This window comes from Cupressus sempervirens, chromosome 4 (assembly GCF_028749045.1).
Source record: "Cupressus sempervirens isolate cs-2001-9-10 chromosome 4, ASM2874904v1, whole genome shotgun sequence".
Taxonomy (NCBI): Eukaryota; Viridiplantae; Streptophyta; class Pinopsida; order Cupressales; family Cupressaceae; genus Cupressus; species Cupressus sempervirens.
This window is the reverse complement of record NC_143121.1, coordinates 72375069-72519247: the sequence shown is the minus strand read 5'-3', so window position 1 is coordinate 72519247 and position 144179 is coordinate 72375069. Positions and strand designations below refer to the sequence as shown.

Below are 144179 nucleotides of genomic sequence, written 5' to 3'. Positions count from 1 at the left end.
AATAAAGCTTAATCTTAATTTACCAATTAATCCTTCATATGTATTTTAACCTAATTTTCCAATTAATCATTCATATGTATTTTAACTTGTGGCTGATCTTTGATCTGCAACTTTGGTTTGCTAGTTGAGATTCCTTTGGAGTGTAATGATCACCTTGTTGTGATAGATAAATCTTTTCTTTTCCTTATACTGCTTGTAGCCTTCTTACTACACACTTCTCCTCTTAGTGTTTCTCATTTTTTTTTCTCTTTGGATGTGATATAATACATTACATATACACCAATCCAAATTATAATTCATCAAAGTTGGCTACAATACAAGTTTCACCAAAATACACAATGTCAGCCCAACTGCTAGAACTTGGGTTCTGAAGACAAGTTTCTAATATTCAACAACCATTGTCAACACTCGGCATCATCATGCTCTCAGTAGAAGTAGAAGCTTAGTTCATACTAATCACTTCCAAGTAGTCTGAACTTGGTCAACACTAGTGACTCGGTGAACATTGTGAAACTCAACATATAAATAGAATCACTTGGTTGACACTACATAGCTCGGTCAACACTATTACTTGAGCTCGGTATAAACTAAATTACTTGGTTGACACATCCTAGCTTAGTCATCACTATATTTACATCATTGATGGTGTGAACTTGATAAACACTAGAGAACTTGGCTTGCACTATGCAACTCAGTAAACACTATGAAGCTTAGTTTACACTGATAATCATCAACTTGGTAGATACTGCTTGGTACAAACTGAATACTATTTCTAGAACTCGATAGCAACTATAGAACTTAGTAGAACTTGAATTACTTGATCAACATTCTAAACTACAAGATAATCTTAGTTGTTTCTAACCATTTAATTAAGTGTGTGTCACTAATAAAGAAATTTTACTATAATGTAAACAATCTCCCCCTTTGGCATTAGTGAGAAAAACACTTATCAAACAAAAACTGAATTCTCAAATTTTTAAGTTCAAAAAAATCTTTAGTCTCCATCCTGTGTTTTTAGCTCAGTAACATACTCTATTTTTGAGATTTTTCAAAATTGCTTTTGTAAAAGATGTCTTCTAATTATCTGTACATATATATGTAGAATATTATGATGCTTCCCATATATATATATATAGTTTACTTTACTATATATCTCATGTCTTTATAGTAAATCTTCTCTTTTCATCTTCTCCCCCTTTATTGCATTTTATCATTTTCTCCCCTTTTTTGACATTAATACCAAAGGTGTATGCTATATGGTAATGCCAAAATCTAAAAAGAAGTCAAAATGTACCTTTAAAATCAATGACATTGTCTTGTCCCAATTTTCTTGTAACACCTTGCTTGCATGTAATGCAATCTATACTTTTGTTGATAACTCCATCATGTGATCAACTATGGAGAAGTTATTGTCATGGATGAGAGTTTTGGCATGTGCAATGTATTTCTACAATGCATCCATGTTTAGAAGAATCATGCCTTGAATGTCTACAAGTGTGGCCCTAATCTTGGCTTCTTCCCTTAATAATTATGCCTACATATTAGTCAAAAATCTGATATTTGAATAATGAGTATAACTATAGCTTGGGTCAAGTGATGACTAGTGTACACTTTCCTTTAAATCTTCATCTACCTTAGATAGTTTATCTTTGATTTCCTTAGTGAAGATAGATGTATCACATAACTTTCTGAACAATGAAGTAACATTGTTGGTAGAGGTTTCTAATGAGCTGAGAATAGTAGACAAGTCTACTTGATATATTGCAATTTTTTATGCAACAAGCTCCAATACTTTGTTTTCAAATTTCTTCTCTGCACTTTGCAACAATTTTACTTTACCATTTAGATCTTCATTAAATTTTTGAACAACTTCTGCTAACTAAACCAAAATACTTTGAGTACTATCAACCCCAGTACTAAGTACATTTGCAAGTATGTTCTTTGCATCTTCTAGCACTTGATTTTTTCTATTTTTCTCCTCTCTAGGCCTCTGTTCCTTAGCTTTCTTCTACAATAGTTCACCTACTATGTGAATTTGTTTAGGATTCAAAGTAGAGATATCCCAATTCAAAATAACTCATCAAGATCAATGTCTTCTTCTTTACCTTTGTCTTTATTTGAAACTTTGGTACTCGGTTGAGGCTTGCTCTCAACTATCTTTGTACTAATTATTTGTACATTAGGAATTGTAACAACTATAGAAATAGAAGGACTAGAAACAAAATTAAATATTTCATTGATAGTAGAAATACCTAGTCATTGTGTAGCCAAATTTGATGGAGGAGGAAGCACTAGCTTCTCGACAAATGAAGTGTTGATCACTTAATTCAATGTAGTACTTAGCTGAACAGGTGCAAAGATTGGTTGGGTCATTGGAATTGTAGTGGTTTCCACAACCAACTCAGAAGAAGCTTTCTATGAGCTTGATGGCTTTAAACTTTGCTCAGAGAGTGAGGAAATGAGGCCATAACTATTGTTGCAATCTTCTCTAGGTTAGTTTCCTCAATACTCTAAACCTCATTGAGATTCTTCTTGGTACCTTCATGTTCCTACTCCTCATCATCCAAATTAACATCATCTATTTCTATATCTTCCTCATCATTAATGTCATTTTTATCCTTTTCATCTTCATCATCATCTATATCACTAACATGAACAAAAAAATTACTCTTTTGATGAAGACTATAAATATTCTTCCATGTAGTTGTAGTTGTCTCAACTACATGTTCAATGTCATTAACCAATATCATGCAAGTGTTGAATTTCAAAGTAAGTTTTTCTTCATTCCTCTTCATGGACTCTTTTACTTATTTATCATTAAGACCCAACATTAGGTACCTCAGGGTCTATTCAAATATATCCTTTGCAATCTTATTAGCATGTCCCCATCTTGGTTTGATTCTTTCCATTAGTTCATTGGAAAATTGTTGCACAAGTTGATTAGGTGAATATTTCTATTTACCTAACTTGGACATAATCATATATCTAACTTGTTTCCTCTCTTTTGCATTCCTTATCTCATATCTAAGAGATTTAAAATTTTCCATGCTAGCTCCTACATCAATCTCTTTTAATTTCTCCTAAAATGTAGGTGGAGGCCTTTTGAAAATATCATCCTCTACTTCTTCTTCACCTAATTTCAACTACTTTCTTGATCTAGATGCTTTTCTAGTGAATACTATAGTAGATGACTTGGTAGGTCTGATTATGATAACCTTACCTTTCTTCTTGATTGCTTCTTCTACTTCTAATTTATTTTCTTCTACCTCATCTTTTGCATCATCTTCTTCCACATCATCTCTTTTTTCTTCTGTCAGTAGGAGAGTAGAACTTTCTTACCTCAATTTTGCTATCCTTTTGTTTCCTTTTCTGACTACTTGAGGAAGCTTTATTTCAATTTCTATTATGGCTTTGGCTTCATCATAAGTACCAAAATATGTAGCCTTGGGATCCACAAGTTCATTCAATAGTGCCTCAATGATGTCTTTGGTGCCATTAATGTTAACCTCATAGCTTAGAGGCTTAACCCACACCACTCTAGGTTTGACTACTTGAATGAATACCTTATCACAGTCTACCATGAAACAACATCATCCTTGTAATTTTCTACAAGTTTCTTAGGAATTCTTAATCTATTATTCATCTTTTCCTTTAATGAATCAAAATAATTGTCCATGATATTGACAAAATTCTCACCCATTAATATGATATAATATTGGTACATCTTTTCTCCCTATGATTGAGCCTTTTGAAGGGAAAAAATTTTGCACAAAGAAGAATAAATAAGTTAAAAGTGAACCAAACTTACATAGGTTATTCTTCGAAGTCCTAATGCTCTCCATGTTTTTGTTGAATTGATTTAGCATAAGCTTGGCAAGGTCAAAGGACATGTTGTTCTTCACCACCTTGAGAGCCAGATCAACTGCCTCACATGACACATTTTTTAGATGAATGGAGTTGCAGATCTTATGTCCTATCACATAGATTCCAAATTTTAGCTCCATGTCAGTTATACATTTGATCTTCATGCCTCTTCCATCCTATTCAGCAAGAGTTTTTCTCTCCAGTTCTACTTGACTTAGGGTTTTGGTAATCTTTTCCTTATTCAACATTGGGAGCCCTATTATTCAATGAATCATTTTCTTCATTATTGGAATATGCTACTCCAACCATAGTTGTCTATTGTGTACATGGCTAAGTATAAACCTTATCCATTTTATCTAGAAGTCTCGGGGCATATGTGGAATGTGAATTAAACCCTTGGTCCCCAAGTGTTGATGTTTGAGTTTCAACACACCATTCACACATAACTTTTCCAAAACCTCATTCATTTCTAGGGTTCCGATGTCTTGAATTGAACAATGGAAATATGAGCTAATATCATTAATTAGTAGTACCTTTGGTGGAATGTATGACTGAGCTCCAATTGGATCAAGCGTTTCCACATTTTTGGACTTAATTTGTAGTCAAGTGCCTTCCAATCGACTACTTGAACCAACATCTTAGATCCCTTCTTGTTTTTGTTGTTGGAGGATGCAATTCTTAGTAGGGTTTACAAAAACACAAAAAATATTCAGCAACAAATCACACAGATTGCTTGGAAGTATAGAAATTTCTCTCAACAAATAGATCTTTTAATATTCATGGTGATAAATGAATTCAATTCATTCCCTTTTAAAAAATTTCACTTTTCAATAACCATTAATGCTTGGTACTATCACTTACTCAATAAAAGACTATCTACCACTTAGTTGGGTCTTAGTGCTCAGTAGAGTCAATTGTGACTCGATGTCTACACAATGATTAGTTACTCCTAGCCTTGCTTAACAGGTTCCTACAACCTGACTTAGCTTGGTAAGGTCTATAATTTCCTTAGACACTCAATGATCCCTTTGCATCTTGAATGTTGATACTAATCTTTCCTTCTAGCTGACTGGAATTGATGTAAGATGTCTACTTCAAATTCTTAGTTCCAGATGTCCCTATGGGATATCAAGTAGAAATGATTGAGTCACCCAATTCTTTACTAGCATGTGCTTCATGGCTCAAAATTGTATTCTCAAAAGATTTCAAAATCCATTGTTGTTTCATCTACTTTGTGATGTTGTTAGCCTTTGATTTCTTTTCATCTTCTATCCTTCCAATGTTCATATAATTCTTGTAAAGGTGTCCAAGGTTTGTACAAATAAAATATCTTCTAGTGGTGTTTCTTGTTCCCATATGATGTTTTACAGAGTTTGCTCAAATGTGTCCAAATTATCCACAGTAGTGGCATCTACACCATGTGTTATAGTCTCAACCAAATATAGCTTTCACAATATATTCTGTTGGGTTCAATATCTTGGTTTTTCATTCAAAATATTTATGCCCATGCTTCTTACATTTGTGACATTTTCCTTGAAATTTTGGTTTCTTTTTGCATTCATTAGCTCTATGACCATTCTTATTGCAATTGTAACATTTTCCATTTAATTTAGCTTTACCATTACTCCAACATTTATTTGATGTATGACCCAACTTACCACAGTGATTACAAGTAGGTCTTTGATTCTTTGAGCTCCTTTCTTGAATGATTCACCTTCTTCTGTGTATCCTATTCCTTATTTTCCTTTCTATCTGTATTGACTTTGCTCATTCAATTGATTCATATCTACTTGAGATTCCATCATCCTCTCATTGGTTTGCTTTTCAACATTTAGATCATTTTGTAATCTTTCATTCTCTGATCTTAGATTCATGATTTCTTCATTTGCATTAGTAAGTTGTTCAATGAAGTATGTTTGTTGAAGGGATAAATGTGTTGAATTTCATTGTTCTTTTCTTCTATCTCTTCTTTGGCCTTGTATTTTTCTTCCATGACTTCACACAATCTTACTAACTAAATTTCTTATTTTCTTTTCAGCTTTCTAACTTCTTCTTGAAGGTTACCATTCTTTTATAATAGTTTTATGATTGCCACATTAGCTTCATCTGAATTACTTTCTAAATGGATATATTCAATTCTTTCTTTAGTGTAGAGTTTGTCATTCATTTTTACTACAAGATCTTTTCTTCTTTTCAAGGATTGAGAAAGTTTCTCCTTTGCTTTCTTAAATTTCCAAATAGCTGATTCCAAATCCAGCTTTTCATTATCAATAGCCTTGTCAAGTCTAAATACCTCTTTTATCTCTAATCTTTGCTCAAGCTATTAAAATTCTTCTTTGAGAACTACAATGCCCTGATACCAATTGTTGGAAATATAAGATAGGCTAGGTTACCAAGAGGTGATGGGTAAATCAGGAACCAATAAAAAATAATCTTAATTCACCAATTAATCCTTTGTATGTATTTCGACCTAATTGCATGCATGAAAATTTGAAAGAATTAAAACATTCATAAAACTTTGACACAAGATATGGTGACCCAAAAACCTTCCAAATAGAAAGTAAAACTAGGGTGAGGATGATACCCACAAACTTTATTACTGTAGTATAAAGTTGTCTGATTAAGGCTTACAATAATCACTTATAATGATCTGCCCTATTAGGAACAATGAGGACTGCTAGGTCCACCTTGTAAAGGATTTACAAAACATACAATAAAGTATGCACTCGGTAAAGAGATTTACAAAAGACTGTTAAGTCTACCTTGTGAAATGATTTAACTATTCCACCTGTCAAGATAAACTAGTGGTTAATCTCTAATCTACAACTCTAATTTGCTACTTGAGATTCCTTTAGAGTGTAATGATCACCTTGTTGTAATAGATAAATCTTTGGTGCTCCTTATAATGTTTGTAGCCTTCTTACTTTGCATTTCTTCTCTTAATGTATCTCATAAATATATTTTTTCTCTTTGGATGAGATACAATACATTACATATATACCAATCCAAATTACAATTCATCAAAGTTAGCTACAATACAAGTTTCACCAAAATACACAAAGTCGACCCAACTATTGGAACTCAAGTTCTAAAGATAAACTCGGTGAGGTTCTAATACTTGACAACCATTGTCAACACTCAACATTATCATGCTCTCAGTAGACATAGAAGCTTAGTTCATACCAATCACTTCTAAGTAGTCTGAACTCAGTCAACACTGGTGACTCAGTGAACACTGTAAAACTCAAGATATAAACTAAATCACTTGGTTGACACTACATAGCTTGATCAACACTATCAATGTGAGCTGGGTATAAATTGAATCACTTGGTTAGCACATCCTAGATTGGTCAATGCTAGATTCACATCACTGATGACACAAACTCAGTAAACACTGGAGAACTCAGTTTGCACTCTACAACTTGGTAAACACTATGAAGCTTGGTTTACACATATAATTATCAACTCAGTAGATAATGCTCAGTGTAAACTAAATATTATCTATGGAACTCGGTAGAAACTATAGAACTTAGTAGAACCTAAATTACTTGGTTAACATTGTAAACTGTAAGATAAGCTTAGTAGTTACTAACCATTTGATTAAGTGTGTGTCACTAATAAAAAAACTTGACTATAATGTCAACACCAACTACCACTCTAATAGTTTGTAGGAGCAATAGATAGAAAATTAAATGTGGATAGGTGAGTTTGAAATTTGAAATGAGAGGGACATTAAAAACAATACAAAAGGAATGAATCTCTTTCATTCAACCAGTTAGATAGAGAGATATAGAGGAGGAGAAGTAGAGCAAAGAGAAAAGATTGGAAGAAGTTCAATAGATCAGAGCATAGGAGCGATATTTAGAATAGAGTTTAGAGGATAGAAGGAAGGTTAAGTTTTAGTATTTACAGCAGCACATGTTCAATCCCTATCATTTTGTAAGTTCATTTTGGTTTTTCCTAACTAACAATGATTGCTCCATGTAGTATTGTATGCAGCCTTTAGTGTTGTAAGTTTAACTATTAGTTTTATCAGTTGAAGTATTTTTTAACTTCTAGTTGAAGCTAAATACTCCTAGATTTTGTAATAGTTTAGCCTAGTTGAATAGAAAGCAAGCAAGTAGGCATAGCAATCAATATAGTTGTGTTGGCTCATTGTTATCTTCTTTCTATATGTTATTACATGGTGCTTAGTATTTGAGAAGTCCATACTTCTAAATTTTTTTGTTGTCTTCTCTATATTTTAATGGTGGAAATGTTTAGAGAGAAAACGTGTTGTTAACTTGCTCAATTCATGTGCTAACCAAGTTCATCCTAAGTTCACTTATGCTTATTTGTGTTCTCTTAAGGAACCAGGTTCTCCTCTTGTTGACTAAGCTCACTTGAAATCTTTACTTTTGAGATCACTCACCATCCTATTGTGTTAAGCTTCCCTTACTATTGAGCTCACTCAGCTCCTTCATGTGTCAAGTTCACTTGACACACACTTCCTCACTAGACACCTTCATGTGCAGAGAAAAACTATCACTCGACATCCTTTGTTTGTTAATCAAATTTTAGTTGTGAAGTTGAATTATTTACATGTTATTAGAGCTTTGAGGCCCCACATTCAAAGTGATTTAGGGCATTTTTCTAGGTATTTAACATGGTAGGAGATGTAGGAAATATATGGTAGTTGCCAACATCCTTTAATGGACAAAATTATGAAACTTGGGCAAAGAAGATGAAAACCATAATGGTAGCTAATTATTTGTTGGAGTTTTTGATCAATGGGTTCAATGATGTTACCATCCTAGAACTGTACATTTCCCTCAAAAACCTATAAAAAACACTTAGTTGAAGGAGTCAAGGAGGAAGGATGCAAAAGCATTAAGTCTTATTGATGCAACAATGATAGAGACTATTTTCCCCAAGATTGTAGCAGCAAATTATTTAAAGGAAGTATGGGATATCCTTGAGATAAACTTCAAGGGAATTGATAAGGTTAGATTAGTAAAGCTATAGATGATCATAAGGGAGTTTGAGAACCTTCAAATGAAGGACAATGAACTTATTGCAGAATTTAGCTCATGAATCTCCACTTTAATAAACCAAGTCAAGTCAAATGGAGAAGAGTATGAAGAGAAAAGGATTGTGGAGAAGATATTGAGGAGTCTACCTCAGAGATATGACAATATAGTAGTGACCATTGAGGAAGAAAAGGATCTCACCACATTAACCATGGATGAATTGGGAACTCTTCAAACCCATGAGCACCAGATCAATAAATCAGCAACAACTTCCCAAGAGAAGTTTTTCAAGGATCAAGAGAATTCAAGAGGTAGGGGGAGAGGAAGAAATGGCTCTTATAGAGGCTCAAGAAGTAGAGGTTGTGTAAGGAATGGTCAAAGGAATGCTGGTGGAGAAAGCTTAGGACAAGCTAGCAACCAAGAGGGAGTAAGCACCTCTCAAAAAATCTCTAGATGAGGTAAGAAGAATTAAAAATCCAATAAGAGAAATGTAGAATGCTACAACTTTCATAATTTTGAGAATTATGCAAGTGAATGTTGGAAGAAGCAAGGTGGTCAGTCAAGAAAAAATGTAAATTTGGCTGATGTGAACATGGAAAATGTAAACAATTCCATAGCCTTTATCAAGTGTAGCATTGGCACAACAAAGGAAACCCTAAGGTATGGTACTTAAATAGCATTTTTAGCAACCACATGAGTGGTAATGAGAGTTTATTCTCTTTCATTGATAAGACTTTCAAGTCTAAAATTAAGATGGGAAATAATGGAACCATTCCCATTATGGGCAAAGGATCTATCATGGTTCACACCAAGAAAGGTGAGAAAAAGGAGCTATAGAATGTATATTTTTCCCTGATTATGAAGTACAATTTGATGAGTGTTGAATAACTCATTCAAAATAGTTATAAGGTGCTGATGGAAAATGAAAAGTGTATCATTCATGAAAAGGATGGGAGTAATAGATTACTTGCAGTAGTCCAAATGAAAAAGAACCAGATGTTCCCCTTTAGGATAGAGACATATTTCTCTTCTCAAGTCAGTGATGCACCTCCCAAGTATGCATGTATAGTAGTACATCAGAAATTAGCTCTTAGGAGCATGATTGAATACCCCTCCAAGCTGTGGCATCTCAAGTATGGACATCTTGGCTTTGCTGGTTTAAATTTATTGTCCAAGAAAAGAATGGTAGATGGTTTTCCAAGCATAGTATATTCATGTGACAAGTGTGACGCTTTCATTTTGGGTAAGCAACATAGGCTTCCCTTTAATTTTGGTAATTCTAGAAGGGCAAGGGCACTATTAGAGCTGGTGTATTCTAATTTAGTTGGCCCTATGAAAACCACTTCTACTAGGGGAGTACATATCTTATGACATTCATAGATGATTACAGTCATAGGACATGGGTATTTTTTTGAAAAAACAAATCTGATGCATTTGACAAATTTATTGAATTTAAAGCCCTGGCTAAAAAGGAATGTGGGCACTATGTAAAGGTCCTTAGGTTTGGATAGAGGAGGGTATACCTCCAATGTGTTTGTAATTTTTTGCAGAAAGAATGGCATCAAGAAGGAGCTTATAGCCAATTATAATCCACAGCAAAATGGAGTGGCTAAGAGGAGGAATAGGACCCTTTTTGAAACGGAAAGAAGCATGATGAAAGCTAAGGGACTCCCAACTAAATATTGGGGAGAAGATATAGCAATAGCAGCATATTTGATTAACAGGTTTCCTACAAAGTCATTTCGTGACAATATTCCTCTTGAAGCATGGTCAAGGAATAGATGGACAGTTGAGCACTTGAGAGTGTTTAGATGTGTAGCATATGCACATGTGTCAAAGGAACAAAGGAAGAAGTTAGATGAAAAAGGTGTGAAGTGTATCTTCATGGGTTATAGCTCAAAATCAAAGGCTTATAGGTTGTATGATCCAATCACCAAGAAAAGCATCATTTCAAGAGATGTAGAGTATATTAAAAATCAATCATGGGATGGCTTGGCAAATAAATCTTCAAGCACTTCAAGTAAAGTGTAAACCATTGAAGAAGAAGAAGAGATTGGTGATCAACAAGATGATGGAGAAGAAAACATGGATGATTGCAGACAAATGCAAAAGGGAAAGTAGCCCCTAACATATTGAGTGGAAGCTCCAAGCAATTCAAGAAATCCATGAGCTAGTATGAAAAATATTAGCAGCAACAATACTAAGAATTCAAATCCCACTCTCACCTCCCCAATGCCAAGAAAGACCAAGAGTCTGAGGGAGATATATCAAGAAGAAAGGTATGATGAAGAGTTTGATGAGAGTGTAAATTTCACATTATTTTCTCATAGTGATCCAATTTATTTTGAAGAAGCACTGAAGGAAGAGAAATGATGTAATGTCATTGATGAGGAAATAGATGCTATTGGAAGAAATGAGACATGGGAGTTAACTACTTTGCCTCCCAAGAAAAAAGTAATTGGGGTGAAATGGGTTTGTAAAACCAAGTGCAATGTTGAAGGAAAAATAGATAACCATAAGGCACATTTAGTGGTCAAGGGGTATAAGTAGCAGTATGGTAGAGATTATGATGAGATTGTTACCAATTTTTACCTCCCTATGCAAATTGTTAGAATTTTTGATAGTCATTCCTAGCTAGGTGCCTATGAAGAGAGGTAGTGTAAACATTGGTTTCACTTCTAAGGTGTTGACTAATCTTATAGAGAACCCATGGTGGTGGTTGTGCCTATGTCCTTTGAATTATTCATTAATTTCTATGCATGCATGATAGGGATATGTAAAAACTCTATTCTTTGTTTTTATATCTCTAAGGCTTAATATTTTCTTATTATATGGCATTTTCATTATGAATGTTTCAAGTCATGACCATGCAACTGACCTTTATCACTTGGTTGTTGCAGTTATGGCTTAATTGTTAGGGGGGTTGTGAAGATGTGATGTGGTCATTTCCACAATTGTTGCAGTGTCACACAGAGTTAGAGATAACCTAAGGTCAAGGGGACGATGGTGCAATTTCTTTGGTCACTTGCTCGTAGGGTTAAACATCAAAGTTAAACGTTAAGATTTTAAGTGTGTGACCAAGCAACTAGGTTAGTTGCATAGTCAAGCCTCTTCATCAAACCATAGCATCAAATGGCGCAACCTAGCAAAGCAACTAATTTTTCTTTAGTCGTTGAGTCGTAAGGGTTAAGAACTTAAGATCTTATTAAATCACAATTGAGAAAAGTAGTCAATTAAGGCTTCATTCATGTAGTCACCTCAATAAGAAGATATGTTAAGTTTTGATAGTGACTAGGAAAATGGTTATGTTGCATGGTCAGGGCCTCAGAAGAGAAAGCTTGGTGGCTAGGTGCAACCTTGCGAAAGTAGCTATGAAGCTAAAACTTATATGTTCTCTAGGTTGCATGGTTAAGTTAAGTATCTAGTTCTCAGACCACGACCAGGTGAAACAATTAAGAAAGTGTCAAATTGTGCAATCACAATGTTAGCTAAGTAGTAAGAGGAATAAGTTGTGACCCAATGAAATAGTTAGCATAAAGGAAGGATAGAATGATCACTCATTCATAATATTAAGAAGAAGAAAATTAAAACATGCTATGACCTAGAAAGAGCATTTAAAAGATACTTGATCACATGGTCACACGGTTGATAATTATAAAATATAATCAGACCGTGACCATGTGATGTAATCAGAATGAAAGTAGAATATGGTGATCGCTCAGTCATGATGTTAATGGAAAGTTAGTAAGGATAAGTTGCTAACTAGTGACCAGGTTAAAAGAATGTGAGGGGCCCTTCACTCGCACAATCATGAAGAAATTTTGTATAAAGCAAAGACAGGTTGTGACACAGTGATAAGTATGAAATAATGGGTAGTTAGTAGTCAACAAGAAGATAGGAAGCTCATTAGGTTGGTGGAATGTTGAAAGATTATTGGGCTATGTGGAAAGGTTTGATAGTTGATTATATTTGACCTAGTGAACTAGCTAATTTGGAGTATTGAGAATAAAGAGAAAGTATCTCTTTAATGGCGAATAGGTCCTTGATTGCTTATAGCCACTTTTTGGGTGTTCTCCATGCTTTTTAAATGCAATTTTCTTCCTCTTGCCACTTGTTGATCCATCTACATAGTCAAAATGGTGATGACCACCATTTCTATCCATTCAAAGCCAAATTTGCATGTAAAGATTAGATTTTTAGTGTGGGGATGTGCATCTAGTCATGATTTCCTCTACTCAGCAATTATTTCTCTCCTCTGCAATCTCAACTCCACTCAATTAGAGTTTGAACTCAATTTAATATCTGAATTATGCTTGAACTCTATAAAAGGAAATTGTAAATCTATAGTAGGGATTGGAGTTTTTTACAAAAGTAATCCTATCGTGATCTCTTAGGAGTCCATACTTTTCTACATACCACTTGTAACCACTAGATGGAATTTTTTTGAATAACCTTAGAAGTTTGAATAAAGAAATAGTTCAAAACCCTTATTATGTTCATTTTTGCAACATAAGCTATTGATCTAATATACTCTTGTGATAGATTTTTGAATCCCTTAGTTTGTGTCTTAGCGTTTATCTACAAGTGAGGTTTGGAATCTTCATACAGGTTGCAAGTCATGACTTTTCTACTTTCTTTCAAGTTTTTTTAAACTATAAATGCTATCATTCCCTTTAGCATCTTGTCTTTAAAGTTTTTCCTTCTTGTGAAATATTTATGTGTGAATGTCTTCTGAGATCAATAGTGGGCCACCCTTAACCATTCAAGAAAGCTCCCTCGTGTATTCTCAATAGTATTTTCATCTTAATGTTTGGTGCATCACCTTAGCCTTAGGTTTTAATTAGTAACCCTTCTATCTCTTTCCCTTTCAAGTTTAATGTCATGTTTGAAAAAGCAAATAGGTGAAACATCATAAAGAACTGACCTATAACCTAGAGATTCACTCCTACCTTTGGTACACCCACTATCTCAAGAGTGTTTCCATGTTACTCGAAGTGACTAAATCTTAGGATCTAATCAAGGTGTAACTTTTTGAGATAAAAGAGACATATGCCCTAGTTGCAAGAATAGAAACCATGTGTGTTGTCATAGCAATTGCAACCCAGCAAAAATGGAAGGTATATCAAATGGATGTGAAGTTTGCCTTCCTTAATGGTGTATTGAAAGAAGAAGTATATGTGGAGCAGCCACTTGGTTATAAAGTTTCAGGTGAAGAACATAAAGTGTATAGATTGAAGAGAGCTCTATATGGGCTCAAGAAAGCTCCAAGGGCATGGTACAGTAGGATTGACTCATACTTGATGAGAAATGTCTTTAGAAAAAGTGATGGTGATCCCACACTCTACATCAAGGCAGAAAATGGTAAGGTATTGATTATTGTCTTGTATGTGGATGACTTAATATTCACTAGAAATGATAATTTCCTAATTGGTGAGTTCAAAGAGGCCATGAAGAATGAATTTGAAATCATAGACCTAGGTCTCTTGAAGTATTTTCTAGGCATAGAAGTAAAACAAATGCATGATGGCATCTTCATCTCTTAAAAAATATGCAAATCAGATCTTGGAGAGATTCAAAATGTAGAATAGTAAGGAAGCCCCAACACCAACAATAGTAGGTCTAAAGTTGAGGAAGGAAGATTGCAGAAAAATTGTGAATCCAACACTATACAAGAGTATGGTTGGATGCTTGATGTATTTGATAGCAACTTAGCCTGACATGATGCATGCAATAAGTCTAATTTCTAGATTTATGGAGACAACAAAGGATTCCCATTGGCAAGTAGAAAAGAGGATCCTAAGATATGTGAATGGTACCAAAGTATTTGGGATTTTGTATACTATAAAAAATGATTTCAAGTTGGTTGGTTACACTAATAGTGATTGGGATGGAAGCCTAGATGATAGGAAGAGCACTTCTAGATACATGTTCCATATGGGATCAATTGCGATTTCATGGTCATCCAAGAAGTAACCTATTGTTTCTCAATCTATAGAAAAGGTTGAACACATAGTAGTGAATACAACAACATGTCAACCTATTTGGTTAAGGAGAATCTTGATAGACTTGAATGAAAGGAAAGAGGATGGAATCACAATCTTTTGTGACAACATTTCCTCAATTGCACTATCCAAGAATCCAATCTTCTATGGACAAGCACATAGAAATCAGATATCACTTCATCAGATTTGCTGGAGAATGGAGACATAAAGATGGAATTTTGTAAGTCTAAGAAACAACTAGTAGACAATTTTACTAAACCTTTAGCCATAGCAAGTTTTGTGTGCCTAAGAAGAAGTCTTGGCATAGTTGATGTGGATCAGGAGTGATCCTTATTTGTTTGGCTTAAGACAAAGGGGAAGTGTTTAAATATTTGGCACGTGACTAGTTATCCTTGGAGCCCTACATCCACCTACCACTCTTACAGTTTGTGGGAGCAACAGACAAAAAATTAAATGTGGGTAGGTGAGTTTGAAATCCAAAATAAGAGGGAAATTGAAAACAAGATAAAAGGAATGAATCTCTTTCATTCAACTAGTTAGACAAAGAGAGACAAACAAGGAGAAGAAGAGTAGAGAGAAAAGATAGGAAGAACATCAGTAGATCAAAGCAGAGCAAGAATATTTAGAATAGAGTTTAGAGGATAGAAGGAAGGTTTAGTTTCAATATTTTTAGCAGCACATGTTGAATCTCTCTATCATTCTATAAGTTCATTTTGCTTTGTCCTTAGTAGCAGTGATTGCTTCAAGTGTTATTGTACGTAGCCTTTAGTGTTGTAAGTTTAAAGATTAGTTTTATCAGTTGAAGAATTTTGTAGTTTCTAGTTGAAGTTGAATGCTCACAGATTTTTTAATACTTTAACCTAGTTGAATAATAAGAAAGAAAGCAGGCATACTAATCGATCTAGTTGCGTTGTCTCATATTTTTCTTTCTATTCATTATTACATAGTGCTTAGTATTTGAGAAGTCTATACTTGCAAGTTTTTTTGTTGTCTTCTTTATGATTTAATGGTGGAAAATTTCAGATGAAATGTTTGTTGTTAAATTTCTTGGTTCATGTGTTAATCGCATTCATCCTTTGTTCACGTAGGCTCCTTTCTATTCTCTTAAGGAGTCGGGCTATCCTCTTGTTGACTGAGTTCACTCGGCATGTTTATTGCCAAGCTCACTTAGCATTCTCTTGTGTCGAGCTTCCCTTACTACTGAGCTCACTTGGCTCCTTAGTGTGTCAAGTTCACTTAGCACACACAGTATGTCACCCGAAACCTTCTTATGTAAAGAAAAACTATCACTCGGCATCCTTTTTTCCGAGTGAATTTTAGTCATGAAGTTGAATTCTTTACAAAAATTTCTAATTATTCCAAATTTTGAAAAAAAAAAATTAGTTTCCAAATAATTCTCTAGACAAGGGAGCACTTCAAACAAATTTGTAGCTGAAAATTTCATAGTAACAACCATGCCTACTTGGAAAAGAGAACTATAAAATTTATGTGTGGAAACTAGTTGATTACCCATCTTACATGTCATTAGATTTGTGCTTCTTTTCTTACACTAAACTCTACCCTTCTTCCTCCACAAGTCATCCTGAAGACCATGAAAATTGTTATGAATCCCAATGTATAGAGGACACGACTATCCTTCCTACAAACTATACAATTGACCAACTTCCAAAATAAAAAATATCATGGATTTTTTCAAAAATTTAAGCATTTGATGTTCATGATCTACGTAGTTTGTAGTTAAAAACAACAACAAAAATTGGCTAAAAGTCACCACATTTTCATGAATCTAGAAAAAACAAAAGTTTGACTTTGTTTTATCTTTAGTGCATTTTGTCTGGAGATTAACCTATCCCATATAAAGATGGGAATCTCAGCGTGTGCACAAAGCCCCAATAGAGTATCCATATGAAATTATGGGACAAAATATGGGTGCCATTGCCATCAAGCATTCATAGGATCTACGATCACAACATTAGTGGTGCAATAAATAATACATGTAGTGGTTGTGGATGAAAAAAAAGCAAACATAAAATTTTCTTAATTTACTATTGTAGATAATACAATAAGTAAAAGTTTTAACTATAATCAATAAATAAAAAACAAGAAGTAACAAGACCAAGTTCTTAGTAGAACTATTAGCTGAAAGATAGAAGATGATTCTTTTTTCCATCATGATTTAGCAATAAGAAAACTATTGATGGTTTTGATATGGTCAAAAAAATTGGACAATATATATACTATGTGAGATCAAAGAGATTATCAAACTAAATACAAAATGAGTGTGGGATAGCACAAGAAATGAAAAAAAAACTCTTGGTACAGTGCATGTGTCCCTAGTTATCAGAGATGCATAATCCTACAAAGGTTGCTACAAATGGAAGAAATCTCAAATTTCAACCAATGAAGAGTGGTAGTGATAGTGGATAGAAAAGTTTTTCAACACATACAAGTTGTACAAAATTCTATTGGACTAGTGCTTATATAGACACATGTATAACTTGTTAAGGATAAACAGCTCTCCACCCTCAAAGCTAGAGGACCCTTCCCAAGTTTTAGTAGTGACCAACTAATAAGTGGAGCATCCCAAGCTCGTAGAATCCAAACAATATTACACCCTGAAGTCACCCCCCTCTCTTCCTAGCCTAAAAAACTTTGAACTAAATCAAAAAGAGCTTGAAGAACAGTAGTATTGCACATAAAAAAGTGTAAACATGTATGAGGTGTATTCTACTAGACTGGTACTTATCTGGATACTCATTAATCACTTATTAAAGATACATGTAGGAATGGCTTAAGCATCACACACTAAGCTTAATCCCTAGACCAAAAGTGTTAAATAGTCAAAGTTGACTTTTTTTCCCAAGCTTAATTTTTCCCTTGGTGTGAGATGTTTAAGGGTGGCCATAAATGTAAATCACTTAAATTTTAGTTAAATACCCTAATACTACTTGTCAATGTACTAATTCAAAAAATGAAGGATGATCCATAATATAAGATGAAGCAGTCTGATAAAATACTTAACAAAAGGATTCAATAATTAAGCCATATCTAAAGATTGAAATTATATTAAAATTCTAAATTTGCAAACAATGAATGTACATATCAAGACACATTTACAAAGATTTGGATCACATATTGACATACTAAAAGGATTGAGACCACTTAAACTATAAATGTCATCTAACAAAATATGCCAAAATTCATTAATCTAATAAAGATCAAATTAGAAACCCTTAAACATCAAACCTAGAAAATTAAGAAACCATGGAACCTATGAATAGAGAAGAAACCTTAGCATAATATTTCTACAGAAGTCTAGATTTGTAAATATAGCTATTCATATACATTCCTGAACATCATGAGATACCAAAGAAAAGAGAAGAACAAGGCCAACTATATTGAGCCTCGTTAGCTTGATTGAGCCAAATAGAGAAAAAGGCTCAACACTAGATAGACGAGGAAGACTACACGAAGGGCTAAAGCAAAAAGGCCCTAACTAGAGAAGTGGAAGAAGAAATCATCAAAAACTACCCAGGAAAAAGGAAGAGCCCAAAAATGACCAGCCTGATAGATAGAGAGGAGGAACGAAGAGGATCACACATTACAAAAGAGAAGATCTCAGCCAGTAGACAATGATCAAGTCGTCCATATCTTCAATATTATGATATTGCATACCTAGAGTTAGTTAAAAGGTGGTCTTCATCCGACTTGATTTGATGTAATTTGGCATAGCAAATTCAAGTTTTCTTAAGTCAAAAAATTCAACACCAAGTTCAATATATGAATCAAAAAAATTCAAATAGACAATTAGCCAATCTGAGCTAGGTTATTTAGGATACCTCTCCATCTAAGCAAAAAATTGATGTTGGCCTCTATTTTAGGCCATTCTCTATTAAAATTAATGGTATCCTTGATAAACAAAATGGGTCGCTTAAGAACAATCTCATGGACAAAGCTACCCAAGGGATGAGCCATGTATTCCTCGGGAAAGGGAATCATCAAATTTTCATTGATGTTCATAACTACAATTTTGAGGCCTACCAACCATGTAGGGTAAAAATAGTTATAGCATAAATGAAGGATATACTAGTGACCAACTCGAGCTCGAGAAAGATAGGTGATAAAAATCCCCAAAATTGAGGAATTGGTCCTCCAAGAGAATTCATAATCAAAAGACCTTTTCCCCTAGGACCCTATTGACAACTGCTCTAGTCATATCATTGATCAAATTGAGTAGTCTATTCTAGTGTTTGGGAGTGAAAACACCTCTAAAAGCCATAGTTCTAGCCTCATTGGAGTGAAATAAATTGATGGTTTCCTCCATGCTAAAAAATAGACAAACAATGAATAGAGGAAAATGGAGAAATAAGGCAGACTGGGAAAAAATAGAAACGTGTACCCTATAAAGGAAAATGAAGAGTCTAGGGGAATCTAGAAGAATTAAAAGGAAAATGGATGTGGGTGGTCATGACACAGAATGATGACACTTCACAAGGGAGTGAAGGTTAAAGATTAATAATTCAATTCAAGGGCTTGATAAGAACTAATTGAATGAGAAGGGGGGGAAAGCTATGAAGAAGTCACCAAATTTATACCACAATTTAAATTTGTATAACTAACTTAATCCACCCATTACACTTTGATATATATATATGGACTAGTTTTATGTAGTCTTTGGCCTTCATAAACTACTCATTCATGACTATAAGGGTATAGATCCCGTATTCTTACTATATATATATATATATATATATATATATATATATATATATATATATATATATATATATATATATATATATATGGACTAGTTTTATGTAGTCTTTGACCTTCATACACTGCTCATTCATGACTATAAAGGTATAGATCCCATATTCTTACTACGTGTTCCCTGATTTCATTAAGTTCTCTAAGTTAGGAAATTTATTGAATTTGATTTTATAATTATGAAAAATGAATAGATAGGTTTTATACTTAGATTATATATAGCTTGAAATTAATCTTTAAAACATTCTTAGTTTCTTAGGCTGATTTGAGTTTAAGAATATTTAGGGCCTCTTTGATGTTATATCAACAGCATTCGTCCCTTGATTTGCTAGGTCTACTTCTTTATATATATGTTGAATTCTAACTCCTTAAAACTTATCTAATAAGTCTAAAATTGGTTCTACATTGGATTTGATCCTTTAGTTTTGGGTCAATCTATTTCTAAGTGCATTTGTGAATCTCCTTCAACTATTAATTTCTTTACTTGAGGCTCTAGACTTAATTTGAGCCTCAAGAGCTTCTACTTCCACCATGTTCTTGGTAATGATGCCTAAAGGTTTTTCTTGTTTGATCAACCATTATCCATCATCCCAAATAATGATGCAGCCTAATCCTATCATACTTAGGTTAGCTCTTGAGGCACCATCAAAATTGAGTTTAAACTAGTTTTTAGGAGGTTTCCATTTACAATCTTTTCTTGCTTGAATGTTTAATTTAGTGTAGATTAATAATGGATTTATGAGTTTGTTCGAGTTATTTTTATCTCTATATCGCAATTCATAAAGGTACCTTCTTCATTGGGAACTTTCCTTAGATTACTAATCAAGACTTCTATGATACTAGTCTCTACATTGTTTTAAAATGTAGAGAATTCTAAAGATGTGTCAGTGAAAATTCTCCTATTTCATTCTTTCTAGTTTTACCACTATAGAATTGAGGGGGATATGTGTCATAATTTTCTATAAATTTTGTTTCTTTCTTTTGTAGCCATCTTATAGATGGTCACAGAGGTGTTCAAGGAAAGGGGATTGCCAGTTGTGTTTTTGAATGAGCCAAACCCAACATTTTTGGATGAACGAGCATTGGTAAAGAAGATGTTCTATAGATTTTGAGTTATTCTTACATAAAATATACCTAGAAGGGCCTTCATATCTCATTTTAGTAAATCTATCAGCCATTAAGATTCTCTTTTGCAAAGTAGCCCATAGGAAGATTCCTGCTTTGGGAAGACATGCTAAGTCCCAACATAGGTTGAGGCATAAGTTGAATTCTTCCTAGCCTTGTGAGTTGATTAGGAAGTTATATCCATTCCTGATATTGTATTTCCCATCATTTAAGGGCCCCCAAATGAGCTTGTACGCTCTGTTCTTAAAAGTTAGTGATATGTTACTTAAAAAGATTTTAAACTCATCTTTTTGTTGCGGAGTGAGATTTACATTATCTAAATATTTCCATCTATAAATTTCCTTACCATTGTCTTCTCTTTTATTTTTGTAGTTGTTGACATCTATCCCCCAAATTTGAGTTAACATTTTTTTGATGTTACTCGATAGGTTACAGCTCTATCTAGAAATTGTTGACTATCCCAAGAATCTTCCCAGAATAATGCTTTGTTGCCTATTGCTACATCCTAGGTTAGATTGTTGTTGATAATGGGTCGATATTTTATCATAAAATTCCAAATATGTGACCCGTTGGATGGATTCCTCATTCTAAATAAAGATACTGGCTTAGATTCATTTAGATATTTTTGATAGAGTATGTTAACCCATTTACTTCCTTTTTCCTTAAACATCCTCCATATTAACTTTGCTCCTAGTGCTAGATTTTGCCAAATTATATTTTTTATTCCTAGACCTCCTAGCCTCTTTGATTTACAAATGGTTTCCCATTTTATTAAGGCTTGTTTATTTTTGTCATCGGTTCCTTTCCAAAAGAAATTTTTGAGTTTACTTTCTAATTTTTTGTTGATACTTTTGGGTATTGGTAGACATGATAGATGATAAGAAGGAATGGTTCTAAGTATAGCTTTGATTTTTGTATTTTTGTATGCTTTTGTTAGCCATTTCCCTTTCCAGTTATTAAGACCATAATTTAGAGTTATGATATTGTTTTTCTAGGTTGACCCCTAGGTATTTGCAAGGAAAGGATCCTTTCCTAAATTCCATAATTTTGCATATCTCATTTTCCATTTCAGGTTTGGTATTGATTAAGAAGATTTCAAATTTCTTAGCATTTACCTTTTGTTTGGATGCTACCATGCATCTATGAATGAGTGATTTGAAATTTAATGCCCCTATTGATGAACTGTTCCTAGGTAAAATAGTGTCATCTATAAATTGTTGATGGGTGATGTTTGAGATATTGTTGGCTACCATTATTCCTTAAATTTTTCCTTCTAATTGTGTTTTTTAATAGTCCTTTTGAAGGCTTCTGCCATGATGATGAATAGAAAAGGAAATATAAGGTCTCCGTATCTAATACCTCGATATATTAAAGAAACCTTCAAGTGTATCATTAATCAATAAAGAGATTTTTGGGGTGGCAATACAATTAAAAATTAGGTCAACTCATTGACGAGAAAAACCAAAGGTTTCTAGTGTTTTACATAAAAATCTCCAATCCACCATGTCATAATCATTTTGTATGTCTAAATTTACAATCATGCAATCCTCTTTGTTATTAAGTGTTGAGTGAATAGTTTCTTGAATGATGATAATCCCATCTAGTATTGATCTTCCTCAGATGAATCCAGTTTGTTCCTCTAATATAATTTTAGGGAAGATGATTTTCAGTATCATTGCTAGAGTTTTAGATAATATTTTATAGATGGTGTTACAAAGAGCTATAGGCCTAAAGTGTCTAGGTTTCTCAGACTCCATCTTTTTAGGAATGAGTCAAGAAGGTATGATTGATTTTGGTTAGTAGCATCCCTAAATTTTTGGTTGCCTTAATAGTTTTCCATAGGCCTACCAAAATTGTGTCCCATCATTTCTAAAAGAAGAAAGCCTGGAAGCCATCTGGACCTAGAGATTTATCTGGATGCATCTTAAATAAGGTTGATTTGACTTCTTGTAATGAGATTGGTTGTTTAACAGATTTTTTTCCTCTTCTAGAACCATTTTTTGGATTGAGCTGAGCATTTCCTTTTGAGCTATCAAGTTGGATGAATCTAAGTTTTGTTAGGATCCTTCTCAATAATTCCATAGTTATTTTTAATTTTAATTATTCTGTTAAAATTTCTATTATTTAAAGTGTTGTTGTGAGAGAAGTTTGTGTTCTAGTCCCCTTTTTCCAACCATATCTCCCTAGATTTTTGTTTCCAATATACTTATTCTTTTTCTAAGACAGTGGCTTATTTTCCTAACAGATCTTTTTCTTTTAAGAATTTATCATTGTCCATTCATGTTTAATGATTTCTTCCTTTAGGTTTTTTAACTCTTCATCATTATGTAGTTTTTCTTTGAAAATATTTTTGAAGTGTGTTTTGTTCCATTTTAGGATATTCTCATTTAGCCTTCTTAGTTTAGATACAAAATAGAAAATTTTAGATCATTTAAATGAACCTTCATTCCACCATTTCCTAATATTTTCTATGAATTATTTATCTATAAATTTTAGATCATTTAAATGTTCCTTCTTAGTGTTGAAATCTCCTCCAATCATAATGATGTCCCTTGGATATCCCCCCCTAAAATTGTTAATTTCTTTCAATTGATCTTTTTTGCTTCTCTTTGAGAAGGGTCATATACATTTATAAGGATTAACTGAATCTTGTTACAAAAACTTTTAATTCTACCAACCATCTAGTTATTGGATTCTGTAAGTTTGATGAACTCTACTTTCCTTGAAATCTATATTATTCTTGTTCCTCCTAAGGCTTCATCTGGTTTAGTAAAATACTATTTCCAGTTACCAAGTTTATTTTTAAGAAAAAATCTTGTCTTTATTAATCTTAGTTTCTTATATTAGAATGACATTTGATTCAAATAGGGATAAGTTGTGCTTTAGAAGGCACTTCTTGCTAGGAGCGTTAAGGCCCCTAGTGTTCCAAGAAGTAATCTTCATTGTTTTGTGGGAAGGGCCTTCCCCTTCCCACTATTCAACATTGCTATAATATTTTTCTAATTGATTTCTTTCCCTAATACATTTCTTAATTCTACTTTCCTTGAATTCTATTTTATTCATGTTCTTCTTGAGGCTCCATATGATTTAGTAAAATCCATTTTCCAGTTACCAAGTTTCTTTTTAAGAGAAGTTCCTTCATCTTTATTAAGCTTAATTTCTTGTATTAAAATGACATCTAATTCAAATAGGGATAATTTTCTCTTTAGAAGGCACTTCTTGCTAGGAGCGTTAAGGCCCTTAGTGTTCCAAGTAGTAATCTTCATTGTTTTGTGGGAAGGGCCTTTCCCTTCCCACTATTTAGCATAACTATCTAATTGATTTCTTACCTTGATACATTTCTTAATTCTACTTTACTTGAATTCCATATTATTCATGTTCCTCCTGAGCTCCATTTGATTCAATAAAATCCATTTTTGAGTGCCAAGTTTCTTTTTGAGAGAAATTCATTCGTCTTTATTAAGCTTAGTTTCTTGAATTAGAATGACTTATGATTCAAATAGGGATAAATTGTGCTTTAGAAGGAACTTCTTGCTAGGAGAGTTAAGGTCCCTAGCATTCCAAGTAGTAATCTTCATTGTTCCATGGGAAGGGCCTTCCCCTTCCCACTATTCAGCACCTCTATAATCTTTTTCTGATTGATTGCTTGCCCTAATATATTTCTTAATTCTACTAACAATCTTCTACCTCTTTTATTTTTTTATTTCCCACATTTTGGGGCTTTGTTACCTGGTGTGTTCGTTGATATTCCTAAGTTATTGGTGTGCCTATGAACATTTTTTCTAATTGAAAGTGGGAGTTCTTCATCATTAGATTCTAGATCTTCATTCTATTATTTAATTAATTACTCCCCTATATCTAGCACTATTTCTCCCTTATATGCTTGTAGGTATTTATATTATGAGTCCTTATTTTCTTCTCTTGCTTGTTCTAGTTCTTTTATAACCCCAAATTCTTCCCAATAAAATTTATAGTTTTTTGTAGTTTCTATTTATTTTGCTCTTTTAATGTTGGCATATTATGTTGCATCATCTATGGCTCTAGGAGAATATAGAATGGCTTCTAACTCTATTTGTATGATCATATTTTCTTTAATAGCTTTATCTATGTTGTTGTTTTCTTCATGATCATAATCTTCAAAGGGATGTTTTCCATTTTGGTGTATGCCAAAATTTATATGTTCTTTTCTTGGCTCTTATCCTACTATAAGTTTATTTCTCTTATTCTCCAAGAGAGGGGTGGTTGTTTAATAGCTGAGCTCATTTGTTATGTTGGCTTACTATTTTTTTCCCTTTTGATTCCCTTCCTTAGATATGTCTATATCTTATAATATTGAGTTTTGGAAATATAGGAGTAACTAAGATGGGGGGTGAATCAGTTACCACTAAAATAAATCCTAGATCCCTTAGATGTCAATAATAAATTTTAGATTGAGAAAATTGATTGTTGTTGTTACTTGGTAAACACACAAAAAATGTTGTAACTCGGTAAATGCAGAGTGTGAATTACTTTTAGCTAATCTTAAAACATTAACAATTTTTAATTTGCAAGCATAAGAGAAATAACATGAACACATGAGACACTAGGATTTAATGTGGAAACCCTACATGGGAAAAACCACCAATGTAACTAGTTATTATTTTTCACTCTTCTGAAGTGAGCCCTATTAGGAGCTAACTTGGATAAAGGTTACCAAACATATTGTTAGATGTGACCTTGTTAGAGGATTTAATCACCCTGTTAGGAGTGGCCTTGCAAGAGGTCTTAAAAAAATTCAATGGAACTATCACCTTGTTAGAGGATTTACAATTGGCTGTTAAACCAACTATTTTAAGAGATTTTAGATCAGTACTACAATGGTTAGAGAGTAACAATGAAATGACCTGATTGTGATGCAATTGAATTGCTGATTATAGATCTCTATTTTGCTTCATACTTGATCCTTCCTAATCAAATAACTCTTTCTACTCCACAAGGATACATGCTTATCCTTCAAGTTTGCTCTCACTCTTTCCTTAATTCAATCAACACACTTGTACACACACTACAAATCTCAACTTGACCTTTCATTTATACCATCTAGATTGTCAAGTTGGCCCAAATTCAAAATACAATAACCAATAATCATCACCATAGTTGGCTACAATTAATACTTAAAATAAGTAAGCTTCTTATGCTAAAACAAAAAAATCTTTCATTGGGTCAACCCTACTCGGTAAACATTGGTTCTGAGATGATTTACTGTGTTAATTAATAGAAGTTTGGTTAACACTGCAAACTTGAAAAAATCCTTTGCTAATTGAGTAAACTTGATTAGCACTAACTCTAACCAACTTTCCTTTGTTAACCATGTGAACTTAATTAACACTATTTCCTGCCTAAATTCCTTCGATGCCCAAGTGAGCTCGGTAGACACTGTCTTCACAGAGTAAACTTCAGGAACACTCGGTAAATAAGAAAAACTATCTTTTTGACCAAGTGATCTTGGTAAGAACTAACTAAAACTTATATGATATTTGTGTAACATCAAAGACAACACATAATTAATCAATTGTATCCAACAATCTCCCTCTTTGGCATTGATGGCAAAACAACAAGTCATAGCACAATGAAATTTCAAAACAACACTTTGTCAGATAGAAAGTTTCTCCCTCATAGATTTTTCACGAAAAGCTTCTTCTTCTTTCATGTAGTATTCTCCCTTTGTGAAGGAATTACACAAATTCTATGATAGTATACTTCTCCCTCAGAAAGATATAAACAAATTTCAAAAAAATATGACAGTAATCTTCTACCTCTTTAACAACACATGCCAAAGACAACACATACCAAATTAGTATCAATTTACCTTGAGTATTGATTCATATGCAATATTCTCTTGATTATACTACATCAACTGATTGATCTTCAACTTGGTTCATGTTGATGCATCACTAAAACTTTATTTAGTGAGCTTCAGATAGGGGAATGAGCCCTAACTTACCTCTTAGATACAGGAATGCATCCCTAGGTAATGGCTTGTGAATATGTCTACAATCTATTCTTTTGTATGAACATATTTCAATATTATTTCTTGATATGTTAATTGTGCTAGTGTTATCACAATACATGAAAATTGGTTCTTTGATCTTAACCTTCATGTCTTCCAACAATTGTTTAAACCAAACAATGTTAGAACAATTCACTACTGCTACAACATATTCTACTTTTTTTTTGGATTGGGATGTATAGTTTTGCTTCTTGCTTGTCCAAGATACCAACCTCTTACTAAGAAAGAATGCTCCACCACTTATGCTTTTTCTGTCATCAAGATTTCCTACCTAATCAACATTAGTGAATACCTTTAGGTCTAATTTTCTCCAAGTTTGTACCATAAACCATAGTCTTTAGTGTCTTTCAAATATCTCAAAATTATTTTGATTGTCATCATATGATTTTCTCTGGGTTTAGCTGAGAATCTTGCCACTATCCCAACTGCTAAAGCAATATCAGGCCATGTATGAACTATATATTGTAATTTTCCAATCATTGATCTATATAAGGTCTTATCTACCTCTTTTGAATCATCACCTTTGGTAAGCTTTAGTCCAATACACATGGGGGTTCCAAATTCTTTAGAATCTTTCATTCCAAACTTCTTGAGTATCTCCTTGATGTACTTAGATTGAGTAATGTAGATATCATTCTTGTTCTATTTATCTGTAATCCAACAAAGAATTTTATCTCACCAAACATGGACATTTAAAATTCTTTGTTCATTTATTCTAAAAATTATTTGCATAGATTATCATTCCCTATAAATAGAGTGTCATCCACAAATATCTCTACCAATACAATCTTGTTATCTGGTCCTTCCTTGATATACAAACTACTATTATCATTTGTTCTCTAAAAACCAATCTGTATAAGGTAGTTGTGCAACCTTTCATACCATGCTCTAGAAGCTTGTTTCAGACCATACAATGCTTTGTGTAATTTGTAGACATACAATGTTTTGTGTAATTTGCAGGCCATGTCCCTTTTGTCTGGATCAACAAAACCTTATGGTTGTTCAATGTAGACTTCTTCATCAAGAACACCATTGAGAAATGCAGATTTAACATCCATCTAATATACTTTGAATCCCCTATGAGTAGCATATGCAAGTAGGGTCCTAACACCTTCTAGTCTTGCAACAAAAGCAAAAAGTCTCACCATAACCAAGTCCTTCTTCTTGAGAATATCCTTTACACACCATTCTTTCTTTCTTTCTTGATACTTCTCCATCTTCATTCAACTTATTTCTAAATACCCATTTTCTTCCAATCACTTTTTTATCTTTAGGTCTAGAACAAGGGTCCAATTTTTTTTCTTCTCTATTTGTTCTATTTCTTCATTCATTGCCTCAATCCAACTTTCATTTTACAATGCATCTTTAACACTTCGAAGTTCAAAATCAGCAATTAAATATGTACCTTTTAGTTTGCTTCTTGTCATAGTACCTTCTAATTTATCTCTAATAATCTGATCAGGTGCATGATGCCTTCTGACATACTTGGCCAATATAGGTTCTTTGTTGTTTGAATGAATTGCACTGTCTTCATTTTGAATTTCAACTTCTGGCTCAGGTTGCTTAGACTCAGTAGGCATTGGCTCGGTAGCTTCAGAATGTGACTTGAGTCCTTGTGACTCAGTTTGAACTTCTTGCAACTCGGTAGCTAAGGAAAACTCAAGAGGTGAAGTCTCCTTATTATTAGATGTGTCTAACAATGTATCAAGTTCGAAGTAAATAAATCTTTTGTAATCTTCTGGTTCCCTTTTGCTTTCTTCTTTAGTCTTTTCTACAAACTCATCAATTCTCACATGTGCACTTTCTATGATTTTATGAATAGACAAATTCAAACATCCATATGCCTTACTTCTGCAAGAATATCCTAAGAATATACCTTCATCACATTTCACATCAAACTTGCCTTTTCTAGACTCTTTCAAGATATAACATTTACTGCCAAATACTTTTAGGTAACTTACATTGGGTTTGTAGCCATACCATAATTCATAGGGAGTTTTATGTCAATCCTTCTTCAACTAAACTCAATTCAAAGTATGAACTACAGCGTTGATGGCTTCTTTCCAGTATTTGATAGCAACATTATTTTCAATCATTAGAGTTCTTGCACAATCCATGATGGATCTATTTCTTATTTTAGCTATTCCATTCTGCTTGGGAGTACCAGGGGTTGATACCTGTCTTTTAATTCCTCTTTCAATGCAAAATTTATTGAATTCATTGGAGATGAATTCACCACCTCTGTTTGATCTTAAGCATTTCAATATTTTTCCTATTTCTTTTCCTACTCTTGCTAGATACCATTTGAATTTCTCAAATGCTTCTGACTTTTCTCTAAGATACATAACAGTCATCATTTTGGAATAGTCGTCAACAAAAAGAATAAAGAATTTCTCTCCACTATAACTTTCTATTCCAATGGGTCCACATAGGTCAATATGCACAATTTTGAAGACATCTTTAAATTGATAGTTTTTGCTTTCTTAATACTAGTCTTTCCCATTTTGCCAATCTGACAATTTTTACATAAACCAACATCTAGTTTCTTCAAGCTAGGAATACCTCTTAATTTTTTGAATTTTCTTATCTTTACCATATTATCAAATTTTACATGACATAATATTCTGTGTCATAACCAACTTTCTTCCATTTGAGTAATAAAACATGAGCAATCACCAAGATCAAGATAAAATAGGTTACCTCTTGTTTGTTTTCCTAATCTAATCAGATTCCCTTTATCATCCAGTAGTCTTGCCTTTCCATGCATGAATTCTACCTTGAATCTAATTTTGATTAGTTGTGCCACACTCAGCAGATTATGCTTTAGTTCTTCAACCCAATAGGCATTCTCACATACAAGTTCTTTGGTTAATGAGATTCGGCCTTTCTCTTTTATGCAACAAGGTCCATTGTTTCCAAACCTTACACTACCTCCATCATAGTGTTCAAATTGTTCAAATTTTTTTTTGTCTCTAGTAATATGATGTGAACATTCATTATCTATGACCCATGTGTCATTTTTACTAACATGAGAGATAAGTGTCATCTTATCTTCTTCTTCATTAGATTCATATTTTACAGTGATATATACTATTTCATCTTCGCGATTATCAGAATCTTTGGCCATAAAACAAGTCTTCTTACCTTTGTCCTTGTATGATTTGTGATTTTTGAAATCTTTCTTGCCTTTTTACTTGTGACTCTTCTTCTCATCCTTGTTTTCTTTGTTTGGGCACTTGGCAACAATATGACCAATTTCTTCACATGAAAAATAGATTAGGGGAATTTTACCTTTGTATTTTCATCTACTTCTAGAATATTTCTTTACAAGTAAAGCTTCAACAACTTCAAGATCACTATCAAAACTTTCCTTTGTTTCCTCTTCACTTTCTAACTGAATGTCATTTATTTTCTTGCCTTTCTCTTTGAGTGAAAGCTTGGCCTCAAATGCAAATTCAATATTTTTAGAAGCTAAAACATAATTTTTAAAGTTGTCTAGCTCAAAAGCTGTCAATCTTCCTATGAAGGCATCCAAACTTAACTTGTGATTTGGCTCACACCTCTTTTCTTGAATAGAAGATACTCTAATTGCATAGATAGGAAGCAATGTTCAATACTCTAATTGCATAGATAGGAAGCAATGTTCTAAGAATGTTACTTACAATAGTTTCATCATTGATTTCTCTTCTAGAAGCTTTGATTTCACTGACACTAGCTTTGATTCTTTCCACATATTTGGCAACATTTTCATCTTCTCTTATTCTCATCTGATCAAACTATCCTCTAAGGCATTCTACTTTGGCTCTCCTTACATTTTCATCACCACCATAGATGTCCTCTAACTTGTTCCACATATCAAAAGTAGTTTTGCAATCTTTGATCTCATCAAATTCATCATAGCTGAGAGTGGATGCAATATCAATCATCATGATGTTATGGTTCTTTTTCTCAGCAAGATTTCAAATAGACAATGTACCAGTAGGGGTTGTGTATTTTTCATCAAGGTATTTCAAGCCTGAATCATTAATGGTGGCCAAATGAAGTCTCACGAGTCCCTACCATGCTGAAAAGTTGTCTTTGTTTAGCTTTGGAATCTCTCTCTTGTAAGACATCCTGATCTTTAGCTTAGGTCCTTGAAACCTTTCCTACAAGCACCAAAAGCTCTGATACCAATTGTTGGAAATATAGAAGGAGTAACTAAGAGGGGGGTGAATCAATTACCACTATAATAAATCCCAAATCCCTTAGATGTCAACAATAAAATTTAGATTGAGAAAACTCATTGTTGTTGTTACTTAGTAAACACATAGAAAATGTTGTAACTCGGCAAATGCAGAGTGTGAATTACTTTTAGCTGATCTTAAAACATTGACAGTAATTAATTTGCAAGTATAAGATAAATAACATGAACACATGAGAAACCAAGATTTAACATGGAAACCCAATATGAGAAAAACCACCAATGTAACTAGTCATTGTTTTTCACTCTTTTGAAGTGAGCCCTATTAGGAGCCAACTCAGTTAAAGGTTACAAAACACACTGTTAAGTGTGACCTTGTTAGAGGATTAAATCACCCTATTAGGAGTGGCCTTGCTAGAGGTCTTAAAAAAATTCAATGGAACTATCACCTTGTTAGAGGATTTACAACTAGTTGTTAAACCAACTCTATTAATAGATTTTAGATCACTACTACAATGGTTAGAGAGTAACAATGAAATGACCTAATTTCCATGCAATTGAATTGCTGATTACAGATCTCTATTCTGCTTCATACTTGATCCTTCTTGATCAAATAACTCTTTCTACTCCACAAGAATGCCTGCTTATCCTTCAAGTTTGCTCTCACTCTTTCCTTCTTAATTCAATCAACACACTTGCACACAGACTAGAAATCTCAACTTGACCTTTCATTTATACCATCCAAACTTTCAAGTCATCCCAAATTCAAAATACAATAACCAATAATCATCACCATAGTTGGCTAGAAATAATACTTAAAATAATTAAGCTTCTTATGCCAAAACAAAAAAATCCTTCATTAGTCGGCCATGTTCGGTAAACACTGGTTTTGAGATGATTTCCTGTGTTAACCAACAGAAGCTTGGTTAACATTGCAAACTTGCAAAAATCCTTTGGTAATTGAGTGAACTCGGTTAGCACTAACTCTGACCAACTTTCATTAACCATGTGAACTTGGTTAACATTGTTTCTTGCCTGAATTCCTTTGATTCTCAAGTGAGCTCGGTAGACACTATCTTCATAGAGTAAACTTCAGGAATTCTCGGTAGACAAGGAATTTTGTAACTTTTTAATAGATTCTTGCCTATATTCTAAATTTTCTCAGATGGATTTATTGAACTTTCTATTTTGTTTTTTACTTCTCTTATACTCAGATATGTATTTCTTAAGACAATTATACAATCTTTACATTCTGTTTAAACTTTTGGATCAACTATTGAGTTTGGGTCCTCTATATTGGTTTTCAAAATTTGATCATGGGCTTCTTCCCATAACAATTAGTTGGTCTACAATATCATTGTTCATTAGTAGGAATTCATGGATGAGCCGGTTATATTTTAGCAAGTTTTCTTTAATATCTTCAATTGATATGTCATATTTTCCACATTGATCACAATGTTTCATTTTCTCTTTCCTATAATAAGATTCTTTATTTTGATTTTCATCTATTGTCTCCCTGATCAAACTAAATTTTTCTTTTGTACTACTTGATGGTTCCTCTTGGGGGCTTTTATCTTCATCTAAATTTGGTTTCCCCTTATCTTCTTGAATTTCTCCTTCCTCTAATCCGTTGTTTGCTTGATTGATTATACATCGAGGTTGACTTTGAAATATGGGATAGTTTTTAAAATACATAGAAGTGTTTAGGGTTCGCTCTACTTGTTTATAGGGCCTTATAATCAATTGCTCAAATTTTAAGCTTTTTAGGTTAGTGATTCTCCTTACCTGACTAAATTATGTTAAAATATTTTATCAAGTTTGTAGATTTGTAATACTAGAGATGTTATTAATATGTCCTTCATATTTCTCATATTTTATATTATAAATTTGATCTATTTGTTATTAATTTTATAGATCCACTTGTTTTGCAGTCCAAATTCAGATTGATTGGTAACTTAGTGTTGTTATAGTTAACCATGTCTATTCCAATTAGGTTTCCTAGGACTAGGCCTATTTTAACAAAATATGTGAATAAAAAATTTCAATGGGGATATCCTTTAGGGCTATCCTGATAGGAAAATCTAACAAATGATTCCTCAATGAGGTTAATTTTCTATTTAGTGAAATTAATAATATAGCCTTTGAGAAAACAAGGTGGAAATGATAGAATTTCATCTCTGATTGATACACTCTCATAATGCAAGTAAACTAATCTATGAGAAATAGGAAGAATACTTACCTATTCCCACTTGAAAGATTTAATCCAGTCTCCTAGATTTTCCTTTCTATGACTAGGGCCACTCCAAAAAGCATAGACTCCATAACTTTGACAGACTAACCACTTACTTCAACTTATGGTGTTGCTAATAATGATTGTTTTCGCATAGATATCATAAATAGGTTCGTGGGGATTTTGAATATCATTCATATTAGGTTGGGGAACAGATCTCTTAGGGGGAGGATGTAAGGATTAGGTTTTTTAGGTTGGGATAAAGTAGATTTAGATAGTTCCAAGATGGGGAAAGATGGTAACTGGGTAAATTTCTAATTAAAACTAAGTGGGTTTAATAGTGGCAATGTTTTGGAGGATGGTTGAGCTATCTATTTTTTGGGTTGATTCTCCAATGGAATATTGTTTATGGTGGTTATGATGGAGGGGCATCATAGATCCACATTTTTAATGGAGGAAGCTTTATCTATACTGACGGATAGGAGGCCAACCAAGTTTCTAGAGAGGGTTTTAGGAAAGACATCAGGATAAAATTTGGAGATGTACTTCATTTTGGCATAGAACAGTTTCAACTTATTTACTAGATCTGAATTTAGGGATTTCAGTGGGTTAGGGTTACCTTGCTCATTGATGGGGATCCTACAATCTTGAATATAATTTCATTTTTTCTTATTAGTGGGGCACTTTGGATGATCTTTATGCAGTTTTCCTAAGCCTTTTTCTGAATCTTCTTGTCAGCGGGAGAATTTTTCTTTCTCTATTTTTTCCACTCTAGATGTCATTCTTCATTTTGTGATGTCTATTGTGAGTCTTGGTTTATTATGGTTGAATTCATTCTATGCTATCCAAGAAATGTTTTCACGCTTGTGATATTACTCTCCTTTAGAATTTATTTGTTTTTGGTTACATGTAGATTTGATAGCATTTCAAATTTATTGTGATAGGGAAGATCACATGATCTGAGTTTCATAGGTTTCTTCACAAAATTTGTGTTCAGAGAAGAGTTCATCATTTGTACACTAACTGTTACTTTGGTAATTTGCTTATTTAATTTGAGAGGACAAATTTCATCCATGCGGCTTCATTTTAAGCTTATCTATAATTTTTATTTTATTTTTTGTAGATGACTAGGGTTTCATTCAAAACTCTCTTTTTTGTGTCAGTTTGAAAAAATAATTGGAATTTCTTTGTGGGGTTTTCAAGATCTCAACTAGGTTGTCAAATTTTTTTAAGTCTCAATTTCCAAGCCTTGTATTATACATTTTTAAATCTATATAAGGAATATTCATTCCTCTATTAATATAATAATATCATCCATCTTGTGTAACATTTAATACATACTTATTGAGGCATATAAGTGGTGGTTGTTGCCTCTAGATGACTACTTTATGACCTTCACACACATAATGAATCAACTAACAGTCTTGGAAACTATTCTAAAAATAGTCGCCAATATGTGGGATAATTTTTTTGATAACAATTATTCAATTGTATATTGGCATTGATGTTACATAAATGTTACACTCTAACTAAGCACTACCAGTAGTAACCAAGCTCAAAAGACTCCAATATCAATCGAGCAGAAGTTCAACGATCAAATGCAAACTAAGCTAGGTCAGTCAATGAAGGATTCCTATATAAACTAAGTAAAGTTAGTTACCAAAGTGGTTCAATATAAACCAATTCAGGTTGGTTACCAAGGAACTTAGTGGCAACTGAATGACCCAATTTAGTGTCAGTCAACCTAAAGCAAAATAGTTTTATTTGTTATTTTCTTTATGCAAGATGACTTAGTGGATGTTAATTTTTTATTAGTAAAGCTATTCAAGCTGACTTGACATTGAGTTTCATATATATGAAAGGTCAAGTTGTGGATTGAAATATGGAAGATGTGGAAGAAGATAAGATGTGAATAATTAAAGAAATTTGATTGAAGAAGAATATCCAAGGAGCTACAAAGATTATTCTAATCAAGAAGGATCCAGAAGATAAGCCAAAATAGCAATCTAAATCTACAAATTAGTTTCTTCACCAATTAAGTCAATCATTGTTACTCTCTAACAATTGTAGCAGTGAAGAGATCTCTTAATAGAGTTGAGTTAACAGTCATTTTTTGTGAATCCTTTAACAAGGTGGAATTTCAAGATTAAAATTTTTTAATACCTTTGACAAGGCCACTCCTAACAGGATGATTCAAATCCTTTAACAGGGCCATACCTAACAGTGTGTTTTGTAACCTGTAACAGGGTTAGCTCCTAACAAGGCTCACTTCAAAAGAGTGAAAAGTTGTAACTAATTGCATTGGTGGTTTTCCCAAATTGGGTTTCCATGTTAAAACTTGGTGTCTCTTGTGTTCATGTTATTTTCTTACTGCTTTATGTAATGTCCCCTTTTTGGGACATTACAAAATTTAAAGACATATTCATATAACATTAAAATTGACTATGAGAGTATGAATTAAAAGGTCAATTTAATATTATGAAGTGGGCTAAAAGTGAGGAGGAGGGATAAGAAAAAAATTATAGAAGGGAGTTGAAGAGTTAGCTATGAGGATTAAAAGGAGAAGAGGCTCATTCATTTGGCATGCTTGGTTAATGATTCAGAATTTAGTTTTTCTCTTATGAGAGTTATTCAAAAAGCTTCAACTTTCATCCAGCATGAGGACGTCAACCCTTGTGCTAGTAGATAGAGGATGCAAACCCATTGTCTATAGAGGTGTCTCATGTGTGCTTACATGTTATTTTCTTAGTATTTCAATTTGACTATAAAACTATGTTTAAGATTGGACTTTTGAATGTTGGTTATTGTACTGTTCATGTATAATGCAATAGCCTAATTCAAGATATTTTATGAGAATCTACGATTTTATATTATTGGGCTATGATGAAACTTCATATCTTTGAGTTCTGAATATTATTTTGAGGAAGCAACCAGGTAAATATCTATTGGGAATATTTCAGTGGTATCAGAGCCTAGTTTTCTGCTAGCATGTGTAGTTATTATCATCTACAGAATTATGGGAACTTAATTTACACTGGCTTAGTATCCTGAATGAAAGTCAATATATTATCTGAGGCCCTTCTGTGGAAAATATTTCTGGAGACATCTATTGGCATCTAGAAGCATAAATCTTTGAGTTTTCACCTCGGATGAAAACTCAAGCTTATTTGGGAGGAGTTCACTATAGGATTTCTCATTGAGTCTAGATGGTCTATAGCACCATGTATAGTGCATGCTACTTCCCTATGGTAGAATATGTTGAAGTTGATAAATGATCAACCCCACAGATCCCAAGAATCACCTGCATGCAAACACATATTATAGAAGACAGAAGTAAAAAGCTATGGAGGCTTGAATAGCTAGATCCATAGATGAGACATTCTTGATGAGCAAAAAAGAAAGATTTCTATAAAAAAAAATCTCAAGTTAATGTTTACAATGAGAGATCGTCCTTATAAAGGAGATCAAAACTCAAAAAGGTAACATAAAAATCTTTAAGGTATTTAATAATTACTAGGCAATTATTAAATGCAGGAAGAGTATTTAATCTAGATTGTATCATAATAATTAATAAAAGAAATTAATTATTAGATACCTAAAGTTTAGTAAGTAGACTAGAGTTAATTAGAAAATATCTAATTACCCTAACACCCCCCCACCCCCCCTTAAGATAAACTTAAGGAGTAGCTAAAAACCTGGAAACTACTATTGAAAGTAGATTCGGTTCCCAACAAACAAGGCCTAAAGAGGTACCCAAGCACAACCAAATCTCTGAGAAGAGGAGAAATAGAGAAAACCATATGGGAGAAACCCTACTCCAAAAGGAGATGGAAAAAATGTTGAAAAACTAGTGAAGGATTGAAGAAGCCTCCAAACTAAGGAATGTCCCAGAAGATAGGAACAAGAGATGATCATGAAGAACATCACTGAAGCATGAAGAAGTCACAAACTCTATCAAAAGTAATTGTTGATCTGAAGAACCTCTGCCAAAATAGAACCTAACTAGGTAGAGAAGATTGCAATCTGCATCGAATCGGGAGGCAAACAAGTTCAAACAAGTGAACTCAAAAATATAGATGGCATGAAACACCAAAGCTTGCAAAGCTGATCAATTGAACCAAGGAAGGTTGCAACCAAAGTAGGAATGAAAAGAAGAGTGTCTATATGGTAAATGATCCATCTCACCAAAATGCATAGGTATCTAGCCACTACAATCGCCTAGTACATAGGATCGAATACTAAATACATAGCTCACTCCAATGAACCAAGGAAGCATTAGAAACAATAAAAAAAACCCCTCTAACACAAATAGGGTGAGGTGACAGACAACTAGAAAAGTGGGCCAAAATAACTGCATGTCAAAGAACCATGATCAAGATGCACAAAAGATTACATATGCGTGTACGGAGGTGATCAATCTCAAACACGTCATGAGGTTAATGTCATGAAAGGGACACTCATTGGAAAAAGGAAGATGTAAAACATAAGAAAAACATCAACCCCCCGTGGCACTTTATCAGAGTAGTGCATGTACAATAAGGCACAAGACATAATAAATTCCAATAATACAATAATCTATATGAGTGTCCTCAAATGACACTACTCGAATTAGAAAGAAAACAAGGCAAACAACTGAAACAAAAATATAGATGTAGTATGGCACTTTATCTTAGTGTGTTTGCAAGAATTCTTACAAAAGGTCACATCAAATATCAGAAAAGGCATATGACTAAGATAATAGATAGTACAAGTCATGACAAATCATCTAAAGCAAAGAAATCGATTCTTAGAGCTGAAACAACCAAGTTATCCTCCAAAATGTAAAAATACAGAAGACTAAATAGAATGTGCCTAGAGAAAAATTTGGAAAAACAACCAGCATCACTAGAAAGAGATTGGAAAGAGATTTTTAATAATATAAAGAATTCCCAAATTGGAGATCGGATGCTCAAGATATGCCTCTCGGAGTGCAAAACTAAACTCTAGACTTTGATAGCACAAAAAGCTATCAAAATAGGATCAAAACTAAAAAATAACTATACCACTATGACAGGTTTGAAACCAACTTTCTGGGGATATCTTGTTTACAAAAAATGGAGTCCATATGCATGAGATATATGAGCAAAAAAGTGAAGAGAGGTCCAAACAGAGGCCAAGGAGGTAATAGGAAGTAGTGATGCAATGCTGACATGGCGTTGACATCAACAGATGACCAGCCCAAATTTGATGGTCAAATGATCGTCAAGGCAAAAAAAAGCATAAAATAACCCCTATCGAAAAAAATATCTGACCTCCAAAAACACAATGTCAGACAAAGGGTCGATGCCCAAAAATAAAATTGGTGGGCAACACAGGTCGCAGTTTGAAGAAAAATTACAATAGGCACATGCATTTTAAATAAAAAATGCAAAAACTTGGGCAAAACTACCGAGAATGACTATGAAGACCACGAATTGTGGGAAGGAACCTGTGTGTGCTGATAAATATATTTCCCAAAACCACTTTTAGGTAGGAAAAAGCCCAAGGTGGAGCACCAAATATGGAGTGAATGCTGCCAATGAAGGATCGAATTCTGCCATACAAAGGATGGACAGTCAACAAGTCAAATAGAGTGCCGAACATCCCACATGTATTACAAAATCCCTTACAAAAAAGAAGAGCCAAACTCCAAAAAAAATTCCACCATGTTAAAAACTGAAAACCACCAAGATGAAACTGCTCATGGGAAACTGGGGAAGCCAAACCAAAACTGGCATCCACACAAATAAACTACATAGAGGGCAAAAAGAAAGGGATCCTAGAGGGTAACTCATGGGAAAAAACAAAATCCACAAGGGGCAACATCCACACAGGGCCAAAGCCCGTCCATGATGAGCAGCGTCGAGTGGGAGAAGAAACGGCAAGTGGAGGAGGTTATCGATGTCACCAAAGGGTGTCGAGCTAGCATGAAACCAGCAAGTGTGGTGGGCAGGGGGAGCCAAAGGCTAGCCATAAGTGTGCATGCGTAGGGTACAAATAGTAGCAGAACCCAAAGGGTTGAGAGCCAAATGCAACACGGGCCTCCATCGACACAGCAAAGCAGCGGACAGAGGAAGAAGACCGAGCTCGCTAAGGAAAATGAGAAAGAGCCAAGGAAGAGACCAACGCCAAAGTGCCAAGGAACAAGCCAAGGCAAGCAGTGACTAGGAAAAAACCAAGGCTGAAAGAACCCCTGGAAAACCAAAAAAAAAAGGTCAAACGATTAGACCAAAATTGCAGATTACATGCCCAAAAAACATTCTAAAAATCAATCCAATTCCCATGCACTGCCCAAAAAAACTCCATGCCATAGTTCCAATCATCCAAATCATAGGTACATTGGTTGAAAATGCCAATAAAATCTACTAGAAAAAACACTGAGAGTCCAAGAACGGGCATCACACACCCAAGGTAATTGCATCAATCCCAAAACAAAAAAAACCTTGGGTGCAAAATTTTTTTGCCTCAAACGTCAACAGCATCCAAACTGGATGTATTTTATATGGAAATGGTGGTTTTCGAGTGCTATGAGCTCAATGGTGATGTCTATTTTTGCTCAAAGTGCCTCAAAAAATAGTGACCCCCCAAATCCAAAAAAAAATTCTCTAAAAGCTCAGATCTGAAAACCAATGTCAGATCTAATGCCAAATCCATCATGAATAAAATATGGGCATGAAGATTTGTAGTTTTGATACCATGTTGAAGTTGATAAACGATCAACCCCACAGCTCCCAAGAATCACCTACATGCAAACACCTGTTATAGAAGCGAAAAGCAAAAAGCTATGAAGGCTTGAATAGCCAGATTCATAGATGAGACATTCTTGATGAGCAAAAAAGAAATAATGTTATAAAAAAAAGAATTATTTTAAGTTAATGTTTACAATGAGAGATCATCCTTATAAAGGAAATCAAAACCCAAAAAGGTAACATAAAACTCTATAGGGTATTTAATAATTACTAGGTAATTATTAAATATAGGAAGAGTATTTAATCTAGGTTGTATTATAATAATTAATAAAAGAAATTAATTATTAGATACCTAAAGTTTAGCTTAAGTAGACTAGAGTTAATTAGATAATATCTAATTATTCTAACATAATAGTGAGAAGGCATCGCTGGAGCCTCGTTTGGAGAAGGTTGGTTTAAAGAAACTATTATTCCTGTAGCCGAGGTACCTTCAGAATTAATGTATTTTGGAAAGTAGTGTATGCATCCTTTCTGATATATGTGTCATGTCAGATACCTTCAAAGAAAGAATATTTAAACCATTGATGGCTTGAAAATATTGAGGGATGGAAATATATAATAACTAGACTATAGTCCAAGGTTAATTGCCCATTTCCATTGGTGGAAGTTCGGTCATGAAGTTTTAAGGTAGTCTACAACTTCAGGTGGAGAAGAAAATGATGCTTAAAATTGTTCTTCTGGAGGGAAATATTGAAGTAAACGAGTTTCTCATTTGACTTATTTTGTGATAATCAACAGGTCCTAAAATACAAAATAAACATTGCTTAAGTTGTGAAACAATCAAAACATTGTCTTCTATCGTTATTTCCATAAAGTGTAGGAAGAAATGATGTAAGTTTTGGACGCACACTATAACTTAGGCAATGTGAGAATCTTGGTGTCCTTCACAAATAATTTCATGGAGCATACAAATGTCGTTAAAGATGTGGGAAAATAAATTTCAAAGCACAGGTTATTTCCTATTTTCCACTCTTAAAATTGTAATTCGAGCTTATAAATTCCTCAATCGATTGGATATCATTATTCATTGAGTGGGAAGTGATTAATATATTCTGATACTAGGAATTCCTTCTTGAAGATAGTACGCTGGTATAAAAATAGTGACTACAGGAGTTAAAAGAGACGTTATTATCGGCATTTCCTAAGCTATCAAAGGGTGTAAGTTGAAGAGTCGTGATATCAAGAGAGTCATGTATAACTGATGAAGGAATTTTTAGTGTCAATACATCCATCAAGCACATGTTAAGAGTACACATCTTCAATTGCTAGGGATAGGAACCATCAAACATCTAAAAGTAACGACTCTTCGATGGCTACATTCAAGTCACGTGACAATCTGATAATTGTGTGTTACCTTTCTAGCAGAGTTGTCATGTATTGATGAAGAGAAAGTCTTTTATAGGGAATTAACATGCAGATAATGGTCTTTACATTCTTTGGAGGGATTGTCATGACTATCGAACATTTAGGTGGGTAGGAAATGGCTTCTTAAGGGTTATCAAGAGAAATATTTATTTTCGTATGTCAAGTGGAAGAATTTAATTTGCAAATGTTGGGTCATTGATTTGGCCGTTCAAATCAAATAGTTTGTAATTGTATCACAGGAGACTCCTTCATCATCATTTGGTGAAAAGACTAAGGTATATCTTATTTGGTAACCAGTTCTGTCGAGTTGAATATGGGAAGATATGCAGAGCAGTGACATATTTGTGATGGATAAATTGGTTCAATTCTAGGTATGTTGAATTCATGGGTGTTTGGAACAGATTTATTTCCTCCTAAAGCATCAAACTTTGTTGTCTACTCTTGTTTTCATTTTGATGTCTCACAAGCATATTGCTTAAAGTATTTTCGTAATTGTAGTGAGTGAAGAGACTTTTCTAAAACTCAAAACTGTATCCAAGTCCTCACCAACTTAATTTCCTACATCTGCACATAATCAACATATGTTCATAATCTAGGTTTACAATTGGTTGTTTATGAATTTCTCACAACCATGTGCATTTCTATTACATTTGTTCTTTGTTGTCAATTCATATATGTAACCTGAATCAAATCATAAACGTACACAATCAAAGAGCAGAGTAATAAGGGCCTGCCTGTAAATGAAATTGTGCACTCAAAAGATTTCCTCAAAGAGCATTTCTTGAATGGTGACTGAATGGTGGCTGAATGGAATTGAATATCAATAAATTTCCTAACGACTCTTTTAGTCAATTGGTTGTTGAATAGAGGCTCCTGTAAGAGGCAATCTATTTCTGTTGTTTATTAAATAAATGACCAAAGGGATGAAGAACTTTGTATTTCAATATTGAATTACAGAATACGACATTAGGAAGTTATACTGCTACATGGTAATAAATCCCAATAATTTGTTCCCATATACAGTCAGTCTAATCCCAGCCTACAATCTCCTAGAAATATTTCAAGCAACTAACTCGGAGTAGTATGCCTACAGTTTGACAAATGTTATGTTCATAATTATCAAGATATATGGTAACATTTCAACAAAAATGACAAGTCTTTAAGGTATTTAAATCTGCAAACAGGTGATTTAAGAAGCCCATTACAAAAGTTGCAGTTACAGTCATGGAAGATTTGAAAAGTAATTGTTTCTTAGAGGAATTTAACAATACATTCAAGTTTCCTCAGCTAAGAGACTTGGATAAAGAGAAATATTTTGGTCGCTTATACACCCTTGGGTTGCAACTAGAACACATGGAATCCTCAAATGATGTTCTCTCCAAATTGAAAGAGATAGAAACTTATTTGGCCAGTGTAGAGCAAGAAAATTGTAGACTCTTAAATTGGGCTTTACAACCTTCAATGGTGACCTTGGTCCAGCCCAGGTTTATGGAGCATCCAGATAAATGGGTTAACCGTGTGGTTGCTTTTTGTCTCAATGAGTTCATGTTAATAACATCTCCTACAATAGCCTACAATGATGTGGTGATGAAGAAAGTTTTGTAGCTAATAGTGAAGAACTTGAAGGATTTACAAGTTAAAGGAATTCTTATGAGGTAGGAATGGGTTTTCTTGACATGTGGGGACACTAGTACACATCATTCTATTTGTGGGAATCATAATAACAAAGAGGAGACAAAAGAAATTTAGACCACTGCAGGGAAAAATGTAGATAAGATGATTTCAAATGTGAATAAGGAACGTACAAGTTTCTATGTTGGTGATTTGGAGGTTAGCTTTGAAAAATATGTTAACGAGGCTCGGTGTACTCAAAGTAAAAAAATTTTGGAGTCCTTGTATGATGAACCATATGTTTCTTATACACATTATATTAACTTCCACGAACAGTCCAAGATGACACTACAAGAAGATAAGTTGTATCAACATGACAATAATGAGATGCATGTCTTAAAGAACCAACTAAAAGTTAATGAAGACATGGTTGTGGCATCTTTGGTATGATATGACAACACTCACAGGATGGTTGAAGATCTCTATAGGAGGCTCAAAGGGAAGTGGAAGGAGTTTGGCTTGTTGTTGATTTGCAGGTAGTCAAAATGGCTCTTGAAACTATGAAATCAGATTATTTATGTTTGCTTTCTAAGAGGGATTATATTCTTAAGGTTGTTGGAATATATGTTGATGAGTTGAATAAAGAAAGGAATGAGATTATGGAGCTTAGCAAGGAGCTTAAGTATTCTCATGAGGCATTGGATGATATGTATATTTCTCTTCACGAAGCAAAAAATCAGGTTAGGATCACAAATCATTTTCGAGAATATGAGGGTAAAGAGAGGCAGGAGTTTTTCCAAGAAGTAATCAATGAACTTGATAGCATTCAACAGACTTATGACTTGGATAGTTGTCCCAAAAGACCAAGTACCAAAAATTTCAGATCACATTCAGCTTATAGCCAACCCAAAGTTTGAAATGGATGCTAATTAGACTTCTAATAATCCTCTTTTGAGATAAATGAGGGCACTCTTTTTTATTGTCATGAAGGGCATGATCTTGAATTAAGAATATTGGATCCAAATACAATTCCTAGCGGTGAATCTTAGTCACAAGATTGGTGTGGTGAAATGACTACAGTCACTCATCCTTTGATCAGTCCAAATATGGTTCCCAATTTCAACCCATATAGGAGTTGGATGTTTTTCATGTGTTAGCCATTGAATAGATCTTGGTGGACTATTGATGACAGTTATGTTTCAATCATAGGGAATGGTTTTTCAACTCCATTCTTACTCATAGCATCTATGTACTTGGGGGCTTTCCAAATTGATGATGATAGTAGGGGACTTGATATGCCCTTGGTGTTGTTTTCAGCTTTTGAGTAGCTTGCTTCTTACATCAACTATTTAGGTCGGGTCATCAGCATCTAGTGGGTTATACATAGCTCCTTGATATATTTTTATCTCATCATATCAACTGGTCATGACAACAGGGTTTGGGATCTAGGTGTTGAGCGTATGTATATATGCTATTTTGAGGAGCTTATTGTAGTTCTACACACTTTGAGACTAGTTTATGGTCAAAATTGTACAACCTACAGATGCAGTGATACTTCATAGATTAACATGGGATCCAGGGATATGGTTGATGGATGGGTTGCAATTTGACACTTCTTTGTAGTGCATCAAGATTTATTTTCAGATTGCGCTATAGAGCTACCTACAGATTCATATGGGGATCCTGGTATTGATTGCTTGAGGACAAGCAATCTCGAGGAGGGAAGATCTGTGATGTCCCCTTTTTGGGACATTAAGAAATTTAAAGACATGTTCATATAACATTAAAATTGACTATTAGAGTGTAAATTAAAAGGTCAATTTAATATTATGAAATGGGCTAAAATTGACAAGGATGGATAAGATGAAAAGTCAGGAAGGGAGTCGAAGAGTCTTAGCCATGAGGATTAAAAGGAGAAGAGGCTCATTCATTTGGCACGCTTGGTTTATGATTTAGAATTCAGTTTCTCTCTTGTGAGAGTTATTCGGAAAGCTTCAGCTTTCATCCAACGTGAGGACTTCAACCCTTGTGTCAGTAGACAGTGGATGCAAACCCATTGTCTGGGAGGCGTCGCATCAGGTGTCTCGCGTGTGCTTACAAGTTCTTTTCTTAGTATTTCAATCTGAGTGTAAAAATGTGTTTAACATTGGACTTTTGAATGTTGATTATTGTATTGCTGATGTATAATGCAATAGCTTAATTCAAAATATTTTATGAGAATCTACAGTTTTATATTATTGGGGTATGATGCAACTTTGTATCTTTGAGTTCTGAATATTATTTTGAGGAAGCAATAAGGTAAATATCTATTGGGGATATATCACTTTATCTTTCTGCAACTAAGTTACTAAAGGTCAATATTCATTAATATCTCAAGATTTCTTTGTTAACTGAGTTACAATGAATATCTAGTTATAACCGTGTTGTGCAAGGATTTGAGTTAATAAGAAGTTTGAATTGACATCTAAGGGATTTGGAATTATTTTAGTAGTAACTGATTCACCCATCCCCTCTTAATTACTCTTATATTTCCAACAGTTTCATTATAGATGAAGCAAGAGTTTTGAGATCCAAAGTCAAATATAAAGAAGAATTTAAAAGAACATTAAACTAGCAATCATGTGCTTTTGTGTGTGCAACAGTAAGCCAATAGGAAGATTAATTTTCTTAGAAAGTATAATGGTCAAGTAGAAGAAAATCTAAAATTTATAATTTGGTAGATGTGTTACAATTGTCTAACTTTAGGAAATACATAACACAGCCATAGATAGTTTGATGTAGATACACGGTGTATATTAAGTTGATATAGACACAATGCATGATAATTATCTTGAATTAGTAAATGTATTAATTGTATTTCTATTTATATTACAACATGTCAATTTTGTCTTTTGAAATCAACAAATGCATCATTGGAGTTGAAAAGTAACCAAACAAATGATAGTTTAAAATCTATCATAATATGATCTAGATGTCAAAAATAAAAAATTAATAGACAGTTTTCTTCAAAATTGATTCTTTTAAACTTACAAAAAATGTCAATAAAATGAATCATCGCCTTATAAAAATAATTGAGTGTTGTAAATTGTTGTGTGATTTGAACTTGGCTGACTAAAAAACTAAGAATGATTTTGCATAGGTACTAGCATTTTCTTATCTTCAATACTCCTTTAAATTTATCATTCAACCTTAAGTACAATTTTGTTTAAATTTATCATTAGATATATAGCCATCTTCAAAATATATATTAATTTTGCACTCAGCCAACACCAGATCTAGTAGTCACAAAATTTGCATTAAAAAACAACAATAATTAGTTAAAACCCATAATGTTAAAGGAAGCGTCAATTTTTTTATTTTTTTTTAGATTAATTTTCCACATAACTATAATACAACATTTTTTTACACATCAATCAAGACCATCCAAAAATTTATTATTTAAAAAAAAATTGTAATTATAATAATTTAACAAGCACAATGAATAGATTTAGGGACAACCTAAATCATAGGCTCAAAATTAATAAAATAAAATGTTAAAACAACCATTTAGTAAAATCTTATAGTGTTTCTAATAATAGCAATAAAATAACATATAAAGGAAACAACCACAAACAACATAATATATTGTAATATGATAAAATTAGAGTATTTTACATAATCTTTAATTTAATATGGTAATATTATAGTAATATTAATTTGATTCAAAAAAGACATAACTAAATATAAACTTAAATAGACAAGATATGAAAATCAATATCCAACTAACTCTATTTTTATTTTCTCTTTTTACTTTTTAATATAGTCTGTTATCTATTATTTTTACTTTCAAACTCTAGTTTTACTTTCTACAAATGAATATGCATTACCAACTATCGTTAGAAAACAACCCATAGACATGCTAAAATATAATATTCATTTTTGAAATTGTATTTAAATTCGTTTAGGGGTATTAGGTGGAAATATGTATTAGCAGCTATCATTATAATATAGAAACAATATTTAAAAAAATAGAAATGCAAACATGCAATACTCAATTATAAATGAGTTAAGGAAAGTTTAGAATTTAGGTTGTATTAAAATAAGAAAAATTTATAAAAATATATACTTCCTTAAATTGTTTAAAACTTATTGAACTTTATAACTTTTAAACTTAAAATCAAATTCAAATTCATGTACTAACTAAACCAATGGAATTGAAGAATATACATCTCTTATGATCATTGTCATTGAATCTTAAAACATTTCAGCATCACAAAACAAAACTATAATTATTTTTTATGGAGGAGATTAAATGATCAAAATCTAATATAAAGTTCAAACTACAAGTAAACATTGATTAGCAATCAAATGCATAGAAGTACAAATAGAGCAATCAATGAAGAAGAAGATGAATTAAGCAACTAACATGAAATCCCTAAATTTATAAAATTTATGCTAAAAATTGTAACACAAGATGACTATTTCAACTATCCTAGATGGCCACAATGCACTTCTTCAATCTATGTAGATCTCCAAACAATACTATTAAACTTGAATGTGCTTTCAAAAGCAATCTAACAAACACAGTCTCTTTTATTCATTCAACCTTTGGCTTTGATATACCAAGTGCATATAGATAAGATAAGATAAATATATTAAAGTCCAATGAAAGACTAGGAGAGGTCTATGGGACTCAGAACTTACAACTAAGAAAGCAAAAAATAGGAGGACACCAAACAATGTCCGTGAAAGAACAAGAACAAAAGAAAAAGAAGAAGCGAGCAAAAACCACCTCGACAAGGAGTAGGGATCCAAGCTCAGAGAGAGAGAGAGAGAGAGAGAGAGAGAGAGAGAGAGAGAGAGAGAGAGAGAGAGAGAGAGGAAGAATGGTAAAAGTGTTCCCACCTAGGAGTCTGTAGCCTTTAGGACCTACTTTGATCTTGACTCCCAACTAGCAGGGAAAGTGTCTCAAATCACACCCTTGAGGTTTTCGATCACTGCCCATTTACCCTCCTGTCGAGTAGCCACAACTAAAGCCCAAGCCTCCTTAAACTCTCACCTACAATCTGGCAAGATCCTCATCAAGATAAATCTTGATGGGCAGAGAGAAGAGTTTCCTCTTTGCCCTAAGATCCCAAAGGCGGTTAGCAAGTGAAAGGAACCAGATAAAGAGGGTATTTTTCATGCCCAACCCAGGCACAATCAAGTGAGAAGTCAATGATATCTTGTTGGTCTTTAAGGAAGGAGTGGATTGTTGCAAGAGGCTCGGGGCAATGAAGATGGAGACCATGGACCCTAAAGTTTAGCTCACAGGCACGCCTAACCCTTTCATCTGCTATCTTAGTCTGGACTAGCTTCTCTACACTGGAAAGAGGAGCAAAAGGAGGAGAGGAAGAAATGGGGTTGTTGCAAATAGATGTTGTTGATATCAGTTGTTGTTTTGTTTCGGTCTGTAGGGAGCATTTCTTATCGAGTTCCTCTTGTTTCAACTTCAAATCATGGATATCCATTATTTGCATTGTGCGTTGGATTGCTTCTTTAATTTTGAGGTCGGTAATGTTTGAAATAGCTATATTGAGCTTGTTCGGTAAATTCGAGTTCTGTTGCAGGCAGCAGTTAAGTTGCTCCTTCAAATCCGTCGATATACCTGTGAGAGAAATGTCAATGTGTTGTTTCAAATCATTAACTATCTCGCATAGGGACTGCAACGTATCATGAAGAGTTTGATTCTCATATTCAGCCTCTTTCAACTAATTACAAAGCCTAAGAGAAAGCAAGGATGTCGCAATAGCAATGTCTTTCAGGGTTGCATTGTCAGTCTCAACTTTTGTCATGCGGTCAAGTAGCTGCTAGAATGTGACTGGATCAGGTTGGGGGCTCATAGCAGACGAACAAAGGTCTAACATTTTGTCAAATGGTTTGTAGGAAACCCGTAGACATCTAGCTTCTGAAAAACTCTTAAAAATCCTAGACATTTTATTAAAATGTTAAGATAATAGATTTGATGCACATATGGTTGTATGTATATTTTTTATTATAAATTTTATTTTTCATTTACCTTTCCTTTTTTTATAATTTTCAATGAGATGGAAAACATAAAATAAAAGAAATATTAAAAAGAAACTATTTCAAATTTATTTTTTGCTCAATCGAAAAAGAGGGAAGAAAAATGTAAGTGTTTTCTACTATCCAAGAAGAAGTCTAAACAACTTTTCCATCAAAAAAAAGTAATATTTGAGACCGAACCTCCCACACATAGCCTATTCGCTTAAATATTGACGTACAATTGAAGAGATTTTGGTAAATAAGGTTAACTATAACAGCTATTGATACCCTTCCCAAATATTTTTAAATCTACTAGTTCAAACAGACAATAAAAAAATAGTGCAAATATAAACCAAAATTTGTGTCCGATTAAATCATATATCCTATCCTAACATATATCAAGCAAATCATATAAAAGTGTGTCCATGTTCATATCCAGTGATTTAAATTAACTCTCTCAAATATATGATATAGCTCAAGACTAATCTCTTAGTCTATGTCTATACTAGTTTATGTTAGATATTGACAACAATTGAAGAAAAGCAGAGAAAAAAAAAACAAGATTGTGAAAACAATCTTTTTTGTATTTTTAAAAAAGAATAGTTTTTATCTTCAAAAGAAAACTTTAAGCTTTTTGAAGAATAAATCAAGTTTTATTCTATGTTGGGAAGTTTTTCTCTTATCTTCAAGAGGTTATATCTTTCTTCTTTGTGAAGGCATAATACAATGTATAAATAGAAATATTGCAGCAATAACTGTGAAGTTGGAGATGTAATGAGTTTCTTCTAAGCAATAAGAATACCAATACTTGCCCCATGGATGTTTCCTTGACATATTGTCAAGGTTTTACCACGTATATCTGTGTATTGTCATTTCTCTTGTTATTGCTATTTATTTTCTCTTATTATTTCTTTGTATCTAACTTGTGTTCTAAGTATATTGTTTCTGGTTAATGATTTTGCTTCCATAACAAGTGGTATTAGAGCAATTTCTTTTTACAATAGCTATGTTAGAATTTGTCATTGAGTTTTTGTAGCATCAAATGGCAAAAGTTTCGAATGCAAGATTTGAGGTGGAGAAATTTAATAGCAAAAACAACTTTGAGCTATAAAAGCTCGCGACAAATGATTTGTTAGTGCAGCAAGGATTGCATAGGGCATTAGCTGAAAAGTCAAAGAAACCGATAAATATGACAGAGGATGATTGGGAAGATTTGGATATGAGAGCCCTATGGATGTTTCCTTGACATATTGTCAAGGTTTTACCATGTATATCTGTGTATTGTTGTTTCTCTTGTTATTGCTATTTATTTCTCTTATTATTTCTTTGTATCTAACTTGTGTTATAAGTATATTGTTTCTAGTTAATGATTTCACTTCCATAACAAGTGGTATTAGAGCAAAAAAAATTTACAGTAGCTATGTTAGAATTTGGTGTTGAGTTTTTGTAGCATCAAATGGCAAAAGTTTCGAATGCAAGATTTGAGGTGGAGAAATTTAATAGCAAAAACAACTTTGAGCTATAAAAGCTCAAAACACATTATTTATTAGTGCAGCAAGGATTGCATAAGACATTAGCTGGAAAGTCAAAGAAACCGATAAATATGGCAGAGGATGATTGGGAAGATTTGGATATGAAAGCCCTAAGCACAATCCGATTGTGTTTGGCATATGAGGTTCTTTTTTAATATTGTTGAAGAAGATACAGTTGCAAGTTTATGGGGTAGAATGGAAAGTCTTTATATGACAAAATCCTTGACAAATCGAATCTACTTGAAGAGGCAATTGTGTAGCCTGTGAATGAAGGAAGGTATAAAAATTGTTGATCATTTAAATGTTTTCAATGCTCTAATTTGTCAATTGAGTAGTATGGATGTAAAAATCAAAGATGAAGACAAAGCAGTTACATTGTTATGTTCTTTGCTTGAATCCTGGAATCACTTAGTTATTTCTATTAGTTTTAGTACAATTGACTCCCTTGAATTTGATTATGTTGTGGGAGCTTTGTTGTCTGAAGAGGTGTGAAGGAAGTCTAATATAGAAACCTCCACACCGGAAGCAATGGTGGCTAGAGGTTGTCCCACAAAAAAAGAAGGTTCGAGAGATAAATTCAAATCCAAGTCAAGAGGCAAAAAGAGTAAGGGAAAATGTTGGTATTGGAATGAAGTAGGGCATCTCAAGAAAGATTGTTGGAAAAGAAAGAAAGAGGATGATGAATCCAAAAAAGAAGCAAGTCCAGCTGAGGTAAAATTAAGGTACAATTGGTGAAGTGTTATCTGTTTGTAATATCTTACAACATCAAGATGAATGGATTTTAGATTTTGGTGCTTCTAATCACATGTGTCCTCATAAGAGTTGGTTTTCTTCTTACCAACCTATTGATGGGGGTGTTGTTTTTACGGGAAATAATGCTTCTTGTAAGACTGTTGGGATTGGGAATATTAGAATCAAGATGTTTGATGGTATTGTAAAGACACTAATAGGGGTAAGACATGTACCAGAATTGAAAAAGAATTTAATTTCCTTGGGTGTTTTGGATTCTGGTAGTTATAAATTCTCTTGTCAAGGTGGAGTTCTTAAAGTGTCTAAGGGAATTTTACTGGCGATGAAGGCTACAAAAGTTAGAAACCTTTATAGGCTAGAAGGAAGTACAGATGTAAATCATGCAATAGTGGTATTCAAGGAAAGTGATGAATCTACTCGTTTATGGCATCAACGTTTAGGTCATATGAGCGAGAAAGGGCTAAAGGTACTGGTAAATTGTAAGTTGCTTCCAATCTTAAAATCTTTGAATTTGAATTTGTGCAAGCATTGTGTCTTTGGAAAGCAATGTAGACAGAAGTTTAAATCTGGTAGCCATACAAGCAAAGGTATTCTAGACTATATTCATTCATATGTTTGGGGTCCATCCCCTATAGTTTCTTTTGAAGGAGCGTCATATTTTGTGACATTTATAGATGACTACTCAAGAAAAGTATGGGTTTTTTTTATTAAAAGTAAAGTTGATGTGTTTGGTGTATTCAAACAATTTAGAGTTTTTGTTGAAAAGAGTACAGGCAGATCAATCAAGTATTTGAGAACAGATAATGGAGGTGAGTTCACATCTTTAGAGTTTGAGAACTATTACATAGAAGGTGGGATCGTAAGGCATAAAACCACGGTTTACACTCCTCAACAAAATGGTGTTGACGAACACATGAATAGGACTCTTCTAGAGAGAGCAAGAAGTATGCTTAGTAATGTCAAATTGCAACAAGAGTTGTGGGCACAAGCAGTTAATACAGCATGCTATTTGGTAAATTGGTCACCATCAATTACAATAGATTGCAAGATTTCTGAAGAGGTATGGACAGGTCATTCATGTGATTTTTCAAATCTGAAAATATTTGGTTGTGATGCTTATGCTCTTGTTTCTAAAAATCAGCATTCTAGGTTAGACCCCAAATCCAAGAAATACTCCTTTGTTGGTTGTGGTGATAGAGTTAAGGGATATAGATTGTGGGATCATACTACCCATGAAATCATCATTAGCAGAGATGTAGTATTTGATGAATCCTCTCTAACAAAATCAAAGTTTGTAGAAAACAATTTGGAATAGGAAGAAGTATCACAACATCAACAAGTTCAGTGTGGGATCATACTACCCATGAAATCATCATTAGCAGAGATGTAGTATTTGATGAATTCTCTCTAACAAAATCAAAGTTTGTAGAAAACAATTTGGAATAGGAAGAAGTATCACAACATCAACAAGTTCAGTTGGAAACTCGTCCTTGTACAAAAAAATAAGAGTAAGAAGATCTCTCTGAAGAATAAGGTGCAGATTTAGAAAATATATAGGAAATTATGGAAATACCACAACCATCTCTTAGAAGATCTACACAAGTTAAGAATCTTCCTAAAAGGTATGATGATTTTGTTTCATCGATTGCTTTGATTTCTAATGATGGGGAACCAAGTTGTTATCAAGAAACAATGAGTAATGCTAAATGGAAAATAGCAATGAAAGAAGAAATGGATGCCTTAGAGAAGAATAAGACATTGGACTTGGTAGAACTTCCAAAGGGTAGAAAGGTTGTTGGTTGCAAGTGGGTCTACAAACTAAAGAAGGGTGTTGATGATAAAGTTGAAAGGTACAAGGCAAGGCTAGTAGCAAAAAGATATTCTCAAAAAGAAGGCATTGTTCATGAGGTTTTTTCACCAATTGTTAAGCTTGTTTCTATTTGGATTGTATTAGCATTAGTTGCATTACTTTATCTTGAGTTAGAACAACTAGATATTAAAACAACATTTCTACATGGAGATTTGGATGAGGATATATATATGGAACAACCCAAAGGGTTTATATATATGGAGATTTGGATGAGGATATATATATGGAAAGATCGCAACAAAAACTTGTTTGCAAACTCAAGAAATCATTGTATGGCATGAATCATTCACCCAGGCAATGGTACATGAAGTTTGATTCCTTCATGGTGAGCCAAAACTTTGTAAGAAGTGAGTATGACCATTGTGTTTACTTTAGAAAATGGCTTATTCATTATATTGGTATTATATGTTGATGATAAGTGTGTAGCAAGTAAGAGCATGGCTGAAATTAATAAGTTGAAAGCTCAGTTGGCTAGGACGTTTGATATGAAAGATCTAGGAGTAACAAAACAAATTTTGGGTATAGAGATACATAGAGACAGGAAACATGGTAAGCTTTGATTTTCACAGAAGAAATATGTGGAGAAGATTCTCATCAGATTCGGTATGCAAAATGTGAAACCTGTTAATATCCCTTTGACTTCCCATTTTAAGCTTTCTTCAAGTTTATGTCCTAGTACTAAGGAAGAAAATGATTATATGTCTTGTGTACCTTATGCAAATGCAGTAGGAAGTTTAATGTATTTGATGGTATGTACAAGACCAGATATTTCACATGCACTGGGTGTTGTCAATAGACATATGGCAAATCCAGATAAAGAGCATTGGGCAGTAGTGAAATGGGTGCTTCGGTATCTTAGAGGCACAAGTAATTATTGTATCAACCTATAACATTTGTAGCAATTCAGTGGGTGGTTATGTTAATTCTGATTTTGCAAGTGATTTGGACAAAAGGAGATCTACATCAAGTTATGTCTTTAATCTTGCAGGTGGAGCAATTAGTTGGATGTCAAAACTCCAAGCAACGATTGCTCAATCTACAACCAAGGCAGAATATATGGCTGTCTCATATGCATGTAAAGAGGCAATTTGATTGAAGGATTTTTTGGGTGAGTTTGTAAAAGTGCAGGATAATGTGATTATATTCTATGATAGTCAAAGTGCTATCCATTTAGCTAAAAATCCAGCTTACCACAGTAAAACTGAGCATATTGAGATTGAGTACCATATTGTAAGGACAATTTATCGAAGAAGGTGAAGCGTATCTTCAAAAGGTCCATACACCTATAAATTGTGTAGATATGTTTACTAAACCAATGCCGATAGAGAAGATAAAGTGGAGTGTGACTTCTCTTGGTTTGCAAAAAAGGTAATACATGGGCTTGGGCAAGTATTAGGCAAATTGTTGTCGGTGGAGATTGTTAGATAATGACAACAATTGAAGAAAAGCAAAAAAAAATAAGATTGTGAAAACAATATTTTTTGTATTTTAAAAAAAGAACAGTTTTTATCTTCAAAACGAATCTTCAAGTTTTTTGAAAAATAAATCAAGTTTTATTCTATGTTGAAAAGTCTTCTCTTATCTTTGAGAGGTTATATCTTTGTTCTCTGTGAAGGCATAATACAATGTCTGAATAGAAATATTGCAGCAACAACTGTGAAATTGGAGATGTAATGAGTTTCTTAGCTGTTGTTATTCATTTTTCTTGGTTCTTTTGTTGTTTTGCTTTCACGTTCTTTTTTTGTTGGACATTAATAAATTTATGTTATCTTATCTGAGCAATAAGAATACCAATACTTGCCCCATGGATGTTTCCTTGACATATTGTTAAGATTTTACCACATATCTTTGCGTATTGTCATTTCTCTTGTTATTGCTATTTATTTCTCTCATTATTTCTTTGTATCTAACTTGTGTTGTAAGTATATTGTTTTTGGTTAATGCTTTTGCTTCCATAACAGTTTAATTGTAGATTGAAGGTAGAAAATCTAATATGTAGAAATGTGTATTTATTTTGGTTAAGTTATTTCTCTATAAAAAAATTACCATGCAAAACCTAAGCTAACTCTGCATTAAAACACACATCGATTTATCACTTCAATGAACCCCCAGTTATTAAAGAATCACCTGCGTTGCACTTCAATATATTTAACACCACCCATGCCGTGAACAAAACTGCAAATCTTTAACTAGGAGATGCCCCTTCTTGTGATCTCAATAAAAAATCAACGATGAAAAGAAAATGCTTCTCACTGCATTAACTACACCGTTGAACAATGTACATCAAACAAGTTAACGGACCAAAAACAAAGCCAACAGTAATTTCCAATTTAATAAAGATACTACAAACTAGAATGTCATAAACATCAATTGGGGAAAAAAAATTAAGTATCTTGGCTTCTTCTGGTTTTTTGCAAGGTTACAAACAGTACATATTGTGTTCCAAGTTATTCTGATAGTCTAGCAGTATGTGACAGTCTTGACATCAAAAATTATACTATGTGGTTTTACATGTTAAAATGAAGCTATATATGATCAATCAATGAAAAGATTGCACTGCAGCTCTGCTCCTAAGACTGAGCTGTTTAGTGCATTAACTATGTTACTCCATCATGATCCAATGCATTGAAGGCAATGAAGCCAAAAAAAAGGCTAGCAAAACATAACAGCCATAACCCAATTGCAACATTGATAAATGTCATCACAGATTTATCAAAAGCGTTTTGTGCCCTCCACTCGTAGCATAAATAAATAAAAGTCCCTTTTAGGGAAGTCAGTTCTTCAGAATATGCAATTAAAAAGCATAACTCTGAGGATTTGGAGAAGGATTAACACCATAATGTAGAAGGAAAAGCATTATTAGATGTAACAAAACAATTATAGAAACAACAACAGGAAAGTTGAAAATGATAACAAAATCATGTGTTAAAGCAAAATCTTATGAGAAACTTGCTTTGGTGGTTTTGGAGACACCTGCATCAAATTTTCAAAAGCAGAATATCAGCCAAAATGTTCTTTCTGAGGTTAGGTTTCCATAGGAGTTACACCTTGATCAGTATCGTCTTGTGTAGCACCTTGTTCACCTTCAACTGGAGCTGCATCAATTGGAGTTTCATCTTTCTTATCCTCTAGCGAATCAATGATGTCCTGAACTGTTTTCTGATCAAGAACAGTGAATGCCTCTCCAATTCCCACAATAGCAACATTACAGTTAGCACTATTGAGTTTGCCTTCTTGCAAGCATTCCTTGACTGACATTATACCATGTCGAATAAGTTCATCACGTGAGCAGTCTGGGAATGTCTCGAATTTTCTTTCCAAGTAAGTTTTGCCTGCTTGGGAACGAGCACCAATGGCATATGCTTGATATTCAAAATAATTTCCAGAAGGGCAGTTCTGGTAAAGATGAGGTCCTGTTTCATCTAAACCAGCAACCAGTAGACCCACACCATATGGCCGCTTCCAAGATCGCTGAGTGCATACCTGCCAAGAAAAGTAACATAATCAGATCTTGGTTTTGCCAAATATAGATAATTGCCAATACAAATTGTAATTCAGCAACAGCACACATATTGTATGGCCACATAAAATAAACAGAGTACTTAATGTTCTGAATAAAAGCCTTCTTAAAGTTGCCAATTATTACAAAATTTGGAAAAAAGAATTAGTTGCCAAATAATTCTCTGGACAAGCGAGCACTTCAAATAAATGGGTAGCTGAAAATGTCACATAACAACCATGCCTACTTGGCAAAGAGAACCATAACATTCACGTGTGGAAACCAGTTGATTATTCATCTTACATGTCATAGGATTTGTGCTTCTTTTCTTACACTAAACTCTAGCCTTCTTCCTCCACAAGTCATCCTGAAGACCATGAAAATCATTATAAATCCCCATATAAAGATGGGAATCTCAGCATGTGCACAGAACCCCATTAGAGTCTCCATATGAAATTATGGGACTAAATACGTGTGCCATTGCCATTAGGCATTCATAGGATCTAGGATCACAAGCTCAGTGGTGCAACAAATAATACATGTAGTGGCTGTGGATGGAAAAAAAGAAAACATAAAATTTGCTTTACTATTGTAGATAATACAATAAGAAAAAGTTTTAACTATAATCAGCAAATAAAAAACTAGAGTAACAAGAACCAGTTCTTAGTAGAACTATTAGCTGAAAGACAGAAGATAATTGTTTTTTCCATCACAATTTAGCAGTAAGAAAACTATCGATGGTTCTGATATGGTCAAAAAATTTGGACAATATATACACTGTGTGAGATCAAAGAGATTATCAAACTAGCTACAAGATGAGTGTGGAGTAGCACAAGCAATAACAAAACAACTCACGGTACAGTGCAAGTGTCCCCAGTTATCAGAGATGCATAATCCTGCAAAGGTTGCTACAACCGGAATAAATCTCAAATTTCAATCAGCAAAGAGTAGTAGTGGTAGTGGACAGAAAAGTTTGTAAACATGTAAAAGCTGTACAAAATTCTACTGGACTAGGGCTTATATAGACACATGTATAACTCATTAAGGATAAACAATTCTTCACCCTCAGAGCTAGAGGACCCTTCCCAAGTTTCAGCAGTGTCCAACTGACAGGTGGAGCATCCTGAGCTCCTAGAATCCAACCAGTATTACACCCTGAAGTTACCCCCCTCTCTTCCTGGCCCAGAAAACTTTGAAGTGAATCAAAAAGAGCTTGAAGAAGAGCAGTATTGCAAGAAAAAAGTATAAACATGTATGGGATGTATTCTACTGGACTGGTGCTTATCTGGATACTCACAAATCACTTGTTAAAGATAAAAGTTCTTCAGCCTCGAGTCCGTTTCCCAGTTTCAGCAGTCCCAACTCACAGGTGGAGCATCCTGAGCTCCTAAAAATCTAACCAGTATCACACCCAGAAGCTACACCCTCTCTTCCTGGCCCTTTATCACAAATCTCGCCCTTACACAACCCACAGAACTTGAAGTGAGAATCAAAGAAAGCCTGCACTCAAAAAGACCAAGCCTGTGCAGGACAAACGATCATCCAAGAAAACCTAGGAAAAGCCAGAGAAGTGCCCAAGAAAGGAATATCAACTGAAAATATCATTGTTGCAACATTTTAATTGGCTTTTAATGTGGCTGCAATATATATATAAACAATGACATCATTAATTCAGAGCTTTTTTGTTTCAATTGAACAGACAAGTAGGCCTAAACATTAAATTTTAAAGTTTAGCTCTGACAGAACACTCATATCAAAGATCTTATGACATTTTTGCCGAGGCAAAAACTCTCTTCATAAAAAATAAAACTAAGAAAACCGTCTGTATTGTTAAACATGAGAATACAGTGAGTAGAAAGAACACCCATTTCAAAAAACTCAAGATTTTTGAAGAGGTAGAAACTCTCTTCGTAAAAGGAATATTGATGGAATCCATCACTACTGAAAACCTATGTCACAAGGTTCGAGTTCGAATTCGAATTCGGCAACTATGAAATTCGGATAAAATTCGAGACCTCAAAAAAGTCCGAAAAAATTCGACATTAAATTCGCCTATATAAATTAATTTTTAAAAACTATAAATAATAAAAATTTATATTTATATAAATATTATACAGAACAATATTGTATTTTAAATTGATAAATTATATATACTATTTATCACATAAAATAGTAATATTATCTAAATACAAAAAACATTATATAAATTATAATAATAAAAATGATGTTGATAACATAAAAAAATTTAAAAACTAAAATATCACAGTATAATAATATTATCTAAGCATATAAAACTATAATATAAATAAATAATATTTACCACTTATAATTATATTTTAATTCGACTTCAGATATGTAGACTTTATAACATTAAAAATTAAAGATGGCAAAGAGTGGAATTACAATTATTATTATACACATAATAAAAATAATATTAACATACAAAATAATATATAAAAATATATTACAGATAAATAATTTGGAGTAAGATCATTCGCGCATCCTATTTAAATCTCGACTTTATGTGATCATGTTTGAAGCTGATGACAATTAATGTGTTCTGCTTTTCGTCCATGACTTTAAAGCGAAACCTTTGCGTAATGGCACTCTCAGAGACGATAAAAACACAGACATAGACCTTTGTGTAAAGCTCTAAGAGATGATAAAAACACGGACGGAAAAAACACGGATTAATGCCTCTACGTGTAGGTAATAAAATGGCGAAAACCCTTGAAGACTTTTTATGAAAGACTGCTTGAAATATCTGTACGAACATTAGGCGAACTTTAACGAATTTTTTTTGCTGTTTTGAAGTTCGCGGAATTTCGAACCTGATGGCTGAAATTCGCCGAACTCTGTGACTTAGCTGAAAACATCCTAATATAATGAATAAGACAGATTGAAATGATGCTCAGATACCCATTGTTCCCAAGCTCATAAAACACATTTTAATTTGAAAACTTAAGCATTAGAAGTTGCAAAATTTATTTTCTAACCAAACTATTACTAATATCCTAAGTTGCCAATTCGGGTTCGGGTTCGGGTTCGGGGACGGATTCGGGGTTGGGGTTCGTAGGTTCGGTCAAAAAAAAAAATCCCATGTGGGTTTGCGGTGGGTTCATGATTATATATTATAATGTATGCCAAAAAAAAGGGGAAACGTGCATAATTGTAAAACTAACTAAATCATTTCATAGCATGAATATATCAGTGTTACTTGATCATTGATCAATGCCAAATGTCAAAGATAAATATTAAATACTCACTAATTAATCTATGTTCATGATTGTAAAGAAAATCATACATTGAATTACTAAATTGCAAAATGAAATTTCAAAACATAAACTAGTTCATCAAATTGACAGATAATGAGAAACCAAATGAGAGAGCAGATGAATGAAATGTTTCTTATTGAGCTTTTTTTAGGGTTACAAACAAAATAATAATAAAAAATTGGTCGTTTTATGTTTTTTTGGTCACTTTTTTGGCCCCACGGACCGCTGGTCCGAGTGGATTCCTCTGGGTTTGCACGGATTCACCAGGGTCCACGATGGGTCCGGGCAAGCCTGTTGGAGACTGTGGGTCTGCCCAAGTCCACGCAAGCACAAACCTGGATGGACCCACAATCCCCAAAAGGGGCCCTGCCCAGACCCGAAGCGAACCTGGGCTTGAACCCAGACCCGAACCCGAGCTCCAATGTTTGAACTTGGCTTCTTAGCTAATATCTGAATAGGATGATGATTAATTTATTATATCAATCACTTGCTTGCAATTTCCCATCTCTTGTTGTATGCAAAATAATCATATAAAGATGTGCAATCCATAATTTGAAATTTCATATTTTTCTAATGATGGGTCAGATTTGGTTGCCCCTTTGAAAATGCTATTATGTTAGGTGGAAAAGAAAACTAGTAGATTATTACGTGGAACACCTGCTATGAGAACAGAAAAAAATCAAAAACCAGATGCAGATAGATTCCTCGTTAAATCAAATTTATCAATAACAGGTTTCCACAAGTGGTAGGATCTAATAATACTGCCATGTTCGACATTAACAATGTACTTGATCTTTGCAGATTCCTTGTGAGTTCTTCAAGAGCCAAGGGGATTGCCAGTGGACTTGTTACAGGCTCAGCCAGATTTCAATACAGGAACTCACCATAAGTATTTGTAGTTGTACACAGCGAGTATGTCACTTGGTCTTGTACGTAAAGTCCCCTTTTCCGTTGTCCCAGTTTTTACCCAAATATTGCAATTCCAACACAATCAATAGAACATATCTTTCCTACTAGGGTTGGAACTTTAACTCAAATCATATAACTAATCTCATTGATGGAGTTCCTTTGTAATGTCCCCAAATTGGGTGGTACCAGTTCATAACCAATCATAAATATATCATGGTTGTTTGCCTTACATCCCACAAAGAGTAGGAAGGTCCAACAATAACCAGATCCATCCCTTGGGTAACTAATTCATCACTTATCCCACAAGAGGCAGGAAAGTCCAACCAGGACCAGATCCATCTCTTGGGGTAATCAACTCATCAATTAGCCCAAAAGAGTGTAATGTCCCCATTTTAGCAGTTGACCAAGTGTGTGTGCGTCAGCCTTGTTCTACATGGTCCCGAGGGCTAACGAAGGGTTTAATGGGATCCTGGAGTGTTTTGGCCTAGTCATTTCCAGTTTGGGCCAAAATGAAGTTGATTTACTCAATTTCAGGCATACTTACTATTTTTAGTAAGTCAGCAGGACACAGTGCAGGTCAATTTTGGTGATTAGATTTGATACTCCTCGGTGAGAGCTTTCCGATGAGCTATCACTCGCATTATTCGAAGTCCGATTGCTAATACATTTTAATGCCTGAAGTTTTATTAAAGTAACGTCTAATTTAATTGTAAAATATTAAAGTGTTACTTTAATATTTATTTTCTGGGGATGTGTACCCAAGGGAGACATAAGGGGTATTTTAATATGTGTTTTATATACTACACATCTTTTATCCCACATTGCCCATATGAGTTGAGCGGACCCTTGGAAATAGAATAAAAGGAAGCATTTGTGGCTTCATTAGCCAGGTTGAATATGAGAAGAAATTGTTGTGTGAGTTGCAGCTCCGTTTTTGGCATTTGAGGACGTCTATCCTCTCTTATAACATTCTAGACGTCATTCCCTTGGGGTTTGGCCTTTGGAATTCTTTGTTATTGGCTTCATTATCAGGCAATTTAGTTGCATTTCCAGCTACAGGAAGATTTGGTATTTTGCTCATATCTTCTTCACTACTTTTCCGATGCTTATGCCACTTTGAGGGAATGATATTACGAAAGTAGTGGACTTATTGAAGGACAAAGCACTGTAGCAGCAAGTTCGAAAGCATGGGCTGGAGTATTATGTCAATACTGCTGAAGTAATTAGTGAGTTGATAAATCTGCCATGTATTTGGTTTTATGAATTCTGAAAATAACATGTTATTAGCAGTAGTTCATTTCCACTTTGCATATTATTGTAGTTTCTTTCTTGTTTATGTTGTATGATACCAATTCCATGCACAAAACACAACAAATAAATAAACGCTTGATTTTCGGAGTTATGAGGGGTTTAAAACATTAAACGGAGAAATAAGAAGTTGAATGCAAACTGTTTGACAAAATTCCTTTCAGCAAATTGGTTTAGTTTTTTGGGACATCCAAAGGTGCCCATTACAGTGGTATCAAAGCTATAAATCCTGCCATCCTGTGGAGGTCTTATAGGGAATTTGGAACAGCCGGATAGAGGGAAAAGTGTTTGACGAAATGTCAAAACACTAAAATCAGAAAAAAAAAAAAAAAAAAACACAGGCTAAGCATTTATGTTTGAGCATGCGACAGGGGCCTTATAATTTCCGCGATACCAGAGCAAGACAAAATAGGATTTCAGACTTGCAAAGCAAACAGTCTAGTACATCCGTGCAGGGGGACATTGAATCCAGCTATACAGACACAGAGGAGATATTCTTTGATCAAGACAACAATATGGGTGATCGAGATGACAGGAATACAGGATTAGGCGGAGGCAGGAATGCCGGTCCAGATCAGGGGGACGTAATGTTCAGACAATTATTGGATACATTAGAGCAGGGGCAGCGTATGCAGTAGGAGCAGAATAGGCGAATGGACATGATGTTGCAGCTCATGGCTAGACAGATGGATGTCAATATTAATCCAGGTGATGCCAACAACAGAAACAATAACAACGAGGGAAACAATAACAATGGGGAAAACAATAACCATGGAGGCCAAGACAACAACAATGGTCCTGAGAATAACATTAATGGTAATAATGGACATGGCAACAATGGGAATGAGGCTGATAACTTTAGACACGTTGCACGCCCAGCGCGGACTGCGAGCTCGAGACCTCTTCTACCCACCTTCCCACCCAGAGATCCGATTCAACCAGTAAACGAACCGCAGATTACCGAGTTATAGGATCAGTTCAGGAGGGACTGGGAGGCTAGTGGACCGGAGTTTCAGGCGGATATTTCCCTCAGAGATTATATGGACTTGAGGATGAGACACATGCCTAGAGCAGAAGGGAGGAATCAAAACTTTGAGTTGAGAAAGAAAGTTGGAAAACTTTCCTTACCTTATTATGATGCTTCAGGGAAGATGACTGCACGAGCTTGGGTGCAGAAGGTAGATACATACTTGCAACTAAATCCTATGCCTGAGGAGGAGGCTATCAAGTATGCGGCTATGCACTTGGATGGCGTTGCACATGAATGGTGGCATCATGGCATGGTGACTTTGGGGCATAATCAGATTATATCCTATGAGGAATTCGCCGAAACATTGATTGAGAGATTTGACACTAGGGATCCCGAGTTACATTTCAAAGAACTAGCACAGTTAAAACAGTCAGGTTTTGTGGATGCTTACATTGCCGAGTTTCAGCGCTTGTCTGTACTTGTTACTGATATCTCTCCTAGGAGATTGGTGGTGTTATTTTGTGATGGTCTTGCTGATCCATTACGAGGTTGGGTGAAGGGACATGATCCACTCACCTTAGCTGAAGCAACTAAAAAGGCACGAGATTTAGCCCCTTCGGTATACAAAGGAAAAAACCATTCAACAGATTCTTCCTACCGCAAGGACAAAGACAAAAAACCGTTTCAGAAAGAGTATAGCAAACCCAAAGAAGGATCAAAAGGACTAGACAATGAAACCTTGAATGAACTTCAAAAGAAGAAGCTGTGCTTCCATTGTAGAAAGCCTTGGGACTTATCCCATAAATGTTCTCTCAAGGCTAAGGCAAATCAAATGGAGTATTTTTCAGCAGAAGATTCAGAGTCAGAGGGGGAGGATCAGCACTCCGATTCAAATGAGGGTAACACTATAGAGGAGAGCAGCATTCCTAAGGATGATAGATCGTTGGCACGCTTGACAGGGGCCCAAAAGGCAATCACATTTAAGGTCAGGGGTACTATCCAAGGGCAGAAAGTGATATCTCTTATTGACACTGGGGCTACACATAACTTCATAGATGCACAATTGGTAGCCAGGAGAGGGTTACAGACAGAGGAGCATGATGGGTTTAGAGTCATGGTGGGTAACGGTGATAAATTATTATGCACTCGGAAGATATCTAATCTTCACATCAGGTTTGGAGATGGCTACGAGTTGAAGGATGGGTTCTATGTTGTGGACATGGGAGATTATGATGTCATCCTCGGCATGACATGGATGGCTTCACTAGTGGAGTTCACACTCAACCTAGTGAAATTGGAGATGAGATTCCAGCATGAGGGCAGAACTGTGGTACTTAGAGGTCTTTCAGATGGACGTTGCAGAGTAGTGTCCTTGAGGAGAATGCAGAGACTTTTTCGTCATGATGACATAGAGTGGGTGGCAGAGTGCTACATTATGCCAACTTCACCAGAGCCACAAGAAAAGAGTCATCCACCAGATATCCAGAAGATACTTGATAGACACGCTAAAGTATTTAGCGATATTCCTCATGGGGTTCCTCCTGACAGAGGGATGGAACATGTTATTGAGCTCGAGGAGGGAGCCAAACCAGTTATGATTACTCCCTATCGTCATCCTAAGAAACACAAGGATGAGATAGAGAAGGCGATTAAGGATTTGTTGGAGATGGGGCATATCAGGCCCAATAAGAGCCCCTTTGCTTCAGCAGTAGTATTGGTAAAGAAGAAGGATGGGACGATGCGCATGTGCATCGATTACAGGGCACTGAATAAGAAAACAATTAAAAACAAGTATCCCATTCCTAGGATTGATGAGCTGATTGATGAGTTGCATGGGGCATGCTTCTTCACCAAAATTGATTTGCGATCTGAATACCGTCAGATCAGGATGAGAGCAAAGGACATTGAGAAAAGAGCCTTCTGATGTCACTATGGCCACTTTGAGTTCATGGTTATGCCATTTGGTCTAACCAATGCACCCGCTACATTTCAAAGTTGTATGAACCAGGTATTCAGGAAGCAGCTGAGGAGATTTGTCTTGATCTTCTTTGATGACATCTTGGTCTTCAGTAAGACCTGGGAGGAGCACTTACATCATCTGGAGGAGGTGTTATCTATTCTGGAGAGAGAGTCATTGTATGCCAAGGAATCTAAATGTGAGTTTGGCATGACTGAGCTCCTTTACCTTGGGCATATCATTAGTGCAAATGGCGTTCGAGTTGATCCCGAAAAGATTAGAGCTATTGTAGAGTGGCCTGCTCCAACAAACCCTACACAGCTTAAGGGATTCTTTGGTTTATGTGGTTTTTATAGGAGGTTTGTTAAGAGATTCTCACAGATTACTACACCCTTGACAAATCTTACCAAGAAAGGAGCCTTCGTGTGGACAGGGGCAGCACAGAGGTGTTTTGGACATTTCAAGCAAGTAATGTCTTCATGTCCAGTTCTAGCTCTACCGGATTTCACGAAGCCTTTTGAGCTTCATTGTGATGCATCAGGTGATGGGATTGGAGTAGTATTGATGCAGGAGAAGCATTCCATTGCATTCGAGAGTAGGAAGCTTCGGAGAGTTGAGAAGAGTTATTCTGTCTATGACCGGGAGATGTTGGCCATAATGCATGCATTGGCCAAATTTCGATCATATTTGGTAGGTGGACGTTTTGTGATCAAGACTGATCACAACAGTATTAAATACTTCATGAGCCAACGTGATCTTAATGACCGGCAACAAAAATGGGTGACTAAATTGCAAGCTTATGACTTTGACATAGAGTTTGTCAAAGGTAAGAAAAATGTGGTGGCTGATGCCTTATCTCGGAGACCTCACTTATGTGCTCTGGCAGAGATTTCAGGAGATTGGAGAGATCGGATTATAGCAGAGTATGTCGGAGATGCTTGGGCTTCTAGATTGATTTCAGGTACCATACAGGATGATCACTATGAGGTGATAGATGGATTGATCAGAGTTCAGGACAAGGTTTATTTGATTCCGTCATCACATTTGAGAGAGGCGATACTGAAGGCATTTCATGATGCACCCACAGCTGGACATCCGGGGGTCTTCAAGACCTACAGGCAGATCCAAGAGCGGTTTTCATGGAAAGGGCTCAAGGATGATGTTCAGAGGTATGTCAGGGAGTGTGTGGTTTGTCAACAGAATAAGGGAGAGCAAACATTTCCTACAGGTTTATTACAGCCCTTGCCCATTCCTCATAGGAAATGGGAAAGTATTTCGATGCACTTCATCACTGGTTTAGCACGAGTGCAGGGAAGAGATTGCATCTATGTGGTGGTGGACCGCTTGATGAAGTTTGTTCACTTCTTTGCTATTCCGTCCACTTACACAGCAGCACAGGTGGCAGATCTTTTCTTTAGAGAGATATTTAGGTTACATCGGCTGCCCAGATTCATTGTCAGCGACCAGGATAGTAAGTTTATGAGTGTTTTTTGGCAAGAGTTGTTTAGGTTGTGTGGTACAGATCTTACACCTAGCACTAGTTATCATCCACAAACAGATGGGCAAACAGAGATTGTGAATAAAAGGGTGGAAGGATATTTGAGGAACTATGTAACTGCACAACAAAAGGCTTCGATCAGATGGTTGCATATGGGAGAGTATTGTTATAACACCACTTATCATATGTCCATCAAGATGACTCCTTTCATGGCACTCTATGGTTATGAAGCACCTAGCTTCATGGATTTAGTTTTGGGGGACAGTAGAGTGCCCAAAGCCAAAAACTTATTGCAGGATAGTCAGGACATCCTGAAAGTGCTCAAAGAGAATATACAACAGGCCCAGAATCAACGGAAATTGTATGTTGATCAACACCGAATAGAGTGTAGCTTCGAGGTAGGGGATATGGTTTACTTGAGGCTACAACCATATAGACAGTCATCGCTCAAGAAGAGCGGAGCTGAAAAGTTGAAACCTAGATTTTATGGTCCCTACAGGGTGATTCGCAAAGTGGGCAAAGTCGCCTATGAGCTTGAGCTTCCAGAGGGCAATCGAGTGTACTATGTGTTTCATGTGTCTAGGCTTAAGAAAGCCATTGGTCAGAATGTAGTGCCTTCTGCAGATTTACCCCCTTTGGATGAGGAGGAGAAGCTTGTGTTAGTACCCGAGGCTATTCTGGACACCAGAGAGAGGAAGCTTAGAAACAGGATAGTGAAGGAGTATTTGGTCAGATGGAGAGACCTACCGGAGGAAGATTTTACATGGGAGAGTGAGCAAGTTATTCAGCAGGTTGGACTGAGATTGCTTGAGGACAAGCAATTTCAAGGGGGTCGGACTGTAATGTCCCCATTTTAGCAGTTGACCAAGTGTGTGTGCGTTAGCTTTGTTCTACATGGTCCCGAGAGCTAACGAAGGGTTTAATGGGATCCTGGAGTGTTTTGGCCTAGTCATTTCCAGTTTGGGCCAAAATGAAGTTGATTTACTCAGTTTCAGGCATACTTATTATTTTTAGTAAGTCAGCAGGACACAGTGCAGGTCAATTTTGGTGATTGGATTTGATACTCCCCGGTGAGAGCTTTCCGATGAGCTATCACTCGCATTATTCGGAGTCCGATTGCTAATACATTTTAATGCCTGAAGTTTTATTAAAGTAACGTCTAATTTAATTGTAAAATATTAGAGTGTTACTTTAATATTTATTTTATGGGGATGTGTACCCAAGGGAGACATAAGGGGTATTTTAATATGTGTTTTATATACTACACATCTTTTATCCCACATTGCCCATATGAGTTGAGCGGACCCTTGGAAATAGAATAAAAGGAAGCATTTGTGGCTTCATTAGCCAGGTTGAATATGAGAAGAAATTGGTGTGTGAGTTGCAGCTCCGTTCTTAGCATTTGAGGACGTCTATCCTCTCTTGTAACATTCTAGACGTCATTCCCTTAGGGTTTAGCCTTTGGAATTCTTTGTTATTGGCTTCATTATCAGGCAATTTAGTTGCATTTCCAGCTACAGGCAGATTTGGTATTTTGCTCATATCTTCTTCCCTACTTTTCCGACGCTTATGCCATTTTGAGGGAATGATATTACGAAGGTAGTGGACTGATTGAAGGACAAAGCACTGTAGCAGCAAGTTCGAAAGCATGGACTGGAGTATTATGTCAATACTGCTGAAGTAATTAGTGAGTTGATAAATCTGTCATGTATTTGGTTTTATGAATTCTGAAAAAAACATTTTATTAGCAGTAGTTCATTTCCACTTTGCATATTATTGTAGTTTCTTTCTTGTTTATGTTGTATGATACCAATTCCATGCACAAAACACAACAAACAAATAAACGCTTGATTTTCGGAGTTATAAGGAGTTTAAAACATTAAACGGAGAAATAAGAGGTTGAATGCAAACTGTTTGACAAAATTCCTTTCAGCAAATTGGTTTAGTTTTTTGGGACATCCAGGGGTGCCCATTACAAAGAGGCAGGAATATTCAACCATGAGAAAATCCACCTCTCGAGAAAATCAATTCATCAATTAGCCCTATAGAGGTAGGAACAACCAACCAAGACCAGATCCGTCTCTTGGGGAAGTCAATCCATCACTTAGCTCACAAGATGCCAGAACGTCCAACCAGGACCGCATCCATCTCTTGGAGTAATCAATTCATCACTTAGCCCACAAAATGCAAGAACGTCCAACCAGGACAAGATCCATCCCTTGGGTTACTCAATTCATCACTTACCCCACAAGAGGCAGATAATGTCCAAACCAGGGCTAGATCCACCCCTAGGCATAATCAATTCATCATTTAGCCCACAAGAGGCAAGGATGTCCTACCAAGAGCAGATCCATCCCATGGGCTCACCAATTCATCACATAGCCCACAGGAGGTAGGAACATCCAACCAGGACCAGATCCACCTCTTGGGTTAATCAATTCATCACTTAGCCCACAAAAGGCAGGAACGTCCAACCAAAATCTCCATATACATATCTTCAGGTAATCAATTCATGGTTTGATTGTCTCTACTGCATCTGTATTTCCCTCTTCTGATGTTCAATAGTCTTCTTGAAATAATAAGCCCATCGGAACATTGCCTTAAGTTTGCCTTGAATTTGCTATTAATCTAGCCTATTAGATTGCTTTCAATTTAGCTTATAGGTCTGCTACAATTCACTTTTTAGGTCTCTCACAAGCCTTCCTGCTCCCACAAAGTCCGATGTTTTATAACCTCAGATCCGTTTATAAGTCTGCTTGTAAATAGAAAGATATTGCATTGAATGGATGCCCAAATGAGTCTCGACATACCTCTCTTTATACCTTACACAAGGCACATCTCCACCAAACAATACAGCTTATCAAATCAGGTTGGCTAGCACATAAATTTTTAATTTGCATTTCAATAAATTACCACTTTCATTGTTCCCTTCTATGCCACAGCATTCACCGAATCTCATGTATGAGATCCAAAATTTGGCGAACTCCAATAAAATGTTTATAATGCATTCTAATTCGGCCAAAGTTCATGCAGAACAAAGCTAAGGTTTTATAACTGAAAATAGATGAGATCTACTATCTCTGGAAAAATATGTCTGACTTCCGGCAGAAGTAAGCCTCCTCACAGAGTATTGTAGCTAGGGTTCTGGCCCCAGAAACCCCATGCAAGCACTATGGCATAGATTGCAGGAGACGCCATCAATCTGGTGAAGAAATGAACCTGAGGAAGAAATTAAGAACAGCAGTCTTTTACATTAAGAGAAATAACTGGTATACAAGTATTACTGAATTTATCTAAATATAAATCTATCAGGAATCTTTTAAGGCTTACTTATATGATTGAATTGCCTATCCATCAAGATTTCAGATCACTAATTATTTACCTGATTGCCATCAGCAGTCATGTTTGGAATCAAAGTCACATGTCCTACAAACAGAAAGACACAGCAGTATCAGTCTTCCCTCGTCAAATAGATGGACTGAGGGTCCTGCCGTACCTGTGGACCGAGGGGCCAAATGGATTAAAGATTATTTTGTGCCCTTGGGATTGGTTGAGGAAGACAGTCTCCTAGCGTCTTATCAAACTTTTCAATCAGATCCTAACATGGTTGACTATGATAAAAACTATATAATGGATATGAATGATTTTAGGATACTTCGATTTTAATACAGATTATTTGTATAAGATCATAGATTCTTGAGATTAACACTTTGATCTTAATTAATATTGTTTATAAGACCTAAATTAAGATTTTCTCTAAATTGGCATTACAATTATGTAATTTTACTATAGAACTCTATTTGTAAATAAATTACACTTGTTGGAATTGTTATTTTTGGACAAAATCTGGTTTACCCAAAAGAAGTCACTACAAATTTGAAATTTCTATGAATTTGCATGTGTTATTGAGACACCATAAAATCATCACAGGTTTCCAAGGTGGGTCATACATTTGGAGATGCAATGTATGTCGTAGTTAACCATTCAACAGCTCATATTCTCAAGTCAAGGCTCACTTTATGGGCCCTACTGGTAAAGGAATAGCATTGTGGAAGGGAAGTAAAGATGGAAAAAGGTTGAGCGATGCACAATTAGCCGGATTCATAAAAGAACAAGAGGCTACTGATCATTTAGTGAGCAAATCAAAAACAAATTTGTACAAACCTTTATCTAGAAAGAGCAAAGTGAATGTGCCCATCGATCATGTTGCATCCTCCAAATACCATAATTGGAAGTGGGAGAGGAGGATGATGAAGTAGAAGTTATTACCCACAAAAGAGGTCTGTTGGATCAAGCATTCAAAATGGAGGCAAGAGAGATTGCTGATGAAGCAACTGCACTTTGCCTTTATGCCAATGGTCTTCCTTTCAATTTGGTAAGATCGCCATATTGGGAGGAAATGGTTGCAGCGATTCTTAGAGAACCAACGGATTACATTAGCCCCAGGTTTGAAAAGGTGCGTACTACTCTTTTGCAAAAAGAAAAGATTTCTATAGACAGAGCTCTTCAACCAATTAGGAAATCTTGGAAAACTTCCGGCATAACTATTGTGTCTGATAGATGGAAAGACACAAGAAACCGATCATTGATAAATGTGATTGCAATGTCCCCCAAAGGGGCAATGTTTTTTAGGGCTATTGATTGTGAAGGACAAGTTAAGGATTCACAATTCATTTCTAGAATTCTTATTGAGGCAATAGAGATGGTGGGTAGTGAGAATGTGGTCCAGGTGATCACAAATAATGCCACAAATTGTAGGGGTGCAGGTGCTTTGGTTGAGTCTCAATATGACCATATTTTTTGGACACCATGCACCGTACACTCTCTCAACTTGGTCATGCAACAAATTGGCACCCAAATAGATTGGGTGAAGCAAATATACCAAGAGGAAGAGGAGATACAAATGTTTGTGACAAACCACCACATGTCACAATCTATATTCAGATCATTCTCCAAGTTGGAGTTGTTGAAGGTAGATTTAAAATTGTAATTACTTAGTTTCATTTATTTATTTATTTTGAATAAGTTTTATATTCATATTCAAATATCAAATTTCTTGTTTATAACTTCGTTTTATGTTTGATGTCAATTTGTCAACTTGCTTATAGGTTGTTGAGACTAGATTTGCATCTCATACTGTTGCTCTAAAACCATCTTCAAGATACAATCAACATTGGGCCAAATGGTTATTTGTAACCAATGAGCTATATGGAAGGCTTCAAATTTAGAAAGCCTTGAAGGTCACGGGTATGATCTTGGATGACCATTGGTGGACTCGTGCAATTTGTATTGGATTTCACCGAGCTTATCATGATTATGCTACGCTTTGCCGATATAGATGCACCTTGCTTGGGGGATGTCTACAATGACATGGACACCATGGTAGAAAAGGTAAATCTTTCCATACGAGCACATGAGACTAACCCCACAGAATGTGAAGCCTTGTGCAAAAAGGTGGAGGATATTATTCATCATCGCTGGGAGAGGATGACTACCCCATTGCACCTCCTTGCATATGCCTTATCTCCAAGGTACTATAGCCAGGAAATACTTGCTATGCCAGATACAATTGCACCATATGCGGATGAAGAAGTTGCTATTGGGTGCTACACTGCATTTGCAAGACTCTTCCTAGAAGATGAAATGCACCAAAAGGTGAGGCAAGAATTTGGTTTATTTGCTTCAGTATCAAAACTTACTCCATATGCAATAAAGGACCAAAATGACATGGGAGCTATCACATGGTGGTACATGCATGGTCAAACATTCAAGCATCTACAAACTCTTGCAATCAAGATCCTCTCATAAGTAAGTTTTCATTTATTTATTTATTTAGCAGACCAAAATGACATGGGAGCTATCACATGGTGGTACATGTATGGTCAAACATTCAAGCATCTACAAACTCTTGCAATCAAGATCCTCTCATAAGTAAGTTTTCATTTATTTATTTATTTAGCAATTGTATTCTACACTTTAGTGTTTAACATTCTCTAATTTTCTTTTCGTTTGTATGTTTAATTTTAAATTTTTTTGAACACTATTCAGGTTGCAAGTTCTTTTGCTAAACGGAATTGAAGTACATACTCCTATATCCATTCAGTGAAGCGCAACCGGTTGGGCTCAAAGAAAGCTAAAGGCTTGGTTTATATACATACCAATTTGCGTCTTTTTTCACGTAAGGAGAATGGATACAAGGAAGGGTCAACCAAGCTTTGGGATGTAGCCCCTGAATGTGCAAACTTGGATGCAACACTTCAAGATCTTACTATGATGACGGATGATGATGTTGATAACATCATAGCACAATTGGAACCATGCATGGTTCAAATGAACTTGCAAGTGTTGCAGTAGGAGAAGATGATGAGAATGTGGATTTTTTTGAGAATCCTTATGATTCTAGATGATTGAATGTGATTTGTGAATTTTAAACCTTGACTCTTGATTCATCAACATTGAACTATGAACTATGTTTTGATTTTGTAATTCGAATTGCATTGGAATCTTGAACTTAAGTAATTTACTAATTAGACATTATTGTTATTTCAATTTGATTATGATAACGATTCAATGAATTGTTTATATTTGAATATTTCTTTGCATGCATAAATTATAGTTGACAACTTTACATACATATTTATTAATATATATATATATATATATATATATATATATATATATATATATGTATGTATGTATGTATGTATGTATGTATGTATGTATGGACAGACCCAAACACATCAAAAATCCAACAACAACAAAAATCCACACATCCACGCATTAGCTTCAAAACCAGAATTGGTAACTTAAGTTCTCTTAATCAGTTCCATTTTTAGAAATTGTCTTTATGTAAACAACTTTTCTTTCTAATTGATGTTATTTATAGTGTCCATAAACTCTATTTAAGACTGTGTATTGTTAATACATTCACTTCCATTTCTTAATGTTTCATGGTATCAGAGCGGGTGTCAGTCTTCGTATGACTCCCTTATAGACTTTTATAATATTTTCCTAAAAATTGTTTTGTTTTTCACAATATATTTTACCTTCAAAAAATTCCAAAGGGTTTTTTAATTTTTCCCTTTAAAAATTATATGTTGGGTTTTAATCTATTTTCCTCAAAAATTAAGAGTGTGCTCCTGTTTGACCTAGTAAAGGTTTTAGTAATTTTGGAGGGTTCTCTAGTTTTTGGTGTAAAAACCCCCAACTGGTTATAGCTCAAACAAACATCAATTTCCTTTAATAATCAACAATGTGGCATTTTGTCAAACAACTGGCAAACATTTGATATGAACTTGGACTGCCTAAGCTGTTAGATCTCAATCTATATTTCTTGTTTGCTTGTGTTTTTTACTCTTGGAACTTTCAAATATGCATGTAGATTGAACTATCTATTAAACCAATGCTAGTAACAAAAATGGAATGGAACTTTTATTAAATACACCAATGATCAGTTTACATGAGAAACTAAGTATGAACCTGTAACTCCAGCAAATACTCAACTTGCAGTATTGGTCACATTGGGATAGGTATCTGTATATATGACAATCTAGCCAAAACACCAGAAATGCTACAGCCATCAACACCTAACAGAGAAGTGTTAATTTCAACAACAGTCCACACCACTTTTCAATCGTCCATAGCAAGGAAAAGCATGCCACCAACATGAATGCAGGGAAAAGTAACCCTTATACCTTAGCAAAGGCACAAACTTTGAACTTAGAAATGTCACAAAGACAACACAAGCAAATAATATTTAATCGGATGCCTTACTCATCGAATGGGCTCATATTTATAATCTCCAAATGGCACAAAGTTTCCCAAATGAACTTCACTTAAGAAGCTTCCCACACACAACAGTAAAATATAATAAAGTGTCATTATAATCTAATTTATTAATTGCTTTTTGGCTCCGAAAATGACCTTTTCCACCATAACTTAATATTCTAACATGTAAAGCGATTGTTTCTTGTTCCCGCAATTTAAAACTTTTCGTCCCGATTCCAATGAGCTATGATACTAAGGTGACCAACCAACAACACCAACAAAAATATCAACCTCAACGTATTTAGATGAATAATAATAATAATCACCCATCTTACGAAAACAACTGAAGAAGCATCAGAATCAAAATGTAACAAAACCAAAGTGATCTTGATAATGAAAGATGATGAATGAACCTAATGGGGTGACTTACTATAAATAGACGCTCCCTCGAAGATTCTTGAAGCTCAAACTAGAAGCCCAAAATAAAAACTAAGAGCATCCTCCAACTCCTAAAACTCAACTGAGCTCATCGAAACAAACAGATTGACTTACTATAAATAGTAAGTCCCTCAAACGGAGCCAAACACACCATAGGCTGCTAGAAAGCCTATAACCACACAACTGAGACCCTCAAATCCCACTATCAACTCACAAGGGTCACAATGGTGAGCTGACCTGGCCAACTGCAGGAACCTATTAAAAATGGGGACATTACAGTCCTCCCTCCCTAAGATTGCTTGTCCCCAAGCAATCCCAGAGCAAAATGAAGATCACAATCCACCTGGATCCCAAAGATAGAACTTTGTATTATCCTTGTTGTGTACAAGCAAATCCTGTAGCACCAACGCCCAAATAACGAACATCAACATCAGAATCATTTGAAAACTGACCTAAGGCGTTGATAAAGGCAACAACCCATTGGAACTCAACGCAACTAAAATACAACTCTGTCAACACCTGAGTCCCCATCGAACTGATACTCACACCCAACTACATTATGGAGATGGTAACAACCATAAGTACCTGAAACACTCCCACCAACTCCAACCTCTGTCAAACTGTCCTGGGTGTGTAGATATTGCAAGGGGTCTAATTTGCAGCTATCAATCCCATCTGCAAAAGATGGTGCTAACCCATCCCATAGCGGATGGTATGAAACTGGAGCCAACCCACACCAACACGAAACCAAATCCTCTACCTATGGGTCAAAATAAAAAGTAATGACCACTCCTCATAGTTTAATGTCGATGAAAACTCCCAATCTCTGTCAAGGGCTCATCAATATCAATCTGCGAAACAGAAGGTGGCTCTAATCTCTAACTCTGAACTACTAGTCGGGCATGATCCTAGGCATTCCTCTCAGCAAACCCAACCTCGAAATCCTTGTGGAGAAGCATAGTAGACAGAGTCTCTACAATCTTTCCCACCAACCTCTAAATGGTACGAGAGCCTCGGATGCAAATACCCTCAAACACTATATGAATCCTCCCACACATTCGAACTCTCCAAAAGATACTCCATGAAAGACTCAAAGCAATAGAAATTATGTGAAAGCATCAACCTGCTCCCCTACGACCCACAACTGATCCCTCTGATAATGCGGCCCTGCCAATTGTCCAATGGTACAAGCTTTATGAAATGAAAAAATAGATCCGCTTCTAGCCGAAGCAAGCAAATCACCATGAGAGCTCGTCTCCATTGATGCTCTCACGTCCTCAGTACCTACTGCACCCATATGTTGGACAAATGTGTTGGCCACATTATCACATCCATTATTCCCAACCGTAGATGCAAACTCACCACCAACCACAATATGCAACTGAATTGGATCTGGGGCTAGTGTGGTTCAAACATGCTCCAACTCCACAGTCACCTCATCCAATCATGACTATTACTCCTGAAGAACCAACTAAGTACATTGAAGAGAGTCCACAATCACCTCAAGCTCTTGGGTGAGCTCAACCACCTCCTCCTCTTTCTCTAACAATGTCTCATAACAGGTGCTACCCCACTTCGGAAGGTAATCCCTATCAGCAACTAGTTGCAAATAGTTATGCTTCAAGATCCTGACAGCCTCTCGAAGCGCACAAACTTCTGCCAGAGAAAGAGTACTATCACTGTGCTCATTAGACATAGGAGCACCCCAACCAGATGTAGCAAGCATCTGACAAATCGAATTATAATGCTCAAAAACTGAAGAGATGTCACTTTCACTCACCTTCAACTGACTAGTCATACGATGCCTTTGTAACCCCTGCCTCCTATGCAAGCTCTGTCTCACTAACTGCACTATGATAGAAAACCAAATCAAAACTACCCACCACAAGATCACTCACTGCATGTGTGCTACCGACCTTGCACAACTCTGCATCCGAGATACAACTACTATGTACCTCAATCAACTCATCTAAAGAAATGGAAGCCCTCGCAATATCAATATCCCCGCGTGTCTCAGCTTCCACCTCAAAAGACAGATCCTGTAAACACTGATCTTGGGACCCATCCAAAACCTCCTTGGAGTCATCACTTGATACCTAACAAGGAATATCACACCTGGTGCAACTCATAACATCATCAAATTTGGTCGTACTATCTGCATTCACATCTCCTAATAAAGCATCAACTGCTTACACCTGACTCTGCACACATGACTCAACATCAACCTATGAATCAATAATGCTAGAGTATAAACCCACATCTACTGACTTTGTTGTATCACCCAAATCACTAACATCAAAGTTGGGTGATTGCATACATGCATCAGTACCACTAGAGGAAGCAGTTGCCTATGGCACCGGAGCAACACTATGACAACTCACACATAAATCTCCAATAACAATCCCCTCCTCAAGGGAGTGTGAACTATCAATAGTAACAACTGTATCAACTATCTCTACACTAACTGCAGCAACAACTGTAAGAGTCTCAACCTGCTAAAGCTCAGTGTCGCTATCCTCTACTATTTACACAACCACATGTCCCTATGAAATAAGTCCATCATCGACACTGTGGATAGGACTAGTAGGTCTCGTACTAAATATAGGTCTATCTACATCATGGACACCTGTTGGGGAAAACTCAAGCCTTCTTCCCACCGACCTTCTAAAGGAGGAAACCATGTATCTCGCGGCTCTCTCAACCGTCTCTGGATTTGACAAGCTCTCTGCCAACCTCTGCTGATGAAGCTTAAGTTTCTCCATACTCTCCCTCAAGGCATTTAATTTCCTACTATCTTCTTCACTACTCCGCCAACTCCAGGAACTACTAGGCCTCTGGTATTTGTCCATAGCTGGATAAAGCCAAAGTGTTGGTCACTTCGCAAACAACAACAGATCTGAAATTAAAAAAATTATCCTACCCCACAAGATGGAAGGAAACCGCTCTGATACCACTGTAAAAGACTCCAACCGGTTATAGCTCAAATAAACATCAATTTCCTTTAATAATCAACAATGTGGCATTTTGTCAAACAACTGGCAAACATTTGATATGAATTTGGACTGCCTAAGCTGTTGGATCTCAATCTATATCTCTTGTTTGCTTGCGTCTTTTACTCTTGGAACTTTCAAATATGCATGTAGATTGAACTATCGCTAGTAACAAAAATGGAATGGAACTTTTATTAAATACACCAATGATCAGTTTACATGAGAAACTAAGTATGAACCTGTAACTTCAGCAAATACTCAACTTGCAGTATTGGTCACATTGGGATAGGTATCTGTATATATGACAACCTGATCAAAACACCCGAAATGCTACAGCCATCAACACCTAATGGAGAAGCGTTAGTTTCAGCAACTGTCCACACCACTTTTCAGTCGTCCATAGCAGGGAAAAGCATGCCACCAACATGAAATTCTGGGCGTCTATGAGTAGCCAATCAATCAATCCACACACAGGGAAATCCAATACCAAGGATGAAAAATATCAAACGCTGCAGCAAGTCTTAACAAATGCCCAATTAAAGATGCAGTCAGGTGCTCAAATGCATAAATTAAGTGATGCTAGGTTGCAGATAACATAGGTGTTCAACAGCAAGAAATGTAACACACAAACACCATGATATCTTGCCCTTTCAGCAGAGATATGAATGCCTGGAAATGGCACTTAAAGTCTGGAAGAAAATCGCCCAGCAAAGGCAACAAACTCAACAGATTGACGTGCAAACCCCAAGAGTAATGGCATCCAGAAATGGATGAATCTTGGCATCCAATAGTAGATAATATAAATGCTGCATAGTACAGATTCTTCACTCCAAAATAACAAAGATAACAAAGCATATAGTGCAGATATAAATGCAGAAGAAATGCCACCTGTAATCAAATGCTCCCTTCTGAAGATTGACGCCAATCCCTTCCAAATTTTATTAATATCTCTTTCAGGATAAAAAAAAAAAAAAACCTCTTCTCATATACAGTAGATACAGTAGAGAAGAAAATAGAATTCAGATTGCAATCAGACTACTGCCACTATACCTTAGCAGTGGCAAAACACCAACCAGCTCAAACCCTTATACCTCAGCAAGGGCACAAACTTCGAACTTAGAAATGTCACAAAGACAACACAAGCAAATAATATTTAATCGGATTCCTTACTCATCGAATGGGCTCATATTTATAATCTCTAAATGGCACAAAGTTTCCCAAATGAACTTCACTTAAGAAGCTTCCCACACACAACATTAAAATATAATAAAGTGTCATTATAATCTAATTTATTAATTGCTTTTTGGCTCCGAAAATGACCTTTTCCACCATAACTTAATATCCTAACATGTAAGGCCACTGTTTCTTATTCCCATGATTTAAAACTTTTCATCCCGGTTCCAATGAGCTATGATATTGAGGTAACCAACCAACAACACCAACAAAAATAGCAACCTCAGTGTATTTAGATGAATAATAACAATAATTCACCTGCGTCTTGCGAAAACAACTATAGAAGCATCAGAATCGATATTTGACAACACCAAAGTGATCCTGATAATGAAAGATGATGAATGAACCTAACAGGGTGACTTACTATAAATAGACGCTCCCTCCAAAATTCTTGGAGCTCAAACTAGAAGCCCGAAAAAAAAACTGAGAGCATCCTCCAACTCCTCTAACTCAACTAAGCTCATCGAAACAAACAGATTGACTTACTATAACTAGTAAGTCCCTCAAACCGAACCAAACACACCATAGGCTGCTGGAAAGCCTATAACCACACAACTGAGACCCTCAAATCCCACTGTCAGCTCACGAGGGTCGTGATGGTGAACTGACCTGGTCAACTACAGAAACCTGCTAAAAATGAAGATATTACATTTGGAAAGGTTTTATCATTTGTCCTTAAATATGATGTTTTGTATACTAATTTGTGTCTCAGATTTTGTGCCAACTATCTATTTGGTTTTGATCGATCTTTCACTTCAAAATTTGTGTTTAATTTCAATTTTTCAACTCAAAAATTGTGTTTGGTTTTAATTAATTTTTCACCTAAAAAATTGTGTATGGTTATAATCAAATTTTCACCTCAACAATTGATTCTAGTTTTTGTAGTTCACAGATTTGACATGGTATTTTATAACAGGTGTTCTCGTTTTAGGAAATTTATCATTTTTTCCTAAAAAATGATGCTTTGTAAACTTCAAATCACAGCGTCTTGCAGATTGATTTGGGGCATCCCGTCTATCTGCAAAGTTTGGAGGGTTTCCCGAATTTTCCTCAAAATCGTGATTGTCATTCTCACTATGTATCTATGTTTCTAGGGAAGGGCAATTCAGTTATCCAACATCAGGTTGGGCGGATTTTTGATGATTCTTGTCAGAGGTTTTGCAAATTCTAGGAGGGTTAGTGGCAGACTCATCAAGCTCTTGTCTCTTGTTGCGGACCATTCTGGAAGAAGGGGACAAGCTTCTATGTTCACTTTTACGCCCAAGGTTGCTTGTTACACTCCCTCTAAAACAACATGTCCAAGATCCTCTGATGTCAACTGAAGTAGATCGTCTAGTTACTCACTCTTGAACTACTAGCATAAGATCATCTAAACGACCAATCTTGGCCTTAGAGAAAAATTCTATCGCAGTTTGCTCCCTTTCAATGAAAGAGCCCCTTGTCTTGTCTTTATTTCATAGCCCCTTATGTTATCACTCAACAACATTCCTAATGCATCACTCTTGTTTTCCTGGAAAAATATTCTTCTAGACCAAGGAATGGAACAAGAGCACATCAACGCACATGGTTCTTATTATTCATATAAGCAAGACTACAATAAGCAAGTAATTATAATACTTAAAATAATAAATACTTATCTGCACATCAATACAAGTTGCTCCAATGAAGGCCCATTTGCATCAAATCAAAAGATGATTCAGATTTGAAACTTTGATGATGTCCCTTCCTTTACATCTCCCTTCTAAAGATGGTTCAAGTGGGATTGGACCATTGGTTATTATTGCCCCCCCACAATGTAAAATTCTCTCTTGTATCATTGAACAATTTCGCATCAATTATGGAAAACGCACAGCAAGGAAAGTCTTCATGCAAATTATATAGTCAAGAGCTGCCACCAATGAATTTATCATCTTGATCTCAGTTCAATTTACAATTCACCTCATACAGCAAAACATGGAATCCTTATCAACATAAAATTCACACAGCAACAAAAAGTTCAAATCTAATTGCTCAATCTCTAGCTATAGAAGCATCTGAAAATCCTTCCTTCAAATCCACACACCAAGCTTCCTTGTCACTGTACCCTTAATAAATTGCCATTGGCAGAAATAATTGCTTTCAAGGAATTGCCAATACTAAGGGGAGGATGTTGAATAAAAAGTCAATATTCAGGAATACACAGTGAACATCTGTAATTATTCAGTAATCATGTTATAATCCTCAACGCTTATAGAAACCAATGTAATATTTTAAGTTATCAAATTCTTCAATGGTTCAATATGTCAATAATTTGATGGTGGCTTGTTTCAACAGTCAACTCATGCTTATAACCTTCATGTTATCATTATTTACCACATCCAATTATATTTTTCTTTATATGGCTTTTATATCTCTTCTCATCAATAGTCACACATTTTGATTTATCCACATAGCAAATCCAATTTGACATCTAAGTTACCTTGATGGGGCCCATGTCTTGCGTAATGCCTTTACCCTTATTGGGCTTCCTACGTTATCAATACCAAGCTGATTATTTAGTTCACCCCTTTCCTTATGGAAGTCTTCACTTTTCAATCTTTTCTTATACCATTTCTTTTAAACGTGAGTTGTCTGGAGTGCCTCAATAATGATGGCATGTTTCTTCTTTAAATTCTTTATCATTATCCTCTATTGCCAACAACTCCTCCATTATTCAATCGGTATTCCTTAGATATTTTGGAATGGACAAATTCCTTTGATTGTGTCATTTACCTTACACTTTCCCAGAAGAGTCTATCGACCATGTGTTTTTCTTGTGAACTGTCTTAGCATCTGCTTTCGGTGATTGAATATAATTCTCAATATCTTCATTCTTTGTTATTTATATCTTTCCTTACTAGTCTGCCTGTTATGTGTGTCACGTGGTGATGTTTTTGTTTATTGTTTGTAACTTTGGTTAGACTGTTGTTTATAATCATTTCATATGTCCATCCATCTTTTAAATCAAGACGCCTTTTTTCCCATTCTTGGACCAAAGTTCATCCTCACCACGTGGTGTTCACACTGCTCAGTTTCAAGAAATGTTTGTCTGCTCCATATAGACGAGCCAATAATTTCCCTTACTAGTGGCATTGATCTGCTTGTCTTAGTCTTACATGTGTCTCCTTGACTTTCCTTATAAACTCTCCCCATCTTCGATGATCGCACCAGACTATATTATGGGATCAGACTTTCTTTTATCGTGCCATAATGAGATTGGCATAATAATTTTACAGCTCCAAAGTATTAATTTCACTTAAGTATAAATGCTTAAAAGAGGTGTCTCTTCATCACAGCCTAAATATGCAACTCTTCACTACACCTTTTATTAATAAATTGCACCTCTTTGAATAACTAATCAACGATTAGTTAGTTTCTGTTATAATCCTTCCTTTGGTGACGCATATTATACATGAATATTATATGTTACATGAATATTATATGTTATACATGAATATTATATGTTATCGATATGTTTTGCCAATTGCACTGCTAGGTGTATCATGCTTCCTTGGTGACTATATGGTTGATACAGGATAATAAATAGATATTGTAATGGTTATAATAATTGCTCTTCCTTCACACAAGGGTTCTCCTCACTTAATGTAATCATTAATATCCACTACAATATATCTACATGGCATCAATATTTTGATTTTTTATTTTTGTTGAGTTTTCACTCAACTATACTTTTGTGATGGTTCCAACTCTATAGCAAATAGTATCGGGCATATATCTATAGTCTGGGATGTTGTTTCTTCTATCCTTGGCAAAGATGACAGTGATTAGAATGTTGAGTCACTGCTGATTAGGATTGAAATCCAATAGTTTCTTTCATACACGAAAGTAGGATGATTGGTAGACCATTGATGTCAACATAAAAACAAGAGTTTAGTCTCCAATTCCACGTGACCTATTATTGTCAGCTGCTTCCTTTATTTCTTCATTTAACACAATGTCTTTCCCGTTGATGAGGATTTCTTCTTAATCGATATGATTTTTACCTATGTAACTTTTGGTGTGTATTGGGTTGTCCATCTTGACATGGATTTCTTCATATCATTTTTGGTATCACCAATTTTATGCATTTGAATGGTAGTTTGTAGTTTATGATTATATGACTGCGTAAGATCCAATATTAGGAAGCCCAAACGACTGGTGTTAGTGGAGTCGGACCAAAATCTGCTACTCCCAATGTCCTACAAGGCTTGGCTATGATTCGTGTTGCAGACCTCATTCTCATCCTCGCAGTCATCATTTTCACCACATACAACATTGTCTTCGCAGAGATTGTCTACCACCATGCCCACCAAATATATTAGCATTACTGTAATGCACAACAATTTCACATTTGCCTTTCTTTATGGTATTCTATTCATTTGCAGCCTGGCTCTAATACCATGTTGGGGAAAAGATCTCTTCAAATGTAATAACACTCCTGATTTTTTTTGTGTGTTCCAAGTGCAGATTTGAATGTATCTAAATATGAGTAGAGAAGACATGCCTCTATGGTGACTTATAAGTTAATAGCCAATTAGACAATATTAATAAGAATATTAACATATTTATATATATATGAAAGTTTGTCTAATTGATGGTTAACCAATAACCATAAAAGAATTATCTCTAGGTCAATTCAATCCAACTAAAGCTACAACATTACCAATCTTGTGTTTTGTCACATGAAGGTTTTTGCCGATAGGTTTATAATTCTTTCCCAAAAAGTTATCTATTGGATTTATAGTTTTTTCCTCAAAAATTATCTGGTGGGTTATAATTTTTTCTCAAAAAGTCATATAATGGGTTATCATAATTTTTCCCTTGAAAATTTTCTAATGGGTTTTAATAATTGTTTCCTCAAAAATTATTTGTTAGGTTTTACCGCTTTCCCTCAAAATTGAAGTTTTATATTCTCTTACTTGTGTCTCGGATTCTGTTTGGTTTAGATTGATTTTTCACCTCAAAAATCATGTTAGGTTTTGATCAATTTCTCATCTCAAACATTTTGTTGGATTTTCGTTGATTTTCCTCCTTAAAAACGATGCTTTGTAAACTTCAATACATAGTATCTTGTATGTTTTGGGGCATCCTCATCTTGAAAGTTTGGAGGGTTTGTCGACACAGGGAAAGACATCCCCATTATCCAACATTAGGTTGGATGCCCTGCGATGATCTCAAGTCAAATGTTTTGTTGATTTTGGGAGGGTTGTTGGTAGACTCATCTCAGTGGCAGAGTCAATGACAAACTCTTGTCACTTTTTGAAAAACTTTCTGAAGAAGATGGCACTCTTATCTATTTTTTTCTAGACGAATTTGGCTTCTTGGTCATTAACATTTTGCAAATCCAAAGAGGGTCTCAGCAGTAGTAGAATGTTTTGAGGAATTTGTGACCAAAAGATAGCGGTTAAACAATGACCATTAAGGAAAGATTCATAATATTATAATATTTCTTTAATAGTCATCTCAGTCTTCAGTTTATTGAGTAGTTTCTATTTTTGTGTGAAGTTGACTATTGTTTCTTTTAGAAACATCATCTTTGTAAATCTATATTAAGGATCTTTCATTTCCTCTAGTTAGTCTTCAGTTTATTAGGTGGTTTCTATTTTTGTCTTAAGTTCACTATTGTTTCATTTAGAAACACCATCTTTGTAAATCTATAAGGAGCTTTCATTTCCTCCGTTTAACACATTGAACAAAAAAACTTATGTATCTTCCAAATTTTGAGAAAAAATCATATCACCTTGCTTGTCTCTACCTCTTGCCTTTCAAATGTTTCTATCTCTTAAACACTGGGAGAGTGACTCAGAGAAGATGGAACATTTCCAGATTTATGCTTCTTCTGTTGAGGCTCTTGGATACTTGTCTCACTCCTAGAATGTTTTTCTCGAGTTACCTCTTTCCCTTTCCTACTTTCTACAACTTCTGATGGAATTTCTCTTTCTTCAATACTCCCTTCAAATATTTGCCCCAATCATTCATCCCTAAGTGTGTAATGTCCCCTCTTTCGGATTAGATTAGAATGTTGTAACCTGCAAACATTCATCAGTATAATATAGAAAAGATACATGAAACACATCAGATATATTGGATTAAATAAATACTAATCTAAATATTACCCAAGCTACCCTTTCTAATCCTTTGGAAGAGACCCTTCTCAAACCACATAACCCTCTGGTGAGAATTATATCTCAATTAGGTAATTATCATATGAAGAGCATCTTCCTTAGGCCTCTTTGGGATCTCTGATAACATTACTTGGTTAGCGATTCCACCTCTAACCAAGTCTTTTATCTCTTATGTATGCATATGTTTGACCACCACAATATATATTGTCTCTAAGAGATTCTCTGTAAATCTCTTCCCCTAGATTCAATTCTAAATCCGACATTTGATTTTTGAATGCTCTCTAATCTTAGAGTCTTCTCTAGGAAAGAATCGACAGCCATAATGAATGTCCTCTATCCAAGCTCTATTGGACCTCTATGAGAATTATTAGTTCTCTTTAGATCATACTACTCTAGATACAAAGTATGTCAGATTCAACTATTATGTACCACATACCTGTATTCTCCTTGGGTTTGCAACCACGGCAATGACTTATGTAGTTTGTTTAGTTTTTTTGGGATCTCTTATGATTACAGTTTTTATCACATCACAAAGAATTGTTCACATTCTATTGGCTTTGTCAATGTTTAAAATGGAATTAGTTTGTGTTGCTATTGAGTGGATATTGCTCTAGTTTGTTGTTCTCATTAATGCAGGAGTATATACATGGATTTCTTGCTTGATAGTATATCTTCTATTTGACCAGCTTGCATTTTAGACTTCTACCTTTCCTTGTCGTGTTTGTTGTGGTCTGTCTTCTTGGTAGTTGATAACAAAAGCTCTTGTCTTTGTCTTGTTTAGTATGGGTGGCGTGATACTTCCCTTCAATCCTCTATCGGTTCGCTAAGATTTGGTGATGTTTATAATTGGAAGATGAATGTTATTCACATATATGATCTGGACTTCAATGATTCTTCCTCCTTGTCTTATTCGCGGGTATGTTTTTTTTTTGTTCCTCCTTTGCAGACGATGCTTTTTGCCATACTTTATATGTTGCAATGATGAGGATGTGACATATCGGATATGGGTACCCTAGTAGTGATAATTTTATTGTTTATCTATTTTTTACATATTATTTATTTATCAATAATTGTTCAAATATTGAGATAATATATGTATTGTTATTTAAATAGAAATGTTGATTATATTTGATAATCAATTATATAGGTTAGTTATATATCATTATTTTATTGTGTTGTAGCTAGTAATTATTTATTTAATATCTATTTAATTCAATCATTTAATTAATTCATTTATTCAATAACTTTAAGCTCTAGGCCAAGGACATTACAAAGTGGTCAATGGCCTATTTTATATATATATATATATATATATATATATATATATATATATATATATATATCCATTTGCTCACACAACTAGATTGGTGAGTTTATGCTCAATCTGCCACTTTGTAAAATCCAAGACTGGCCTTGAAAGAGTGTCCAAATTCGTGACCTCTATGTTTCCAATCATATGGTTGAACTGTCATTTCTGAATTAAATCCTTTTTGCATCACATTTGGATCCTCCTCCATTTGATCAGGAAGCTGGAATATGTTTCATGCTCTGACAAAGCTCAATTGCAATCTTGAATGCATCCTCTTTCTAATCTCACACTCATCCATAGCTTTTGCCCAAAAATCCTCAAGGTGAACTTTATATTGGTACTTTGATTCTGCTACTGATGTGAACTTGTTGTAGGGATCAAAATCAGACCTTTTCGGATAAAGTGGAAGACAAAAAAACTGGAGCTCATATGGTGATCTCTCTATTGCCTTCAGACATGGGCACATCTCAGTTTTTCCTTCTCCTATGGAAATTGGGAACTACAATCCCAACTTCCTCTTCCCTTTCTGAATCTTGTCATAGACTATGAGTTGTTGAGCATCTGTTGGGTACCTCTAAAGTTTGTACGGCTACATGGGAAATCCCTAAACTTAGATGTATGAAAAGGTGCAAAATCCCTGAACTCGGATGTATGAAAAGGTGGGAAATTGGATGAACCAAGCACCATATTCCACCAACTTCATTGCGCCAACTAATAATCTCATTGTAACAACTAGTTTTCCCAGGTCTTAATTAACAACTAAAATACTCGAAGAAATACAGTTAGTACTTCATTTTCATAGGAAGTCGGTTAAATCAGTTTCGTTCATATGAAAGAGATCGACGGTTAAAATCAGTTAAACAAAATTTCTTAACTAAGAACTTAAAACACCATCAATGAATTTACTATAAAAAATTTAAAACCACATACCATGGAATTTGAACCGATAAATCATTGTAAGAATGCTTCTGCAATCACCCAGATTAGTCCACAAATACCACTATAACAAAATCATATAACGACTACCATTCAATACCGCTATATCAAAATCAAATGATGACTACTATTAAATACCACTATATAAAATTAGGGCATCACAAACCACTATATCAATTAGGGCATTGATTACCATTCGATCATTTAGGGCATCAGTTACCACTGTATCAAATAGGGCTTAACATACTACTGAATCAAATAGAGTTTCAAAGACCACTGTATCATTTAGAGCTTCAGATACCACTAAATCAGTTAGGGCTTCAGATACCACTGTATCATTTAGGGCTTCAGATATCATTGTATCAGTCTTTTCTTTCCGATTGCTTAATTGTGGCAATATCTCAAAATTAGAATGTAACAAACGAATTTTCACAAACAATTTAAAAAACCTAATAAGTGGATTAACAAGTAATTGAATCCATTCCACATGAAAATGATTTCCATTAACCATACAAGTAACTATGATAAAATAATTGTTTACTATTCTAACTATAATACACGTTCAACAAAATTAACACATATCTAACTGTTATCATATTCAGCTGAAAATAAAGTAACGACAATCTTTTATATCCATTAATATATTCATTCAATTTATACTAAAGGAAAACTAAACTTTCTACTCATTCTTCTAAGGAAATAAAGGTAAAAGTGCAAAGAAAGCATACAGAATAATAGAGGAATCCCTTCATTTGTTCTTCAAGCCTCGACATTAGTGAGAGGAGAAGCATTAACATAGGCTTAACCTCCCAATTGCGGACTATACTTATCCCCACACATCCTAACTTAATAGAACAGCCCTCCCTACCTCGAAATTGGGCTTGAAATGTTCTTAAGTCCAGCCATCTGAGCTACCCAGTGGTTTGAGTGTCCCATCAGTTATTCCTAAATAAATGAAGCTTATGGACAAACAAAAAGATCTCATAATTGGCACATATGCCTAAAACTACCTTAGCCAAGGATTTCAAATTGGGTTCATCAACCCGATCTCCACCACTCGACTTGACAACAAGTTCCATTATCAGGACATGCATGAGCTATTTAATTATTTATTCCAATCTGATTTCTTGATTTTATTTGCAGGTTAAGTTTACACCTCTTCACCACTCATTGGCCTCTCCACCAGGTGAATTCCTCGGTGTTCTCATGGTTCCGACTTGGTTTTACACCTCTTCACCCATACTATGGCTTCAATGCCAAGTGAACTCCTTGGTGTCAAAGTATTTTGATTTCATGCCTGGCATTATATATTATTAATTTAGATTATTTTAAGTTTTTATTATATTGTTATCCTAATAGCTCATGCGGTCCCTTAATGTAATCTGTGGTCAAGTCCTCGTGTCCTTTCCAAGGCAGTTTTAGGTCATACCTATCGATCCTGATGACTGGACCAAATCAACCATCCCCTTCCGATGATCACATTTAGCAATGCTTCCCCTCTCTTCAGTCTTCCTCCTGCAATCACCCAAGCAAAACATTCTCGCCGAGACATTAATTCAAATATATACATATATTGATCGTTAATTCCAATCAACAATTGTCAATCATCTAATGTCAATTATAGGTTGATTATTTTCATCAACGTCTATAATAACTAACTCATTTCACATGATCATGAAAGAAATAATTCGTTATCAGTTGGTACAACATATATAATTAACTAACTCGTTTCAAATGGTCAAGAAAAGAAATATTTTGTTAACAATTGATACAACATATATAATTAACCAACTTGTTTCACATGATCAGGAAAGAAATAATTCGTTAAACCAACGGTTATGATCAAATTTAAAAATTAAGGCAAAATTTGGGATGTAACATAGAAGCTATGCTCATATTCGATATTCATATAAATGAAAAACAATCCATAAATCTATCTCTCGCATCTAGGTGTAAAATAACTGTAACGATGAAGTAACTCAATTAATGTTACCTTCTTGCATATACATCATAAAAGTGATAATCCCTATTTCCGACAAACAATTGAATGTATAGCTTATCTTTGTCTATTGTACGTCTGACAACTTGGAGAGAGTTGAAACATTGTCAGGGGCTTAACCACCCAACCTCGGACCTTAACTTATTCCCCACACAATCTCCAACGAGAAAGGCCCTCCCTATCCGGAATTGGACTTGAAACCTCTGTCATCTATCGAGCAATCTTGGTATCTAAACCACTCGACTTGACAGCGGAGATTACAATAACATGACCATGCATGAGCTATTCAATGATATTATTATGGATTTAATGTATCATATCTGACTTTATTTTCTAAATCATTGCAGACTCCATCTCACCTCTTCACACTTCTCTATGGCTATACAGACGGATCTCAGAGCAATCGATTGTCTGTTGATCCCCAACAAATTCATGAATAACATATATATTCTAGCTTATCACAATTTGTGATTTGAAAGGATATTTTGAAGATTGCAGAATTTATTGTTTAATTAATTAATTTAATCATATCTGATTTCTCTTCTGCGTTCTTGCAGATTCACTCCACCTCTTCACCATTTCATGGCTTCTTTGTCGGTAAAAATCCTAAGTGCCTGAAAGATTATAATTATTTTGTTTTATTTACAGAATGATCCCCAACAAATTCATGAATAACATATATATTCTAGCTTATCACAATTTGTGATTTAAAAGGATATTTTGAAGATTGCAAAATTTATTTTTAAATAACTAATTTAATCATATATGATTTCTCTTCTGCATTTTTGCAGATTCACTCCACCTCTTCACCATTTCATGGCTTCTTTGCTGGTGAATCCTAGGTGCCTAAAAGATTATGATCATTCTGTTTTATTTACACCTCTTCACTATTTCACAATCTGTGGTGACATGATTATATTCTTTAAAGATTCCAGAATTGATTCTAATTTCCAGTGGCATAATATTTTTATGGATCCATACCATGGTTACTTGGCTTTCACTTGCCATGAACAAGGTTAAATTTAAAGAAGGTCAATTTGTAAATTCAAACAAGATATCATCATGATAAATGTTGAAAATTGCTGCTATGAAATTCGATGTTATTATACCTTTTCATTTTCAGGTTTTATTGCATTTGGAAAAACTCTCCATAGGAGATACTATTCAACTGGATACAATGAAAGTAAGAAGAAAGTTCACTATAAATCATAGGGATTATATAGTAAATTTAAAACGTGATCTTAAACAAAAGATAAGAGATTCTTATTCCTAGCCGGCCGCCTTAGAAAATAACATATTGGAATGATAACTTAGCTGATAAGAATTTTGGTAATGCTTTGAAGATCTTGAAATCTAATCAGTTTCTTCCAGTTGCTTGAGACATCACCTACAAAGCATACAATCTAAGTTTCTTAGCCAGATTACTTGCACAGCAAAGGGAAGACATCATTCTGATTGATCAAAGTTACTCATCGATAAATGCAGGGTATCGACAGAAGTAAAAATACTAAATATTGGGATGAAGTCGGGTGTTAAAGAAATTTGGAAATAAAATAGCAGGAGGAATTCAGAAATGTGTAAAACGAATGGAATTAATAATAAGTCCAACTCCTCTCACGGCTTCCTTAAATGAAGAGTAAACATGACTCCTTGGCTCCCCCCGATTACAAAAAGAGTATTTGCCCATTCAAATTCCAAGCATTAAATCGATTGGAAAAAGAGAAGGAAAACAAAAAAAAAAGGTTGGAAGAGAAGTTGGAAAGATTAAAGTTTGATTATTGCCAATTTATCATGCCAAGTGTTTTAATCGGTTAAAAGCAAAGAATTGAAAAGAAAAGAATTGAGTTGGAAGATTATAATTCGAATATTATAATTCAAATGTTATTATATTTTGAATATTATTATAATCTTATATTTATATATGTACATGTAAATATATTAACAGGGTGACATCGCATCATTAAATTATTATAATAAAATGGTGCCATATCCTTTTTATATTTATATGCATGTATATAGATATATCTATTATAATAATAAGGTGAAAGATCATATTAAAATCCTTTGAGGTACGTTTTATATTTTAATTCAATTATTTATGTTTCTCAAATTATTTATTTATTTAAATAGCTCATGCAGGTCCCACAAATGTATCCCGTTTCAAGTCGCTAGGTCTTCAACTCCTCTGCCCAGCGATGGTGATGCTCCTGTGCCTAATTCTTTTCTAACAATGCTTCCACCCCTTCGACGTGTTTTCTGCAAGGAAATTCTCCGCAATTAAATCATATTATCATAATAAATTATTTAATCATAAACAATCATAACAGTTAACCATCTTCTCAATTCCATGAATTCGTGATAAATGATCAACTAGCTTGTTATCTCACTTGAAATTATAACAACTAACCATCTTACCATTTCGCAAGATTATAACAAATTAAACTGCCAACTGACTTCATGTGAACCTCAACAGCTACATTTTAAATTAGGTCAAAAATTGGTATGTAACGCTCATATGCAGATTCTTTTGCAGGGTCCTCACTATGCACATGGTAAAGACATCATTAACCCTTAATCATCCCTGGAATATAAATGCAACTGTGGGTAGCATTCATAAACTTTCAAGTGTTGGATTCTACTCCCAATCGGTCTTTTACATCTCAGTCCATCATAATTCATCCTTCGTGCTAGCATATAGATGACGTAAGAGCTCATGTAGAACTTTCTTGTGTGCTCTAGATTCATCAATTGTTCATTTATGTTATCACTTATGAGTTCAATCCAATCTATCCTATCGCCTTCTTCTGCCACCTACTCAACGAAGTACCACATCTAAGATTCAAATGTATAGAAATTAGACATGCCAAAAATGCGACTAAGCATCATGATCATGTCACTATACTTCCACTGCAAGTCAAGCTATACTAGTTCCTTAGGAAACTTGGAATGATGCAATCCATTCTTTTTCAACCATTTCTTGTCGATTATTTCTTCACAAAACTGAATTCTGGCAATGTAGACTCTGAGTGCATGCTCCGATGTTTTCATCACCATTCTTGGTTGTGAAGGAATCCCAAATGCTTCAGATATGAATGTCGAAGAGAAATCAATGATAGTATTTTGGTTTGAATCCTTGGTTGTTCTGTCCCTGGGACTATAGTTTTTGGCACATTCCACAATCAGCTTTGGATTTCGAAAGACAGGAGGGAAACCAGCTACAGCAACGATTCCACTTCTCATGATCCTAGTGGCAAAGTGTGTAGGTTGATGATCTTTGTATCCAAACATTCTCTGATTGAACTCTTTCAAATCGAGGCCACCAAGGCTTGTATCTCCAATTTCTGCCCACTTTGACATGATTTTGGATTCGGGGTAGAATCCTCTCTTTTCATTCTTTATCAACTATCCTCGTGTCTCTCTTGTTCCTCGGGATTCCACCATTCCTCCCTACAAAACAAAAAAATGTTCAAAAACGTATAAATACGCAACGTATAAAAAAGCAAAGATAATTCCTCGAAGGACAAATATTTTGGAACTTTGTCAAGATTTTCAAATTCTTCTCCTCGGAATTCCCTTTTCACACTTTTCTCAAGAAGCATGTAATTTTCCACAACTTACTGAAAAAGCTCTTCTTGATGAAATTCACTATCCTTTTCAAGTTCCAAGAGAATTTATTCTCTCTCCTCAAGGATCACAAAAATTTCTCCAAAAATCCTTCTCACAAATTTCCTAAATTTTACTCTTGCTCTTCATTTGTTCTCCAACTTTGTGTGTGTTTGTTCTCCAACTTTGTGTGTGTGAGAGAAAGAATGATAAGCCATCCTTTCGAGCAGCTGCCTTCAAAACTGTAGGCTAAAGTTAGGCAGTTGCTTTACTTAGTCACTAAGATTCCAATTTGGAATGATTTATGTGCCACTTGTCGCTCCTATTCTCCTATTTTTCATTAAGTTGCCATTTTGATGCTTTTAGCTTCATGATGAAGTTATGTCCTAATTCATCCAATTTTGAAATTTTGGGATTTAATTAATTAAATATTAATCAAGAATCAATATTTGATTAATTTTCTTGATTTAATGCAAAAAATCAATTTCTCCCAATTTTTCCTTTTTTTGGATTATTTTCAAAAAGTAATCAATTGTTAAATATTAGTAAAAAAAAATATTTTATTTTTTTGATTGGTAAACGGCCGTAGCCATGATTGATTTTATTATATTGAAAATAGAAATACAAGAAGTTCCCTCGTTCTGACGGGCACTAGTAGGAAAGAATGAGGAAAGAAAACCTCCAATCTAGCCTGGGACTACAGCCTTATATTATACATTAGTAAAAGGGGCCTTACCCAGTGATTACATCATTATTATGTTCAATACATTAAATTTGCCTTTCCGACGAAGCTCCAAATTGGAGAAGATATTATCAAAATCTGTCTATAAGTCACCACATCCAACAAAATGTTAAGGGTTAAAGATAAACCAAAATCATCAATCCTCAATATGCAACCAGGAGAAACCCATTTCATATAATAATTAAATATGGAGTCATTTAAGGGAACAAATTAATAATTAATAAACGAATTTTGTTATGCTTATTTGAATGGTTTGCAATTAGCTTAATTTTATTTACATATTGTATAATTAATGATTAAATTAAAATTTGGGTTTGGAAATCATCATAACTAAACGTGAGTGATACTCATGAGAGCTTTTTTTTAAATTGATTATTAGTTAATGCTAGATCAAATAATTATCAACCAAATCCAAAGGGGGCAAGCCGAAAAGGATCAAAAGAGTATATAGAAGGGCACCCAATCACTAGTTTTATACACTGATAAAATAAGCTCTAAAGTTAATGCATGTATGCGTGAAACCTAGAGATGGACGATTGTAATAATCAAAATTAGATTTGAAACTTAACCAGTGGATCCGAAATGACAATAGAAATCACGACAAAACCTAACCCAGATAACGAGGCTGAATTTTATCTATAAAACCATTTCATTAATATAGATTGATATGTAGAGTAACAGAAGTATCCCTGATTAGTATTGATATGGACACTATATTAAAATGTGCCCTGCAAACTGTTTTGACCGAATTATAGCTAGCGCTGCTATCTACAAGAATACCCATAATTAAATAGATCACTTAAATCCAAAATTTTGGGTCGGAGTATTATACAAAATGACCCAATAACATCTTAATATCATGCTTTCTTGAAAACCATAATGATTTTTGTAGCTTCATGCAGAGTGGTGGCCTTGGATCCTGGGGGGAACTTGTATGTTGACCTTCCCCTACTAGTTCTGTCATAATTCGGCAAGCAAAATTTCACATCCTTCAAATTGTTAAAGTTTACATCTGGGTGAATGTAGGCGTCATACACCCGCAGGTAATTGGTTAACCAGTGCCTTTCAGGGTCTTCGACAATTCCCCTCCACTTTAACAGAAAGTTGATACTCAACTCCATTCGCGGCCACTCCCTAAAAAACTGGACACTATCCCTAACTACCATGCAAGGGTGTCTCGGACTCCTTCCAATTTCGGGGCTGTTCACGTCAAATTCCATGTAAGCCTCTAGGAGAGGGATACGAAGCTGAGCATCAATGTTTGCAACAGCAAATTCCAACCCAACTAGCCAACAGGGCTCGAAAATATCATGAGTAATCCTAATGATATCCTATTTTTCTACCCCCGCCCTAGCCAAGCAACCTACCCAAAGCCCAACAATGTCGCTATTGGTCCTCCATGAGTGTTCATAACTGAAAACTCCCTCTCCTAAAGCCCGACTGACTGCTACACAACTCATATCATCTATGGGCCTTAACATACGATTCCAACGCTCTTGTGTAATCGGCCCACAAAAGGCCATGGTGCGATTTTCAAATGCATGAAATAGACATATATTGGAATCCATAACACCCAAACCAGACCACTACCTGTCTATTGGAAAGAACCAAACGCAAACTAAGGTGAAAAGCAAGATAGCCCCTAATCCATTAATAAATACGTGAAATCGAAAATTCTAGATGCCTAATAATGGTGAAGACATTCGAATGAATAATGCAGTTCCTTGCAAATTCATCATTTAGAAAGGATAGTATTACTTAAGTGAGAGATTTCCACAATATTGGTACTCTGCCCAAAATGTGTGAAATCACTGCATGCGCAGGAACTTGAAAGAATATGATTATACCGAAATTGAAGAGGGTTTAAAGTTATGATTAAATGTTAGAGTATTAAAACCATCGGTGCCTACATTGGCTAATATATCAGCCTCTTTGTTGCCTTCTCTGTAAATGTGTGCATATCTTATTTCTTCAAATGCTAGAAGAGATTTGATGATAGCTTCTAATTTGGAATTTAACACCCAGTTTGGGGTAATTCCCTTCCTGAGAGCATTAATGATGATTTGGGAGTCCCCTTCTATAATAAGTTTTTTAATATTAAGTTTAATGCATAGGTAATTCCTTCTTCTACTGCTTCAAGTTCGGCAATATTATTTGATACCATGTCTAGAGACTTAGATCTTTTAACAATCCAATCACTTGATTCATCCCTTATAATGCATCCAATTCCCACTTTACCTGGATTTCCTCTTGATGCCCCATCAAAAATCAACTTCATCCATCCTGGTGGAGGAGGTTCCCATTTGCACTTAAGTCTAGCTAGGTCATTCTTCTTTTTGTAGTAGAGGGGAAGATTAATTAATAGTGGCCATCGTTTTTTGATTTCTGCATCCCATTCAGAAAAAGATCCCTCTTCTCTAGGTCTCTTTCTGAGATCACTATTCATCACTTCCGAAATTGCTACTTCTATTTTCGTAAAGAGGGCTTGTTTTGATAGACATTGATCTAAGAAAATTCGGCGATTACGTTCTTTCCAAATTTCCCAAAGAACAATAGCCGGAAAGATGTTCCAAAGTTTTCCATAAGTTTTCTTTGGATCATCTTTAGGCCAGCCCAATAAGTGATCCACCCATTTACCTGCTAACGGAGAGGACCAATTAAATTTACTTTGAAGCCACCTCCAACATTCCTGAGAAAATTTGCATGTGTATAAGAGGTGTTTTGCATTTTCTTCATCCTCTTTGCAAAGAGTACATCTAGATGGCCCTTCAAATCCCATTTTCTGAATTCTATCAGCTGTTAGTATTCTCTTTTGCATGGCTGCCCAGAGAAACGTTCCTTCTTTAGGAAGACCAACTAGATCCCAGCATAGGTTCAAGGGGAGGGTACTAATTTCCCATTTTTGCGAATTTGTGATCATTTTGTATCCTTCTTTAACTTTGTATGTCCCATCTTTTGATGCAGCCCATATTAACTTGTCCTCCCTATTTTTAAGTATAATAGTTCTGTTCTTTAGAATATTTTCCAATTTCTCTTTATCTTCCTGGTTAATATCACAATTTAATAACGATTTTCATTTCCATATCTTACCCATGTCTGAGTCAATTTCCTCTAAATAATCTTTCACCTTAGTTCCCCATAAAGTTTTAAGGATAGATATTGCTTCTAGAGAGAATTCTGCCCCTATTAGAGGGGGGTTTCCATTCCATGAATCTTCCCAAAACAATACTTCGTCTCCATTCCCTATGTCCCAAGTGAGGTATTTGGAAATCAAACTACAATTATTCATAAGAAAATTCCAACTTGCAGATCCTTTGGGGGGGTATTTAATTCTGAATAATGAAGTTTTGTCTAAGGGATTAAGATATTTATTAAATAATATTTTAGCCCATTTCCTATCCCTTTCTTGATAGAGTCTCCAAACTTGTTTGGCACCTAGTGCTTCATTCTGCCATTCTAAATTTTTTATTCCTAATCTGCCAAATTCTTTCGGTTTGCATATTTTACTCCAGCTAATTAAGGCTGATTTTTGCTTGTCCTCTAATCCTTTCCAGAAGAAGTTTCGTAGTTTACTTTCCAATTTAGCGTTGATATTTTTGGGCAAATGTGAACACGAAAGTTGGTAGGATGGGATAGCTGCTAAGACTACTTTGATCTTTGTTGTTCTCCCTGCCTTTGTTAACCATCTTCCTTTCCAAGATTCAGTGTGGTTATCAATTTTCCTGAGGATGTGTTCCCATCCCGGGTTCGAAAGCGTACTCTTGTCAAGGTAGATCCCTAGGTATTTGAATGGTAAGTTGCCTTTTTTGAATCCTAATTTCTGACAAATTTGATCTTCAACTTCTATCTTTGTATTTAGGAAAAAGATTTCTGATTTCTCAGCATTGATCATTTGTCCAGATGCTTTTGTATATGTTTCCAAGATGATTTGTATCTGATCTACCTCTTGTAAGGTGCTAATTCCAGCAAGTATAGTGTCATCAGCAAATTGTTGGTGGGTAGTGTTGTCAACTTTGTTTGCGACTTTCACTCCTTTGATTTTACTTTCCTCTTGTGCTGCCTTGATTGCCCTTCCAAATGCCTCTGCCATTATGATGAACAGGAATGGGGAGATTAGGTCTCCTTGTCTAATACCCCTTGAGATATTAAAAAAACCTTCAGAGTTCCATTAATGAGAATCGAAATTTTAGGAGTTCAGATACATTGAAAAACAATGTTGACCCATTATTTGGAAAAGCCAAATGCCTCTAAGGTTTTACAGAGGAATCTCCAATCTACCTTATCATATGCTTTTTGGATATCTAGTTTAAGCAACATACAGGCTTCCTTGTTTGTTATTGCCGAATGGATAGTTTCCTGTATAATCAATATGCCATCTAATATGGATCTACCAGGGACAAATCCGGTTTGTTCTTCCAAAATGAGTTTAGGAAGGAAGCTTTTGAGACGATTAGCTAGGATTTTTTGAAAACACTTTAAATATGGTGTTACATAAAGCAATAGGCCTAAAGTCCCCGGGCACTACACTTTCATTCTTTTTAGGAATGAGAGTAAGAAACGTATGATTGATTTATGTTAAATTTGCTCCTCCCTTACGTGTGGCTTCTAAGGCTTTCCACAACTCCTCTCCTAGAATGTCCCAACACTGTTGAAAAAAGAAGGCTTGGAAGCCATCTGGACCCGAAGATTTATCCGGGTTCATACTGAACAGTGCGGATTTCACCTCTTGGAGGGTAAAGGGTTCGTTAAGAAATTTATTATCCTCTTCTGAGATCAGCTTAGGGATATGTTTTAACATCTCATCTTGGGCAGATTTGTTTGATGAGTCAAAATTGTTGAGTGTATCATAGAAATACTTGATGAGTGTATCAACAATTTCCTCTGGATTCTCAGTTTGCTCCCCCTCTGGATTCCTGATTTTAGAAATGTTTTTATAGTTTCTATTGTTAATAGTGCTATTATGAAAAATAATTGTATTCCGGTCCCCTTCTAGAAGCCATTTTTCTCTAGATTTCTGTCTCCAAAATATTTCTTCTTTAGCTAGAATTTCTTCATGTTTTAAGAGGTACTCTTTTTCTAATTGGTAAGATTCGTTATTCATTCCTTTCAGGAGGATCTCTTTATTTAATTTACTCATTTTTTCTTCAATTTCGAGTTTTTCTTTGAAGATGTTTTTAATATGTAAGTTATTCCATTTTAACATTTTTTGTTTTATACTTTTCAGTTTGGAGACCAAGCAAAACATTTTTGAACCCTCAAACTGTTCCTCCTACCACCAACCTCTAATCTGATCCATAAAAGCTTTATCCATAAACCACATTTTCTCACATTTAAAGGGGTTTCTGCTAGGTTTAATCTGCTCTTTGATTTCCATTTTCACTGGGAAGTGATCTGATCCGGCCATAGGTAGAATTTCCGCGTTAATCAAATTATTCGTGCTAAGATCTCCTTTTAGAAGAAATCTGTCCAATCTTTCTGCTATATAACAGAATCCTTTCCTTCTGTTGTTCCAAGTATATATGCCATTCCTTGTTTTTATATCCATAAGAGATTCTTTCTGGATCCACTTTTTGAAATCTTCCATAGCTTTGCTTATTTGATTATTGCCCCCCTTTTTTTCTTCCTTGCTTGAGACCGCATTAAAATCTCCTCCTATAATGACTGTTTCTAGGGGTAAAGAGTTGATAAAGGTGCTGATCGCATTCCAGACTGCAAGCTTGTCTTCTGTAGGTTTCGGTCCATAAACATTAATTATAACTGTCTGTAAGTTAGATTTTGTACTGACAACTCTAACTCCCATCTAATTTATTTGTGAGGGGAATACTTCAACATTGAATAGCCTAGGATTCCATATTATACCCAGTCCTCCTGAGGCCCCCTGTAACTGCTGAAATTCTGATTTCCATTTTCCTAATTTCTGGCTCAGCTTTATTCCTTCTTCTTTATTTAATGTAGTCTCTTGTAATAATGTAATATCTGAATCAAATAAGGTGAGATTATGCTTTAACAAGCGTTTTTTGCTAGGGACGTTAAGGCCCCTAGCATTCCAAGTTGTGATTTTCATTGCTCCTTGGGAAGGAACTTCCCCTTCCCATTGTGAAGAATATCAAAAATCTTTGTCTGATCCTTGACTAGCCCTGCAGCCTCTTTGAGTTCTTTTAGTGATTTCCTGCCACGTTTCTGTTTTAATTTTCCACAAATTGGTGTTTCCGTTCCTTCCTGATTCATTGCTATACCAATTTTTTGATGATTTTGCTCTTCTAATACCTTTTCTGCGACAATAGATACCTCAGCCTCCTGGTTTTCTTCCATGATGATTTCCTTAATTATCTTTTTGTTGATTTGTTGTTCCTTGTCCTTTAATACCTCGTCCTCTTTATAGCAATCTTTTTTGTTTGGACTCTCTATTGACTCACTCTCCCAATTTTGCTCTATTTCTGCTGAAAGTATTGATTCTCTTAAGGCTGATCCACTGTTCTCTATTTCTGCTACAAACATGTCTTTCCCATCATTAGGTGTTTGCCAGAACTTATAACTTTTCTTTTTCCCTTTCTTCCTAATGGTAATTTTTCCCCACTGGGCAGAGTCTACTAGTGGGATGATGACCGCTTGCTTTGTTACTCCTTCATGAGTAGCCTTTCCTAGCGGTGTTTTTGGTTCTTGTTCTACTCTTCTATCTGATCTTTGCTCCGTTTGTATTGGTTTATTATTCCCGATGTGATTTAAGTCAACCTCCTGCTTCTAATCCTTATTCTGACTTTCACAAATTCCTAATGTCTCCCCTATTTCTGTGATTTGAATCCTTTTCCCTTTATGTTCCTTATGTATTTCTTCTGCTAATATACTTTGATCAATTAAGTCATTTTGAATCAGGAGTATTTCATGAAGAAGCTTGTTTAATTTGATTATATTCAAGTCTATTTCTTTAATGACTTCTTTTTCCAACTGACAATCCTTACATTTCTTGAATTTATTAAGTGAATGCTAGTAGCTAATATTATCCTTCCTTTTTGTTTCCTTTGTTCTATCCAAATCCTTCTCATTATTTATTGGTTCTGATCTGTAATCTGTATCCCCTTTCTCAGGAAAGTATGCTTCTATTTCTTCATTCAGAGCTTCTTTGAGTTTTGAGGTTTTTATTATAGCCTCATCTTTCCTTTCTACTCTTTTGCCTGGTCTCCTTTTAATGGTTATTTGGTCTTTGATATTATTTTTGATACAAGATTTTGAGAAGTCTGCATCTACAATTTTTAGTATTTCTCCTGAATATTCGTTGAAGGTTAAATTGTATGTGGATCTGTTTGTGATGATCTTCTTGCTGACCAGATTGTTTTGATCAGTTTTGACCAAAACCCTGATTTTATTGGATTTATTTCGATTTTCTTCAAATTCAATTACAATACCTAAAGAGTTACCAATTCTTTTAATAGTGGTCTCCTCCATTTATTCTGACGGGATTTCTATGCTCTCCATCCATTTGATAGTTTCAATATTTTTAATATGGTTTTTGTTAAAATTTGGTTTCCAATTTAGAAATTTCATATGGTATCCTTTATAAAAGAGAAGGTTTGCTTTCAAAATTTCCTCTTTATCCCATGCATGTCGACATAGAATGAACCAAAATTTATCTGCAAATGGGTTAAGAGTACTTACCTTGTCACCCCAAATCTTAGATATAATGCATACCAGCCTGGAACTTTTTCTTGATGGACCATTCCAATACATGTAGATGCCCTTATCCTTACATTCCATCCACCTTTCATTGTGTGAATTGTTGATGATTACTTTGTCACATTTTGTAGTCTTGTCTGAGAAACTTCGCTATGAACTTTCTAGTGTTCTTCCTTGGAATGCTGTTTGATCTATCTTCCGGTGCGGCGGGATATAAAGTGATTTTTCTTTAATGGAGTTATTAATTCGCAGATTCCTGTCCAGTGAATGCTTTGGAGGGGCCTTCGTTTTTTTGGGGAACTTTCCCAGACCCTGCCCTAGAGGGATGGCATTAACTTCGGAGATCCATCGTGGTCTTTCTGGCTGCTCCTTTTGGAAGAGGTTTTTTCCTGACTTGACACTAGGATTATCCACAAGTTTTGGCGCATATTTGGTTTGATAATTTAAAAAAAATTGTTTCTGAATTTTTTCTCCCAATCCTTCTTGTTCATGCCGGATTTGGGGCCGCTTGCTTCTCCTATGCATCGAATGCCAGCCATCTTCTTTTTTGAGGGTTTGAATGTCGCAAATTTCAAAGTTACGTCTAGTATGTTGTCTAACAAAAGATTCAAATTTGTTTTGGTCTGCATCGCGAATTTCTTCTTGATCTAAGTTTCGCTGTGAAAGGGCATCAAATTTGTTTTAAATCACCAGGGGAGGCTGCGAATAAGTCTTCTGCTGGTATGCAAAGAATCTCGAAATGGGGCGACTGAGTTTTGTTTGAAACTTCGCTTTTTTCGTCATTATAGCAGAGCAGAGCTTTTGATTTTTTTATAGACCTTAGTAAATTGATGATAGGTTTCAATGGATAAATATTAGTAAAATTAATACTTAATGTAAATCCAAAATTCTTGAAAAACCATTTTGAAAATCGCTTTTAAATCCAACTTTTTCATCCTTGAAGAATTTTCATTATTTCGCTTTTTCGATTCATTCTCGACCCATTTTGCCTTTTTTCATATCTTTTAGTCTTGATTTTTAGCAAGGTTCAATTTTTCCAAATTTTCAATTTTTGCTTGAACGATTTTCACTTTTTGAAATTTTCCCGAATTTTTCGTTCTTCCAAGCCTTTTCAAATTTTTCCGAGTCTTGGGAAGGATTTTCAAATTTTCCAAGTCTTCAATTCTTTACTTGTTTGGATTTTACAATTTTTTACTTTTTGGAATTTTCATGCTATTTGGATTTTCAATTTGTCCCTTATTAACCAGGATTTCTCAACTTTTCCAAATTTTTGAATCTTCTTAGATTTTAAGAATTCTCAAATTTTTTGGATACTTTTCCAAATCTTATTTTTTTGCTCAACAGTTGGAAAAGGTGGGAATTTTCATGGAGTCAAGGAATTTATCAATGGGGCACAAAATAAGTAGGATAGGCAAAAGCAGGGTCCGTGAAAGATGGAAGATGACATTTTGGTTGAGACATGGATTTTATCCACTTGACCATTCCTTTGGATAAAAAAATCCGCAACTAGGGTAAAAGTGCATTACGCAACTTCCAGTGAGCACATTTTGGCATGGGGCATAGAATTTCATCTACCACAAAACATTCCACAGCCAGGTCAAAATTGCGCCCAATAAAGGGGACTTGGCGGGGATTTCAAGTTGTCAAGGATTCTATTTCATAGGACAAAATCCACATCAATATCAAAAGTGCGCTGCATGATGTGCGAAAAGCAGGATTTTAAGGGTCTCAAGGATTTCATCCACGACGAGAAAACCCCTTGACCATTGTGGAATCATGCTCCAAGGTCTAAGGAAAGCACAGTTTTGAGGGGGTCATGGAATTCGTTGACCAATTCTTCTCCACGGGGAGCGTTGAATTACGCTCAGTCTATTTTAAGATCCCATTGTGGATTCACTATACTTGCAACTCTGCTCTATTATCGATGTCCACAAGATGATTGATCATCATCATTGTTCAAATATTTCATGTCATTCTCTCCAAAGAAAGCTCTCATGATGTCCTTGAAGCAACTAGAAAAAGCTTAGACCTATCCTGCATGGAGTACTACCCATTTTGCTATTCTTATTTCTTCCCCATAACCATCATTTGCAATGGGTTCCCTCTCGCAGGCCATCTCCAACAAGAGTACTCCACTAAGGAATATGAAGGGGCCCTTTGTAAAATCTACTTCATTCTCTATTGTTTACGTGATTTAGGATTCGAGACAAGCTTCCTTCCACTCACCATTTCCTTGACTTAGATTGCTTCTACGCTTGATAACAAGGCTCGGGCAAGGATCCAAAATAGAAAAGTGCATTACACAACTTCCAATGAGCCGCAGCTAGGGTAAAAGTGCATTACACAACTTCCAATGAGCACATTTTGGCATGGGGCATAAAATTTAATCTACCAGAAACATTCCACAGCTAGGTCAGAATTGTGCCCAATAAAGGGGACTTGGCGGGGATTTCAAGTTGTCAAGGATTCTATTTCATAGGACAAAATCCACATCAATATTAAAAGTGCGCTCCATGATGTGCAAAAAGCGGGATTTTAAGGGTCTCAAGGATTTCATCCACAACGAGAAAACCCCTTGACCATTGTGGAATCATGCTCCAAGGTGTAAGGAAAGCACAATTTTGAGGGGGTCATGGAATTCGTTGACCAATTCTTCTCCACAGGGAGTGTTGAATTACCCTCAGTCTATTTTAAGATCCCATTGTGGATTCACTATACTTGCAACTCTGCTCTATTATCGATGTCCACAAGATGATTGATCATCATCATTGTTCAAATATTTCATGTCATTCTCTCCAAAGAAAGCTCTCATGATGTCCTTGAAGCAACTAGAAAAAGCTTAGACCTATCCTACATGGAGCACTACCCATTTTGCTATTCTTGTTTCTTCCCCATAACCATCATTTACAACGGGTTCCCTCTCGCAGGCCATCTCCAGCAAGAGTACTTTACTAAGGGCTATGAAGGGGCCCTTTGTAAAATCTACTTCATTCTCTATTGTTTACGTGATTTAGGATTCAATACAAGCTTCCTTCCACTCACCATTTCCTTGACTTGATTGCTTCTACACTTGATAAAGAGGCTCGGGTAGGGATCCAAAATAGAAATCCATGGTTGTATTTTATATGCATTCTACAGGGGGGAAGAAAAGTGAAATTTCAGGCATGTGAAAGATTTTCCTCATGCTAGATAAAATCCATAATTGGCTTCCTACTTCAAGAAGTCCGAAGAACGCGGTCTTGATGGAGTCATAGATTATTTATGTGTTGGCTGAAATCTGCTACAAAGAATAAATGTGCTCTAAGGACTTTGGAGAACGCAAAATTGAGGATGCCCTGGATTTTCATTCCCTTGGATAAATTCCATGATGATGTTGAAAGTGTACCCCGTCTTTCACAGTGAGTGTGTTTTGGAGTGTGTGGAGGAATTTTTCCTAGTTGGAAGTTTACCTTGACAAAGGTGGAAACGCACTCCACAAACCGTGGAGAGCGCAAATTTTAGGGGGTTAAGGATTATTGCTCAGTTTGACCAATCCCTGACCAACAATGACATGTGCTCCATATTGCACGGGGGGTTCCACACTGGAATTGCTTTCTACTATGCTCCAAACAAAGCACAAAACCACATAAGGGAATACTATATGGTGGACTGCTGCATCAAATCAGCCATGCTTGCAAACATGGGGGTCTCATGAATGGGCAGTGTGTGGCATAATGTCAACAGTATCCTAGAAAGGATGGTCAATGCCCTCTCATATATATGTACTAGGTCTTCAACAAATTTGTATACATCCTTTTGTATGTACTCTATCCAATCCTTTACGCTTCAAGAAATCTACTAGCACTTCATTCTCTCAATACCTTTCACTGATTCAGTTGGAAGAGCTGTAGGAGGAACAAAGGCATGGCTTTCTTCCTGATGGGACTCCAAATTTTAGCAAAATTTAAGACCTCCATTTATGAAATAATGTTGGAGACTTGATAAAAAATTGACAACAATGTTGGATTGCTGAAGAAAAGAAAATCTAAAGATGCAGTAGTGATGATTCTTGCTATGCTGTTTGCATCGTTCAATATAAGTCTACAAAACATGGGTCAGTGTTTAGTGTGATGTGCAGCATAGAGGCTTTGATCCACAAAGCATCTACTATGCAGCTAGAGAGGATAGTCATGGTAGTAGAAACAATCAAAGCACATGAACATCTTTTGCCTCAGCAATTATTAATGACATCTTTGACACATGGCTAGGATCACAAAATGTTTTGTCAATTTCATTTGGCCTCCTATTCTACCATAGAAATACCCACCTCCAAATAAATTGCCAGACTTGCAGTCACATATTGTATATGCATTAGGACATCTCGCATATGAAGCTTCTACCTAAAATTTTTATAATATGCACATATGTCAATGAACTAAAAACTGTATGTACCACACTAGCATGAAGATTTCCTTGAATCCATTTATCTGCCAATATAGGTCCGGTCACATGAAGTGTTTTAAAGATTAAATAATTCCAGATAATCTGCATGGAGCTGCTCAGCACTAGATTTGCTTGGTTGAGGATTATGAAAGTGATCACATCTATTATTTAAAACTGTTTATTTTGTCAAAAGGATGGCAGGAGCTGGCCAACAAAAGCTCACATTTAAAGTACCTATATTCAAGCCTTGTCCTCCACACTACTACATACAGGGAATCTCAGACAGCTGGTTGCAAGCAAATGTCTTTAATATTGTCTCCTCTCAGCAATTGATTTTACCAGAGTTACATACTCCACATACTAAACTTCTTGAAGCCCCTTGGCAACCATAACTATGAAGAAATATACAACTTCTCACATTTCAATCTAATTGAAGCTCAGGTATTTCATATCATATATCACACAGACAAGACTGTCCTCCACCAAATAGGAGAATGATATCTACAGAATTGATGATGCTTCACCTTTTCAACACTCAACCAGACATGAAGGTTATTGCACCAATGGAGGCTTGACTGTTTGCCCATGTTGATGTAATATTGTCATTGAAAGAACAATCAGATATTCATTGAACTCACGCCCATAGCAACACAGTTCAGAAATACATATGAATAACGATGCAAACTAGGTTTGAATTTGGTTATCAAATACTCCAGACAAAGCGGGCTTGTGGAGAGTATGAATCACGGGATGATGTATGCACAGAAACAACATATTCAGCGATTGAAAATCATGAAAGGAGGAAATGCTATTTGAACTTGGAAATCCTGATGAAGCACCACCAAAGAGTGAGAAAATACGAAGACGACAAGTGAGTATGACAAGATCAAGTCATACGTTTGACTGGCATCGAACGAAGATATTGAGACATGAATATATCAGACGGATAAAAGCATTAGCTTGCATTGAAGTCACCATATGACAAAAACCATAAATTCACATAGGGCCCGTTTGGTTGCAGGCATAGGAATTGGGAATTAGAAGAGAAAATTTGAATGGGAATGGAAATGGGGAATGAGAATAGGAAATTACAATCCAATCTCATTTATCTCTTGTTTGGTTGCACAAACTTGAATTGAAGATTGAAGGTTCAAACCCCATCAAGTTTTATGAATGAAAAAGAAAAAACATAATTTATAGAAGGTTTCATCTTCTCACACGCTTATTTTTAACAAATTTATGGTGTTTGCAAAAAGAATCTGAAGCAAAAAACAGTAAAGAGGGTGAATCCAAATCCCCACATCGAGCAATCGAATCGCGCTGCTAAGTGATTCGTTGGCCACTGTGCGTTGGTCTTCCGTTAGTAGAATCTGAGGAATATATTTTTTTTTTTTTCCGTTTCATCAATTTGAAAATGGCCATATTTTTCATTTTGGGGAGCTCCAAAAGGAAGTTATAATGAAGCAGATCTGAAAACATTTTCAAATAAGAAAAATTCAAAATGGGACTGGGAATAGCAATTCCAATTACAAGTATTTTGGAGAATGGACAAATGCTAATTTTGGGGCAAAATGGGAATACGTATTCCCATTCCCAATTCCGATTTGGCGCACCAAACAGAGAATTAAAAATGAATTCTAATTTTCTATTCCTATTCCAATTGTATTCCAACAACCAAACGGGCCCATAAGGATTGTCACCATATTCAAATGAGCGAATATCAAAAAGCGGTTAGCATGTACGCAAGTCCATTCCAGTGTCTAGGGATTCAAATGGAAATCAAGATTGAAGGCATGACTAAAGTTTGTTATTAGCATTACCAAAGCCCGCAATGATGCCAGGAAATAATCAGTGATTTAGTAAAAGCAAATAATAAAAAAATTGAAAACCGACAAATTAAAGGGTGAGATTTAGTTTTGGAAAGGAAGTGACTTTTCATTTGAAAAGCTATATCTACCCTTTTATTTATGTATAAATAGGGGTATATTGAAAATAACAAGACATATTCGAACATTGACACATTCTCAAGAAGTATTTTTATATTACCTGTACGGAGGGATAAGGAGTATATTATGACTTTGTAATATAAATTCTATTTATTTTATTTTAATAATAAAATAAAAAGTCTTTTGCTTATTTTTTTTAAATGCCATGGAGATTTAAACTATAGGCAAATCGTCCTTTGTAATTTTTTTTGGAATTCTGTATACAATTCAAATATCAGGTAAGTGGATAAGGTCATTTAGCATTTTTAATTTGATCATCGCAGATATTGTGAAATAAATAATTGTTTCTGCATCTGCGTCTAGTTTGTCTCCCTACCAAAGGAGTTATAATTCAATTTGGACTAATTTAAGATTGCGTAATAATTCATCTGTCACATCTTGATTATTTAATAGTTGGCAGTAAAGTGTGTAAAACATTATACAGTGTGTAAAATATTATATAGTTGTACGTGATAATTCAATGAAGTTGACTCTATTGCCCGAATGAGCAGAGGCACTGGTCTTTCTATTATTGAAGTCAGAAAATCTATAACTTCCTACAAGCATCAATTCCATTATTTACAAATATTATGTAATTCAAGCACTCAGTATCCAGTTTCAATTTCATCAAGTTTGAGGACCTTGCTAGCCGAAGAACTCCAGAAGTTTAAATTCGCTATAGAAAAGCCTTGAACCAAACAGTCAGCATTTGAGGTGAAAGTTTACCCGCCTAGGTGTAGCGAAGCCTGAAGTGCAGGGGAATACAGAAGTATTCCTGTTCATTAGCCAAAACTGATTGAGAAGTCCTATCGGAGAAGTGGCAAGTTCTTGGATTTCCAATTTGTGGTTTTGGGAACTAACACTTCCCTCACTAGATGTTGTGAGGTTTTCACACCATCGCCCCAAAATTTTTGGGGACCCCCTTTTTTCTAATCGCCTTGGCAAATTTTTGGATTGTCCAACAATTTTGAGTTCTAAAAAATTTCACGCCTTGGCACCTTCAGGACAGATATGGGGAGGCTTAGCTTATTTTCACCCGGTTTTCTTAACTTGATTTTCCAAAGCTATCAATTTTGTCCCTAGGCCGAATAATTTTCTAATTTAATTTCAACTTGGCAGGATAAAGTTGTGAATTTTGTACTTAGACGTTTTCTTTTGAAAATTTGGTTTTAACTCTGTAAATTTGGATAATTTTCAAAAGAGAAATTTTTTTAGACTGAAGTTTTTGGAAAATCTCAAATTTTTTTTTTTTGGTGAAAATTTTTTAATTTTGTTGAAATGTGAAAAATTGCAAAAAATCGATTTTTGGTTCTAAATGTAATTTTAAATTTTAATTTTTTAATTTTTAGCTTGGCAAAATCGATTTGGTAGAAAATTGCAAAAAATTGACTTTAATTGGATTAATTTGCCTTGAAAACTTTTAAGTTTTTAATGAATTTAGTAATTTATTATTGAAAAATGACTTTTCGTTAGCCAAAATACAATTTTAATGACGTATTAATTACTAAATCCTCATTAAATGGAAATATTTAACACCCTCAAGGCACCATTTAATTTCGTTTTGCAATTGGAGCTAACTGGTAAATTTAAAAGTGCAATTTTCTTTTTGGTAAAATTAATTTTTTTTAAGCTAAGTATTTAATTGTGGGCCTTAACTTGAATTTAATTTTTGTTTTTTGTTTTCTCCTAGACCATGTAGGCCAGCTTTATGGAGAAAGAAAATTGGCTATAAAAGGAATCTCCTCCCCATTTCATTTTCACAAATCATTTCTTCCTCTCCATGTGGGCGAATTTTGTGGAGGAGCAGATCTTTTCCAGACTTGGGCGAAATTTGTGGGAGCCGAATTTTGTGGAAGGCGAAATTTGTGGGGGCCGAATTTTGTGGGAGCCGAAATTTGTGGAAGATAAAATTCTGAATTTTTTCAAGAGGCTGCGATTTTTGCCCTAGGTTGGGTAATCTTATTTGGAGGTGAATTGCATGGTAAATTCCTGATTTACAAAGGGATTTGAACTTCTTGAAAGTCATATCCTAGGTTTTGAAAAGTCGATGTAAGTTTATCGGTTAAGGTGAATTTTCATCATCTAGAGTTACAAGGAGTGCTTAAGCTGAGATATCCATCTTTCGTTCTAGGCTAAGGATTGCTCCGCTTGGTTCTTCTTGCCTTTTGGTCCACCACTCTACCATCCCGTAATAGGGCGACGAGCATGGAGGATGATAGTGCAAGTAAGAATCCCAAGCGGGCGAACACTAAGAAAGACAAAAAGGATATGACGCCCAATACTTCCTTCTTCTCGAAAATGAAGTGAATAACCGACACCAATATCTGTACAGTGGACATGATACAGATGAGGGACAGACTGAAGGAAGGACAATCCCCCTTGGCTATAGGTAGAGGTAATTTCAAATCATTTAGAGTTGCAAGGAGTGCTTAAGCTGAGATATCCATCTTTCGTTCTAGGCTAAGGATTGCTCCGCTTGGTTCTTCTTGCCTTTTGGTCCACCACTCTACCATCCCATAATAGGGCGACGAGCATGGAGGATGATAGTGCAAGTAAGAATCCCAAGCGGGCGAACACTAAGAAAGACAAAGAGGATATGATGCCCAAAACTCCCTTCTTCTCGAAAATGAGGCGAATAACCAATACCAATGGCGATACAATAAAAGGATATACGAATGGCAGTTGCACATCACGGCCCAGGCATTGACACTTCCACTGTGACCATGATGAGTGACAACGGCGTAGCCCTTGGTTTTGAAGATATCAAAGAAGAGGATGTCAGCGAGACAGATTTTGGATCGAAATTGGAGGAGTTGGGAAAGGTTGCCATTAGGAAAAAGCATTTGAGCACCCTTTCCTCTCTCAGCGCTTTTATTGTATTTGCAAAGGAATATGAAACGGATCATGAAAAAATACTACAAGCAGCGAACAGCATGGCAAAGACAGCGGAACTCAAGGCAAAGCACAGAAGGATCATGAAAAAATACTACAAGCAGCAAACAGCGTGGCAAAGACAGCGGAACTCAAGGCGAAGCACACACCTTGTCCTCCTATGGAAGAAGTTAATGAAAGGCTAGCTAAGTTCATTGCCTTAGCTAAGAAAATGAAAGAAAAGGGAAGATTTATATTAGAAGATCATTTGATGTAAGCCCAAGTGGCAATTTCCCTTTCTTCTAAAATAGGACAAGTGTCTATTTTTGATTGGCCACCATTTTGGTGCCTTCTCATTGGTTGCCAACTTTTGCACTTTTTTCATTGGTCCATTGATGAGGTGGCGGCTTCTCATTGGCTAATGGGGTGGCAACCCTAATTAGGGTTTTGAGGATCTAATCTGGATCGTTGATCTTGTTTTAATCTCCACCGTCCGTTGTATTTCTGGCCCCTATAAAAGGCCATTTGCTCTCATTTGTAAAAGGTTGGAGAAATTGTTGCAAAAATAATACCAAAATTGTTCTCTTTTTCATTGTTGCGATTGGCATGTTGATCAAGAACATTGGGTGTTATTGCATGTTTTCTACTTCCACTTAGATTTTCTTTCAAGTTGTTTTAAGTTGGTTGCATTTGAAGTTGTTTAAGTGAAGTTAAAGTAGATGGATAGTTGTATGGTAGCATTGGTAAATGTTTGATAGGAATCAATACTAGGCCACTGGCATCCTAGCGGCTGGTTGGGAAGCTTTGTGTGGTAAACTAGTCTATTATTCCTTTGAATCATTGCACCTGTGGAAGTGAGGCCACTGGTCAACTCTCATTAGGTTCGATCCCCGTCCATTTGCTAACCTTCCATTCATAGGAGTAGAATAGTAAGTAGCTGGGTAGTCGAAGCTTAGAGAAGCAAGTTAGAGTAGATCAAGTGATAGAACTCATCCATTCACCTTCCACAACCATCGCTTTCCCATCAACATCATCATCGGCAGACACACCCTCCATCATCGTGACCATCAACATTATCTGCCTCCGCACATTTCACAAACTAAGTCACCATCACTTTCATTCCACCAAAGTCCAAGTCATCCTTGAATGAATAGCGTAAGGCCGCTTACGTGATTACCAGCAAATCACATTGATAAAATTGAGCGAGTATCCAACGGTGTAAGGAACATTGGAGTTATACTCATGTCTCATGAGCATTAACTTTTCAAGACAGGAGTTGTATGTTTGATATCCTGTATCAAATATTCAAATCCTAATATGTTATGTAAGTGATACAAAACTCGCATCAACACTAGATAGGATAAGTTGTTCAAATACTCACACAAAGCCCTGTTCTCACTTTTCACTTCTCAGTATTTTCCTTCTAACTTCCTCATCTTCTCCATTATGGCATGGGCGGAGTCCTCAAATTCTTCAATGACCTGCTCCCTAAAGGCATGTCCAAGATCCAAATCTATCACATTGTACTCATCTTTAGCAATCTAGTCCTTTGTTTTTCGACTATAGGTACTATAATCTGTAAAGTCCTAGATCTATATTCACCCCTGATGAACTTTGCAAACTTTTTCACCTTGCCTTTCTCGCCTGGCATGTTGACTCATTTCAAGATTCCATGTATTTCCTTCTCATGGCTCCTCTACAACCTTTGCCTTAACCAATCTGGTCTAGCAACACGTTGGTCATGGGCTAACAATCTTCTTGTTCTTGTACTACTCTTCCATTAGTTTCATCCTAAGCAATGGGACTTTGTTGTTGCATCAAGAACCTCTATTTCTGCAATCAAAATTTTTGTCTTTGTTATAAAAACTTGTCTCCATCATTTCTAGTTCTAATATCAAGCTTTCCTCAATGGAAAACTCTTGCTCTCTAACTCTCCCTTGGGAAAATTCTTGATAAGCATCGATGCTCTCCCTATCCTATACCAGCCTAGTCATCAAATCATCCTATTGTATCCTTCTTCTGCTTGTTTCAACCTCTCCCCTTGTGGAAGTGTCAATCCCATAGTGGAATCTAACTAGGTGATGACGCAGTTGTCACTAATCTCTACCTCTTCTACTAGGGTTCTTCACTATGCGAATCAAGCCCCTTCCTCAATTGCACTTTGAAGCTCTTCCCTTTTCCACGTTCAGCATTCTTTGGTGGAATTTCTTCCTCTTCGATTGTTACTCCAAATGATTGCCCTGGTCTTACTGCCTTGCCCCGTCAATTTATAAGTTAGGCTATCCTTAGACACCCTCAGTTTGCTAATTTGACTCTCAACCCATCATTTTGTAAAGTATTTCACAACTAATGCATATATTGAATCAAGATCTGATATCTCCTTCTTGGACCAATCATACGGCTAGATGGTCTTCTCCCTTTCCACCTCACATCCTTCTCCCTTTCCACCTCATATCCAAACTAGATCATGTTGATATCTTCCTCCACATGATTGAGTACTTGGGTGATTTCGCATGATCTGATATTGAGTTGTAATGTAGAATACATTCTCATTTTGATCTCGTACTCATTTGTAGTGTCTGCCTAGAAGTCTTCAAGGTGTACCTTGTGTTGATATTTCACACTAACCACCTCTAATCCTATTGTAGGGATCACAATCTAGTCTTGTCAATAAAAGTGCTAGACGGTATACATGTTGCTTCGTTGCTGATTTTTCGACTACTCGTATACATGGGTACATTTCAACTTCATCTCCTATTGTACTCTGGAATTCAAGTCCCAACCTCCTCTTTCTCTTTTGAATCTTATCATATGTCATCAGTTGCCTGGTGACTTCCAATAGGACCATCTTGTCAATTGGATACCTTAGGAGTTTGTATGGTTCTAATGAAAATCTGTTTAGTTTGATGTAAGAGATTGAGAATTGGATGAGCCATCCTCCATACTTCTCTATTAACTTCATCACCTCAGCTGATAGGCTCATGTATAATTTACCTTGTCCAGTCCTAACAATGCACATGGCCAAAGCATCATTGAATCTCACGAAGTCATCCTTAGCATACAACTATAACTAAGGGTCAATCGTTAATCATCAAGCAGTGTGAACCACTTCCTATTTGTTGTTATGTGGAGCCTAATCAAACTCAAAGGTTAATTTCTCCCTACTTCATTCCGCGTGGTTTCCCCCCAACTTATTCCACGGGGGTTTGGGGACAGCTCCCCCAAGACAAGGTCAAGGGGCAACGCCCCTTGTAGGCTCTTCTTCGATTGACTTAAATATTGTAAAAGGCATCGGCTGCTATTTTTCTATTGGACGACTTATTCCAGCCCTAATTTTTTAAGAGGCAAAAGGCTTGGCTTAGGGTTAGGGATTTCATTATGTATGATAGAGTAGCTTCTTGTGGTGGTATTGAGTTATAAGGGATTGCATATTGTAATAATTGTAATCACTAGATAATAGGAATATTGGACTTGCTGATGAACGTAGCCCAGGGATTGGGTGAACCATGTTAGAGATTTGTATCTTGTGTTCTCTTTCGTGTGCTTTATTATTTTATGATATTCGTTATATTTGCATGTAATTGTTATTTATGTCTCGTTAAACCTAACACTATTGCCCCTTAAATTTGTACCCATGAAACCCTGTCATCAGAGCTAGCATATATGTGAAATAGGAGCTCATGTAGAATTCTCTTGACTGCTCAAGATTCCCAAGTTGTTCATTTAGTTTGTCCCGTATCATTATAGCCCATTCCATGATGTTGAGTCCTTCAATCAATGGTTCAACAAAATACCACATCCACGGTGCAAATGTGTAGGATCGTGGGATCCCAAAAATCAAGATCAAATCTTTGTACTCTCATTGGAAGTCTAACCAAACTAGTTGTTTGGGTAACTTGGAGTGGTGAGCCTTGTTCTTCCATAGCCACTTATGATTTATCACCCCATCGCAATGCTCAATCCCAGCAATATAAACTAAAGTGCTTGGTCCTTTGACTTCAGCACTCTATATATTGAGATTTTGAAAGCTTCCAAGTTCGCTGGTGGAGAAAGGTGTATTAACACTTTGCCATTTGGATATTTAATTGTTTTGTCTTCTGAATTGTAATGTCTTAAGCATTCTACAATCAACTCTACATGTTGGAAGGCAGAAAGAGAACCAGCTGCAGCCATGATCCCACTTTTGACAATCTGACTAAGGCCAAGTATGTGGGATCATGGACTTTATACGCAAACATCCTCCTTTTGAATTCACCCATGTCAAGAACTCCCAGATTTGTGTCATCCATGTTTTTCCACTTCAAAACAATCTTTGATTCTCGATAAAACCCCCTCTGCTCATTCTTGATCGGGGCCAATCTGAACAAACTACCTCCTCTGAGATATGTCATAATGTTGGAAGGCAGAGTGCAGATTGAACCCTTCCACTTGAGGAACAAATTGACTTTGGAGAAGAGAGTTTTGAAAATTTGTTATAATATCTCCACTCTCTTTCTAGAAAGAAAACTTCTCTCTCCTCAAGAAATCCATGCCTTTTCTCTGATTTTGCAAAGTTACTATAGAATTTTTTTCCTTCTAAACTTCACAGCTTTGTTTCTTGACTTTTCAGCTCAATGCAACTTCACCTCTCTCTACAAGATGATTCTCCCACCAAGATTTTTTACATCACTGGGAAATTTCATGTTTCTTCTTTGAAAATTCACTCCACTTCCTGAATTCTTCAAAATACTGAGCTATCTTGAGAACAAAATATAGACATGCGACCCCTGGGCTGCTAAATTAGCAAGGAGTTAATTTTGGGCAACTACATTAAATTTCCTTCCATATTGCCGTTCCAGGAGAGATTCTCTGACAAGGACCGCCATTTGTCTCCGAGTTTCTAACATTTTTAAAAGATGCTATTTTGAGTGCTTTAGCTTTTTCAAAAGCTAAAATACGGACCCTACCCGGATCAGAACGAATCCATGCACAAATATGGACCCAGATCAGACCCAGATCCGGGATCCACATTCCAAATCCAATAACTATAATCTCAAATAATACACCATCTTGGAAAAAAAACAATCATGTGGTTTTCAATTTAAACAGCACGATCTTGCACAGTTACTGCCCCAAATCCTTCAACTGATTGAAACATCAAGAGATAATTAAGTTGATATCTAATAAGGACAAAAACATGTACACCCAAATTAGATCAAGTTTGAGCGTTATCCTTTGTAATGTCCACTATTCTCCTAGCACATCAAAAAAATAATAATAATGCTAACCTAATATTGTTTTCTCCCACAGGCTAGAACATTAAGTTAATCAGAGAAAAATGTGACAATACATAAAGGAGCAAAAAGCTTAAGTTGAATTCTTAGCTCTTAATTATTCACTTTAAGTCATAGAAGGGGCCAACTTAAATTACCACTTAAGTATATCTAGGTGTTTTCCACATGGTGAGCTTTATTTTTAAAGTGGAAAAAATTGTAGATTAAATGCCTCTAAGTTCAAAGGCAGAAAATAGGGAGGAGATGGAATGCTTTTTGGCTGGAGGATTTTTATAATAGAATCAACTGGGGTCTGAAGCTCATTCATTATGCTATTATATTGATTTTTATTTTATCTATGCTAGCCTCTTCCCCAAGAAATCTTCTCCGGATGCAAACCCTGGAGATTCCATGCTTGGACGCAACCCCAAGCATTAGAAAGTAATTTTTCATTTAATCACAGCTAACAGAGGAGGCTGCAGCAGTGTTTTTGACAGATTGTAATTCAATCTTGAGCCAAAATCCGAACATTCAGCTTCAGAATATTAAGCACATACTGATGTGAAATCACTGTCTGCTGTTAATAGTCTATCAGCAAAGGTATCACAATGCATGCACCCAGTTTATCATTGCTAAACGATTGATAAAGAAATAATGGGATTCATTTTATGGTGGTGTGATCTGGTATGTAGGAGCTTTTTGTTTATATTCTTTGTAAAAGCTCCAATTGCGATGATCAGTAATAGACGGCAAATTCTTTTAGACATTTCAAATTGTCTAATGTCTAATGTAAGAGAGTTTCATGCAAATAAAGAAAAAATTCCATAATATTTGTATAAGCTTTAAATTTCCTATAAATTATGTGGTTTTTGTGATATATCTCCACAAATCTTTGTATTGCTCATAAGAGCTGCCAGTTAGGATATTTCATCTTTCTGTGGATAAAATTATAATTCATATATCTCAGATTACACTTTTTTGCAACTACAACAGAAAATCTTAAAATGGCTTCAACTAACTCAAAAATGGTACATCATTAAATAAATGATAAATCAGATTCACTTAAAGATTTTCTGGTAAAATTTTGTTACCAGATGGCAGATACTGATCTCAGATTTTTAAAGTTTATGTCACTCTATGTTACATCCCATATTTTTGCCCTAAATTTTTATTTTGATCATAGCCGTTGGTTTAACGAATTAATATCATGTGAAGTGAGTTAGTTAATTATAGCCGTTGTATCAATTTATTTCTTCTTGATCTTGTGAAGCAAGTTAGTTAATTATAGCCGTTGTATCAATTTATTTCTTTCTGACCATGTGAAGTGAGTTAGTTAATTATAGCCGTTGTATCAATTTATTTCTTCCTAATCATGTGAAATGAGTTAGTTATTTAGACGTTGATGAAATCTCTAACGGTCACTAGATGATCGACAATGGTTTTGAATTAACAATTAACATATCTTGAATTAATGTCTTGGCAAGAATGTTTGTTTGAGAGATTGCAGGAAGAAGATTGAAGAGAGGGGAAGCATTGCTAAACGAGGTCATCGGAAGCGGATGGTCGATTGGTCCAATCGTCAAATTTGACAGATTTGACCTAAAACTACCCTGGCTAGATTATTAGGATTTGACAACATGTTACATGGTGGAACCACATGAGCTATAAAAGGAACATTATAATAAATAATATAAAATAAACATAACTCATACCTTTAAAAGAATTATCAAAGAATTTATTATTTAATCATTATTATACACTCTCAAATACGAACATATGTATATAAAAATAAGGTGACACCAATACATTATAAATTATAATCTAATGATGCCACCTTATCAATACATACACATGAACATAGATAAGGATACATAATAATAATAAAATAATAATAACAACTCTTGAACTTCTTATTTTCTTTCTTTTATTTCCCTCTTTCTTCTCTTTAATCATTTTGAATAGCTTTCGAATGAGTTCTTGTAACTAAAGGAAGCCGTAGAGTCAAGCTTTTTCTTTTTAATAGAGTCTCATAATCCTATCAGACCACACTCTCTCTTGATTCTTTTTTTCTTTGCTATCAGTGGCTCTTTAAACGACTAAGATTAATTTTGACTAACATCACTGCTCATCCGTTCTTCTCCATATCACCTTCACATTCCTTGTCCGTGGGAATCAAAACAAGAAGCAGAGTCCTTTCTCCCGACCACAGAGCATTCCGAAATATGACAAAGGTGTCACGTAAGACTACTATCGAACCACGATTTCTTTTGTATTATTTCTTAATGCTAAGTCAGTTGTGATTCATGTAGAATACAATTCATATACCGCTGAATCCTTTCTGTATTTCTTTCCACATTATTGCACCAATCATATATCTTTTGAGCCCTTGATGCATAGAATCCATAACACCAATGCCTATTTATTTCAGACTGAATTCAAGGGGATATTAAATAGATTTTAGAACATGGAATCTGTCAATTATATCATTGATGTTACTTAACCATGATAGTGTATCAGTCATGCATAAACAATTATCTTAGCTCAAATTTTATTACATTCATTTATATCACACAGAGGTGAAAATGATATATTGTAATCTGAACATCGAGGAATTCACCGACAATGTTGCCATTATAGGTGACGAGGTGTAAAGCAAATGCAGTGGATATAAACTCACGAGCACCTAGGAATCACTAGCATGATAGCTTGAAATGGTGAGGAGGTGTAGAGAATCTGCATAAATAAGAACAGAATCAGATCAAATAAAAAAATGCTGAAAAATATAATAGCTCATGCATGTTCCAGTTATGTAAAATGTTGTCAAGTTGGGTGGTGGAGATCGGGTTTGTAGACCCAACTTGAAATCCTTGGCCAAGGTAGAAATTAGGCAGATGTACTGAACATGTGATCTTTGTTGTTTGTCCAGACGCTTTAGTTATTTTGGAGAATAACTGTTGGGACACTCAACCCACCTGATTACTCAGATGGCTAGGCTTATGAACATCCCAAGCCCGACCCCAAAGTAGGGAGGAGGGTCGTTCTATTAATTTAGGATGAGTGGGGATAAGTAATGGTCTGCGGTTGGGAGGTTAAGCCTATGTCAATGCTTCTCCTCTCACCAATGTCGAGGCTTGGACAACGAAATGAATGGATTCTTTCATTATCACTATATGTCTCTTTTACTTTAAATAGAATAGAGAGATATTATAATTGCTAGATAGAGTAAACATTTAATTTTATGTTGTACAAGCATTTCAGTTGTTATACTTAGCCGTTACTTTATTTTCAGTTGAATACGTTAGAAGTAGTTAAATTGTTAGCAAAACATATATATAACATTACTTCTCTTGAAATCAGCAGAATATGTAAAACAGTTAGATTGTGAAGAGTTTCTTTCAGTTATAATCAGATGGTAGAAAATCATTGTCATGTGAATTGGAATCAGTTACTTATAAAATTAGATTAATATGAGTTTTAAATTGGTTATGAGAAATTCGTATGTTACACTCTATATGTGTAATGCAAGTGATGTGAGCATTTTAGATTTCAAAATGGAGTGGTCATTCGGCAATAATATTTCCTAGCAATATTTTTCAAACTGGCGTGGTTATTGAAAACCTCATTTGCATGAATATCTGCTTAGGGTTTTATTATCTTCCTGCCTACAAGTTCCAAGAGTACTCGCTAGCCACAACTGATCTACCCTTTTGCTTTCTGAAATGTTGTCATGCCCGCCTTTCGTGACTTTCAAAACAATTGAACCAATAGCTATAAATATGATTGATTAATCTCTAAAAACTGATATAGAGAGAGGCTTTTACATGTAAGCAATATCCTTGCACCAGATCTCAATTCCATGTTCTATCACAATTGTATTGCTTAAGTAATATCAACAATTTATGATGATAACCCTACTGGAAAGGGTAAGAAGGACTATGATAATGACTCCATATTTAAATGATTGTAGCAATACTCAGATATCAATGTGGCAATTCCAAAGCCAAATTTGTGAGAACAGAAACCATAAGCCTATTTTGACAAGAAGTAAAATCCCAAAACCAAAAGGTGTCTAGCACTGTGGATGTTTGGTTGAATAATGGGATGAGTGCTACAAATAATCTATAAATGGAAATTTGAAAACGAAAATTTTAACATAGTGAAACTTAAAATGATCTAAGAGATTTGATTTCAAAGCACGGCAAAAGCAAATTGTGAAAAATGGGGTCGAAGAAAAACATATTAAGCAGGAAAAAACGTAACTCTAAACCTGAAGCAAACATTACCAAGATAAATGGCATTGAAGGATTCTAACCTGGGCCTTGTCTGCTAGCTGCACCACCAATCTTCCCACGGGAAGTGGGGACTCGTACAGGAAACTATAATTGATACATTCTGACCTCATATAACGAGACAAAACACGTCCATCCGCAGTAAGCCCTGCAATAGCCACTCCAATATGATCATCTACCTTAAAAATCTTCTTTTGATAGGAAGAAAACTCTGAATTAGTCTTCCCCACACTCGCTAGAACCACATGAGTTTTGGATTTCAATCCAACTGCAGCGCTGCCCTGCTTAACTGCTTCCATTGCATATTCTACCTGAAACAATCTCCCTGCAGGACTCCATGTGGTCACATCAGTATCATACTGGTTCCTGAACATTTTTAAGGCTTCAAGTGTACCTGAGGCTACTTCTTGTCTGTGTCCCAATCGATACTACTGCTGTGTTAGGTCTTAAAATCGGAGTAGAACGAGCGGTTCGCTCCGCAGGGAGAGATTTATAAAATGAAGTGAGAACAACTCGGAAACCAGAAATGAAAGGAGAAATGGAATAAAAGTAGTGCAGTTGTGGGTAACTATAGGGTGCGGTTAAGTCAGCAGGTTTAAAATTGCTTACAAGGTGCTAGGTACCTTCCCCTCGAAGCAACGCACGGAAAGTTCGATGTCTCATGCTTTCGTTTAGTCCAGCACCAATCAGATTTTAGATTTCCTTCATATAGTAATGTTTGCAAAAAGTTTTGTAATTTGCATAATTTTTTGAAATTGAAAAATACAATTTTTTGAAAAGGCTCATAAAGAAAAAAAGGCAATGAAAAAATTTAATTTTCTTCAACGAAAATACAACTATTTTTTCCAACACCTCTATTAATGCAAGCATTAATTGCAACTCTATCTTTTCTTTCCTTGTGACAAGTGGATAAATTTTATTAAAAAATAATCATTTTCCTAACACCTCATGAATGCATTAATTTCAATTTTACCTTTTTCACATTTGTGACTAGTGGACAAACTTTTTTTTGAAAGACAATCACTTTTAATTGATGTTTATTTTTGTAATTTGTAAAATGCTATTAAAGGTTGGACTACTTGGATTGAAGACCATGATCACATTTTGGATTAATTCTCATTTTTTTTTTTTGTATTCTGGAAAAAACTGATTCATATTGTGCGAGTTAGCTATTTTTTGGATCTCAGTAGAACTAGATGGTTGAGCTTGGTGGTTGAGGCTTGCCTCCCCTGCTCTGATTTTGTACTCATTTCTTTTTGAATGTTCGATTATTTAATTTAAAAAAAGTATAGGTATTTTAATCAAATATAGACATTTTAACTCTTTTAAATTGTCAATTTCCAAAAATTATTTTTTATATAGCTTAATTTCATATTTATTTTTATTTTAATTTTAATTTATATATAAGTTTAAATTAGAATATAGTTTCTTTTATTTTGACATATCTAAACCAATGTTTTTAATAGATTTATTGTTTATTTTTTATTTTTATATATAATTTTTATTATATTGATATTTTTAATTTATACTTTAAAATACATAATACTAATTTTGTATCAATTTTAATAAAGTTCAAATTGTTTAGCCTTGTATATTATCAACTTTATTTATGATAAGTGTGTTTGGTTTTTTTAAAGCATAAATGTTATTTTTAAATTAATTTATGTTTATTTATTTTTATGCATTAGATTTAAGCTTAATAATATTGTCCACCTTCTTCAATTAGATGAATTTATCGCTTAAACAAGATATATCAAACAATTTCATCATTAAAATTAATCAATTTAACTCTTTTTTTTTAAATTATATAATTTTATCTATATCTTATATATAATTAGTTTATAAATATCTTTGATCTCATAAATGTTCTTTACGATGTCATCTAATTTTAATTTACCATGATACTATAATATTTATTTATATATTCTTTTACTATTTTAATTAATATATATCATTGCAGTTATATAATTTAATAATATACTGACTATACTCTGTAATTTAATTTAGCTTACCACTATAATATTCTATTTGTCATTACTATTTATTTGTTATTTTATTAAACTAAATATATTATATTTTAACCAAAACCTACTTTAATCAACCATAAAATCACGAAGGCAGGAACTTTGGCGCTTGCACCCCTTGTTTATGAGAGAGGTTACCCACTTCTTATATTTTGGAAAAAATATCGTAGGTTAGGATATATTTTTAATTGACTAAAATGAGAACTTAAAATCTTTTTAAGGATTAACATTTATATTCTTTTTGATGGAAGTCATCCACAAACAAGTTCTAGGTACTTGATATGGGCCTACACGTGCCTGAAACCTCTTCGACTAAGAAAGGAGGAGTAAGGAGCATCTACGCTACCAAATTCGCCCGGGTTATATTCTTTAATTACATAAAGAAACCTGACTTTAGTTTTAATTGTGATCTTTAATTTGGTAGTTGAATATATTATTAAATTCTATAGTTTTTCATTAAAAACTGTTAAGAAGTTATTTTTCATAACAATGTCTTTATTTATATAGAAATGCTACAAAATGTATAGGGTTTATTAAGTATAATACTATATTTTATATTTATAAAATTGTGTCAATTTTAGTATAATATTAAATTTTATATTTATAAAATTGGGTCAATTTTATTTATCCTCAAGATGTAAAGTCAATGATATAAATTTAAATAACTAAATTCTATATCATAGTTTAATTTCTTAAAATTAAATATTGTTGGTCCAAATATAGGTGAGGATATGTATACTCAATAGTTTCAACTTTACACTCTCCACCACACTTCACACTAGCCTACAAGTTTGTGCTAGTTGCAACTTAACTAGTCAGGATTAAGTAAAAACAAAGAACATGAATATAGCAACACATAACACAGTATTTATCTCGTGGAAATCTGGGTATGGTAAAAACCACGATGTGTTTGAGTCGATCCTCTCAAAGCCTACACTCTCCTGAAGTGTGCTCGGTCCAAAGCTTATCTATGTTAAGATTACAAAGACAATTTTAGGTGTCAATCAGCTAAGGGATTTTGATCAGACCTATTAAAGTCTTGCCCTATTAGGAGCAGCCTAGTTAAATGACTTCTGAACACAACTTAATGTGCTACCTTGTAGGGGATTTAATACAAAGAACCTATTAGGATCCACCCTTGAAGGGATTTATTGTTGCAAAGATTAGTAAACAACAAGGAATGATGTAACAAAGTAGTTGCTACACTTGCTTCATATAGATCCTTCTTCAATTGTTCTAACCCATCTGGAACTATACTCTGCATTCTCTTGGCTCTACAACTTCAAACTCGATCACTTGTGTGTTTGGCTCTTCTTTCTCTTGCACACAATCACACCAGTGTTGTTCTAGTTTACTGATGTCACCTTAGTACACTCATTAATCCCTTAATAGTGACTTATCTATGTCACTATCATTCACACTTTGAGATTATGCTTACCTTAGCTCTCTTGGCTCTTGAGCTAATCACTCAGCAATCTAACCTTTTTTCTTTCAACTTTGTCTTCTTTTATACTTCTTGCTTGGCTTTGAAGCTCTAATCTGCGAATTCAAATTTTGAATTATCACCCCCACTTCTAGCTTGACTTTACATTCTTGTCATGTATAGTGTGTTCGTACAAGAGTCACAGGTGTCATGTGTCCTCAGTGACTTGCTCTTGTTGGAAAGAATTCAAATTTGAATTATTCTAATTGTTCCTTGATATGTTAACCCATCACCGTTAAGTGCAATGATGAGTGCACTCCTACCCTCTTTGTGACGTGAAAATTGTGAGTATCTTGTTCCATGCTTTCCTTGCTGACTTGGCCAAACCATCATGTATGGTCACTAGTTGATCTAATTTCCTTTCCACTTGGTATGCTTCTGCTCACATTGTCTTCACTTAACATGCTTTCATCTAAGTGGATCACCTTTGTAATTGCCTTTGTTGGGCATGCAACTCATATCTCTCTTATCACCCTTGTGAACTAGAGTCATACATCAGTGTGCCTTGTCAATCGTTGCTCCATACCACTCTTAGTTCCTTCTTTCTTGTGTCTTGACATTAATGACAGTATCTATGATAACTAATTCCATCAATCAGTCTTCAAGGTTCAAGTTAGTTATGCCAACAATCTCCCACTTTAGCATTGATGACAACACTTAGACATTTCCATGATCATTTAATGTCTTGCGTTCTCTTTCTCTTCTTCTTTTAACATTTCCCCTTGATCTGATGCATCCACATGCTTTGACGATTCTTTGGCTCCTCTCAACTTCTTTCGTGTGTCTTCTTGCACTTTCTCTTCTTGTTGTGAGGTTTTCACACCATTGCCCCAAAAAAATTTGGGACCCCCTTTTTTAGTCGCCTTGGCGAATTTTTGGATTGTCCAACAATTTTTTATTTTATTTTTAGATTTTTGAGCCTTGGACACTTGCATGCCAGTGGAGAGACTTAGCTTATTTTCACCCTGTTTCGCTTGATTTTCCAAAGCAACCAATTCCATCCTTAGGCCGAACAAAATTTCAACATGCAACATTTGGTAGGATAAAATTGTAAATTTGTACTTAGATGTTTTCTTTTGAAAATCTAGATATAATTGTGTAAATTTGAATAATCTTTCAAAAGAGGAAATTTTGTTAGACTTGAGTTTTGGAAAATCTCAAATTTTTCTTAGGTGAAAATTTTAATTTTGTAGAAATGAGGCTAAATTGCAAAAATTGATTTTTGACTCTAAAGGCAATTTTATTTTATTTTTGTCAAAAAAAAAATCTAAATGGCATAACAAAATCAATTTGGAGAAAAAATGCAAAAAAATTGGCTTTAATAGATTAAAATTGCCTTGAAAACTTTTTGCCTTTAATGAAATTGGTAATTTAATATTGAGAAATGGCTTTTGGTTAGCCAAAATCCAATTTTAATGATGTATTAATTATTAAATCCTCATTAAATGGAAATATTTAACATCTTCAAGGCACCATTTAATTTCCTTTTGCAATTTAGAACTAATTGGCAATTTTAAAAGGCAATTTTCATTTTGGCAAAATCAATATTTAGCTAAGTATTTAATTATGGGCCATAATTTTGCATTAAATGTTGTTTTTCTTGCTCTCAGGGTCCAAGTTGGCCAGCTTGGAGGGAGTAAGAAAGTTGGGTATAAGAGGACGCCTCTCTCCCATTTCCTCCTCACTTCTCACTTCTCCTTCTCAAGGTGTTGGCAATTTTGCAAGAGTAGATTTGCACTCTTTTTGCTTGGCAAAATTTTTGAGAGCCGAATTTTGTGGAAGGCAAAATTTGTGGAAGGCCAAAATTTGTGGAGGCTGAATTTTGTGGGAGATAAAATTCAGATTTTTGCAAGAGGCTATGATTTTTTGACCTAGGTTGGGTAATTTTATTTGGAGATGAATTACATGATAAATTTTTGATTTGCAAGTGGATTTGAAGTTCTTGAGGTCTAATCCTAATTCCAAAAATTTGTTGTAAGATTATTGGTTAAGGTGAATTTTCATCAGTTAGAGATTGCAAGGGGTCCTTAAGATGACATCATTCTTTCGTTCTAGTCTAAGGATTGCTTCCCTTGGTTCTACTTGCCTTCTGGTCCACCACTCTACCATCCCGTAATAGGGCGACGAGCATGGAGGATGTTAGTGTAAGTAAGAATCCCAAGTGGACAAACACTAAGAAAGACAAAGAGGATATGATGCCCAAAACACCCTTCTTCTCAAAAATAAAGAGAATAACTGACACCAATATCGGTACAGTGGATATGATACAGATGAAGGACAAACTAAAGGAAGGACAATCCCCCTTGGCTATTAGTAAAGGTAATTTCAAATCATTTAGAGTTAAAAGGGGTCCTTAAACAGATTTCTCTCTTTTGTTCTAGTCTAAGGATTGCCTCCCTTAGTTCTGCTAGTCTAATTGTCCACCACTTTACCATCCCGTAATAGGGTGACAAGATGGAGGATGTTAGTACAAGCAAGAATCCTAAGGGGACAAACACTAAGAAAGAGAAAGAGGATATGATGCCCAAAACACCCTTCTTCCCGAAAATGAGGCGAATAACCAATACCAATGGTGATACAATAAAAGGATATGAAAAAAGTGGGATGACACTTGATTTTGAGGATATCAGAGAAGAGGATGTCAACGAGACAAATTTTGGATCGAGGTTGGATGAGTTAGGAAAGGTTGCAATCAAGTAGAGGCATTTGGGCACCCTTTCCTCTCTCAATTCTTTTATTGGATTTGTGAAGGAATATGAGAAGTACCATGAAACGATACTACAAGTAGCAAGCAGTGTGGTGAAGTTAGCGAAACTTAGGCAAAGCACACACCTTGTCCTCCTATGGAAGAAGTTAACGAAAGGCTAGCTAAGTTCATTGCCTTAGCTAAGAAAATGAAAGAAAAGGGAAGAGTTATATTAGAAGATCATTTGATGTAAGCCCAAGTGGCACTTTCTCTCTTTCTTCTACAATAGGACAAGTGTCTATTTTTGATTGGCCACCATTTTGGTGCCTTCTCATTGGTTACCACTTTTTGCACTTTTTCATTGGTCCATTGATAAGGTAGCATCTTCTCATTGGCTAATGGAGTGGCAACCCTAATTAGGGTTTTGAGGATCCAATCTAGATCGTTGATCTTGTTTTGATCTCCATCGTCCATTGTATTTTTGGCCCCTATGTAAGGCCATTTGCTCTCATTTGTAAAGTGTTGGAGAAATTGTTGCGAAGATAATACCAAAATTGCTCTCTTTTTCATTGTTGTGATTTGCATGTTGATTAAGAACATTAGGTGTTATTGCATGTTTTCTACTTCCACATAGTTAGATTTCTTTTCAAGTTGTTGAAGCAAAATCTCATTTCAAGTTGTTTAAGCAAGAGTAAAGTAGGTGGATAGTTGCATGGTAGCATTAGTAGATGTTTGATAGGGATCAATACTAGACCACTAGCATCCTAGAGGTTGGTTGGGAAACCTTGTGTGGTAAACTAGTTTATTATTCCTTTGAATCGTCGCACCTGTGGAAGTGAGGTCACTGGTTAGCTTTTATTAGGTTTGATCCCCGTCCATTTGCTAACCTTCCATTCATAGGAGTAGGAGTAGAATAGTGAGTAGTTGGGTAGTCGAAGTTTAGAGAAGGAAGTTAGGGAAGTTAGTCAAATATCAGAACACACCCATTCACCCTCCACCACCATCGCTTTCCCATCAACATCACTATTGGCAGACACATCCTCCATCATCACCACCATCAACATTATCTGCCACCCGCATATTTCACAAACCCATCACCATCACCATCATTCTGCCAAAGCCCAAGTCATCCTTGAATGAATAGCGTAAGGCCACCTACGTGATTACCAACAAATCACATCGATAAAACTGAGTGAGTATCCACAAGAGTAAGGAACATTGAAGTTATTCTCATATCCCATGCGCAATAACTTTTCAAGAGAGGAATTGTATGCTTGATACTCTGTATCAGATATCCAATTACTAATATGTTATGTAAGTGATACAAAACTCGTATCAACACTTCTCAACTCCACTTATCCCCACCGCCCTCCTTTGTTTCTCTTCTTCTTCCGTTCTCAACTTATCCCCCTTTGACAACAATGCCAAAGGTGAACATCTTTTCTCTTCTTCTTCTCTTCCCCTTTTTTTTTATGTGGTTGCTCCCCCTATGGATTAGTCAATTGTTCTCATCAATCCACCATTAGATTTCTCTACTTCTTGATCATGGATTGATATTTGCCTATCTGATCATAGTTTAGACTAGATAGGGGTGAGACCCCTAACCTTTATCTTAGATACTTGAAAGTATCCTTTTGAAGAGGCTTTGTGAATATATCAGCTAGTTTCTCCTTGTTTGGTACACAATCCAACCTCACCTCTTTTTCTTGTGCTTACTCTCTAAAAAAAATGTTATTTGATTGATGCTTTGTCTTTGAGTGCATTATCATATTTTTGGATATGTTGATTGCACTAGTGTTATCACAATTGATAACTATTGGTTCCTCAATTTTATCTTGAATTTCTTCAACTAGTTTTTTGATCCAAACAACTTGAGTGCAATTCATTGTTGCAGTAACATATTCTACTCCATCTATTGACTGTAAGATGTAGTTATGCTTTTTGTTGGCCCATGTAACCAGTCTTCCTCCAAGAAAGAATGCACCACCAGTTGTGCTCTTTTCGTCATCTATGTTCCCCACCTAGTTAGCATCAGTAAAGAAATTGAGCTCAAAATTTCCCTTATGAGGATACCATAGTCCATACTCTTTAGTAACCTTTAGATATCTAAAGATCCTCTTCACAACTATCATTTGTGACTCTTTTGTGTTGGCAAGAAAATTGGCTACTATTCCAACCATCTGTACTATATTTGATCTGTTATGTACAACATACTACATTTTACCAATCATGGATCAATAAAATGTCTCATTTACTTCAGGGTTCTCATCCTCTTTTGAGAGCTTGCAACTGGTCACTATTGGAGTGCCCATTGGTTTTTCTTCATCCATACCGAACAACTTTAGGATTTCTTTCACATATTTTGTTTTCCTAATGAAGATCCCTCCTTTCAATTGGGATACTTGAAGTTTGATGAAGAATTTGATTTCTCTGATCATGGACATTTCAAATTCTCTCTTCATGGCTTAATGAACTCAACACTTAACTTATCATCTCCTCCAAAGATAATGTCATCAACAAAGATTTATGCAATCATCAAACTTTCTTATGTTTCCTACTTTATGTATAAATTTTATTTGTCACTTTTTCTTATGAACCCAATCTATATCAAGTATGAGTGCAATCTCTTGTACCATGATCTGGGTGCCTATTTCAATCCATACAATGCTTTTAACAATCTAGATACTTGATTTTTGCCATGTTCATTCTCAAACCCCTCAAGTTTCTCAATGTAAACTTCTTCTTATAGAACTCTATTTAGAAATGTTGACTTTACATCCATCTGATATATTTTGAAGTTCTTGTAGGCTACAAATGCTAGGAGTATTCTAATTCCTTCTAATCTGGCCACTGGTGCAAAGGTTTCTCCATAGTCTATACCTTCTTCTTGTACATAGCCTTTGGAAACAAGCCTGACCTTGTTTCTACCACTTCTCCATCCTCATTTATCTTGTTTCAAAATACTCACTTTTTACCATTAACATTTCTTGTCTTCTGGTTGGGTGACCAAGGTCCATGTATAATTCTTCACTATTTGATCAATTTCCTCCTCCATGGCCTTTCTCCTATATTCATCTTTTAAAGCCTCCCCTGTAGCTTTGAGCTCCATGTGTGAGAATAAACATACTTTCTCTCTCACCTTTCCCGTGATCATCACTCCAACATCATTGTCTCTAATGATTTAGCTAGCTAAGTGGTGCCTCCTCACATATTTGCTAGAATTGGTTCCCCTTAAAGTGCTTATGTTCTTTGTTCTTCATGTTGAGCTACTTTTTCCTAAGTTGATGCAACTTATTATATAGGTTCCTCCTCTACCAACACTCTCTCTACTGTATCACTTAGTGGGATATATTCAAACTTCTTGTAGTCTTCTATTTCTTTCTTGCTATCTTCCTTGTTCTTATTTGAGAACCCATCCACCCTTACATTGGAAAATTCCACAATCTTATTTGTCTAGAGGTTCATACATTGGCATGCTTGTCTTTTCTAGAGTATCCCAAATAGATAACCTCGCCACTTTTGGGCTCGAACTTTCCTTGGTATTCATCTCTCTTGATGTAGCATTTTCTTTCAAATACCTTGAAATAAATGGCAAATGTTGTCAAACTAAAGCACAATTCATAGGGAGTCTTCTACATTCCCTTCTTCACTTGTCATATGTTGAAGGTGTACATAGTTATGCTTACAACTTTTCTCTAGTAGATTTGTGCAATGTTGTTTTGAATCATCAATGTTCTAGCATAATCAATGATGGTTATGTTACATCTTTCAACAACACCGTTCTACTAAGCTATCCTGGGAATTGACAATTTTCTTTTGATTCCATGCTCTTCACAGTAACTTTCAAACTCTTGTGAGGTGGACTCACTTCTCAAGTCTAATCTCAAGCATTTCAATGCTCTATTGGTCTCTCTTTCCAAATTTTCCTTGTAGGCTTTGAACATGTGGAAGGCTTTTGACTTCTCTTTTAAGTAGATAGTCTGCATCAGTCTAGAAAAATCATCAATAAATAATATAAAGTAGTTTTCACCAGATACACTCTTCATCCTCATAAGACCACACAAGTCAGTATGAACTAGATGTAGAACTTGTTCAAAAGTAAGTGACTTTCTAGAAAAACTAGAACTTGCCAACTTTCCTAGTTGACAATCTTTGCACATAACATTGTTTGGTTTGGTAATAGAGGGTAAGCCCCTTGCACAAATTTTCCTTCATACTTTGATGATGCTTTTGAAATTCACATTGCATAGCCTTCTATGCCACAACCAAATATTATAATTTTTAGCTACCATGTAAATATTATCAAAAACATCAAGGTAGAAAAGATTAACTCTACTTTGTTCTCATATAGCTAAGAGTTGGCCTATCTTGTCAAATATTCTGCAAGACCCTTTTTAAAATCAAAAGTTTATAACCTCTTTCCATCAGCTAGGCCACACTCAAGAAGTTATTTTGTAATCATTCCACTAAATATACATCCTCACAAGTAGTGGATTCATTCAGGGCTATAATACCCTTACCTATCATTGTGCATGGTGAGTTGTTGTCAAACTTCAACATTCCTGCATCATATGCCTTGACCTCATTAAAATTGCCCCTACCACAAACCATATGATGTGAGAAACCACTACTTATTATCCTATTCTTGTGGATACTAGTACTAGTTATCAGGGCTCTCTCCACCCTTTTTTCTATAATGGAAACAAAAAATACTTTATCCTCATCCTTATTATTATATTAGTTGACTCTTCATTAGTTCTTCAATAATGTAGAATTTCTTCTTCTCCTTGTCTTTGGATCTTTTCCATCTTTTTTCGGTCTCCTTCTTCACATTCTTTGGACATCTAGTATCATAGTGTCCTTCTTTTTGCAGTTAAAGCATTTGAAATGAAACTTACCTTTGTACTTCCCTTTTCCTCTCACCATTATTTTCACAAATAGGGTGCCCAACTCTTCTTGTTTGGCTTCTTCAGGATACAAAATCTCTAATTCTCTTTTGTATATGGATGTACTTTCCTCGTCCCTTTCTTTTTGTGTTGTAGCCAGTGCAATTAAGGCTTTAAATGCAGTTTCAACCTCGGTTGGTTGATTGTTGTCAAAGTTGCCAAGCTCAAATGCAATGAGCTTCCTACCAAGGCATCAAGAGATATCTTCATCTTGTCTATTGTTCTCATCTCTTAAATGGTTGACACCTTTATGGCACATTTGGGTTATAAGGTTCTCAATATTTTTCTTACACACTCATCATCTTGTAGTACACCTCCAGATTCTCTAATGGCTAGCATTACATCCTTTGCTCGCTTGTCATAGGCCTCAATGCCTTTTCCTTCCTACATCCTCATGTCATTGAACTTTCCTCTTAGGATTTCAACTTTAGCCTTTATGAGATGCTTATCACCACCATAGACGATTTCAAGCTTCTCTCACATCTCAATATGTTATTTCTAGGTCTTTAACATCTTTGTACTCTTAGTAGGATAGGGTGCTTGTTGGATAATCTAGATTGAGTTGACTAAAACGCTCAACATATTTGGCCTCTACATGGGTCTAGTAAGAATCACCAAGAGTTCTGAAGTGCAAACATATCTTTATACACCATGACTTGTAGTTTTCCTTGGAAAACTTTGGTGCATCTCTCTTAAACATCTTGATATTTTTCTTAAGTTGTTAAACTCTTTCCTTCATAGGACCTAGTCTCTAATACCAATTTCTAGTCCAAAAATAGGTTAGTAAATTGAGAGGGTGGGTGGGGGGGTGCAAGGGGTGTGGTGAATTAGTAGATTCATTAATTTCAACTTTACACTCTCTACCACACTTCACACTAGTCTATAGTTTTGTGCTAGCTAGAACTTAATTGGTCAAGACTAAGTAAAAAAAAAGAACATGAACATAGCAACACATAACATGGTATTTATCTTTTGGGAACCCAACTAGGGTAAAAACCATGGTGTGTAAGTCAATCCTTACAAATCTTGAACTCTCCTAAAGTGCACCTAGTCAAGAGCTTATCTCTATTAAAATGTTACAAAGGCATTGTTAGGTGCTACCCAGTTAAGGGATTTTAATAAGACTTGTTAAAGTTTAGCCATGTTAGGAGAAGCCTAGTTAAAGGAATTTTGAACACAAGTTAATGTCTTATCCTATTAGAGGATTTAATACAAAGAATCTATTAGGGTCTACCCTTGATGAGATTTATTATTATAATGATTAGTAAACAACAGGGAATGATCTAACAAAGTAGCTACTATACTTAGCTTGAGATAGATCCTTCTACATCTCTTCTAACTCATCTAGAACTATAATCTTCTTTCTCTTAGCTCTACAACTTCAGACTCAATCACTTATGTTCTTGGCTATGCCTGCTCTTATACACGATCACATTGGCATTATTCTTGTTTACTGGCTTCACCTTAGCACACTCACTAACTCCTTATCAATAACCTATCTCTGACACTCTCCTTCACACTTTAAGATTACACTGAGCTCAACTCTATTGCCTCTTAGGAAAATCACTTAGTATGCTATCCTTTTCTTCTTCAACTATGTCTCCATTAATACTTCTTTCTTGGATTTGAATCCCTAATCTGCAAATTCAAAATTTGAATGCTCACCCCTACTTCTAGCTCAACTTTCTATTGTAGTAGTGCATCACTCTTTTCAAATGTATCATGTTCGTACATGAGTCATAGGTGTCATGTGTTAGTTTTTGGTGATTGATCAAGGAAGTACTGTACATACTTCATAATTCTTTGGGGCTCTCAAATTTTTTTTGGGCCCTATTTTATTAGGATTTTGAGCTAACATGTAATTATTAATTATAACCCCAAAGTAGTAAAAATACTTGTATAAAAGAGCTTAGGGTTAGGGATTTTCATAGTGTGTGATGCAAAAATTCCTTCTTATATTGGTATTGAGTTGTAAGGGATTACAGATTGTAATCAGGTTGTAATCACTAGATTGTAATAATATTGGACTTTTTGTTTGGTGGACGTAGCCCAGGGTTTGGGTGAACCACATTAAATCTTGGTGTCTTGTGTTCTCTTCTGTATGATCTATTATTTTTTGATATTGTTTATTTTTGCATGTAATTTTTATTTCTGCCTAAGGTTAATCCAAACATCATGTGCCCTCGATGGCTTGCTCTTGTTGGAAAAAAATAAAATTTGAATTCTTTCTATTGTTCCTTGATATGTTAACCCATCACAATTAAGTGCAATGATGAGAGTTCTCCTATCCTCTTTGTGATATGGCAAATACATGTATTATGCTCCATGCTTTCCTTGCTGACTTAGCCAAACCATAATGTATGGTCACTGGTCAATCTAATTTCCTTTATGCTTGGTATTCTTTTGCTCACATTATCTTTACTTAGCATACTTCATCTAAGTGGATCATCTCTATCATCACCTCTATTTGGTTTGCACTTCATCTCTTTCTGATCACCCTTCTAAACTAGATTCACACATCAATGTGCCTTGTCAATCATTACTTCCTACCGGTCTTAATTCATTTTTGTGTCTTGACATCAACCAAAACATTGTTGATAATTGAGTCCATCAATTGATATTGGTTCAAGACAATAATGCCAACAAATATTTAAATGATTCAAATAATTCTTGTACACAACATACACAAATAAATGAATGAAAATTTTGGAAGAATGATGAACTTCATTAATTACCATATTTATGTGGAAAGAAAGTGATAAGTTGTTATATAACTATTCACCATTTAAGAGTACAATGTTAAAGTATTCTAGAGAGATGGGATACCTTGACGTAATATGTGTTTATTATGATGACATATTGACATAAAATGGCTACATTAAAGGAGCATTCCTCCAAAAAAATGTAAGTTGTAAATTGACAATAAAAATTAAAACAAGGATAGGAGAGAAAAAAATCTATGTGAATGCATTTGCAAAATAGTGTGTGTGGCATAATCAACAAAACCTCATTTCAAAAAATGTTTCACATGAGAAGCCTAGGGTTTGTCCATCCCCTCAGAAAACTCATGTTGCTAGGAATCGCAGAGCTTGGGCTCCCCCTTCACCCAAAAAGGATGAACCGAGATGGGAGCTGGTACAAAAAAAAAAAGAACAAGAGAATGGAAAGGGAGGTTTGGGAAGCTAGTAGCTAGGAAGCTATGCATAATTCCTTTGACCTCAAACACTTTGATATTTTCTTCGAGAGCCAACACATTTTATGAGGAAGTTAAAACCATCATCTAGTCAACCCTAGATCTATATCGGTCCCTTTTATCTATAATTGAACCAAATCTTTGCAAAATGTGAGGAAGGGTTCTTTAAAATCAGCCTCCTATATAATAATATCAATAAACATGTTTCTCTTCAAAACCCTAAAAGGATTAACTCATAAAATCCTAGCCTTAAGGGATCTTCCAATAATGCTAGGGTTTTTATGAACCATTGGAGGAATCAAAAGCAAGCAACAACTCAATCTAACAAGGGCCCCATTAATTGGTTTTAGCCAAAGAAAAACCCTGAGCCCTCTGAAGAACAAGTCATAGCTAATGTGAATAAAAAATGCATTGAGGGATTGAAGCATCACTGCAAAATACATGATCTTTTTTCTTATTGTATGGGACGAATGCCCATATTGAAAATAATTGCTAAATGGTTCCAAGAAGCTATCAATAACAAGGTAGAGATTCTTACTCGTTTTGATAATTTCTTATTTACTAGCATTTGCACCCAAAGAAGGTGCAATAGTTACAATGATAAACATATATACAAATGATATTTTCTTGTCCATTTGTGATCCATTTTAATAGATATAGAAATTTGTTGTGGACTCATTTTTTTAGAGTGTTAAATGCATATTTATCTATAGAGTGGGTTGTACTACAATTTCTCCATTGTAAATTAATTTGATCGCATTATGAGTCAAGTCAAACAACATGGTCCAACATCTTGTTTGCTTCTACAAAAGCATTGTAATCATTACGTAAAGTTCTTATATGCAAATAAAGGTTTTGTAACTTATAATACCATATGCAGTAAGGACCCATACTACTAGTAGATAATCACATCACCACATAATGTGAAATGATACTAAAAGGAGTATGGATTGCTTTAAACATTTAACAAATGACTCACATCAACTCCATAACCAATTTGAACAATTTGGATCATCAAAACCTAAAATCAAGTCCTTCAAGTGGGAACCTCATATTTATAATTGGAAAGTCTAGCAAATTTGGTTGAAAAGAAGTGTTCTTTGATTTCTTTTTAATAAGTTATCCCTTATACCAAAATTATGTTTGCAATCTAGGCCACATTACTTTTTGTATATCTTATCATGTAGTAAACAAAAAGATTGAGTGTGGATATCTATTTATATATATTTTGTATCATTATAAATTAGTAATTAATAGAAATTTTGATAGATAGTTCACTTCAAATCATCTTAAAATTGTGTGTGTACAACAAGACACGCATATCTTACCTCTTTTGAGACGATTTGAACTTATGAACTCTCTTAAAGAAATAAGTTCTCAATACCAAGCCAATTCAAGACATACACCACTCTTGTTAAAATATTAATAAAGTAACTATAAAGTTTAGACATAAAATGAAAAAATCTACCACATATTTTGTAACATTTGATCAAATTCTTCTTAATGCTTCCTTCAATATGTTATTTTGTTGTTTGTTTGTTAATACTAGAAAACTCATAATGTTAAATGTTCTTAGAAGTGTTTTTAAAGGAAATGCACTCCAATGTTGTGTAACAAGTCCACAACCATAACTCCTATGGTTTAATTTTTTTGTGGCCTTTTTAACAGTTACAAGTTTCATTTTTCATTTAAATCAAAACTGCACAAACACTTTTTTCAAGTTAGTATACAACATTTTCTTCTATCGATACAAACAATTTTTTGTATTATGACACATAGTTTCCCAATATTCTATAATTTTACCTCTCTAAAAATTGTGTTGGCTTCCACACATTGTTTATTTGATGATCTTGCAAAATCTGCATTCCCTATCCATGACTTTCCCACCGTTGGAGAGGTGAATCATGTTTTTAAACTGTATTTGTTCACTCTTTATAAATTAGAATATCCCAATTTAGTTTTGTTGTAACCAACAAAAGGTTAAATATGATCATGTATTTGTGTCTTGGAGTACACTTAAAGTTACAAGGACATCCCTATCCTTGAAGAGGAATAGATCGATGTCCATGAGGTTGCTCCTTAACCCATTTATAATGTCACAACTGAGAAAATAGTCCAAGAAGAAGAGTTTCTTTCTTCTTTAAGCCATGATAAGGATGTTGGAAATATAAGGTAGGCAAGGTTACTAAGAGGGGAGGAGTGAACAGGGACCAATAAAACTTTATCTTACTTCACCAATTAATCCTTCATTAATTATTCTGATCTAATTGCATGCATGAAAGAATGAAACTGAATAAGACATTCATAGCACTATGACACAAGATATGTTGACCCATAAACCTTCTAAAAAGAAAGTAAAATTGGGGTGGGGATGATACCCACAAGCTTTAGTATTGCAATATAAAGTTAAACTGTTAAGGCTTACAATTGACCACTTCTAGTGACTTGCTTGTTAGGAGCAATAAGGACTGTGAGGTCCACCTTGTTAAAGGATTTACAAACATACAATGAAGTATGCACTCAATTAAGAGATTTAGCAAAAGACTATTAAGTCTACCATATTAAAGGATTTAACTTATACACCTGTTAGGATGAACCAGTGGCTGATATTTGATTTGCAACTCTAATTTGTCGAATAAGATTCCTTGAATTACAATGATTGAGTGACTATGATAGATAAATCTCTACCATCCCTTATACTGCTTGTAGCCTTCTTTAGTTTGCTCTTGTACTTTTATAATCTTCTTCAATTACATATTTGGATATGGTACAATGCATTACATATATACCAATCTCGATAATAACTTAAGGGAGTCAACTACATTACCAATTTCATCATAATTCACAAAGTTGGCACAAATGCTATAACTTGGGTTTTAAAGACAAACTCAATGATGTTATGATACACAACAAACAATGTTAATGCTCAACAAACTTTGGCACTCAACTGAACTTGAAGCTCAACCCATACTAATCACTTCCAAATAGCTTGAACTCAATCAACACTGTGTGACTTAGTGAATATTAATAAACTTGGTAGTTGCTAAATCACTCAGTTGACACTGCATGACTCGGTCAATACTAGATTCACATTGTTAAATCTTCGAGCTTGGTAGACATTGTAGGACTTGGTTAACACTATAGAGCTTGGTTAACACTAGAGTCTTCACCACTCCCACTAAATAGCTTGGTAGACACTGCTATGCTCGAGCTATACTGCAAACTATCTCTGATGCCTGATAGATATTGTGTAGCTTGGCATGAACTAAAAATTGTTTGTTTAGCTCAGTAGCAATTGAGGCACTTGGTTAACACTACTGGATGAATGATAGGCTTGGTAGCAATTGTAGAGCTTGATAGCAATGTAACCATTTGACTAAGTGTTGAGTCACTTATAGACAAATTGAACTTAATATCAACAATCTCCCCCTTTGGCATTAGTGACAAAAACACTTTTCAAATTAAAAATCTAAATACTCAAAACTATAACTCAAAAACTTTCTTTATCATCATTCTAAGTCTTCAACTTAGTTTTGACTTCTAGCTGTTGTTGCTCAGTAACATACTTTGTTTTTCTAATTTTTCAAAATTGCTTTTGTAAAGATACTTTTTGCTTATCTATACAAATATCCACATAATACTATACTACTCCCCCATACATATATCTCTCCTATATACATACATATGGAGTATAGTATTCTCCCTCTATACAGATAATCTTAACATATTCACTTCTCCCCTTTTACATATTACTTCTACCCCTTTACATGTTAAACGCATTTACTTCTCCCCCTTTTTGACATAAAGGCCAAAGGTGTATAATATCTATAAGTCAATACCAAAATGTGACAAGAAATCAGAATGTACCTTCAAAATTAGTACCATAGTCTTTTCCCAATTCTCTTCCAATACCTTACTTGCATGCAAGACTATCTAAACTTCTACTGATAATTCCATCATGTGATAAGCTATGGAGAAGTTATTATCATGGATGAGATTTTTTACATGTGCAATGTGTTTCTACAATGCATCCATGTTTGGAAGAATCTTGCCCTAAATTTCTACAAGTGTGGCCCTAATTTTGTGTTGAGATAATGTGTGCAACACCCATTATCTCAACAATCTCCCACTTGTTGTATACATTGCATAGGGTCAATCCGTAGCCACATAAATGAACAAGGGAACAATCCCTCCCAGCACATCCACCATCATGGATCAAAATACACCTAAGTGCTCCATCCTGGTACCCGCAACAAAATCAAAGTATCCAGCATCTCAAACATGAATGATCTCACCTCCTATTATGCCACTCCCATTGGACATACATAGAAGCCATCCAAAGAGAAAACCACCCAACTTGTCGCATTAGAAGATCATAAAATCCTGTACCAACTGAAATTCCAAGCACAAAAACCTGATCCAAAGGTAATCACATGTATCTGTAGTTGTCAAAATATCCATAGCTGAAATAGCACCCACAGCAAAGTGCCAAACCCATCCAACTATCCATACCTCAAAGGTATAACAAGTGGATTCTCATATCACTGACATATCAAATCTGCAACCTGCAATCATAAGCCTCAAGAGCAATACCTGCCACATATATACCAAGAAGCTCCCACTGCAAAAGATAATGTCAAATCTATAACCAATCCACTCAACACATCTCAAAGAAGTGAATCCATGTAGTATCAAGGACATCCACAATACATAAACTGATATCCTGCAAGAACAACTCTCATAACAAGTCTCCAATAGTCTCTCAATTTCTCCACAACCAACAAAGGAAAGAGATAAAGAAATAACCATGTCATCTCTCACATGACATACATGAGCACAAACCAGTGATCACAATCTCTAACCAATCTCAAATCCAATGTAAGCAAAACTGAACATCCAGGAAGATAACCAAGACCAAGAGAAACCATGCAAATCATAACCTGTATCATGTCCTTCTACACACACCTCTAGATGTAAACTGTGCAAGTATGATCTCCTCCATAAAACCCCAACAAGAAGCCTCAACAACACCCAAAGCATACCATATAACAAATCATGGATGTAAGCCTCTCACAAGAAGATCAAACTCAATAAAACCATTCCTAAACCAAGGAATAACCATTCCTAATCCAAGGAAAATGCCCAATATAAAACCATCTCCCAAACTCAACCAGCATAACAACATATGCACATGGAGATAACCAATGCTAAACCATCTCTCAAATGAACCCTCCAGAACTAACTCATGTACCATAGCTCAAGATCCATATCCATGAAAGACAAGCATAAATATAATGTACTTGAGAAAAAACAATGGGCTATACCTCTCAAGTAGCAAACCGCCGAGTAGACCAAGAGTGGGGAATGAGAATGCTCACAAGATACCCAAGTCTCCAACCAAGACTCATCTAAGAACAATCTCCTCTCAAGTCCATATCAGGTGACTGCCCCTCGGACTTCCTGCTGAAACCATCAACCATCCCAACAAATACTTCTCTAATCCAAGAGAAATCAACGTCACCACCGTGTCTAAGTATCCATGAGCACCTGTAACCAATCAATCCATGCCAACTCCAAATGCAACATAGCAATATCATGAAGTATCCAGCTTATGATCAGTGTACTCAATACCAAGAAACTAAACCAAGATCAATGTCAAAGTTCCAACCATGGCCTCAGGAACATAAACATGACAACATGATCTTACCATCTCAACAAAAGAGATAACATGCTCCATATGAACATACCATAACATGTCACAACTCTAAACGCGTATCAAGAGTATACCATGACATAATAATGAAACCATCCTCATACCAAGGATAACATGCCAAATAAAAGCATAAACCACACCTTTGCCAAGAACCTTGTGAGTCCTCAAGATGTAACCATCTCCACATACCAGGAAGAACCATCTCCACATACCATGAAGATAACCAAGAACTCCATGAGTCCTCAAGATCTAACCATCTTCAAACACCATGAAGATAACAAGTGCACCATGCAAATGTCAAAGATGCTTCTGCAGCAACAGGATCTAAGACAAACCTCCAACATCTGCAAACACTCAATAAATATATCAATGCCAACAAAACTCCCACTCAACCGTGGTACCAAGTCACCTATGGCATCATAAAATCCATCCTCTCCAAACCAAGAAGATATAAACCAAACCAGGAACTAATCCTGCACTGTCACCCCATCACTGTCACAAGCTCCCACTAAACCATGTATCCAAGCTATCCATGACATATGATGAAAAAACCATCCTCTAACCATGAGAATCAACCAAGGCATCAAACCATCAAAGAAATCAAAGTGCACATCATGAGCTCCTCAAAAGAAAACCAAATAACCATGATCCTCAACCAAGAAGATATACCACCATAACTAAATCAGAAAATCCAAGCTAATAAACATCAAGGATGTACCTGTATATCCAATCATGTCATGTCAAAATCTATGACACCATGATCACATCCATGAACCGAGCATCTGGCTCTCAAAGTGTCCAACCTGTCAGCATAGTCAACCACAATCCTCCACCATGATTGTACCTGGTAACAACATCTCATCCCTTCTACATGAAGATAAAATAGTAAATCATGTGACTTAGGGCATAGACAACCCAAATCCAAGCCACCAATCTGAATATGCATCAATAATGAAAGATCAATAGGCAAAGACAACCCATAACCAAGCTATAAATGCAACCTGTAAGTATAGACCGCTTACAACACTGCACAACTTGTAGATCCAACAAGTCATCATGCATAGCCAAACCAAACACTGATAACCATATCATCATGAGACCAATCGAAAATATGAACTGAGTATACAATGACATCAAATCTTAAATCTCCAATGCCATAAACTCACAAGTTACCATAGTCAAAATATATCTATAAATTGTTCTGATCAATATATCAACAAATAAATCATGCCAAACCTGCACCAAATCTGAACTAATGTGTAGAGCTCTCCAAGAGCTTTCCATTGACTACTCGAAGTCCAAAATCTGACTCCGTATGCCCAAGTTATGCCCCAATCTGTGCTCAAAATAAATAACATCTGACTTTAGGGCTCTGAAAATCTAACAAAATATCAAAATCATAGAACCAAACCTACACCATCTTGTAGTGCTCTGAATTAGCTTTCCAACGCCTGTAAGAACTCTAAAATCCGATATTCTGAGAGAAAGTTATGACCATTTTACTAAGACAGTCTTTTTACCATTTTCAGTACGATTTTTCATTTTTAATTTTTTTTCAGTGACGAAAATTCCGACGGGATTAAATTTGACGGCCATCATGAGCTGAAACCAAAAAACTCTTTCATTCCCTCTGAACATGGCCAAACTAGGGCATATTATATATCAAAATTTATGGAAATGTCGACCCGGATCCAATGGTGAGGTCTGTTTTTACCCAGGAGGTCATTTCTGCAAGCTACCTCCCAAAACCCTCATTTTAAATGAAACATCCGAAAAACTCTTTTGTCCAACAATTTCCCATGCCCAAATCTTTTAACATCCCATCATAACAGCAAATCCAAAGCCCTCAGATTTGCAATAATTTTTCATATATCTTGCCATTTCTTTTATCCTCTCATGCATTCCCATGGATTCAATCTAGGGTTACAATAATAAAACCATAGCTCTGATACCACTTGTAAGGAAACTTGGCAATAAAGAATATAACCGTTTCCACATAACCCATCATAGATCTAAAATAAACACCGAATTAAAATCCACATGCAAGAGAATAGACAACATACCCACAAAATTGTGACACAAGATATACCCTGGGAAACCCTCATTGAGGGAAAAAACCCAGCCTCCAAAAGCATCCATCATCATGTATTATTCAACAAAAAATACCATTGCCATACAACCATGGAAGCCTTCATGGCCATAGCCACAACCGAGCAAACTATGTGAACAAGCATGAATCCACACATCCCATGCCATGCTTTCAACCTTCACAAATGCTCCCTTGGCTAACCTGTCAAGCCTTGTCCCGCTCAACTCTTGCCTTTTGTCTTCTTGTCACTCTTCCTCTCTCTCTATACAACAACTACCCTTGTGGCTGCTTATATAGTAGCAAGTCCCACAAAACCACTAAGTGGTATTACATAAACCATGTGCTAAAACCATGTGCTACCTAACCCACTGACCCCACATTTAATATTGGGCATTTAATTCTTTTCAGATTGTTGAGATAATGGGTGTTGCACACATTGCATAATATTGTTATTTTATTATTTTATTTTATTATGTAATGTTGTGCCTAGATGGACGTGCAACATGTAAAGATTTCCATGGAATATTCTGATGAGTTGTATTGTAACATTGTGAAAATATTTCATGTAATTATTTAATATTGGGGGAAAAGAATTAAATGCCCAATATTAAATGTGGGGTCAGTGGGTTAGGTAGCACATGGTTTTAGCACATGGTTTATGTAATACCACTTAGTGGTTTTGTGGGACTTGCTACTATATAAGCAGCCACAAGGGTAGTTGTTGTATAGAGAGAGAGGAAGAGTGACAAGAAGACAAAAGGCAAGAGTTGAGCGGGACAAGGCTTGACAGGTTAGCCAAGGGAGCATTTGTGAAGGTTGAAAGCATGGCATGGGATGTGTGGATTCATGCTTGTTCACATAGTTTGCTCGGTTGTGGCTATGGCCATGAAGGCTTCCATGGTTGTATGGCAATGGTATTTTTTGTTGAATAATACATGATGATGGATGCTTTTGGAGGCTGGGTTTTTTCCCTCAATGAGGGTTTCCCAGGGTATATCTTGTGTCACAATTTTGTGGGTATGTTGTCTATTCTCTTGCATGTGGATTTTAATTCGGTGTTTATTTTAGATCTATGATGGGTTATGTGGAAACGGTTATATTCTTTATTGCCAAGTTTCCTTACATTTTGGCTTCTTCCTTCAATAATTCTACTTGTAGATTTCTCAGATATCTGATCTTTGTGAAGTGTGCAAAATAATAACTTGGGTCAAGTAATAGTTGGTGTCCACTTGCCTTCATATCTTCATCTATCTTGGATAATTTATCCTTGGTCTCCTTTGTGAAGATAGATGTGTCATTCAATTTGAAAAATAATGAAATAGCAAATGTTTCTAGTTGTTGGCACCCCATATAGACCCAGTAATTAAACTTTCAATATAGGGTCCTAAAACTCTTTGAACTAAGTTCAAAGAAAATTCAAATGGGTTATTGTAAGTCATCCTAGTTCAATGGTTTAATATGCATTTCAAACATGTTTATTGTTTTAATATCGCACAACATAAGTGTTTAGATAATTATTTCCAGAGTGTGCAAGACCATTGTCAAATCCTTATGTAAAATGATTCAAAGGTTTATAAGTGCATGTGTGCAATTCAAATTCCTACCTAAATTAGATTTCACTAGTTCAACAAAGTTCAAATTACTTTATAAATGATTCACAAGTCCAAGATCAAAAGTTCAAAGTTTGGATCTTTACTCATTAGTTTAGAGGAATAATTTCATGATTCAAATTGATTAGTTCAAGTTCACTATTTCAAGAATAAGATATGGTTATAGTAAATAAGAGTTGAAAAAAGAAAAAAGATTCTAGAAACACAAGAACGGGAATATGTCT

At 35.1% G+C, this 144179-nt stretch overlaps 1 protein-coding gene across 1 annotated transcript; it reads right to left on the bottom strand.

Moving 5' to 3' along the window:
- Positions 1-55853: 55853 nt before the first annotated feature.
- On the bottom strand, positions 55854-120892 carry LOC149560002 (proteasome subunit alpha type-1-B-like). Its single transcript, XM_089824407.1, has 2 exons — positions 120235-120892; positions 55854-56628 (listed from the first exon to the last, which is right to left on the bottom strand). The coding sequence occupies exons 1-2, from the start codon at positions 120583-120585 to the stop codon at positions 56170-56172; spliced, it is 810 nt and encodes a 269-aa protein (XP_089680533.1). The 5' UTR covers positions 120586-120892; the 3' UTR covers positions 55854-56169.
- Between the last annotated feature and the right edge of the window lie 23287 nt (positions 120893-144179).

What these genes read in the sequence shown, in the direction of transcription:
- LOC149560002 (XM_089824407.1), bottom strand. Translation starts at nt 120,585, where the DNA reads ATGTTCAGGAACCAGTATGATACTGATGTGACCACATGGAGTCCTGCA. An exon ending in AGCTAGCAGACAAGGCCCAG is followed by an intron (nt 56,629 to 120,234) that starts GTTAGAATCCTT and finishes TTTTCTTGGCAG; the next exon opens with GTATGCACTCAGCGATCTTG.